Genomic DNA, 120,498 nt, shown 5'->3' with positions numbered 1-120,498 from the left:
TTAGGGTCTCCGGGCTGGAGCCTGGAGTAGAGGGTGGACCTGCCCCACGCAATTAATCACTGAGCCTGGGAGACAACAGAGACTGTGCAAGGGAGGATAGCTTCTCTTCATCTCCCTTGCTGGCTTATGATGAAAATGGCCCAGTAGACTGTGACCCTTGTCTCTAGAGAGAGAAGGGTTATGTGGAGGGTCACAGTGAGCCTCTGAGGCTAGCAAAATCTGCCAGAAAATGCAGGACCCACAGAGACAAAGAACAGAGCTTTGCCACAACCAGTGTTAGGAGGGGGATTTTGTTCACAGCTTGGTGGAAGAAAGAGGCTTAAGAAAAAGTGCACTGGGGTTTTGGATTTTTTTTGTTTTGGTTTGTTTGTTTGCTTTGTACCACAATGGAGGATGTGGTAAGAGCTCTGGTACAAGCCACAGCAGCCCAGCAGGAGGCCCTGGGTTCAGGCAATGGTGCAACAGGAGTCTATGTGGCTACAGCAGGAAACCAATCAATTATTGATGAGCCAGGTGACCCAAGATTGTGCCCTCTTAAGAGAGAGGTGGTGGACCAGCTGAAGATGCTCATCACCCAGGCCCAGGGGTCTAACAGGACGTGAACCCTGAGGGCCACTGGTTGTCTGCCAAAGATGCTGTCAGAAGATGACGTAGAGGCATATCTCTGCTCATTTGAAAGGACTGCTCAGAGTGAGACGTGGCCCCAGGAGCAGTGGGCCAGCATTCTTGCCCCTTTTTTGTGTGGAGAGTCCCAGAAGGCCTACTTTGACTTGCCTGCCACTGACTATACCCATCTGAAGGCAGAGATCCTAGCACAATCAGGGGTGATGGCAGCAGTAAGGGCCCAGAGGTTCCATGAATGGAAATACCAGGAGAACAAACTCCCCAGGTCTCAGCTATTCGACCTCATACACCTGGTGCAGAAGTGGTTACAGCCCAAGGTGTGCAGCCTGGAGGAGATTTTGGAGACCCTGGTCATGGACCATTACATGCGGGGACTGCTGCCAGATCTCCACAAATGGGTAGGCCAGAACGATCCACCCACGTACGATGAGACGATCATGCTGGTAGAAAGACGGCTGACAGCCAGGGAACTGACCTGACTACCCAAGGAAGGCCCCTTTCGAAGCAAGCACCCAACCCTGGAAGGTTGGGCAGCCAAATCCCCGGGGAGTCCTAGGTGGAAGAAGGGGGGGCCAAAAACCAGCGGTGACCTCAGAAGGAAGGGATTGGCCTGAGTGTGGGGAACCCCAGGACTAAAGCCGCTAACCCCTGGGATAGGGGAGTGATTAAAAGCAATTATAGATGTTATGCATGTGGGGAGTGGGGACACATAGCAGCACAGTGTCCCAGCACCGAGGAGTTTATGCAATGTAACTTGGGGGATTGGGAGGTCCCATGCTCCCTTATCCACCTCGCGGGGATCGCATTAGCCCTGCATAATTACACCAGGCCAGTGAGGATAAATGGAGCAGAGATTACAGCGCTTGTGGACTCTGGGAGTGCTATCATGCTATATCAGGTAAGCTGGTAAAAAGTAGTCAGCTGCTACAAGCCAAACGCGTAGCAGTGATGTGCGTGCATGGGGCCGTGAGCCATTACCCCACCATCCCAGTGGAGATAGAGGCTCAGGGGAACCCCATTGAGGTGACCTTGGGTGTAGTTCCTAAACTCCCATATCCTGTAGTCATTGGGAGGGACTATCCAGGGTTTGATAATTTACTCCCCATGGAGAGGCTGGAGGGAGGTGGGGACCCTGAGGACAGCGACTTGTCACCGGGGGAACGTCAACCCCCAATGTTTGCTGAGATTTCTCAGGATCTGTTCTCAGCCCCCTGAAAGACCCGGAAGACAAAAAAAAGAGGAAGGCCATGAAGACCTTGGGAACCCGGATCCTGACCCAGGGCCAGAAGACCTCCCTAGTAGACAGATGGACACGAGCAGCCAACAGAGAAACTTCCACCACAGAAGGTGAGCCAGAGGCTGCCCCCAGCCATGACAGCGGCGAACCCTTGGAAGAAGCAGAAGCTGGCCCCTGGGAGCTTGGGCAGATTAGTTCCGGGAGAGAGCCTTTTGGGCAGGACCAGGTGGAGGACCCTAAATATGATAACGCCAGGAAAGAGGTGGCCGAGATCGATGGGATACCCATGGATGGAAAGGTCTGGGGTCCCGGACCTTATTTTATAGTGAAGAAAGATTACCTGTACCGTGTGGTGCAAATGCAGGAGCAAGAGATACAACAACTTCTGGTGCCACGAAAACATCAAAAAACCATACTGAGTCTCGCCCACAGTCACCTGTTTGGAGGACACCTAGGGGTAGAGTAAACCCAGACACAGATCCTGCGGAGGTTCTTCTGTGGTGAGGTTCTTCAGGAGTACATGAAGATGTCCGGCGATACTGCACCTCTTGTCCAGAGTGTCAGTTACATAGCCCTTGCCCACACTTGTGGGCTCCTTTGATACCTCTTCCAATAATAGAGGTTCCTTTTGAATGGATAGCCATGGATCTGGTAGGGCCCCTAGAGAAGACCGCTTGGGGCCACCAACATGTGCTTGTTATACTGGACTGTGCAACCCGGTACCCGGAAGCTGTTCCCCTACGCAACACAGCTTCCAAGACAATAGCTAAAGAGCTAGTACAGATCTTTGCCCGTGTTGGGCTACCCAGGGAGATATTGACTGATCAAGGGACACCTTTCGTGTCCAAGTTGATGAAAGATCTCTGTTCGTTGCTCCATGTACAAGCCCTACGGACCTCTGTATACCACCCGCAAACAGATGGCCTTGTGGAAAGGTTCAATAGGACCCTCAAGGCCATGATCAGGAAAGTGGCGAGCCGGGATGGGAAAGATTGGGATACCCTCTTGCCTTACCTCTTGTTTGCCATCTGGGAGGTTCCGCAAGCCTCCAAGGGTTTCTCTCCATTCAAACTACTAGATGGGCGCCACCCCCAGGGCATATTGGATATAGCCAGAGAAGCCTGGGAAGAAGAGCCAAATCCTGAAAGGAACATAGTTGAGCATGTACTGCAGATGAGAGATCGGATAACCCGAGTTATGCCCATTGTACGGGAACACTTGGAAAAAGTACAGGAGACCCAACGAACCCATTATAACCACCAAGTGAAGCTTCGACGGTTCTAACCAGGGGATCGGGTGATGGTACTGGTGCCCACAGCAGAAAGTAAACTGTTGGCCCAGTGGCAGGGACCCTATGAAGTAATCAAAGCCGTGGGAGAGGTGAACTATAAGGTGCAGCAGCTAGGCCGCCAAAAACCAGAGCAAATTTACCACCTCAATCTTCTAAAACCTTGGCATGATTGAGAGGCATGCTTAGTCATACAGGAGACCCTTCCCCAGGAGGATAACTTACATGAGCAAGTGAGGATATCATCTGACTTGACGCCGATCCAGAAGATCGAGGCATCACAACTGAGATGTGCTCGCTACAAAACCAGGGAGGACGACTGAGACCTATCACCATATCCATACGATCCCCGTAGCTAAGGTAACATTGAGACCCTATCGAATCCCAGCAGCCAAAAAAGAAGAAATCAAGGCCAAAGTAAAGAAAATGTTAGAATTAGGGGTTATTGAAGAATCTTACAGTCAGTGGTCCAGTCCAATTGTTCTAGTGACTAAACCTGACGGTACTACAAGATTCTGTAATGACTTTCGCTGACTGAATGAAATATCTCAGTTTGATGCATACCCCATACCACGCATCGATGAACTGGTTGACCAACTGGGTCGTGCCCAATTCTTGACTACACTGGGTCTGACAAAAGGGTACCGGCAGATTCCTCTGACTAAAGAAGCTAAAGAAAAGATCGTGTTCTCCACCCCAGACAGGCTATTCCAGTACACAGTCCGCCCTTTGGGGCTACATGGGGCCCTGGCCACATTCCAGCACTCACAGCACCTCATGGATAAGCTGCTGCGCCCCCATACTAGTTATGCAGCAGCATACCTAGATGTCGTCGTCCATATGCCAGACTGGGGAACCCACTTGGAGAAAGTTTGAGGCAGTACTGTACACCTTAAGGCGGGCTGGCCTCACTGCTAATCCCACTAAATGCACCATAGGGCTAGCCGAGGCTAGGTACCTGGGATATATTGTGGGAAGGGGCATAGTGAAGCCCCAAATGAATAAGCTAGAGGCAATTCAAAACTGGCCCCGGCCTACCCGAAAGAAGCAGGTACACGTGTTCCTAGGCGTGGTAGGCTACTACTGACGTTTTACTCCCCACTTTGCCAATAGGGCAAGTCCCCCTAACGGACCTGGTGAAGGCCCGAGGTCCAGACATGGTAAAGTGGACCAAGGCAGCAGAGGGGGCATTCACAGACCTTCGGACGGCCCTCTGTATTGACCCCGTACTCATAGCCCCGGACTTTAACAAGGAATTTATTTTACAAACAGATGCTTCCGAGGTGGGGTTGAGGGCGGTTCTGTTGCAAATGGTGGGAGAAGAGGAACACTCAATCCTCTACCTAAGCAGAAAGCTTCTCCCAAGAGAACAGAAATATGCAGTAGTCGAGAGAGAAGGCCTTGCTGTCAAATGGGCTATGGAGACACTGCGTTATTACCTCTTAGACCAACGATTTATTCTTGTGCCGGACCATGCACCCCTCCAGGGGATGCAGCAGAATAAAGAAAAGAATGCAAGGGTCACCAGGTGGTTCTTATCCCTCCAACTATTCCAGTTCCGCATACAGCACAGGGCTGGATGCCACCATGGCAACACTGATGGTTTGTCATGAGCATACTGCCTGGCATCCCAAGTTGCCCAACTCTATGGTGTTGCACAGTGGAGGGGGAGGATATGTGATAGGGCAAGGTGAGAAGGCTATAGAAAAGTAGTGGGAGATCGATATATTAGCTCCAGGCTACAAAAATTCCTGGTACCAGGATAAGTTAAATGGCAGCTGCTCTAAGTCAATTAAGAACTTTCTAGAAGGCAGGGAGATTGCTAAGTTGATTGGGACACGTGAAGCCAATCACGGGCTGACTGAAACTAGTTAAAAGCCTCCCAGTTAGTCAGGTGGGTGTGGATGTCAGGAGTTGTGGGAGGAAGTTGTGCTGTTGGAGAGACTGAGCAGTATACACCATATCAGGCACAAGGAAGGAGGTCCTGAGGTAAGGGTGAAGTGGAGCTTGAGGAAGTGGGGGCTACTGTGGGGAAGTAGCCCAGGGAATTGTACGTGTCATGTTTTTAAAAGGTCAGCTACCATAGCTGATACTATTAGGGTCCCTGGGCTGGAGCCTGGAGTAGAGGGTGGGCCTGGGCTCCCCCCTTTGCCCCTCCCCCCCAATTAATCACTGAGACTGGGAGACAACAGAGACTGTGCAAGGGAGGATAGTTTCTCCTCACCTCCCTTGCTGGCTTATGATGAAAATGGCTCAGTAGACTGTGACCTTTGTCCCTAGAGAGAAGGGTTACGTGAAGGGTCACAGTGAGCCTCTGAGGCTAGTGAAATCCACCAGGAAACATGGGACCCATGGAGACAAGGACAGAGCTTTGTCACAGTAGCTACATGAATCCCTTACCTTGTGAATTACCCAGGAAATTAAATCAATATATATTTGCAGTACATGGTATGGAGCTAGCTAATTTACCCTAAATATTGTGGGTTTTACATTTTAAATCCTGAATATCAGTAAGTACCTGAATTTTTCAAAACATGTAGCTGATTTAATGTTATGCAAAATAACTAAAATAATTTACATAGACAACTTTTATTTACAGTACCTTCATATCCCCAATAATGACTAGTGCAGTACAGAATATGCAAATTGCAGTGGTATGCACATCAAATGTAACAGGATTATAAAGACCCTAAATTCCAGCCATGTACCACTTCTAAATTTATATGTAGGGAAGCATCTTGCTCTCTAACACTTTAGCATGTGTTTTCTATTTGAATGGGACATATTTTTGTGACCTTACTCATGGATTGTGTATTGCTCTTATTGTGCTGTATACTGTATCATCTCCTCACAGACCTCCTGTCATGATCCTTGATGTACATCTTGTAGTGTTTACTTGCACGTGTAATGATTGTGTGTTAATCTGCTGAATGCAATATTTAGCTGCACCTGTGGGAACTTTTTTTCTAGGCTCCTCTCAGATCTCATATACATGCTGTGTTGTGTACAGTGCTGTGGTGCTTCAGCCCATTGGCCTACGTAAACGCATGAACACATCCCTTTAACACACACAAACACTGTTTCTGGTGATTTTGTATCTTCTTCTGCTTGAACACTCTTACGATGTGTCAAGACAATACTTTGGGAACAGATACTGCTGTATGCTCAGTGAGTTCAGTTGAATGGAAGGTGTGTGGTTCTTCTCATGTTAAATTTGGTGTAGGGTACCAGCTATTATTGGATGGCTCTTGCAGTGAAAGTGTGTATATATGTTCTGCATCATTACACTCAGTTAAATCAACATTTTCAATGCATCATTCTAAGTTATCCACGTGCAGCAGAAAAACGACTGATCTACTCCTCATCTGTACCCTACGGATCATGCTTTTCTGGATTCATGGCCCTTGTCATACCCATTCTCCATTTCCAAAACACCTTTATCTTCCCCATATCATCTCCTGGACTTGCTTTATTTGGCATGTCTTTAGACAAAGAATCTGATACAAATCTTTGCAATTGTCTTAGCTGAGTGGCATGCTGGTATTACCTAAACATGTTATTCAATTACAGCTGAAATCCTGATTAGACGGGACAAGTGAGAATAGAAAATCAAATATATCTAAACTGAGTAATTAGTGAAATTAGACTCATAGATGTTCATCCCTGTCTAGGAAACGTTTACACAATATTTCCATAGAAGGAAAAAGCATGGACACTAAAAAATAAATGATAAGGGTTAAACTGGGGGAGGGGAGGGTTTCAAGGGTTCCTATAAGATTCAAGATTAAACAAGACCTCAAGTTCTCATAAAATGATATGAGACACAGAGAGAGCGAGACCACCACAAGCTGGTCTGAAATATGTGAAAGATTTGATAAGATCAATTTGCAATAATTAACATGAGGAAAAACAGATAGGAGTGAGTTTTCTTTAAATACTCTTCTTGTAAAAATTTTTTTGATTATTAAAGCAGAATGGACAAGGTTAAATATCTATGCTTTGGGTTAGGTGTAGACAGATGACACATGAGATAAAAATATTAAATGCTTTCAAGGTAACAAACTATTATTTGTACTGTTGTAGCATTTAGGGCTTTTAATTAGGAATCAAGGTTCTATTGTGCAGGGCACTTTAAAAACAAATACAAACAAGGCAGTCCCGTCTTGAAGAGCTTACAAGTATAAGATGAAAGACAACAGGTGGATGCTACAAACAGATGTGGGGAAAACAAGGCAATAGTGAGACAGTCATGAACAAAATGTAACTGTCTGATAACACAAATGATTTGGCAAATAGTGAGAACACCACACACCACCAGGATTCCTGTCTCACAGAAGGAATTTCAGCGCAAGTCTATTACCAAGTAATTTCAAACTATACGTAGCATAGTATAGTATAAAACCAGTGTAAAGTTCTCAAAAAAACTGAAGGAAATGTAATCAGAAATGATCACAAGAACATATCTGTGGACAGCTTCTGAAGCTGTCAAGAGAATCCTGGAAATAAAGAAAAATATATTACTTTAATACATGGGAATAGAGAAAGTGCTTTCCTAGATTTGTTATACTATGTATTTATATTTTTTGAAATTGAAAACAAAAACTATTTAGAATGTTGACTCACATTTTCTCTACACTGCCTATATTTTTGTTGTGGTTAACAGATAAAGAAATTTTTAAAAATTAATTAAATGTAATACTTCAAATGGATTTGTACAAGACAGTCCATTATGTGTACCTTGTTTTGGAAGACTATGATGGCAGATTAAGAAATTAACAGTTGGGCCAAGTTACCTTATTTCTCCATTCATAGGTAGGAAAGTTTTCTATAGCAGAGACTTCCTTGTACGTATTCTTATATATTATTAATAAACCTTATATTTCTTAATTACCTTTCATCTGAAGTGCTTTATAAAAATAGGCCCAAATCCTGAAAAGGGATCCACTTAATGGATCCTTATTCATATATGTACCATTTGTGGATTAAGGCCAAAATAAGACCTCTCTTGCAGAGAAGAATTTCATTCTCACTGCTGCACTAAAAATGTTGCTGATGAATTTATAATTTCAAATATGATTTAACTGAAGTCAAGGTTTCCAGTAACATGGCAACTAAAGACAGCCTTTAAACTAAATGTTGCTTCTTCTATACAAATGTATTTAATCAGCTATTTAGATTAACATACATTTATTCAGATTCTTCATTTTTACATTATTATTATTTTAGTAATGGTGAAGGTTGCATTTACTTAATAGATGATTGATTTTGTACTTGTGATTTGTGTCAAGCCACATGTGGATGGAAACTGGGATTCAATTAAAAATGCACAAAACCAGCATTTTTAAATTGTTTTTCATTAGTTAAACAAACCCCCCTTAAGTAAGTATGTTTATCAAAACATGTTTTGCATTTAAAAAAAACAAATTTATTAACAAAGGAATAATGATCTCTAATTAGGGAATTGGGTGGGATCCACAAATGGACTGAGGTGCTTAACTCTCATTTTTAGGCACCACTATGGTCCACAAAACTCCCACTGAGCTGCCACCTAACCCTGTAGGATTTTACCTCTGGAGAGGCACATGGTAGCCTCACTGTAGCTGACCATCTTAGCATGCACACTGCTGCCTCATGATCGGTATCCGGATACCTATCATCTCCCTCCTAAGACCCAGACTGGTTCACAAATTGGGAAAGATAGGTGTTTAGCTGCCTAAATTGCATGTGGGGACCAGACCCAATCTAGTAGGAAGCTTTGCCTCCCTTTGAGGGACCTGCTGCATCACCCAGATGGGAGGGGCAGCAGGGAATAGAAAATGGGACTGTGTTGGGCCCAGCTCCATGAGGAAGGGCTGCTCAGGCTGAGCAGTTATCACTCGCTGTGGTCTACACTGCAGTTACAAAAGGAGGACTTATGGCACCTTAGAGACTAACAAATTTATTTGCGCATAACCTTTCGTGAGCTACAGCTTAGGTTGACATAAATCGGCTTAATTTGACCTATATCCGTGAACACACTACGGCCTTGGTCCTGCCAATGTAAATACCCTACTTACACTGACCTAACGCCACCTCCGTGAGAGGTGTAGGGCTTATGTCAGTGTAATCAGGGTGATTCACCATCCATGTAGACACTGTGTTACTTACACCGGCTGTTATTCTTTCTTGACTTTCCTGTCCAATTCCATAGAGACCTAAAATTGACAGGTTTCAGAGTAGCAGCTGTGTTAGTCTGTATTCGCAAAAAGAAAAGGAGTACTTGTGGCACCTTAGAGACTAACCAATTTATTTGAGCATGAGCTTTCGTGAGCTACAGCTCACTTCATCGGATGCATACCGTGGAAACTGCAGCAGACTTTATATATACACAGAGAATATGAAACAATACCTCCTCCCACCCCACTGTCCTGCTGGTAATAGCTTATCTAAAGTGATCATCAGGTGGGCCATTTCCAGCACAAATCCAGGTTTTCTCACCCTCCACACAAATTCACTCTCCTGCTGGTGATAGCCCATCCAAAGTGACAACTCTACACAATGTGCATGACAATCAAGTTGGGCTATTTCCTGCACAAATCCAGGTTTTCTCACATCCCCCCCACCCCCAGCAGGAGAGTGAGTTTGTGTGTGTATGGGGGTGGGGGGGATGTGAGAAAACCTGGATTTGTGCAGGAAATAGCCCAACTTGATTGTCATGCACATTGTGTAAAGAGTTGTCACTTTGGATGGGCTATCACCAGCAGGAGAGTGAATTTGTGTGGGGGGGTGGAGGGTGAGAAAACCTGGATTTGTGCTGGAAATGGCCCATGTGATGATCACTTTAGATAAGCTATTACCAGCAGGACAGTGGGGTGGGAGGAGGTATTGTTTCATGTTCTCTGTGTATATATAAAGTCTGCTGCAGTTTCCACGATATGCATCTGATGAAGTGAGCTGTAGCTCACAAAAGCTCATGCTCAAATAAATTGGTTCGTCTCTAAGGTGCCACAAGTACTCCTTTTCTTTTTGCTAAAATTGACAAAGTCCACCCTGCTCTCAGCCTGGCTGCTGACAGGGCTTCCCCCTTGGAAGTGGGCTGCTCCCCGCCTGGCTGCTGCCCAGGCTCCCCCCTCGGAGTTGGGCCACTCCTGAGAGCGCGGGCGGCGTCAGGATCCCAGCAGGGAACGGAGGGGCGGGGGCAAACCAGTGGGGAGCCAGGAGCCCCAGGGGCAGCCCGGCTCTGAGGGGCGCGGGAGGAGCTGCTGCACGCGGGAGAAGCCAGGCTCGCAGCCCGCCGCACTGTCCCTCTTTGGAAAGCGAAAACGGCCCCGGTGGGGACACGCCCCACCCCCAGAAGGCGGCTACTGCAGGCATGCGCAGTACGTTGCCCTCACGGAGGTGGACGGACGGCCGCGGGGTAGACGTGCCCTGAGGGGCAGGACCAGGAGAAAGGGCAGCTGCTTCCCCCACCGCCCTTAAAGCCGACTCCGCGCGTGCGCAGTTGCTACAGAGGCCGCTGCCCCTCCTGGCCCCCGGCTCGCCCTTGTGCTTCCGGGTCAGCCTCTCACCGGCGCGCGCGCAGGGGGCGGCCTGGGACTGGGGCTTTGGCCCCGGGCAGCGACTGGCTCGTGCGGCTTGGCGGTGAGAGCCCCCCGCGGCGACCGGCCCCGGCCCCGGCCCCGGCCCCGCGGGCGCTGCGCCAGCCGTGCGGGGCTAGCAGGGAGCGGCTGAGCCGGGCCCCCGGGACAGGGACGCGCTGACAAGCCGGTGCGGCTGGCCGGGGAGCGGGCTCGCGCCGCTTGGCCCGAGTGTGACTCTGCTCCCGTCTCTCCTGCCGCAGGCTCCCGCCGCTGCCCCTGGGCGGGGCAGGTCCCGCTGAAGCTTCCCCTGGATGGATCCCGCCGCTCCCCTGAGCCGGACGGAGCGGAGGCGGTTCTGCGGAGCCCGCGGCTGAGCCCCGCGTGGCCGCTGCCTCCGCGCGGGCTGCGTGTGATCCCTGCCCCTCGGGACAGCATGTTGTCGCTTGTGACCAGGGCAGCGGGGGTCTGGGGCAGGCTGCGGCGCGCTTGTAGCGGTGCTGCTTTGTTATGCCCTCAACCGTGGATGGAAAAATGCCCCGCGGATCATGTTGTGTTCTCCAGTCCCTATAGTTCTCATAAGAAGGTGATGAGCTTTTTTTTTTGTTGGAAATAGATACAATATTTGAAAACTAGTACTACTGTAGGGTAGGGGATGGAAATCCCTTTAACCCAAGTGGATGTCTCCTTGGCCCTTTAACTTTTATTTCTCCTCTTAGCAAGAAGGCCTAACTCACGCTGTTTGCGAGGATTAACCCCTGTTTGCATTTAATGCATACATCAGACAGAGTGAATTAAGCCTTCCTGTTAAGCAGTGTTCTCAAGCATTTCTATGTTGTGACCCCTTTTCCTATTTAGCAGTATGGGATAGGCAAGATGGCTGCGACTTGCTGACATGTTCTTGACACACCCCTCCCCCAGCATGAGAAGACTGGTCATAAAATAATTACAGGAACAGGTTTCAGAGTGACAGCCCTGTTAGTCTGTATCCGCAAAAAGAAAAGGAGTACTTGTGGCACCTTAGAGACTAACCAATTTATTTGAGCATGAGCTTTCGTGAGCTACAGCTCACTTCATCGGATGCATACCGTGGAAACTGCAGCAGACTTTATATACACACAGAGATCATGAAACAATACCTCCTCCCACCCCACTGTAAATCTAGGTCACTTAACAGTACTCACTGCCAATAGCAGGGATTTCTGTGCATATTCAGTGGCCAGCATCTGCCTTTCTCCTCCCTGACCCTGGTTGTGTATAAGCCCTGGTCTACCTCAAAACTTAGGTTGACCTAGCTATGTTGTCCAGATTTTAAGCCCTGTGAAATATAGTTAGGTTGACTCCCACAGTAGACACAGTGAATCGATGATCTAGCTGCTGCTTCTGAGAAGTATTTAGCTATATTGACAGAAAAAAAAAAACGTTTACATGGACCTATGAAGTGTCTATAGCTGCACAGCTGCAGCACAGTAGTTGCAGTGTAGATTTGGAATGTTTTAGTAAGGAGTTGCTATTTGTGGTTCCTGGTTCAATTTCTTGTGTTGTTTTAAAAAAAAAAAAAAGTTTATTGTCCTTAGTAAGAGAACAAGCAGGAACATCAAGGAAATTTGAGTATTTTCCATACATAGTAGCTGGGATGGTTCATGCTCCCTCCCTTCCCCAGCTCAGAAAAAAACAAAAAAACCCACACAACTCAAGCTTTTACTTTCATGAGGAAGAGAGTGGGGAGTCTTCATCATTGGGCTGGCACTGCTATGTATATCTGTGTTCTGTATTTTCACCCTTAACTTACATCAGTTCTAGTAAAAGGTGGGTTATGCTACGTTCTTACAACTGTCTCAGCTCTAGTCACTGATCTTGCAATACTTCCATAAACCTTCAGGATTACATCCTGAATAGTTGATTATCTTGATGATGATAGGTAATTTTATTTGTACAAATTTAAATAAATGTAAATTGTACAAAATATGTAATTGTCACCCCACGGAAAAAGTATCAAGCTTTGTATTTTTCATAAAAAGTGTGGTATGTCCAACATTTACAGCAAACTTAATGACTGATCTAGCACCTTTTAAAAATTAAGGTGGCTTACAAGAATGTAACAAACAAACCGAATTTCATTGGAATACAGCAGAACGGTATTGAGCTGGCATTTTTGTAAGCATAACTATGGTCAGTTCACTGCTTCAAAAGATAGTGTATTCATATCAATCATTTCCCAAAAATGTTGTTTTGGTGCTTGCCTATTTTCAGTCAGTTGGATTTTAATGTTTGCTCTGGTTCTAAATAAAGTTTGAAACTCAACTGTGTCTAATGGTCTGAGCTCAAATTGGGAGCTAGGTACTTGAGTCCTAATTGTGGCTCTGCCACTCACTTGCTGCTTGGGCAAGCTCACCTATGTTTCCCCATCTGTAAGATGGGAACTCTTACTGAACTTGTGGGTATTTGAGGTTTGATTAGTCAATATTTGCATACTTTTAAAACAAAGCAGAGTGCTAGTATTACCATAACTTAAAAGGCTCCAAAATGTTTGGCAATAGACATGGAAGGATAGCTTATCTATTTACTGTTCTGAGTTTTTTGTGCATTCTTTCCCTTTTAAAGAACAAACAAAAAGAGGTCCCATTATTTCTGCTGAACATAGTGTGATAGCATATTGCAGCAGCAATATTGCTTTTTTGCTTCTAACAGTACTCTAATTCAGTGCAGTTGGAGACTAAGCAGTCCCTGAACAGTGCATGAGTTTTGTTTTTTTGGGGGGAAAAATGAGTTACAGCATGCATAACAGTGCCTGTTACATGGCCCAGAAAATGGCCTATATAGGAGACTTAGGATCTGATCCTGCAGTCTTTATACGGATATCACCCATGGAAGTCAGTGGGAGACTTTTTTGCCTAAAGATTTACATAATTGGGTTCTGAGACTCAGTTGCGCAATCTTTATAGCTGAACGAAGGCTAAAAGTCAGCCACAGAACAAAGTTTGCTTCAGAAATTTATAACATCCCTCCAAAAAGGACTTGATTGGCCACTTGATGTACTTACATGGCCGGCTGGCATATTCACATTCTGCAGAATTTAAACGTTTATTAAGGTTAAAAAAGTTGTAAATGTATTTTCTAAATGTAAGCATTTATACACTGTTTTTCCTGCATCTGCAGATAGTTCAAAATAACTGTTAGGTGTTAACACCCCACAACTCCAGTTAAACTTATTGGGATGTTAATACCGAAGACTGTCACTTTAAAAGGCAGCATTTTATTTTGCAAGTATTAGCAGATAGGATGGGGAAAGGGTTGGGTGGGGGTAAATTGCTGCAGGAAAGCAAATATAGATGCGAGAAAGAAGCAGAGGAGGCAGTGAACCAAAGTAGTATGAGGAAGGAAGAGACAGAAATAGGAGGGATCATGAAGCTGAGCATATTTTCTTGCTGAATGGGTCAATAAAATATTGACTAATTAACGAATCTTAATACGTAGCGGCATAGTCTTCCCTAAGTCTTTGCACGCTACCTGCTGATATTAGTGAGAGTTCCACTTTGGATTGCTCATATGCATGCCTCAGTTTATATCCTGGTTCTCCCTACAGCTAAAAATGCAATTCAGTCCGCTCCAGGAATAAGTTTGACATTCTTTGACTAATATATAAAGAGGGTCATAAGTAAGGACCGTGTCCAGATTTTTTTTTTTTTTTGGTTTAGGTGACTTGGTCCTCTTCTGTCTGTCACCTCGTTCCAACTTTCTACCTCCAGTGCCTGAACTGGCGAGTTGGTGACCAGTCTGTCTTTGAAAAGCTATTTGTGTGTCTTTTCTTTGCCCTCTAACTCTCCTTCCTCTTGGTAGTTTAATAGAATTGATACTTAGTAATTATTGGGGGAATGGTTCCGAAAAGACTAATTGTGTAGTGGAATTAATTGCTCAGGTTACACTTGCAGCTGGAAATGAAACTTCACAGAATGAAAAGGTGAGCCATAGCATAATCTCAATTACCTAGTGTCTGAAACACTTGCACTATTTACCCTATTCCCTAGCTTGTCCTCAGAATTATTTTAGAATGCTTAAACATGTGCAAAGCTGCTTCAAAATACTCTATTTATGTTTTTGTCCCAATAGAACATTGAATAGATTTAATGGTAGCTGTTCATGTACTAATCTCACAAATGTTTGTACAAGTTACTGAAACAGACTTCAGTGGCAATGCAAACCCTGATGGGGAAAGGAAGAGGAGATGGAGGAGAAGTAACGATGAAACTGTTTTTCAAGTTCCAAAAAAACAAGGGAATGAGGAGTTACTAGTTTCATGTATACAGTATCATTCTGCACCCTGGTTTGTGAAATTACACCCTAATCTGTTTGTGAATAGGAATCTCTACATTTTATGTTTTTCAGGAAAAACTGGATACGTCTATATTTCCTGTTGAAAATATTAGAAATTTCAGTATCATAGCTCATGTAGACCATGGCAAAAGCACTCTAGCAGACAGGCTATTGGAAATTACAGGTAAGCATTGTGATTAGACATGGTGTTTTTAGTTATCTGTACTTCTTATGTGGGCAGGCACTGTGCAGACTTCCTAGTACAGTTCTACCACAGCATCTCTAATATCCATGCTGTTCTAGTCCTGGGCTTCTCATGTACATACACCATCAGTTGTACAGCAAGATAGATTTTGGTGTATTGCAAAATAATCTCAACTAGACAAACAAACAATAAAACGAGGAGGGTGGAAAAGAACCAGGGAGGGGATGTGTTGGGGAGTGGGATGAATAGATTATATTTAGAAATGTAGTGGTCTCTGTGCAACTCCTGACAAACAATAAGTAGGTCAGTACCTACAATATTTATTGTACTTATTGTCAGAGTTTGAAGGGCATAGAAAATTTTGGGCAGTCAGAAGGGGACTGTTAAAACCTGGAAATTAAGAGAATGGTTTTGAGGGGTAAAATTTAACACAAGTACTTCAGGGTCATCCCTCCCATTTCGATGGTGGCAGATATTGCTGACTGACTTTGGAGCAAAAAAGTCTTTTGTATGTTCTTGTGAAAATGGAATGGTCAGGGTAAGGTATGTGTCACATACTTTATAGCTTGGTGTACTGGGCTGAGATGTGGGAGATCCAGGTTCATCGCTCTTCTCTGTCTGATTTAGTTCTTCTCTCTATGTGCCCCAGGCTCAAAAACATTCCTGGCAAAATTTTGTGGAAATGCTACATATCTACAAAATATTTAGGCTTTAACAATATAGCACGTTACACAGAAATTTCATTTAGATGAAAATGTTTCAACCTGCTCTAGTTCACATCACTCTTAGGAACAAGTAGTGGACCTTGTTTCATGATTATGGCGGTGTAGCTTTAGTGAAATCAGTATGGCTATATTATATTCTGGGTGAGTGTATGCTGGGAATGCACACCCATTTGTTGACCTGTCTCTGCAGTGTGCACATTAAGAATTCAGTGCAGATCCTGTGGGGTCTCTGCTGTTATGCAGATCTGCTGACTGTTTCATGCCCGAAGTAGAAAAGGTGCAAGTGGCAGAGATGCTGCTTCATTTGTGAGGTTGGATTTCTAGTAGACATGAAGGAAGTGTGCTGCTATTGAATGATCCAAGGGGTAAGAATTCCTTCGACCCCGACCCCAAAGGAACTCCCAGGCTATGGTCTGGAGTATGATTTATAGGTCTTTAGCCTCCCTCAGGGTGTCTGTAGCTTCAGAAACATAACACTGCATCATTTCACATTACAAGAAGTTATTTTTGTAATCACAAGATCTTGAAACTTTTATTTTAATCAAAAGCTTAGATTCTGCATAAACTGATGGATAAGCCCCACTCATGAAGGAAAGTGTCCTGTGTGCCTTTGGAAAGTGGATTTGTCGAGCTTTGCTCTTACATAAAGTCACCATTTAAATCTATATTTAAATTTTGGGGAAGGAATCGTTTCCCCTTGGATCACTCAGTAGTTTGCTATGGTCTGTATTAGAAACTATTATACTCCTTTTAGATAGTGCAAAATTATACTTGCGTAAAATAAGATCCTAATTCAATTTTTAAAACGTGTTTTTAGGAACAATTGCTAAAACTGACCAAAATAAACAAGTGCTGGATAAACTGCAAGTGGAACGGGAAAGAGGGATCACAGTTAAGGCACAGACTGCATCTCTCTTTTACAGTTATGAAGGAATGAACTACCTCTTAAATCTCATTGACACACCAGTAAGTTAAGTATTAAATATTGCTAAAAATCATATGAACCCTAAATGTCCTTACTTTAAAATACTCTTACTCTTTTTAAATGTTAGGTTTGCCCATCATTCTGTGCTATTAAATTTGTAAATTAATCCTGAATATTTTTCCTCCACAGGGGCTTGAGCTGATGTGTTAATATCATACAGATGAAATCAACCAGACTCCTACTGCAAATGATTCTAGTTAAAGTTGTACTTGGTGTTTTAAATACCAATTTTTCTTCACAGGGTCATGTAGATTTTAGCTATGAAGTATCACGGTCACTGTCTGCCTGTCAAGGTGTCATTCTTGTAGTGGATGCAAATGAGGTAGAGTTCCAAATTCTTATGTTCTGCGTAATAAAAAGTATTACCTTATGAGGTTTCCTAAGTCGCTTAAACTTCCACTTTTTTGTTACCCTTTGGAAAAAGCGCTATTGCCACCTCAGCAAAGAATGAGAAAATGACTTAGGAAGTACCAGTTAGACATGCGCCTGTGGATATGCTAGTTCTATGAAATGAACATGTAATAAGCTTAACCAGTAATATTGCAGGATTCGTCCCCTGCTTCCTACAAAGTGCTGAACTCATCCTCTGGGCTGTTGAGTGCCTTCAACTCCATTAAAGTCTGTGAAGATGAAGGCACTCAGCTTCTTCCAGGAAGTGCTCGGCAGCTCACAGGATAAAGCCCCCAGAGCCAAGTTGATTCTGGAATTCTGATGCAGTAACAATGCAAATCAGACCAGTGTAAGACAAGTATACTCATTTTGTTTAGTTTTGGGATACAGTCAGCAGCACTTCAAACTGTTAGATTTTGAATTTAAAATTTTGCTTTGGGGAGCAACTCTATAGTATACGATTGCTAAAAACTATACTAGTTAACTGGTAAACTAGTATACTAGTTTAGCTATACTAGCTAAAAATATAACTCTGGTATTTGTGCCTCTTCAGAGGGCCAGAATAGATATCTAGTAAACAGTTATTTTCAGGAAAATTCATCTTGTTAAAGCAACAGGATATCAAATAACATTAGATGTTGCTATATTTCTGAAAGTGGACCCAAGTCAGTAGTTGTAGGCAGGTAAATAGTGTTAAACTGTGTTTGTTTAAACTTTAATTTCAAATAGGATGTGCAGTTGAAACCTGAAGTGCTTCCCAATAATGGAGCTATAGAACACTGAAATGAGATTGATTTGTACAATTATCTGTCATACTTTATATTGAGGTTTCATTTATAAATAGTTTATAAAGGGCTAATGATTATTAGCGGTTATAACCATGTTTCAAACATTAATATCTGCAAACTAAGTGTATTCTCTGCCATTATTCAAATCATTTATGAATATATTGAATACATAGATAGTGAATTATGATATTTTTTGTCTTATCTATCCCTTTTCTAATGGTTCCTACCATTCTGTTTGCTTTTTTGCTTGCAACTGCACATTGAGCGGATGTTTTCAGAGAACTATCCACGATGATTCCAAGATCTCTTTCTTGAGTCGTTACAGCTAATTTAGACTATTGCTTTGTACGTGTAGTTGGGATTATTTTTTCCAGTGTGCACTACTTTACACTTAACACTGAATTTCATCTGCCATTTTGTTGCCCAGTCACCTAGTTTAGTGAGATCCTTTTTAAGTCTTTACAGTCAGATTTGGTCTTAACTATTTTGAGGAATTTTGTATTGTTTGCCACCTCACCACTCACCCCGTTTTCCAGATCATTTATCAATATGTTGATCAGCACAGGTCCCAGTACAGATCCTTGGAGGACCCTGTTACTTACCTCCCTTCATTGTGAAAGTTGACCATTTATTCCTATCCTGTTTCCTATCTTTTAGGCAGTTGCTGATCCATGAGAGGACCTTCCCCCTTATCCCATAACTGCTTATTTTGCTTAAGAGCTTTTGGTGAGGGACCTTGTCAAAAGCTTTCTGAAAGTCCAAGTATGCTATATCCCCTGGATCACCTTTAGCCACATGTTTGTTGATCCCCTCAAAGAATTATACTAGATTGGTGAGGCATGATTTCCCTTTATAAAAGCCATGTTGATCCTTTCCCAGCATATGTTCATCTAAGTGTCTGATGATTCTGTGTTTTTGCTGTAGTTACAACCTGTTTTCTTGATGCTGAAGTTAAGCTTACCAACCTGTAATTGCTCCCCGCTGGAGCTTTTTTAAAAAATTGGTGTGACTTAGCTACCCTCACGGGGTCACTCACCACACTGGTGCCGCCTCCTTGGGCGTCTCAGGAATTAACTCAGTCCTAGAGGGTGCATCCTCAGGTGGTGGTGGCTCTTCCATCCTCTCCTCCAAATGCAGACCCGTCACGGCTCCTTTCTCTTGGCATCTGCTTCCTGGCACAGCCCTCCGGCCATGTCAACAGCTGGTCCCCCCAGGGGACTCCAACAAGAGTCCGGCCACTCCTCACAGCGACTTGGCAGTCCACAGCTGGGCCGCTCCTTCCTTGCTAGCACCCGGCCATCCCCGGTACTGGTCTCTCTGTAGCCCTCTAGGATGCCAGTCTTCTCCCTAGGGCTCCCTGCAGTAGACTAACTCACTCTGGTCTGCAGCTTCCTTTTATATGGCTGGCTGGGCCCTGATTGTCTGCAGCCACTGCCCGAATTGGCTGTTTCCTCTGCAGCTACTCCTTTGGCTGCCTGCCACTCAGCCTGGTTATCTGGCTGGTCACAGAAGCTGATTTAAGCAATAGGCTATGTAACACAGTAGTTCTGTAATACCATGTTAGCATTTCTTCAGAGCTCTTAGGTGGATATCAGCTGGTGCTGGTGACTTCTTATTGTTTAAGTTATCAATTTGTTCCCAAGCCTCCTGTATTGACACCTCAATCTGTGACTGTTCCTCAGATTTGTTACCCAAGACAACAAATGGCTCTGCTGTGGGGATCTCCCCACATCCTCTTCAGTGAAGACCGATGCAAAGAAATCATTTAGCTTCTTGCAATGGCCTTGATTTCCGTGAGTGCTCCTTTAGCACCTCAATCATCTGGTGACCCCACTGATTTTTGGGCATGCTTCCTGCTTCTGGTGTACTTAAAATTTTTTTGCTCTTAGTTTTTCTGTCCTTAGCCAGTTGCTCTTCAAATTCTTTCTTGGCCTGTTACCTTATACTTTTATGCTTGACTTGCCTGATTTTATGCTCCTTTCTATTTTCCTGAGTAAGATTTGATTTTCAATTTGAAAGGATGCCTTTTTGCCTCAGACTGCCTTTTACTTTGCTGTTCAGCCATGGTGGCATTTTTTGGTTATTTTATTGGGTTTTTTGGTTTGTTTGGGGTTTTCATTTAGTTTGAGCCTCTATTACAGTGTTTTTAAGTAGTCTCCATGCAGTTTGCTGGCATTTCACCCTTATGACTTTTCTTTTTAATTTCTGTCTATGTAGCTTCCTCATTTTTGTGTAATTCCCCTTTTTGAAGTTAAATGGTACTCTGGTGAGGGTTTTTTCATTCTCTCCCCCCAGGATGTTTAAATTTAATTACTGAGCGGTTCAGCTATATTCATCTTGTCAATCAGATTCTCTGTTCCATTTAGGATTAAATCAAGAATTGCTCCTCCTCTTGTGGGTTGTAGGACAAGCTGCTCTAGAAACAGTCGTTTATGGTGTCAGCATCCCTTCCTTAGGAGACATAATTGAAACCTGTTACTGTCGGGTTTTCTGTTTTTGTAGTCCCTTGAATCTCCCTGAGCATTTTACAGTCAGTCATCATCCTGGTCGGGTGGTAGGTAGTATATTCCTATTGCTATACTGTTAGTGTTCAAGCATGGAATTTCTATCCTTAGAGATGCTATGGTACAGTTTGAGTCATTTAAGATTTTTAGTTTGACTCCGTGCTTTCTTTCACATACAGTGCCACTCCCCCCACCAGAATGACCTACTCTGTCATTTGTGTATATTTGGTATCCTGGGATTACCATGCACCATTGATTATCTTCATTCCACCAAGTGTCCGGGATTTCTGTTACATCAATATTTTCATTTAATGCCAGGCATTCCAATTCACCCATCTTAGTACTTTTAGACTTCTAGCATTTGTATATAGGCACTTGTACATTTTGTCAGTATTCAATTGCTTGTCTTCATGTGTGATGTTTGAATGGAACTGTTTCTTTTGACTGTTCCACACTAGCTCCTACCTGTACTTTATCAAAATCTTTCCTATCCTCTTTACTTGGATATAGAGTTCCCCCTTTAATAAATTCATTCGTAAATAGGGTGACCAGATGAAACCAACAGAATACTGGGACACATGGGGGAAGCAAAAAAAAATAATAAAAACCGGCCGGAGTCGAGTTGCCGAAGCGCAAAAACCCCCCCGAAAAACACCAGAGCGTCCAAAGCTGCAATATTGGGACGTCTGGTCAACCTATTCTTAAAGGACGTCTTTGCCCAAATAGTGTGTACCTCTGCACCTGTTGGCTTTCCCCTTGCCCTTACTTTAAAAAATCCTCTACAATCTTTTAATTTTACATGCCAGCAGTTTTTGTTCCTCTTTGGTTTAGGTGGAATCCATCCGTCCTGCATAGGCTCCTCTTTTCACAAAAAGGTTCCCCGGTTACTAATAAACCTAAACCCCTCCTCCCTATACTATCATCTCATCCATTTGTTGAAACCTTCCGGTTCTGCCTGTTTTTCTGGTTCTGTGTATGTGTAAATGGAAGCATTTTGGAAAATGGTACCATGGAGGTCTTGGACTTAATCTCATACCTAGCTGCCTAAATTAAATTTAACAATGCCGAAACCAAATTTTTTTGTTGCAAGTTGAATGGGATGTTTTGTTTGACCTGAAATTTTTTCCAAATTTTCGATTCACTGGAAATTCTGAAAAAATTCAGTTTTGGTTGACCACAAATGATTTTTTTTACAGAACTGCCAACCAACTAACAAATCAGTTATTTGTACTGCTCTAGTTATAAATACATCAGTAGTAGGTGATTATTGACCTCCTGGATTCTCTAACAATTGCTTTATTAAAATATCTATTACTTTTTAACCTTTTATAAACAGAACCTTAATATTAGGTGTCATCCAATTATCGTTTAAACAGGACTAGGTTCATACACTATCGTAGAAGGGAATTATTTTTCAGCATTAATAAATTTACTATTACATTATGAGTATCCTCTGTTACACTTTTAGATAATGGTAATATAAAAAGCATGGAAATAGGTGTATTATTGAAAACCAATTAAAGAAAATAACACCTCCCAAAAAGAAGGGATGTGTGTAATAGGAAAATAGGCTTCTTTCTGTTAATACCCCAAACACAGAATGTAGTATTGGGTAATAAAACACAGTAGTATTGGGTAATAAAATGTTGTTTATGAATACTTTCCAGGGTATTCAAGCACAAACGATGGCAAACTTCTATCTTGCTTTTGAAGCACAGCTGGCAATAATTCCTGTTATAAACAAGGTAATAATGTTTTAGACTTATATAAATAGCAGTTTTTACATAACCGTGACAAAATTATGAAATACAAGAAATGTATCACCAAATTGAAGAATGCAACAAAAGATGGAGTGAAGTTTACTCGTGTTTTAATCGGTCAATCTGAAATAAATATAGTTGCAAATAGAGAGTTATCCCCTGTTTAGTATTTTAAGCTATTTGCAGTGAATTTTAGTTGCTGTGAAAGGTGTCATTTTACACAGTATGAGAGGTAGGAACTTTACTTGGGTGACAGCAATGAAAGATTCCCCACACAGTGGACGTTAAGCTTATACAGCCTTGTCTATGCTAGTGTTTTAGGATACGTCAGAGTTCTAGCTAATGTGTTTTAACAACTCCCTTAAATCCTAGTAAAGGCAAAACCAAACTGGAGGGTGTAAGTTTGGAGGATTGGGCCAAAAGAAATCTGATGAGGTTCAGTAAGGATAAGTGCAGGGTCCTGCACTTAGGACGGAAGAACCCAATGCACAGCTACAGACTAGGGACCGAATGGCTAGGCAGCAGTTCTGCGGAAAAGGACCTAGGGATGACAGTGGATGAGAAGCTGGATATGAGTCAGCAGTGTGCCCTTGTTGCCAAGAAGGCCAATGGTATTTTGGGATGTATAAGTAGGGGCACAGCGAGCAGATCGAGGGACGTGATCGTCCCCCTCTATTCGACATTGGTGAGGCCTCATCTGGAGTACTGTGTCCAGTTTTGGGCCCCACACTACAAGAAGGATGTGGATAAATTGGAGAGAGTCTAGCGAAGGGCAACAAAAATGATTAGGGGTCTGGAACACATGAGTTATGAGGAGAGGCTGAGGGAACTGGGATTGTTTAGTCTGCAGAAGAGAAGAATGAGGGGGGATTTGATAGCTGCTTTCAACTACCTGAGAGGTGGTTCCAGAGAGGATGGTTCTAAACTATTCTCAGTGGTAGAAGAGGACAGGACAAGGAGTAATGGTCTCAAGTTGCAGTGGGGGAGGTTTAGGTTGGATATTAGGAAAAACTTTTTCACTAAGAGGGTGGTGAAACACTGGAATGCGTTACCTAGGGAGGTGGTAGAATCTCCTTCCTTAGAAGTTTTTAAGGTCAGGCTTGACAAAGCTCTGGCTGGGATGATTTGATTGGGGATTGGTCCTGCTTTGAGCAGGGGGTTGGACTAGATGACCTCCTGAGGTCCTTTCCAACCCTGATATTCTATGATTCTATGATAAGTTAAACTGTCCCCTCAGCTCGTTTACTGTGCATCTTTAGCTCGTTGGGGTGTAAGTTATGTTAACTTAAGGTACTTAGGAACATGTACCTTGCATCACTTCTGAGCTTGACTCACTCTGAACCTTAACCTGGAGAAACACAGAAAAACAGCATTGTGGGTGAGATGGTGTTCCCTTACTCTGTTCACTCAATTACTTCTGCTGAAACTATGAAGAAAGGTAAATTAATGTTAAATGTGTTGGTACTTTTTCTTGATGGATTTGCTCGATAATATTGCAGGCCATCATGATGAAAATGCATTCATTTAAAACACTGTACATCAGTCTGTTACAGAATTCTGTCTTTATTTTAATTTCTGGTAAATCACACAGCCAGCTTTCTACAAAGATCACTTAACTTCCACCATGGTGTTCATTGTATTCCAGCATGCATTTTCAGTCCCGCCACCCCTTCTATTTTCAAAGGTGATACGTGTGTGAGAGTATTTGGCTTATCTCTTAATCAGTATTCAAGAAATATACTTTAATGAGCTTTTAAGAAAAACACTCCACAAATGACAAGATCTACTTGTAGGGTTGTGTGGGTGGAAAAGCAGGCGATAGGTTATTGTTTCACTAGTTAAGTGAAATGTGTAGACGTAAAAATTTTTTCTCAATATCTGCGCTGGAAATAAGGCTGAGTAGTGTTTTACCCTTGTGCTAGATGCAGACTTGCAACATCACATTAATTTTTCCAACTGAAGTACAAAACCTACTTGCCTTCTTTTTATTAATAATTTTTTGTTGCAGTAAAGCATTCCTTTCAAAGGCACCAAAGGGGGGGCGGGGGAGAATCTTGCCAGAGGTGAATAAGCAAATAGACTTTTACAGTGCTGGGCTATAGTGTAGTTTATAAAGCTATTTTGAAACTTGCGCCCTGTCTTTACCTTACTAGCAATCTTGTTAGCGCTATTCTATAAGAATTGTTGTTATATGCAGGTCTCTAAAAGATGGGAGGACTGTTTTAAGACTCATTTTAGGGAACACTTTAGTATGAATCCTTCTGATAAAGACAGCTGTTTATTTACTTGCAGTATTCATGATCTCATTTTTTATAAAATTTTATTTTGGTGAACTAGAATTCTGACATGCAAGAAGAGTGTGTGTGTGTGAGAGAGAGAGAGAGACTAGTATTTCAGATGTGTAACAGGAATATTGTTTTGTAGATCGACTTGAAGAATGCAGACCCTGAAAGAGTTGAGAAACAAATTGAAAAGCTATTTGATATCTCTAAGGATGAATGTATTAGGGTAAGATCTTTTTAAAAAAATTTTAAAATCTGGATGTTTAGCAACTGGATGATTATTAAATTTCTTAAAATCCTGTCTGGAGCTGAAATGAAAAATGTGCACTCTTTAAAAAAGTAAATCAATTCCTGAGTATTTTTTCTTTTTCGATATGCAGTGTATATTTCGTCTTACTGTGTTAAGGAGAGGGCAAAGGTCCTTTTTGAGATTAATGTCCATCTAGAAAACAGAAGAGTAATGAAAACACTTTCAAATAGAGTGTCAAATTTTGGGGACTAATGGATAAAGGCTTCAAGGAAAATTCTGAAATTTCCTGTACTGTGGGTGTGCCAGATTCTATCATGTTCTCTTTCCCTGACGTCTTTCCTTCTGCGTGAGATGTGTCTGTTTCTCTACTATGGAATGTTTAATAGAGTTTAACAAAGTCTTGAGTTAACATGCCCAGCAGCTTGCCCGTTGAGTCTGTAGCTGAGCATCATACTTTTAACATGTCAAAATGAAGATGGCATTGTCCGTTTAATAGATAATGTATATCAGCAGACTTATTCCCAATAAAACTTTTTTTCTGAACTTGTTCTAGATTTCTGCTAAACTAGGAACGAATGTGGAAAAGGTGCTTCAGGAAGTTATTGAAAAGGTTCCAGCGTAAGTTTTGGTGTTTTATGGAGCCAGAGGTAGACTCTGCCTATTTATGATAGTAACTAGCTTTTGGTAACTAGACAGATTTTTGAGCTGCCCTTTTAAATTCTTATACCAAATCCATTCTGCATGAAATTTCTCAATTTGTGGTTTCCTGTTACTGGAGTGGAAGGGCAGGAATCTTATTTTTGAGGTGAATAGGACAAGATTATTTCGTTTTGAGAAATGACATTTGGAAAAGAGAAATTTTTCATTGCTTGGTAAATCCTTTCAACCGTGTATGTATTTACTCTCCCTCCCACCCACCACTGTATATATGGGAATTATTAAAGATGAATATAACACAAAAACCATTAACATAGGTAACATTATATGAAGTGGAGAGAGAAAGAAAATCCATTACATTTGAACACTACTGATGTAAGCCCACAAACAGGGGAGCATAGAGAAAGCAAGACAGTTTTTAGAGTAGCAGCCGTGTTAGTCTGTATTTGCAAAAAGAAAAGGAGTATTAGTGGCACCTTAGAGACTAGCCAGTTTATTTGACCATAAGCTTTCGTGAGCTACAGAAATGAGCTGTAGCTCATGAAAGCTTATGCTCAAATAAATTGGCTAGTCTCTAAGGTGCTACTAGTACTCCTTTTCTTTTTGCAAGACAATTTTTGTGATTGGTTATTTAAATTTCCTTTTTAGAAATGATGTACTTTCCCCAGATATTATTTTGTAAGTAACTGGAGATCAATCCCAGTATGATTCAGGGAAGCACAAATTTCTAAAATATTTATATTTAATCAAATGTTTTAGGTTTTCATTCTCTCTTCTGAGCATTACATTGTTTAGTTAAAATTGTTGCAGGGGCCCGAGTTATGAATACGTATTTTCAGCTTTTACAGCCTGAACTGCAGTTTAATCAAGACTTTTATTTGGAAATTTGACCATAGTCAGCATGTCAAGAGAGGCTGCTAAATCCCAGTTCATCTCTGAATCAGTATTTTGCTTTTCATTCTGTTTGTTTCTTATTAGGTATTACCTACAGTGATAAATGCCAAACAGAACCCAAACGATAATGAAGTCAGTGGGGGATGGAAGAACTGTATCAGTGTGATATTCTTGATTATCAGAACTTTCGTGGGGAAAAAAAACACTGCAATGGTTTAAAATTAATGTCTGCCATCCTGCAATAAAGCTGAGAGACAAGAACAAAATATACACTTAATTTGGAACATTAATATTATTAAGAGAACAATCTGCTGGCACAGGTTTACGATCAGAAATAGAAGTGTGGAATGGCTTAAAAATCTTCTCATAATATTCTGTATGCCATAAATAGCCAATCTCCTGTTTCACACAGCTTCAAGATTTTTGTTTGCTGCACTTAGACTAGCATCTATTTTTGTATGAACATTTTGTTTGAATGTTTTGAAATAGATGAATTTACATTTGACTTTCAATGAAAAACAGTGTACAGTTCATGCTCTTATTTAATACATATTAAATGTATTTTGTACATTTTTCTTAATAGACCCAGTGTTAACATTAGTGACCCATTGAAAGCCTTGGTGTTCGACTCCACCTTCGACCACTACAGGGGTGTCATAGCTAACATTGCGCTCTTTGGTGGAGAGGTTCAGAAAGGACATAAGATTGTGTCTGCTCACACAAGGAAGACCTATGAAGTTAATGAAGTAGGAATTCTGACCCCAAATGAACAGCCAACTCATAAATTGTAAGTAAGAAGTTCTTTGGGGGGAAAAAAATCATAAAGGAGTATTGGAATAATCAGATATAATGTCTTGAATCTCTAGATCATCTGTTCAGTTTTAGCCTGGGACAGCAGTTGAGGCGGGATTGGGGAGGATTTTTGAAAGCACTCAGCATTGTTTCTCACTGTTCCATTTAAAATTAGGCCAATGCTGAGCATTTTGAAAATCCCATTCTGAAATTCTCTGTCTAGGAGCTTCATGGCTTGAGTTGCTATTCTCAGTCCAGTTCAAGTAAGCAAGTGTTCACAACACATAAATGCAAACCATCAACTTCACTGTTGGGACCCTTCTTTGCAGTGTGAACAGAAAAATCAAGGACTGAATGGGTTTGGTGACAGAACTACCCTTTCATCTATAGAGCTGGTCTCCCTACCAGTATGACTTAGGCACACGTTTAGGTTAGGAGCTTACTGCATAGCTGTTGCTCATTGTATACCAGTTCTTCAACTAAAAGACGATTTAAAACTGCCTAAGTGACTTAGGAGTGAAAAATATTGTTGTCTTTCAATGGGAATTATGATCATAAGTCACTTAGGCACTTTTGGAAAAACACCTTCAGCCTCCTGAGTTATCCATCCGGCACCTTTAATGATCAATCAATTCACACATTTTTAGTGTGTAATGGATGATAAAAGCTTTACTTTCAAGGACACACAATCCCTCCCATTTGACTACACAATGCATTGCCATCAAACCAACACGTTTGGCAGTGTGATATCACATTAATATAATAAAAGTGGCAGAACAAAATGAAATGAGCCACCCTCTAAAAATCCTGAAGTCTGATTTGTATTTTAAAACTATATTTATGATTTTAAAAGGTTTTCAGACTGCATAACCACTCCTATGTATGGTGAATCACACCCCCTTGAGATAAAATGAGAAGAGAATAACGGCTAGTTGGTCTGGGAGCCTCCTGCCTGCTTCTTTAACAATCATTGGCATTTACTTGGAGTTGGAGACTGTCTACTAGGGGAAGAGAGGTGAAGGGGAATGGGCATTTTAGGCGTAAAAATAGGTAGAGGTTTTATTTATTTAAGGTAGGGAAACATGATTTCTTTTTAAAGGGTGTCTAGAGCTAAATGGGCAGCCTAACTGCTGATGGTATTTTAATTGTGAAAGCACTCATAACTCTGGTGCTCACACTTGTTATGGAGCAAAAATAAATTGTGCACTGGGTTTTTCAGGGTTTTTTTTTTTTTAAATTTTCTAGTCCTTTTCCACCTAAATTTTCTGGGGGCACTGATCTGATATCTGGGGCACAGAAGCTATCAGAGCAGTGCTTGAATAGCATGCTGAACATGTAGTCTGAGCCTCCAGTTGACCCATAGAAGCTGTCTTGGGTAAGAGTGGAAGTTGGGGGCATCATCTTATAACTGCTGCAGGGACACTCATTGAAGTTCTGTGCATAAGTGCAATGCAGAACAGCATGGAGAGGGGGTGTGTGGTCAAAGCAAGTGAGGCAGGAAGCTGTTCATCTACCCAAACAGGGAAGGCCTTTAGTTTGTCTCCAGATGCAACTGCTGTTGGAAACTAGTTCATCTTCCCGGCAGCGTGAGAGAAAGCACGTTGCCATAGTCAAAGAGTGGAGGTAATTTCTGACACCATTTGCAGATGAATGCTGATTAAAGGCCCTTCTCAGAGGTTTTCAGTGACGCTGGGGAAGGCTGAACTACCTGTTTTGCTAACTGCACAACTCTACATTTAACCATCTCCCTTGGATTCCCATACCACCAGCAGCATACGATGGTGATCCACCTGCTTCCACAACCCAGGTAGTTACTGGGGTTTGAGGGCAAACAGAAGGGTGACATTGCTCCTTGCCCAAGCAGTCCTTTCCTAGTATCTGAAACTGACTTTGGTAGTGTGTGGGTATTGCTTACTTCTGTGTCCTACATGTCAGAAAAGTACCTCCCATCCCCTGCCTTCAAACAGGAAACCAGGTAGGGCTGGAAATCCAAAATCTCAGCCTCACAAAGACATTTAACCTCTAGTAGTAATTAGGTCCTAGATCCATTTGTAAAGAGTCTCTAGGGATATGTAAACAAGGGAGGAACAATTCGGGGTTGAGTATGTGCACTTTGGGGGAGAACACTCAGTGGTTTGAGCATTGGCCTGCTAAACCCAGGGTTGTGAGTTCAATCCTTGAGGGGGCCATTTAGGGATCTGGGGCAAAAATTGGGGATTGGTCCTGCTTTGAGCAGGGGGTTGGACTAGATGACCTCCTGAGGTCCCTTCCAACCCTGAGATTCTATGATTCTATGTGCTCGTACACCTGAGGGGGCTAACTGCAGAGGGAAAAACTTGAAATATTGTTAAATACAATAAATATTTCCACATAATGCCAATTTTATTTAGATATGCTGGACAGGTGGGCTATCTGATTGCTGGGATGAAAGAGGTTACGGAAGCCCAAATAGGAGACACGCTGTATTTACATAAGCAGCCAGTGGAGCCTTTGCCAGGCTTTAAATCAGCGAAACCAATGGTCTTTGCAGGTGAGGAGTATACCAATTCAGAAACTGGAAGCAGTTTTATGTTTCCTACAGGAGTAGGAGAGCTACTCAGGCAACGGAAATTTATGAACATGCATCCACATTAAGGGGATGTGAAAACAGCACACTAGCAGAGTGTTACTCTAGAATAGGGGTGGCCAGCCTGAGAAGGAGCCAGAATTTACCAATGTACATTGCCAAAGAGCCACAGTAATATGTCAGCAGCTCCCCGCCACTCCTAGCACCTTCCACCCACCAGCAGCAATCAGCGCCGTACCTCCCGCTGAGCTGTTTCGCGGCGTGCAGGAAGCTCTGGGGGGGAAGGGGAGGGGGCAGGAAGGGGTGGAGTGGGGGCAGAGCCTCTGGCAGAGCCAGGGGTTGAGCAGTGAGCACCCCCTGGCACATTGGAAAGTTGGCTCCTGTAGCTCCAGTCCAGGAGTCGGTGCCTGTACAAGGAGCCGCATATTAACTTCTGAAGAGCCGCATGTGGCTCCAGAGCCACAGGTTGGCCACCCCGTTCTAGGGTGGTATGTGATGCTTATATAACCTTGTAAAATTTTCCTGTCTTTCACTTGGATAGATAAGACTAAGAAAGCTTGCCAATGGCTTTTAAATAAGATGCTAACACTTATTTTCACTACGGGAGGATCATCTTAGCTCACATAGGCCTTTCATGGCTGAAAATAAACTTGTACATCTTCACGAATCGTGTCACTAATTTGGACTTGTTCCTCCTGATAAGCAATTTTTGCTGTCTATTATGAAGCATTTTCCATTGGAAAAGCCTTATTTTATTATTAGCAGCCCTTGTTTCACACTTTAAAAAAAAAAAAAGATGTGTGACCAAAACTGATTGTCAAAATGATCCTGCAAAACATTTAAGTATGTGCTTAACTTTAAGCATGTGAGTAATGACACTGACTTTCTGTCACTGCCTGCTCTCGTAAGTTTACAGGAGGCAATATTTCTGTCTACAGAAGATGAGGAAATAATTGTAAGGAAAAGCAGCAGAAGAAAACAGCCACATTAATTACCTTCTGAACCTGTATTGAGAGAATGGGAAAAGTTTATTTACTTCCTCAGATGCCTGATCATATTGGAGGCTATAAAATAAGATCATTATCTTGGGATAATTTGCAATGTGCTTCTGTAGTCCTTTTCTCATTTGCCAAAACATGAAGCTAAAATGTATCTTTATGAAACAACTGTGAATCTAATGTAAAAGTAAAAAACCAAAAACAAACAAAAAAGAACCCTCAGAATTTCAGGGGTAGGGAGTTCACATACAAGTCTTCCTTTCTTTAAAATCTTCTGCTCAATCTTACCTTTGTGACAATTGCTTTCCTTTGAAGTTGGATAAAAATCTGAGTGTCTTCTATTCTCATCATGGGCCCTTAGGTTTTTGCTAGGCTGCTGCTTGACCATTTGCATCTTTAACTATGTTTGAGGGAAGGAGTGGTTTACCCATCTGAAACACAAAGGAATGGAGCAGGAACAGTTAATTCTGGCATGTCTTAAACTTTTGAGGGTTTAACGTTGAAACCTTAATAATGTCCTTCTAACATTTTTTAATGGAATAATATATAGAGTCATAGAGTTTAATGCCAAAAGGGATCACAAGATCATCTAGTCCAGCAGTTCTCAGACTTCATTGCACTGCGACCCCCTTCTGACAACAAAAATTACTTCACGACCCCAGGAGTGGGGACCGAAGCCTGAGCCTGCCCGAGCCCCGCTGCCCTGGGTTGCGGGGGGGGGGGGGGTAAAGCCTGAGCCTCACCACTCTGGGCAGGGGAGCCAAAGTTGAAGCTCAAGGGCTTCAGCCCCAGGCAGGGGACCTGCAACCTGAGCCACGCCACATAGGGCTGAAGCTCTCTGGCTTTGGTTTCGGCCCTGGGCAGTGGGGCTCAGGCTTTAGCCCTGGAACCCATCAAGTCTAAGCCAGCACTGGCAACCCCATTTGGGGTCCCGACCCACAGTTTGAGAACTGCTGATCTAGTCTGATCATTTGCATATGATAGACCTCTGCTACCACCACCATTGTCACCCAGGACCCACACTCTAAATCCAACAATGGAAATGAGATCAAAATAAATGAGACTCACAGGAAACTAGACTATTAGGTGCCAGAGGCAAGTGAATAGGACAGACCGAGGTGCATCAGTGAGTGAGGCCCCAGCAGTGGCCAGGAAACGATTAAATGAGATATACTGAAATAATTCTGGTAAGTGACCTGCACCCACATGCTTCTGAGGAAGGCAAAACCCCAAGGTCACTGCCAATCTGACCTGGGGAGGGGGATTCCTTTCCAACCCCACTTATGGTGATCAGTTAGAGCAAGAACCAGCCAGCCAAGCACCTGAGAGAGAAAATACTTGGTGACACCTCAGAGCCCTGGCCCACCCTGCCAAGTGTCCTGTCTCCAGCTGTGGCCATCCCTGATACTTCAGAGGAAGAAGATAAAAAAAGGCCTCCCAGAATATATGGGCACATGGGAGGCGGGGAGATCACTTCCTGATCCCTGCAAGTGGCCAGCTAAATCCTGAAGCGTGAGCTTTCGGAACATAAACTGGAAGTGAGCCCCAGGGCTGCTGTTCTCTGTCCCCCACCATCACAGGCAAACCTGTCATGCAATTGCACTCATAAATGTGTCCCGCTCTCTCAAAACTAAAGTGTTTGCCCCCACAGCTACTACTGGGAGGCTGTTCCAGAATCTCACCCTTCTGATGGTTAGAAACCTTCTAATTTCCAGCCTGAATTTGTTCGTGGCCATTTTATATCATTTGTTCTTGTGCCAACATTGTCCTTTAGCTTAAATAGCTCTTCACTGTCCATGGTACTTACCCCCTTGATGTATTTATAGAGAACAATCATATACACTTTCACCCTTCTTTTTGTGAGACTGAACAAGCCAAGCTCTTTTAATCTCATCTCATAAAATAGGCCTTCCATTTCTCTATTCATCCAATTAGCTCTTGTCTACACCTGTTCCAGTTTGAATTAATCTTTCTTGAGCATGGGTGACCAGAATTGTACACAGTATTCCAGATGAGGTCTGACCAATGCCTTGTACAATGTCATTAATACTTCTCTATCTCCACTGGAAATGTCTCCCCTAATATGTCCTAGGATTGCATTTACCTTTTTCATGGATGCATCACGTTGGTTGCTCATCCTCTGATTGACCTATGCACCTAGGGGTCTCTCCTTCTCTTTCATTTCCAACTGATGAGCCACCAGCTTGTAGCAAAAAGAAAAGGTTTCAGAGTAACAGCCGTGTTAGTCTGTATTCGCAAAAAGAAAAGGAGTACTTGTGGCACCTTAGAGACTAACCAATTTATTTGAGCATAAGCTTTCGTGAGCTACAGCTCACTTCAGAAATTCTGATTGTTAAACCCCAAGTGCATGACCTTGCATTTTGTACTATTTAATTTCATCCCATTTCTGTCACTCCAGTCTTCAACGTCATTCAGATAATCTTATGTACTAATCTGATCCTCCTCTGTATGATGATGCCTCCAAACTTTGTATCAACAGCAAATTTCAAGAGCACACACCTACTTTTTGTGCCAGGATTATTAACAAAAATATTGAATAAGATTTGTCCCTAGACTGATCCTTGAGGAACTCCACTAGTATCCTCTCTCTAGTCCAATAATTTGCCTTTTCACCTATTCAATCTTTTAGATAAGCAAAGTGCAGTAAAAGTTATTTTCTCAAAAGATGAAATTAGGTTAGTTCAGCATGATCTACCATTGGTAAATGCTTTACCGTTTACCTGTATGAATTTAATTATTCTTTCGTTCACAATTTGTTCTAAAACCTTGAATACTACTGAGGTCAGTCTAGCAGGTTTGTAATTGTCTGGATCACTTTTTTTCCCCCTTTCTTAAAAATAAGTACAACATTAGCTATTCTCCAGTCATATGGTTCTACCCCTTCGTGAATAGATTTATTTCCTTAAATCCTTGCTACTGGACTCGCAATCTCATGTGCCAGTTCTTTCAATATTCTGGGATGGAAGTTATCTGGTCCCCCACCCCCTTCCTCCCAACTTAAAGAGTTTGATGCATTCAAGTTTTTCTTCCACCTCAGTTCCACCTCTAATTTCCATTTCTTAGACATTCATTTCCATCAGCCATTGTGCCTTCGTGAACATGTTCCATATTATCCTAATCATTGAAAACCGAGGCAAAGTATTCATTTAGTTTTTGGGCCATACCTAGATTATCTATAGTCTCCTTCCTAGCCACACTGCATAGCTGCAAACATCATCCTTCCTTTTTCGCTTTTTTATTTATATAACTAAAAACCTCTTCTTTTAATTTCTTTGGCAAGAGCTAATTCAGCTTGACTTTTAGAAATTATCACTTTATTCCTGCGTTTTCTAACCACCATGATGTAACTTTCTTTGCTGGTAATCCCTTTCCCCATTCCTTATAGGCCTCCGCTTACTCTTAATAACTTTTTTGAGGTGGTTATTCATCTAGCTGCAACTGGAGCCTTTCCGTTCAAGTTTTTTCCCCTTCCTTGGGATGCAGATTTCTCAGATAGTTTTTGTATAGTTCATTTGAAGAAATTCCAAGACTTCTCCACATTTAAGTCATTGAGCTCTTCAGTCCAGTTGACTTCTTTGGGAAATTAAGGTAATTAGTTAAAATCTGCCCTTTTGAAATCAAAATCCGTAGTTGACAACCTGGTTTTGATTATCCTTCTATTTAATGTATCAATTTGTGATCACCTGATCCAAAGCTAGTTCCTATAACCAGCTCTTCTACTTACTAAAACTAAGTCTAAAATTGCATCACCTCTTGTTGGTCCAGTGACAGTTCGTTGAAGAAAATTGTAATCTGTCACATTCAGGAATAACTGGGCCCTAAGAGCATTAGTAGCATTTATGCTCCAATCTTTATCAGGGCCGTTAGTCTCCCAGTATGATACAATTTCCAAAAGTACTTATTGCTGATATTAAAGAGATTGCTATCCATATCCAAGTCTCCTTGGGGGGAGAAAAGACTGTAATAGACCCATAACATTATCCCAACAACACCTCTTTTACAATCCTTCCTCAAAGTGGTTGTGACCCAAATACATTCTGTTTTTTTCCATACTATCACTTGTATTTCTTTACAACAGAGGTTCTCAAACTGTGATGTGTGGACCACCAGTGGTCTGCAAGCTCCATTCCGGTGGTCCGCGGATAGTTCCTTCTAAGATGCGTGCCTGGGCGCCCACACATAAGAGAATGAAGGGCCACCCACCTAATTATTGGAGCCGTGCAGGCATGGCTCCACTAATTAGGTGCCTGGCCCCTGGAGAAGACGCACATGTAAGGTGAGGTGGTGGCCTTGTGGGCAATAGGGAGTAGGTGGGAGGGGGAAGTGTGGTGATAAAATTGGGTAGGGGGAATTCGGGATGTGCAGGGCTGCGGTGGCCAGAGAAAGAGGCGACTTTCCCCAGCTCTAAGGCTGCAGCTGCCGGGGAGAGATGGCCCTCCTTGCCAGCCTCAGCTTGGAGGCTGCCACAGTGGTGGACAGAGGGAGAGACACCCCTCCCTTCTTCCCAGCTCAGGGGCTGCCGTGGCGGGGGAGAGTGGGCACTTCGATTGCATTAGAAAGATAAAACCACTAATATTAAAATATGAATTGTGTGCTTCTATTTGAAGAATAAAAAAAGGTTGGTTTTTTTTATTATTATTTAAAGCGCTTTACAATAGTTAGCTAACAGTACAAGCAACATTTGGAAAGATCATTAAGTGGTCCGCCGAGACCCTCAGCAATTTTCAAGTGGTCCGCGAAAAAGAAAGTTTGAGAACGACTGCTTTACAGTTTACTGCTTCATTGATGTACAGTTCCAAACATGTTTACCTTTTATTTCTCTCTTCTTAACCGCACATACTCTTCAATGCCTGTATTCCAGTCATGAGTGCTATTCCACCATGTGTCTGTAATCCCTATAATTTCTGGTTTGACCTCCTGCAACAGTAGTTCCACTTACTCCATTTTATTGCCCAAACTCCTTGCATTCTTGAATAAGCATTTCAGTTGTTTCCCTGGGACCTCACCTAGTTTTCTAGCTTGTGGTGTTCCATTATCCCTTACTGTGTCTTCATTTAGCTGATTTTCCTGCTTCTATGTATTGATGCCAGGCATAGAGATATTTTCAAATCTCTCCCAACCTTATTCCCCCATCTTATTTAAAGCCATTCTTACCAGTCATGCCAGCCTTAATCCCAGAAGATTAATACTCCAGGTACTCAAGTGGAGTCCATTAGTTGAGAAGAGTCTTGTTTCCCTAAATGCCTCCCAATAGTTGATCATCGCAAATCCTTGTCGCACCAATCCTTGAGCTATTTGTTGATTTTAATTGTCTTGTCATGCATTCTGCCTCCTTCTCTAGGGACCAGAAGTATTCCACTGAAAATCACCCAAGCTTCCTCTTAGCATCTTACTGAGCTGAGCATAGTCATCTTTGATCTATTTCAGTGGGAATCTAGCAGTGTTCTTCATCTTGACTTGCAGTACAACTTGTGGATTTTTGCCCACTCCTCTCAGGATCCTCTTCAGCTCCATATCCACATCTTGGCGCCTGGGACATAGCACACTCTTCTGTTCTCTGGATCTGTTCTGGTTATAGGCCTGTCAATTCTTCTGAGTATAGGTCACATATACCTGATCATATAGACCTGTCTGTTCCTTGTATTAGTATGAATACTTGCATGTTATCCTCCATTTTCCTTAGGCTCGGGTCCATCATCTCTTCCTCTTTTTTCTGCAGGAACTGGTTTCCCTTCTTTTCTTTCTTGCCACCGCATCTTCTGCCTGTTTTTTCTTCTCATTCTCCAGTGCAGCAAAACTGTTACTTAACTCAGTTTCACACTAGGTGGTCTCTTCCTCTGCTTTGTCCTTATGGTTACGTTTTCCCATGGATCTGGCAGTCCTCCCTTTAGCTCCTTTTGTTTGGCAGGTGTCCACAGATCTTTAGTTGCTGTACCACCTTCTCTGTCCTCTTCTGCATTATACCTTCAAATCCCCTTCTAAATTTCATCATCTCCAGCTTCATCTCTAATCCTTGGATCTTCTCTGCCATGAGCTCTGTCAAGTGACGTTTCATACATAAGTAGCTCCCACCAGATGTACGTCCCCCCAGCTTCTGCATCTAACCATCTTCTTTCCTATCCTATCCTCCGTAGGAGCCTCAGTAGCCATCATTGTTTTTTCTTCCTATGCACTATTTCTGGTGGTGGGAGGGGGGAGAAAGGGAAGTATGTGTGGGGGTATCTCATTCCCCAAACTCTGCTGTTAGCTGTTCACTGCTCCAATGTTTGTTAGTAACTGGCTTTTAAATCTGACTTTTATTGGAAAGCACAGTAAACACTTATGGCCCAGATTGTGCCTAGGCCTTACATGGGCATGTGCAGGTAAATGGAGAAGTAGCAGAGTGGTACTTCCACCATGTTTGGCCTGGCAGTGTGCACCAGAGAGGGTGGGCCATGTTGTTTTCACTCCTCTGCACTGTTCCTCAGACCTGTACCAGCACCACTAATACCATTTGAGGAAGGCAGCAGGGCTAAGATACCCCCTACATTGAGAACTCCAGGAGGTAATCTGTGTCCAGGAGGGGAGCTTCTTGGAGCAGAGCAATCTACACTGTTCGCAAAACATGGCTGTGCCATAGAAGCACAACAGAGCCTGTAACTAGCACGAATTATGTGAACCATTTGTCACCCCGACAGTTTCACTATTTAAATGTTTTCACTTCTTATGATTTGATGTGGCACATTACTTTCTTGCTTTTTGTGCTGCACATGTATTTGGAAGGAGCATCTTATCGAAAGGCATTAATTCTGTTTGTGTGGTGTAAATTTATATGTGCAGGGCAGGTTACAGCAGGAGTTATATAAAACTACAGATGTTTTATTGCTTGGGAGGCATTTGAATATTAATCCCTTACAATAGGCCAAAAATGTGTGGGTGTATCTTTCAGAGCCATTCAGTTTCTCATAGAGCAATCTTATTTGTTGGGTTTGAATTGTAACTATTTTTCATGATCTTTCTATCTCAGGGGTTCTCAAACTGGGGACCCCTTAGGGAGTTGCAAGCTGTCAGCCTCCACCCCAAACCCCGCTTTGCCTCCAGCATTTATAAAGGTGTTAAATTAAAATGTTTTTTTAATTTATAAGGGGGGGGTCACACTCAGGGGCTTGCTATGTCAAATGGGTCACCTGTACAAAAATTTGAGAACCACTGTTATATTTGAAGTAATCCTAAAACTTTAAAGTTGCAATTGAAATGTATTCACCTCGTCCTGGTGAATTTCTAAGAATGTGACCATTTCTGGACATTCAGTTCTTTTGAACTCTTTCATATGAGATGCATATTTCTATAGGACAGGTGAATTGGAATGGAAGAAAGGTATTTCTAATTCACATTTCCGTATTCATTACATTACATATACTTAGGGGTGTAAATTAAAGATAAACTCTGTCAAGATGTAGCTAAATGGCTCGAAAGGATAAACTGGTTCAGCAAAATCAGGTTCTTTATCATGTCAAGTTTGATTGAATGGTGTACAGTGTAATGTGTTTCTACAGGAATGTACCCGGTAGACCAGTCAGAGTATAACAACCTGAAAAGTGCTATAGAAAAACTGACACTAAATGATTCCAGTGTAACTGTTCATCGGGATAGCAGCCTTGCCTTAGGAGCTGGATGGAGGTGAGACTTACTACAATTACTACACTTTAATTTTAGGAAGAGTCTTATAATATATGGGGGGGCTTGTTGATGGTATAGGTCTTTTACTTCTGGGGATTTTAATTCTAATTCATATTAGGCCTAAAGTGAGTGCTTGATCTTATTTCTAGTCCATTTTTGTGTACAGCACACAATTTGTCTTGATTGGCAGTCTTCCTTCAAGAGAAGCCCTGGAGTAGAGCTGGGAGAAATTTCTCAGATTAATAGTTAATTTGCCAAAAAAGTTCAGTTTTTGGGGTGGGTGTGTTTGTTTCTGTGTGTCTGTCTCACTAACCACTGGGCTAAGAGTTATAACACAATTGGGCTGAGAGGAGATTTGAATCCACATCTCTGACCTACCTTACCTACCACCCAGGTGAGTGCCCCCGTTTGCTGGCCAAACCAAAAAAACCCCACAATTATTTGCTTGGCTCTATCCTGGAATCAAAGGGCATAGATGTCATTGGTCAGGATTAAGGATTGCCTTTACTGTGCTTGACATTGCCATATCATTTAGTTTCCTAGCACTGTATTAATAATGTAAAATAATACCATAGGAATAGAGTGCACATTTTGAATAACAAAGTATTTTTTTTTTAGGTTGGGGTTTCTTGGTCTTCTACATTTGGAAGTTTTTAATCAGCGCTTGGAGCAAGAATACAATGCATCTGTCATTTTGACTGCACCCACTGTTCCATATAAAGCTGTTCTTTCCTCAGCAAAACTGAAAAAGGTATTGTAATTTAGTTACAGGAGCTTGAAATGAACAGCAGCCTAAAACCTTTTCTAAGCTAGTAAAATAAATTGTAGATCAGTATCTTATAGGTGAAGCAGCAGCGTCTTCTCCCTTGTTTAGGTTCCTTAGCACTATACAGTAGAAAAATTCCTCAGGCTGTGGGTTCAAAAAAAAAAAAAAAAAAGGAACTCTAGTGTCTCTGTGGCTTGCAGCACAGCATTGAAATTTGGCAGGGATAGTTCTGGGAAAAAGGAGGCTCTTTTTGCTGGCTCCTTGTGCACATGTACAGAATTGGCTGAGGTACGAGCTCTTGAAAATTGCCATTTATGCCCTGCATTTGTCTTGATGTGAAAAACCCTGCATGTTCTATATGTGCCTGGTAGGGCTGTCAAGCGATTAAAAAAATTAATAGCAATTAGTTGTGCTGTTAATAATAGAATACCATTTATTTAAATATTTTGGATGTTTTCTACATTTTCAATTATACTCATTTCAGTTACAGCACAGAATACAAAGTGTATAGTGGTCACTTTATATTTATTTTCATTACAAATATTTACACTGTAAAAACAAAAGAAATAGTATTTTTCAATTCGTCTAATACAAGTACTGTAGTGCAATCTCTTTATCATGAAGGTTGAATTTACGTGTAAAATTTTAGAGCCTAAAAGTCCACTCAGTCCTACTTCATGTTCAGCTAATTGCTAACACAAACAAGTTTGTTTACATTTGCAGGAGATAATGGTGCCTGCTTCTTGTTTACCATGTCACCTGTTTTGGATCGTTATCGAGCAGAACCTGTCATCAGCATGGACGCAGGTCCTCTGGAATGGTGGTTGAAGCATGAAGGGACATACAAATCTTTAGTACATCTGGCACATAAATACCGTGCAATGCTGGCTACAAACATGCCATACAAACACATTTCTCACTTTCAGGTGACGTAAATAAGAAGCGGGCAGCATTATCTCCTGTAAATGTAAACAAACTTGTTTGTCTTAGCGAATGGCTGAACATGAAGGAGGACTGAGTGGACTTGTAGGCTCTAAAGTTTTACACTGTTTTGTTTTTGAAGGCAGTTATGTAACAAAAAAAAAATCTACATTTGTAAGTTAGTTTCACGACAAAGAGATTGCACTACAGTACTTGTATAAGGTGAATTGAAAAATACAATTTCTTTTGTTTATCATTCTTACAGTACAAATATTTGTAATAATAAATACTGTGAGCACTACACTTTGTATTCTGTGTTGTAATTGAGATGAACGAATTTGAAAATGTAGAAAAACATCCAACAATATTTAATAAATTTTCAATTGGTATTCTATTGTTTAACAATGCGATTAATCACAATTAATTTTTTGAGTTTACTGTGTGAGTTAACTCCGATTAATCGACAACCCTAGTGCCGCGTCATAACTCCATAATTATGTCTGTGGGGGCATGCAAACCTGATTGATGAGGAAGAACCTTCTCCACCTGGAGACATGCTCTTCTGTTAAATTTTGTATTGCAACGGAGAAGCATTCATGTGGAGCTGCTGACAGATAAAAGATTCTCTCCCCTTCACTTTTGCCTCCCCCCCGTCATGTCTGTCCCCTCATCCAGTGTCAACTTCCAACTGAGCTTAACGAAACAAGGCAGGTAATACACAGACTTTGTTTGGAAGCAGTTAGGGTTGCTACACACCTCACATGCCAGGTGTACAAACCCACAGAAGCAAGGAAACAAAGTTAAGCTGCCTAACAGTACATACGATCTATCCTTGCACCCACAGGTACATTATCACTATTACAATTACAGACCACACATCAGAACCGTAACTGTTCATCTACGGATGCCAGCCTTCCATGACACCTTTTATCTACCCTTCAGCATACATCGCTCCTTGCTAAACTTCCTTTTAGCATACCAAACATCCACAATTGCCAGTGTTGGAGAAAACATCTGGAAAAAGGATGTGTGCAGAAGGGTGCAGACAGGGAAAAATTAAGGCTGCAATCTGTGGCATGTGGTATTACACTGTTTGTGGTATTGATAAGTTGTGTGCTTGTGCGTTGAGGGGTAAGCTAGTCATATTACAGTAACTCCTCACTTAAAGTCGTCCCGGTTAACGTTGTTTTGTTGCTGATCAGTTAGGGAGCATGCTCATTTAAAGTTGCACAGTGCTCCCTTATAACATGCTTTGTCCACTGCTTGCAGGAAGAGCAGCCCGTTGGAGCTAGCTGGTGGGGGCTTGGAACCAGGGTGGACCGGCAGCCCCACTATCAGCTCCCTGTTCCCCTAAATTCCCTGTGCGGCAGCTGCCCAGCAGGCTATCAATTGCCAGCAGTTCAGCTGTCCCTCCCCCCATTGCCATGTGCCACACATAGAACACTACTGGGGACACTGATAATATAGATTCTGCACCTATTGCTGGTGGGAACCAAAGAGACATGAGCTCACGTCTCGCTTGTTCTACTGACTTGTGCCCTTCAAAACCCTTATTATTGAGCAAGGCCTCCTATCCATTGAGAGTTTACACAATGGGTTAGAATCTAGGTCTCTGATATGGAAGGACCCTGGTGTCAGGCTGGCCATTCAGTCACACTGTCTATAAAAAGAAAAGGAGTACTAGTGGCACCTTAGAGACGAACCTAGTACTCCTTTTCCTTTTGCAAATACAGACTAACACGGCTGCTACTCTGAAAACTGTCTGTAAAAATTTTCCAAATCTATCTACTCAGCTAAGCTGTCTATAAAATGGGACTACTGCATATTTAACCCTCTGTTTGAAAAACATAATTTGTGGTCATGTAACTCAAGACCCACATCATAATACATCTGCACAAGGGGGCAGAATTAATGTTGCACAGGCAGGCAGCTTTAATTCTGGCACTTCCTAACTTCAGGCTTATGAAGTCCAGCACTCAGAATAACATTATTTTATTTTTATGTAATTAAGTCTACATTGTGCTGCCTGTGGGAGATCGTGTCTCTAAGTAACTTCGGATCTTAGTGCTGAGAGACTGATATACAGACCGCAATTTCTCTCAGTGACAATATTTCCCACATTTTTCTCTCCCAAAAAGCTGTAACAAGATTTGAATTGAACTATGAAAAGACTCTTGTGATGCATCTGTATAATATTTGTTTTGGCAGGAGAGACAGAGCAGAATTATTTTAATTGGAATACAGTCAAGAATAAAATGGCAAACTTTTCAGTTGTTCATGAGTTTAGTGCTGTCTCATGTAAAGTGAAGGACTTCTGCAGCGTGCCACTCGAGCTCATAAATTTCCCATTGATTTTAATTAAAAAATAGTGAATACCTGTTCCATGGGAGCAATTTACTTTTCAGCACATCTCATTATGGGTTCCACAGATAATGTTTCTAGCAATACAGTTATGCAAAATATAGAAATTGCATTTTCTCTGAGCTGTAGCCTTTCAGTTACAGTTCAGCACAAACATAGCATGCAAGGGATTCCATCTCTTCTCACTTTCCTGAAAGTGACTAAAATTGGCATTCACTGGAGTTCAAAGAGGAAGGAAGAAATACAGTCATGCCATGAAGCAATTTCTCATAATGCAGGTGGTTCTGTGCATCCTTTTAGATACACACAACCCCTTGATTAAAAGGTGACTGTTTCAGAAAAGTGATGGTCATAAGGATTAAAAGTTATGTTGGCCTGAAGTCCACAACTGGTAAGATCAATGATAACACTCCTGGAGCGATGGGAGTAGTGACTGATTTCAGGTTCATTGTCTTGCAAACCATTAGGGCTATAAAAATGAATGCTGTACAGTGCTGGACAGCTTGAAAATGTATCAAAAATTTCTTAGCTTACTAGGTCAAGATACCTGACTTTAAAATAACATGTTCTGAGTATCATCTTGCCTTTTCCCAACAACTTCAATTTTCAACTGATTTTGGTGGCTGCTGTCTCAAATTGTTTAAAACCAGAGCAAATTCTTTATATCATCTAAAAGTCTGGAATCCCAGCAGTCAAATAGTGTAAAGCATTAATCTGTAACTCAGCGTTTGAGACTCCTGCCTCTTACTTGTTGCAGAATTTAGTCAATATGTAGTGAATAATGAAAGTGCCCTTTTCCAGTCTGGGGGTTGGATGTTATGCAGTGAATATTGAACAATGAGGATAAAAAATAAATATTGAGCAAATGCTTTATTCACTGGTCACCTTTCAGCCTTAATGATCTTTTAATGTAGTTTTTGTGTGAAATTCTTCTTCATTGGTATTCATAATAATCTTTCTACATAATGTTTGGACGGTGCATGAATTTTCATAGTGAAAACGAGAGGCTTTTAAAACCATCTTTTGCAGAGGTACAGTGCTCTTACATTTCAGCTATTCCTTTAATCTAATATTAATATTACGATAACATTGACAGTAGACAAGACTGTATGGTATTTAGGAGATTTTAATTACATTGTGTTTTATTCCTATCCTTCTGCATTGATGGTAAATCTGTTTTTCGGTTCAGTATTTAAACATACTAATTTAGATGGCTGACATTTAAAAATATTCCATTCAAGTACTTTTATGTCTTTGACTGAAATGCGATGTCTGGTAGTGCTTTAAAATCATATTTGCCATGAATTTGAGATAATCACATTTCTCACAAGTGTTTCCCCAAACAATTGCAATATACAACAAGGAGTCCGGTGGCACCTTAAAGACTAACAGATTTATTTGGGCATAAGCTTTCATGGGTAAGAAACCGCTTCTTCAGATATATGGAAGAAGTGGTTTTTTATCCACGAAAGCTTATGCCCAAATAAATTTGTGAGTCTTTAAGGTGCCATTGCACTCCTTGTTGTTTTTGTGGATACAGACTAACACGGCTACCCCCTGATAATTGCAATATAATTTATATAATCTCACAGCATGAAATTTTGTGAAGCTTCCCCCCTTTCATGTATTTTAAATGGGAAAAGTCTTCTAGAAATACTGCCATTGACAAAAAGGGTGGGAGCTAGTGATATTCGTAAGCGCAGTATAAAAAGTCATTTATATATATGGAGGTCAGAGTAGATGATCATGATAGTCCCTTCTGACCTTAAAGTCTTTGAGGCTATGTGTTTTATGTGACAATTTTTCATCCATTGTAACACCCCTGTAGATTTTTTTTTTACAATTAAAACTAACTCAATTTAATAAATTGAAAAATTGAGCACTGATGATCCTTCTTTACTTTCAGTGTATTTTAAATTAACCAGAATTAAGACTTACATGTAACAAAAAGATACACTTGTCTATGGTAAGCCACCACAACATTCTGAAGAGAGGTTATAGATGCTCTGCAGCAACGCTTTATTCATTCAAAATAAACATTGATTTGTGTTGACAAAGGGCTTGCTTCTGGGAGTTTTGTGTGAGAAATGCTTGCAGAATTGGGATCACAGTCATGATGCCTAGTTTTTAAAAGTAAACACTCTATTTTGGTCCGCTACATTTGGCACAAAAGTAAGGTAGAGGTAAAATTGTGTGTTTTAATCTACTTGATATTGGAGATAGTTACCTGCCTTACTGTACCAGACAATCATTAATACCTGAGGCTGCAAAGGTAGCTTTACATTTTAATGTTGCTGCTTCCTTATACTTAATGAACATCAAAAACTTATGAAACAAGAAATAATAATGTAAGTGTTCTTATTTTCATAAATAAATTTCCAGAAATGTCTTTCCTCTAATCAGTGGTCTGAGAATAAAGTTCACTAGAAGTACTTGTAAAGGGACTCTAGTGGAAGCAAGTTCTTGATTCAGTTGATGTCTTTCCTTTTGTAGGAGCACGGAAAAGAGGAGATTACTGTTATCAACCCTGCTGAGTTTCCTGATAAATCTTCAGTATCAGAATATTTGGAACCAACCGTTTTGGGGACTATCATAACACCTGATGAATATATTGGAAAAATAATAACTCTCTGTCAGGTTTGTATAGAATTTTAGTTTTGTGATTGCACTCTTAAACCAGATGTGGTATCTAGATACCACAGTGATGGGTACCATAGGAATGTTTAGTAATAATACTCTCTCAATAATATCAAGATTTAAAACTGTCAGGTCTGAATGACATCACTTTTCTGAATTATAAGGTCATCTAGCAAGGTAATATCTTTTATTGGACCAACTTCTGAAGAAGAGCTCTGTGTAGCTAGAAACTTTGTGTCTCTCACCATCAGAAGTTGGTCCAATAAAATATATTACCTCGCCCATTTTGCGTCTCTAATGTCCTGTGACCAACACGGCTACAACACTGCATAGAAGATTATCCAGTGAAAGATAGCTACTCAAGCTCAACCCTGGAGAGTCTTTTAAACAATTGATCCAGCTCCCAATTAAAGAGATGGGGTTTTGCTAGTTTGTTTCACCACTAAGGAGGGGAATCACCAATTGGAGATGCTGGTGGTATTAGGTACAGCATATGTAGGAGTAATTTAATTAAATATAATTTCTATCCACAGACCTGAATAACAGCAGTTTCTCTTGCTTAACTTAGGGAGTTTTGCAGTTTCTTGTCTCTTTGACAAGTGTTGCAAATATGATATGCTTTACCTGACTCTGCCATGTACATATGTTGAACAAAGCAGGATGATGGAAATTATAGTCAATGATTCAAATAATCCCATTCTGGTAGAAAACTAACATTGTTTCCATTGATTACATCTGCAGTACACATTTTAAAAGCTTGATTCTTCACCCAAACACCTTCCCCTGTTGCATGTGCAATATTTTACTCTATTTTTTTTTAAATGTGTACATTAAAAATAAATAAACACTGTTCCTAAAAGCAGTATTTTATATGGTTTTGTATATACAAACTTTGTCACAAAATGTTTTGTAGTATACAAAATTACAGTATACCTAATTCAGGACAGTATATTACTATGTCTGTTACATTAGTGCCGAAAGTATATATGGGATGAAGACATTGTATAGTTAAACAAATAAATATATAAAAATAAGACTATTGAAAGGAGTTGGGCCCTGATCCTACAAGCGCCCCATCATGGCTGGTCTCCTGTGTCTAACAACCTTGACTTTATTGGGGCTGCCTGTAGATGTAAAGCCCACCCACTAAGAACTGCTTGCAAGATTAGGACATTAGGGAGCAGCAGCAGAAGCTCTTAAGATTTTCAGTGATGAGACAAGAGGCATTAGCAAATATATGCATGGGATGGATCTCTAGACCATTAGTGCAAAAATAGCCGCCACTTGAATTATGATGCTGTAATTCTCCATGAATTCTGGGAATCTAAACAAAACTACTTAACAAAAAAAAAAAGTGCTCAAACTGTCTGATGGCTTGTTGCCAGAACCTTTCTGTGTAATAATAGCCCCATATTTGCCTGTTTGTTCTGTATTTGTGTTGTGAGATTTTTCTGCTGAGGAGAGTTCATTCTTTTAAAGTGTCATATTTATTAGACTCGCAGGGCTGTTCAGAAGGACATGGTGTACATTGATGAGCACAGGGTTATGCTGAAGTATATCTTCCCGCTGAATGAAATTGTGGTGGATTTTTATGATGCTTTGAAATCACTCTCTTCTGGATATGCTAGGTAATTTTTTTTCTTAAAATACAGTGTAAGAATTTTGAGTAAGTGCTCAACTCATTATTATAATTAAACACCGTATTCAGGGAAGCATATCCATGTGTAATAGCATTTCCTCAAGGAGTTTACAATGTAGATTAAACATAACAGAGAAGGGGATGACAGATGGTGGAGGTGGGGATATGGCAAGGACAAGGGATACAACAGTGAAAGATTGGATAAACTTACTGTTATGTTCATGTTTGACTAAAACAAATACATCTTTGCTCAGACTGCTACCAGAAAGCTTAAAAAAAGAGGGGGGGGGGGAATGGGGTGGGGAGAAGGTTACCAGTAGATGTTGAATGTTTCACCAAAATAAGATTTTGTGAAATGTAAGAGATCTTGACTTATGTCTATTTATAATATTGTGTGTGTGCGCGTGTGGGCGCGCTATGAATATTTTGCATACTTAGTAAGGGCAGTGTATAACAATGTTAAAAATAAAACTATTAAAATCTAATGTTATTAATAAAACTCTACTACAGCAGCTTCTTTCATAAAAGCTGTAGAACATTCCTGTGGAATAGGAAGATACTAAACCCATTTTGCAGATGAGTAAACTGAGGCAAGGCCATACTGTACATCACTGACAGAACTGGGAATAAAACAGAAGAAACCCGACTTGTAGAAGAAGAAACTCCTGACATTCCCTTTTCTTATATATCAGTTCTGCAATAACAATGGCTAAATGACACACATTGTAGAGAGAAACCATGTATAAGGTATAAGTACAGTAGCTTCCACTCATTTTGGGTATTGTGATTGTTATTGGGAATGGAATTTCCTATTATCAGTTCTTCATTAAGTTACACTCAGACCTGCAGGCAGGGGTTTGAAAATCCCAGCCTAATAAATCAGGTCATGTTATGAAAATCAGTGGCAGTCAGTTTAGAAATCAGCTAACATAATTTACTGTGATATATAATTATCCCCTTGCCAGCTGTACATTATGCAGTGTCCAGTGCTCTAATGTGAGAACTAGCATTATCTACTTGTCAAAGGGAACCTTGACAATGTACTTTTATTCATTAATTCTTCTTTCCAGTGTGAGAAGGAAACCTTTCAAAATGTTAATTCATTAATACAAGTCTGAAGCCCAGATGAAGGGATATATTCTCAACTTTGTTCTGAGAATTAAGCAAATAATTTTCTGCATATTGAGATGAGATTTTGTTCCTTTAGGTAAAATAATCTTTACATCTGGTAGCTATAAAAATGTGCATATACTTACCAGCAGCCTTTAGGAGTTTAGGTGAAAGGAATATGTTGCGAGAAAAATGGGATTTAAGCCAACAAACCTGCGTCTTATTATTGAAACCTGATCTCAGGAGTTTTGGTAGTAAGATGCATTATGCTTTGATACTGGTCTCATGATTTACTTTTTAATATCCACAATTGTGTTAGATATTTTACTGGCATAAGAATAACAGTTCCCTGCCTAAAAAGATTGCAGTTTAATCAACGTTCATATAATTCAATGGGTAGCAAGAGAGAACTCTTTGATTTACAGTGACAGGATTGCAAGATTGGTGGTTCTGCATGTTGTAGTGAAGTTTTTGGTTTTGTCCTTAAATATGTTTTATGAATATAGGTTTGATTGGATGTTGGGGTTTTTTGTGTGTTGTGTGGCTGAACTGGTAGGGAGAAAGAAAACAGGGAAGGGGAGAGGGTGGATAAAAAGAAAAATGAAGGGGGAGGAGAGTCAGAGGAGGGAGGGAAGTGATTAAAAAGGGGTGTGGTGGAGGGTGGAAATGATGGGGAGAAGCATGATGGCTGGGGGTGGGGGTGAGAGAGAGGGAGGTCTGGAAGCAAATTGAGCATTGGAACCTGACAGGAGTAGGCAGAGAGCAACCAATTAGTCAAATGGAGTGCATATAAAAAACAGTTTGGTGTTTGTTTTGAGGTTTAGGATTCTCATTACATCAGAATATATAAAGGCTCTGCTGGAGCCACTTGGAGGGGAAGTTTCAAAGGCTGAGGCTTTAAGGTTGGTCCAAAGAAGCTCCTCACACTGGTGCTCTCATGTTGGCTTGGTGGGAAAGAAGTTTCTTGGATCTGGTATCCCTGAGTGGCTCCTGGAGAATCCAGTGGGGATGGTGGGTCCTGAGGAGAAGGGGGTCCTATAAAGGTAGCCAGCGAGTCAGGCAGTGGCATAGACAGCTGCAGTGGCACAGGAGCCAGCAAACAGAGCTGTAAACAGGGGAGTTTGAGTGGGAGTTCTGTTGGAGGAGAAGGTATTTGACTTAGGTGAGAAGGCTATGACAGGTGCAGAGGCAGCAGTGGTAGTGACCCAAGCAGCGGAAGACACAATGAAGATGCCTGGATGTAGAAGCTGTGGCATGTACATGATCCTGAGGTGGTACCTGAAAAGAGTTTCGTCTGCATGAAGTGCCGCTTGATAGAGCTGATGGAAGAAAAGATCTGAGGATTGGAGATGCAGGTGGAAACTCTGGTTGAGTTTAGAAGAGGGTTCGAGTGGATGATGGAGCAAAGACATTAGCAGGACCCAAGACCTCTGAGGGGAGACTACTGGGTGAGAAAAGTGGACAGTGGAGGCATGTGACTAAGAGAACCAGGCAGAGAAAAAGATGGGCTAGTGAAGTAGAAATGGAGCTCAGGAACAGGTTTGCAGAGTTGGAAAATGAAGGGGCACAGCAGGTGGTCACTGAAGGTGAGAGGGCAAGGAAGAAGAGAAGAGCACCTAGTCCTACAGGAAGAGGGGAAGAGTCAATGGAGATAACACCAAATATGAGCCCCAGGAGGATACGGGATGGGTTGCAGAGGATTGCAAGGGACAATAGGAATCGAGAGGACTTGCAGCCAGAGGGAACAGGGGATAGACCAGAGAATCGCACCATCACCAGGAAAAGGCAGGTCTACATGATTGGGGACTCCTTAGTGAGAAGAATAGACAGGCCTGTAACCAGAGCTGATCCAGAGAAAAGAAGGGTGTGCTGTCTGCCAGGTGTGAAGATACAGGACGTGGACCTGAGGCTGAAGAGGATCCTAATGGGAGTGGGAAAGAATCCACTGATTGTCCTTCATGTGGGAACAAATGATACGGCTAGATTCTCGCTGGAACGTATCAAGGGAGACTATCCCAGACTGGGGAAGATGCTCAAGGAAATTGAGGCTCAGGTGATCTTCAGTGGGATTCTGCCTGTTCCTAGAGAAGGGCAACAAAGGTTTGATGAGATTATGATGATCAATAGATGGCTCACGCAGTGGTGCTATAAGGAGGGCTTCGGGATGTATGGCCACTGGGAAGCATTCATGGACAGAGGACTGTTCTCTCGGGATGGACTTCACCTGAGTAGGGAGGGAAATAGACTTCTAGGATGGAGGCTGGCACAACTGATTAAGAGAGCTTTAAACTAGGAATTTGGGGGAGATGGTTGGGAGATGTCCAGATAATCTCCACGCCAGATTTTAGTATTGAGAGGGAAGAAAACGAAGTAAGAAAGGATACAGCCGTGGGTAGGAGAATGGACATTAGGAGGAAGGGTAGTGTAGATACTAGTCTAATAGGTGATACTGGCAGTAGAATGTCTGTGCCTAATTGGGTAAAGAATGTGAGAGAAGCCAAACAGCAAAAATTAAGATGTTTGTACACTAATGCAAGGAGCCTAGGTAACAAAATGGAGGAACTAGAGTTACTGGTGCAGGAAGTGAAGCCAGATATTATAGGGATAACAGATACATGGTGGAATAGTAGTCATAACTGGACTACAGGTATTGAAGGGTATGTGCTGTTTAGGAAAGACAGAAATAAAGGCAAAGGTGGTGGAATAGCATTGTATATCAATAATGAGGTAGACTGTAAAGAAATAAGTGATGATGGAATGGATAAGACAGTCTGTCTGGGCAAACACATTGGGGAAGAAAGCTACTAGAGCCTCCCCGGGATAGTGCTTGGGGTGTGCTGTAGACCACCGGGATCCGATTTGGATAAGGATAGAGACCTCTTTAATGTTTTCAGTGAAGTAAATACGAATGGGTATTGCGTGATTTCAGTAACGCGTTTGATACAGTTCCACATGGAGAATGATTAGCTAAATTGGAAAAGATGGAGATCAATATGAAAATTGAAAGGTGGATACGGAACTTGTTAAAGGGGAGACTACAGTGGGTCCTACTGAAAGGTGAACTGTCAGGCTGGAAGGAGGTTACTAGTGGAGTTCCTCAGGAATCAGTTTTGGGACCAATCTTATTTAATCTTTTTATTACTGACCTTGGAACAAAAAGTGGGACTGTGCTAATAAAGTTTGTGGATGACACGAAGCTGGGAGGTATTGCCAATACAGAGAAGGACCAGGATATCATACAGGAAGATCTGGATGAGCTTGTAAACTGGAGTAATAGTAATAGGATGAAATTTAATAGTGAGAAGTGCAAGGTCATGCATTTAGGGATTAATAACAAAAAATTTTGTTATAAGCTGGCGACTCATCAGTTGGAAGTAAGAGAGGAGGAGAAGGACTTGGAGTATTGGTTGATCATATGATGACTATGAGCCGCCAATGTGATATGGCTGTGAAAAAAGCCAGTGCGGTCTTGGGGTGCATCAGGCAAGGTATTTCCAGTACAGATAAGGAGGTGTTAGTACCGTTATACAAGGCACTGGTGAGACGTCATCTGGAATATTGTGTGCAGTTCTGGTCTCCCATGTTTAAGAAGGATGAATTCAAACTGGAACAGGTACAGAGAAGGGCTACTAGGATGATCCGAGGAATGAAAAACCTGTCTTATGAAAGGAGACTCAAAGAGCTTGGCTTGTTTAGCCTAACCAAAAGAAGGCTAAGGGGAGATACGATTGCCCTCTATAAATATATCAGAGGGATAAATACCAGGGAGGGAGAGGAATTATTTAAGCCCAGTACCAATGTGGACACAAGAACAAATGGATATAAACTGGTCATCGGGAAGTTTCCACTTGAAATTAGACGAAGGTTTCTAACCATCAGAGGAGTGAAGTTCTGGAATAGCCTTCCAAGGGGAGCAGTGGAGGCAAAAGGCATATCTGGCTTCAAGACTAAGCTTGATAAGTTTATGGTGGGGATGGGATAGCCTAATTTTGGCAATTAATTAATTAGCGGTAAATATGCCCAATGGCCTGTGATGGGACACTAGATACGGTGGGATCTGAGTTACTTCAGAGAATTCTTTCCTGGGTGTCTGACTGGTGAGTCTTGCTCACATGCTCAGGGTTTAGCTGATCGCCATATTTGGGGTCAGGAAGGAATTTTCCTCCAGGGCAGATTGGCAGAGGCCCTGGGGGTTTTTCACCTCCTCTGCAGCGTTGGGCACAGGTCACTTGCTGGAGGATTCTCTGCACCTTGAAGTCTTTAAACCACGAGTTGAGGACTTCAGAAGCTCAGACATAGGTCAGGGGTTTGTTACAGGAGTGGGTGGGTGAGGTTTTGTGGCCTGCATTGTGCAGGAGCTCAGACTAGATGATCATAATGGTCCCTTCTGACCTTAATGTCTATGAGTCTATATGAGACTAACCCCTGTTCAGTAGCTAGAAGAAAGGGTGCTGCCTTCCTGCCTGCGTTTTAGAACAAGCTTTTGCGCACAGTGTACTTATCATTCAGTTTTGGAGAGAGAACGGATTTATTAAAATATGGTTAAAAATTGCAGTACTCCTCCTGTAATGAAAATCCAAGTGTTTTATTAAAATGTGTATACAAAACAAATGCTAAAGGTCTAAAAGATTCCTGGAGTAGAGACTATAGTATCAATTACAAGGTTGCAGTTGACTTTTTTTTTTTCCTTTAGTTTTGATTATGAAGATGCAGGATACCAGGCAGCAGACCTTGTCAAAATGGATATTCTTTTAAATGGAAACTCTGTTGAAGAATTGGGAGCTGTTGTACACAAGTAAGTAGATGAACTGGAGAATCCCAATCAGTGAATGAAAATGCTGCTGCTTTATATTTTCAGCATATATTAGTGAAAAAGCAGTGAGGATTTCATCCTGCAACCACCTTCAGGAATGATCTGCAAAGGAAGAGAGATGTTAAGAATCACATCTTTGTGATTTTTAGAAAGAGATGCAAATACTTAACTAGAAAAACAGGAAGTGGAAGTTGTAAAAAGGAGGACAGGTAATTGCCTATAAGCAAAAGGTTCACATTAAGGAAAAAAAGTGTTAATCATTTGAAGAGAGCTTAAAAAAGGGGACACAGATCTTGTGGAGAGGATTGTTGAAAATAAGAGAAGCAAACTTACCAAAGGTACACAATTGAAAGTTGTCCGTTGTTTCATGCTCCAGATTACATCAATGCCATGTAAATGTAATATTATCTCAGTTTAATTTTGTAACGAGATATTAGATGCAACATTTTGAAGCTGCAGAGGAACATATACATTGTAAAGTCAGGTGTCCTGTTGCAACTTCCTGCAGTACATGATGTTCTGGTTGTGTTCCTCTCGTTACAACTTTCCACTTGTTCTTCCAACTGCTGTCTTTACTAGTGTCCTTAATTCTCCTCTTCTTTTAGTTTTTCTCTTCCTTCCAAGATGTCTGAACCTTAATCTGCAGTTGCTGAAATTCATATTTACACTTTAGTTATTTTCTGTTATGACAAACTACAATCTTTCCTAAATTCTTTGATTTCTTAACTTCCAGAGGGTCAGAATAACAAAGCAAAACTGTCTTGCTCCAGGAAGATTGTTTCATTCATCCTTGCAATCAACTCTCTCTGATTTAATCTTCTGGCTTTCAGAATTTTCCATGGGTTCCCTAGTCTCTCACATTAAGCCTATGCCTACTCATTTTCCCACTTGTTCATATTGTTCCTAAAAAATTGGTATTTTATCTCTCATCTGCATCTCTTTGTAGTTGATTATTGCTTTTAAACAGGTACTTCTCTATTTGGGAACTCACTCCTGAACTGCTTCCTTTCATCAGAACTAACCTTAAAATCATTGTTCCCGTTATCCTAAAATTGACACTTCAATCCCACTCAGTATCATTTCCTCTTATCGCTGCATCTTTCAATCTCTCTCCTCACGCTGTAACTAGATTGCATATGTTATAATGGAAAGTGTTATGTAACCTAAATACGGGGATTGCTACCAGCATCACCTATCATAAATATACACACCCATACGCATCTTAAATATATATATTTATAGCGTTAAACTGCAGCTATTTATTTTACTGCATCTATCTATTGTACAGATAAAGGGAAGCTCAAATGTTGCTCTATCAAACTCTGTAAAGCATATATTTTCAGCTACTGCTTGCTATAAAATGTTTTGATACAGGACAATATAAAATTATTATTTTTTTTTTTCCAGACCACAACAAAACTGTCAACATATAGCTTTGTCTTCTAGCCCTTTTGGAGCTTTTCAGTGTAAATTTGCTATCTCTGTCATTTCATGCTTTCAAAATCTGAAATATGTGCTAGTGCTGAATGCCTTTAGATAATGTCTACTAATAAGTTAAGAGAAACATTTAAAAATGTTTCTGAACGTAACTGTTTTGTGAGTAAATGTTTGAGAGGACTGTACTGACCTATTAAACCTCTAAAAGATTAAACATCCACCTCCCCTTGTAAAAATCTAAGAAGTAACTGCTGAAATTATAATCTTATTTTGTGTGTGTCTGGATTATGCCTCAATCTATAGAGGCAGCCCTTTTATTTCAGTTTATTAAGTTCCTAGCCAAAGTCTGAGCTATACATTTTTTAAAAACAAAAGATGTACAAGCATGCCAATTGAAGTTCTCCACCTCACCCCCAAAAATGTGTTCCCCTTCAACACATTATCACCCACACTTCTTATCTTCCACAAATAAAATCCTCCCATCTCAAACCCCTGAGACAAGTTGAATTTCTTCCAAACATACCCCCAGGCTAGCCAAACACATTCTCTTTGCTATCACAGCATTATTAACTTTAATATAGAGTCCAGGGATTTGAGGAAGTCAAAAAAGGACCAGAATTCTCAAATTATATACCTTTATATCAAAATGCTCTGAACTATACTAAACTTATTTGGGTTAAGTATTCAATATGATACATGTTTTATAACAGTCTACACATTTAATTACTGAAGTTTATTTGAAAAGCGCTTTGTTAATGTAATCAAATTATCATTTATCTTATATGAACTGATAGGCTGCAGGTGCAATGGTCTTTCTCCTCACCTTGGATAGAGTATTCTGCTAGGATCAGAATATCTTTGATTTTAATAGGGAAATAGACCCTTTTCAGGAACAATACTTACTGTCTAGAAAACTGTTTATGATGATTCTCAAGTGTTTTCTCTCAGACTGCATTATTCTCTCAGAAAACAGTAGTGAATTTCCCTTTCAGAGACAAAGCTTATGCTGTTGGCAAAGCCATGTGTGAACGTTTAAAAGATGCTATTCCTAGACAGTTGTTTGAAATAGCCATCCAGGCTGCTCTTGGCAGCAAAGTCATTGCAAGAGAAACGTAAGTTACACCTTTTTTCCCTGGCTTTAGCTATCTTTTTAAGATATGATGATGAGGAAATGTTTTATTTGTTTTTAAATATTTTTAAAATTTGTCCCTTCAGCCATAAACAAACAGATTTTGTTGTAAAATCTAGTCTGTTTAGGGGTAAACAGCAGAAGGTGCTGGCCCTCACCTGCAGCCAGTGGGAAAATTACTTGTGGTGGCCTACATTTTTTTTTCTCTCATTTATATAGTACTAGTCTCCCAAAATAAAACAAATATTCGATCTTCAGATTTGAATCTAATATTCTTTTGATGGCAGTAAAGTTGAATTATCATATTGTAATTTTATTCAGTATAAAACCAGGTAATGTTTCTTAATGGATCAAGCACAGTAAATCACAAGGGAGTGTGACGGGTAGAATAGTTTCTCTCCAACAAAATCAGGTCACAGTGCTGAGTACGTGGTGAACACTAGGACCCCGGGGACTGAGCAAAGGTAGTTGTTTCCACATACTCACTCCAAGGGAAGTCTAATGCAGGCTCTGCAAGCTAGCTGTTCCCCTGCCAGCACCTACAGTACTCCCACTCCAAACTAACCATGGTTTCTTGGCATGACCCCAGTGCAGTCAGCTTTTGTAGCTGCAAAGGATTGTGGGATTTGGGTAGTGGTAAATAAATAACCCTGGGTGGCTTTTGGGTCCTAAGTGGAAATAGATTCTAAAATGTATGAATAGTAAGAATCATAGCACCTATTTAATAAGCTAATCATACAGATGGTAGGGCATTGTCATCAGTTCATTTGCAATAACACTGTGCCACTGGCTCCATTAGGTAGGTTCTATTTTTTGCTTAGTGACAGTATTGTAAAGTTTTGAGTGTTAGTCAATTTGAAATAAGTCACAGGTAAGATCATTAGCTAGAAAAGGGATTGTACTGTGCTAGTTATTTTTATATATACCCTTTAATGGATGCTTCCAGAATTCAAAAATATCAGACAGTTTGAGGCTTAGCCTCCTAGCTGACTTGGACTGGAGGATTTTAAAAGAAACACTAGTGATCTGTATGACAATACCCAAGCATCCTAGACAAACTACCTAAAAACATTTTGCCACCCATAGATTTGGGTTAGTACTGGCTACTTCTTGGAATGTATTAGGGCTTGTGTGTTGGAAATGTACTGACATGTTGATGATGTATACAGATAGTATATGGTATCTTCTCTCCTACAGAGTGAAAGCTTACAGAAAGAACGTTGTGGCAAAATGCGTAGGTATTTTTCAATTCGGGGAGGGGGGTATTTCTGATATTTGAATATAGACACTTTCAGTGGTCCAGCTAGGGGGATATGGTCCATCTCTTTACTCTCCCATGTCCCTCTCCGTACCACACTGTTTCATTTTTGTACTTTGCGGTTTTCTGGCTCACTTGTCCCTCTCACTTTCAAGCTCCAGTGACAAGGTCCTCTTATTTATACAATTATGTTGTTTAGATTTTCATTCTAAAATACAATTTTCCCTTTATTCTAAAATACAGTTTTCTGATACTGATTCTGTTGTCTGCTTGCACTATATTTACGCTGTGGTTTAGAGAAACTGACAGCTTTTTCAAAGCTGCACATCTACTGTATACCTAAGAGTCTCAAATTCACTATCCCTCAGTCTTTCCCGAATGACTTGGGTGAGTTATTGTGAAACAGTTTCCCTGTAGAGACTCGTTGTGACTAGACTTGACTTTGGGTTTTTCATGGCTTAACCAAGATAATACAGATTCAAGGATGTAGTGCATAACTGTTCACAGAACTAGAGAGAATTACAGAAAAAATTGATTATGCTTGTCAGAGGTCTAAGGACATAAGTTACAGAAGAACCCTTTACTTTCCTTAGTGATGGTAGATACCTCATGTGATAAATGAGATGATGGAAGCTCCTGCCTGTGTAAATGCTTAAATTACAGGTTGTTCACTGGCTCCTCTTCTCCCTCTTAAATATTGATAATTTAGGATGAGTGGTGGGAGTTAGATTTGACCTGAGGTTACATCTAATATAATTAGTCTTTTCAAAAACTGATGGCTAAATAGCTACTGATACTGTATTGCACAGCTCTTACTGTTTTTTATACTGTACTATCTATACCATATACCAAGTTAACACATCTTTCCTTTTTAATAGTATGGTGGAGATATTACACGGAAAATGAAGCTTTTGAAGAGGCAAGCAGAAGGAAAGAAAAAGATGAGGAAAATTGGCAATGTGGAAGTGCCAAAAGATGCCTTTATAAGTGTTCTAAAGAGACAATCTGAAAAATAATTGGAGACCAAAACTCTGCAACTCTGATGCTTCTATCTAGCTTTTGCTGGGCAAATGACAGGATGAGGTTAATGTATAACTTATTGCTGGGGGTATGTTTGTGTTATCTTATCATATTTAATTTTGTACATATGGCTACAGCTATATGGGGAACAAATTTTAATTGGAAGAATGTACTTGAAGTCTACATTTCAGATTTTATTACCATACATTATTTTGTAATGTGTACAGTGAAATTCAGCTAGAATGACTGTGGGTGATTATGGAATCCAGGCCCAGGAGGAGCTTGCTTTAAAGCACTGCAGGTGTGGCCAACCCCCAACTTCCTTTTCTAACTCTGCACACAAGAAGTAATACACTTTAGATCTCAAATTCCTGGAAGTACATTATTTGAAGGTCAGGGCAATATAATTGATTTTTATGTAAGTACAAGGAAAAGGGCACACCAGCTCCACAGTAGTGAAACAAGCTAGACTGTTACTCCACCAGCAAGTGTAAAACAGTCATTTAGGAACTGACAATTAGGAGAGATCATATACCTCAACACAGAGAGTTGGCTCAATATTAGGAGACCTCAAGGCTTCTGAAAACAGCAACTGTAGAAGACTAGGTACTGGGCATTACTGATCCCATGTAATTCCCTTTCCTATCACCTATTTCATGGATACAGGTAAGTGGCAGCACAGAGGGCATACCCCTTATCTAGGTCAGAGTGAAGACATACACCTAATTTATGGCAAGAATGTGAAAGACAAGTATGAGGTGCTTAATTTTCTGATGTTTGTTTCAAAAATGGGGGGGGGGGCAGGGAGGAGTTGCATAATTAGTCTTTAGTTTGCTTCTTAGGAAGTAAGGGTAGATGTTTCTAGCTCTGTCTGTAGAGGGAGCTCACCCACATTCAGCAAATGGTATAACATGCCTCACCTTAGTAACATAAGGTTAGGAACAACCTCTAAAACACAGTTTAGAAAACTGTCATGCTTACAGGAATGAAATCCTTAATTCCAGCCTGTTGAAGGGGACATCCTGCTCTGTGGAAGTGTTATAGGACATGACTTGAGCAAAGAGGTTTTACTACAGGTGAGAAGCCAGCTATTCTGTATTAGGCTCCAACTAAACTTGATGCACTCCAGACAAATTGAGGGACAAGTGTCCTTTGAATAGAAAACTTGTTTCATGCAGTGTTTTAAAGTGAACAGATTAGGAGAAGGTTACACATGACCTCCTGTTTTAATCTAAACAATACCAAAAGAGGGGTAGTGTCAAACTTTAATTACAGCTATAAAACAATCATGTTACTATTACTGTGAGAAAGTATTCTCAGCCAGAGGATTGAAATTAATCCTTTTCACAACTTGTCTTCACAAGCTGCTATTTTAGAAAAACTGCATAAACCAGCAGCTGTTTGGCCAGTTTTAATAATCAGTGGTTCTCAAACTTTTGTATTAGTGACCATCCTTCACCCAGGAAGCCTCTGAGTATGACCCTCTTCCCCCCTCCTTGTAAATTAAAAACTTTATATTTAACACTGTTATAAATGATGGTGGTGAACCAGGATTTGGGGGTGGAGGCTGACAGCTTGTGACCCCTCACATAACCTTGCAAGCCCCCTAAGGGGTTGTGACCCCCACTTTTGAGAACCCTTGTAGTAGATGAATGCTGCAATAGCAAAAAAACAGAATCTGAAGCATGTAAAATCCTCAGCATGCTCACACACAGTTCAGTGTAGGGTGGACCACACTTAAATCTTTCTGGAGGTGTTAAAGTAGGATTCTTCAGCCACTCCAGCAAAGTGAGAATTTGAAGTATGAAGTACTTGAGCAGGAAAGATTATTTTTGCATTTAGTTTCTATATAGCAATAGTTAACAAGAGGCTGGTATACTTGATTTGTGTTTGATGCTTTAATAGCAAATTTTACTTAAGTATGTGTTTTAAAGGAGAGAGGCAGAAAAACAGCAGTTTACCGGCCAGTGCCTGTTAGCCATAAATGTGGATTTATAGTTAAAGGAACATTTTTTTTCCCCACTGTAGAAAATTACTATTTTGAAAGCCAAGACTATTTAAATATTACAATAGATGAAGACGAACATACCATCAGATCCAGCCCATCTCTTTCAGTGGATATTTTAAAAGGGAATTTACTGCTGGCATAAAGGAGCTGGTCTGGCACAATGTGTTAGCTTTGCCCATATCTAGAGAAAGGTACACTATCCTTTCGCTAATCCTTTGTTTTTGAAACCTGAAATGTTTATTCTCAGACTACAGCTCACATCAAAAACAAAACAAACATGGTAAGGTTTTTGTGAATTTAAGCTTTACTTAGAGTAACAGTAGAAAAGAGTGGCACTCTTAGTAACAGTTCAACATTTATAGCAAACTAACGTACTGCAAAGTGGTTCTGTTTACATTCAGACTTGTTTCAATACTAGCCATCTGGATTTTTAGGCATTCTTACTGCAATTAACCTCCCTTTACAATTATTGGATCACAACATCATGTAACTAGGCCATTCATCTCCAAAAAGGAACATACTGACTGTATTCATTATCTATAGAGTTCATAATTACCAAAATATAAAATTCCTAAATAAACTTGAAACATGTAACAAAAGTGCTATGGCAGAAGTATAATATGCACATAATTGAATAAGTTATTGTAACTGTTTGAAAGGGTCCTCTATTTTTAGGCAGTTTTCATACTTTTATATGCCTGAGTATTGTACAGTAGGACTTAAACGCCCAGAAGCTATTGGTATAAGATTAATTTAAGGCTACCAAAGTGCAAAAGTTCAATGCGTATTAGATATAAACAGAGCACTTCATAAGCAAAGTTGTGCATCTGTTACAAGTCCATAACATTTGACATGCCCAAAAGCATTTTGCCTATAGTGAGACACGAAAAAATGAGAAGTATCTTGTACTGGTGGAGCCGTGGACTTCTGCTTAAGCTAAAGTATAATTTTCTCCCACACAGTCAAACAGTACACTGCTGTTTATTTCTCATAGTATGTAACTGCCATTTACATTTGCTCTATTCTTGTTTACTTACTGTAGCAGCTAATGAAGTCACATATACAAAATATTAAAACAAATGCACAATACAACAATGTATAGAGATGGAATGTAAATAGAGATACTGGATTTTTTAAAAAATACAGTACTTAAGATTTCCCATTTTAGCCAGTTTTCAGCATATTGCATAGCAGTAAGTTTGTCTGCTACCTAAAAATGGTGTTTACCCACATGGAGTTCCTCAATTCCTTCTTCAGTTTTCTTCTTTCATACTGTACAGTGGGTCCACAAGTTTATTGTGAACATGCATTAAACCTTGGGGGGAAAAAGCAACAGTGCCTGTTTTACATTAGTTATCAGCACACATTTCCTATCTACATTGTTTGTTTGCTGTTTTTAACTGCACATAGGTATATACATTAACATATGCACTGAACTAGAGAAAAGCAGAATGGGCACTCAAAAAAAAATTTAAGATCAACTCTATACTGGCACCTAGCTATTCATTCACTTAGGCTGAAGGAGCAACATGTTGTTCCTGTATTATTTGTGGACATTATACCACGCTTACATATGAACGAACTGAATAGGGACATGAATGGGAAATGTAACAATTCTGTAATCATCAGATATGCATGCAGGACCATTATTTAAGACTTGTTTCAATTTAATTTCAAGTACACACTGATAAAGACCAACAAAAATAGCTGTGGGTTTATGTCCAAGTTAGAGAGTGCACAATATTGTTGCATGATTCTCTTAATCTATAGTTTTTCACCACCAGAATTTATACGATACTTTGATATGCTCATAACAGCCTGAAGATGTTTATGACTACACCTTATGGTATCAAACTCTCAGAACAAAGACCAATTATCTGAAAGGTCAAGAATATACAAATAGAACATATTTACATACATATGAAGTGGTCAATTAACTTGCTACAGAAACAGTAATATGTATTTCCTTTAATGTTCAAGTATGCAACCTTTTATCATGGATTACTTTGAAAAGGAATCATATCGAAGAACCTGCTTATGCACAGTCTGCTCATTTAATGTCATTCAAGGTCATCAATTCATTTAATGTCAAAGTGCAATTCTTACTAATTTTCACTCATGTTAACACTTTGGCACTGATACAATTAGGAAATCGAGCTAAAGATCCAGTTCCATTTTGTGGCTGATCAAGAGAATTGTTTACTAAACTTCAGTCAGTTCTTTCTGTGTAAACCTAATGAAGGCAATATGATTATACACATTCTCCTAAACACATTATCTGAGGACAGTGGACTTGCTCAGGTTTAACGAAGCATATATTACTTATTCTGAAGAATCTTTATTACTAGTGCTGATGTGAGAAGTGGAAAAAGCCAAGCCCAGAGCCAAGGCTATAGTTGTAGGGCTAGCAGTTAAAAAAAAAGTAAGTAGGAATATGTTAACTGAATGCGTTTGATACAAAAGATGGTTGATACACAGAGAAACCCACAGTGACACTTAAGCAACTCTTAGAACATGAGAGCTGTCACATTGAGTCAGACTAATGGTTTATCTAGCCCTATATCCTGTCTTCCCACAGTGACCAATGCCAGGTGCTTCAGAGGGAATGAACAGAACAGGCAATCACTGAGTGTTCCATCCTGTCATCCACTCCCAGCTTCTGGCATAGGCTAGGGGCACTCACCACATAGTGTTCCATCCTGGCTAATAGTCATTTATGGACCATGAACTTATCTAGTTCTTTCTTTGAATGCAGCTATAAGTTTTAGCCTTCACGGTATCTCCGGCAACAAGTTCTCTGTGTGTTGTTCTTCAGAGTGGAGCCATACTTTAAATTTGCATCTACAGTTTTTGCATTTGATTGCCTGGTTCTCTTTTTGAAAAAAGGGGAGAGGGAGCATATGCCCCAATTTGTGTTTCCCAAAGGAACAAATAGTATTTTTAGATAAGTACTGCACTGCTGCTTTTATGAAGCATATTTAATTTTCCCATTAGTAGATGTGCATTTCAGGGAGAGCACGTTTAGAGGCACGAGTCTGATATTTACAAGCTCTACATATTAGAGGAGAGCAGAGTGAAGATCCATTCTCCACAAGGGCAGCAGAGTTTAGCATCAGGATCACCCTCCCAAGAGGTACCAGCTGGGGACCCACTTCCTGGTTCCAGATTTCACGATTCCTAGATTTTACAAGCCCCAGTCCATTCTGGGGCAAAAAGCCCAAGGTACTTGAAACAGCTGATCCAAATGATTATGCATTTAAAACATTACCTGGAGGAGGAGAAGAGGCTTAAATTACTGGATGGCTTGGATAAGGGCCAAGTGAACTGAGAGCAATTGGACTGTCCACTTTCCTGTTAACCTCCGTTGGAAACTATACACTTCCTGAGTTGTGCAGGCAACCAGAGTCCTTCTTTCCTAAAGTGTGTATCCTACAGATTCAGAAGTTTTCTGTGTGTACACATTTTAAAAGTGCTCTTAAAAGTTTAAGAACTTAAAGCATTCACTCCGCTCCTATGAGGATTATTTATATGCCAGTGTTCAGAGTTCAACTGATTTTGCTGTAACCAGATTAAGAGTCTGGTTATTTGTTTTGGGCATTCATTAAGTTTTTGCATTCTACAACAAAAGCAGATGAAAAGTTCACCTTCCCCCCACCCATGTACTTTCTAAAAAACATTGTTAGACATCAAGTATGGAAGACTGCAACCCAAAAACTTGAGGTTTTTGGAAAGTTATGAATGAGTGAAGAGAGGACGAGGGGCTACAATTAGAACTAGCTGCTCCAGTTACTATTGACTTATCTCTATAAACCATAATGCAGATGTTACTGTGCTATAGTTTGAGGTATAGTACCACATATCTGAAATTTTACAAAAATGACTCAAAGTTTTGGAGATGGTGAGAGGGTGGTAGGTAAGTGAAACAAATAGGATAGGCATTTTTGAAACCTATCTATTGAGGCCCCGAAAAGAGTTAATCAGAAGACCAGGATTAAGAAACTCCTAATTACTAATCCTGGCTGACATTGCCTTTCCTCTGTGGCCTAAAGTGAGAAAACCGTCTGTCTCCCCATGTATAAGTTGAGGTTGTAAGTTTAAAATGATTAACAATATTTCTAAAAATTACATACACAAAGAAGCAGTATATTATAGTGTAACTGATCAGAGTAATTAAGAAAAGTATGAACACCTATTCATACACACGATGTATGTATCTATATATATATATGTGAGAGCGGTATTCCCATTAATGTCGTAAGTCTACTTATATGTTACTAAGTTTGTAAGTGACAAGATTATTAATCAAGAGCTATGTGAACTAGTGCACTGAGTCAAAGGAAGCAGTTTTAGTATTCAGTATATCCAGGCAATCTTGACTAGAATTCTAGATTACAAAGACTAATGATAAAAACTACATTCAATAGAAGTTCAACACTGATAAACACTAAATTTACTTTTTCAACGAATAGCCAAAATATACACATAACAGAGTAATGAGATACTCATAATTTAAGTCAAGAAGTGAGCTACCAATGATACTGTGGTAAAAAGAAAGCCCAGTGGCTTGTGGAAATCCCAAAATGTGGCCTTTCTTAAGTTGACAGTGTCCATTGAATTGTGCGTTTAGAAGAAAAAAATACTTTCAATTAAAGTTAAAAAGCCAGCAGCCCAGATCTCATGGACACCTCAAAATAGTAAGTGTTCATGCCCTGGAGAGAAAGAGGTTCAAAAAATAAACAAACTTCAATTTCTATCTACCGTAACATTAAGACTGGGAAAATGATTACACGAATTTCTTATCCTCAACATCCATAGCCTAATTAGTAAGAGAACAATAAAACAAACCTGATTGCTGTGAAACAACTTTGTTATAAGCAGCAATTTATGTAAGTATAATTAAGAAAAGGCACTCATTGAAATTGCATTAAGGATCAAACAAACAAGGTAGTGCAATTAGTGCTCAGAAAACCGCTTTATGCTAAATATACTTGATCTAATTATTGACATATAAAGCCAACATAGGAATCTCACTAGATTACATAGTGCAGATTTAGTTATAGAAAACACATAGTAGACAAAATGTCTTCACAAATGATTTCGAAGGCTTGAATAAAACATTTGGGCCTTAGCAACTTCAAAATTCTGGTTTACTGAACAAATGCACAACAAATAAGTCAAAAACGGAAATATACAGCAAACCATAACAGAAGCAGCAGCTTGAAATGATTTGGGATTAATCTCCATTATTTATCAAAATTTTCTATAACCTGAATTTCACTTTGCAGTGTTTCTGAAATCAACAAATTACAGCAAAAAGCTATGTCCTGTAAAGTCAGGTCTCCAAGATGCTGCTGTTGATGCACATGGCTAATATATTAAATTGCAAGTAGCAAAGCATATAGATTACATCAAAGAAAGTTTACACGAGGGACATATTAAAGAAGGATTCTGTACTTTGCTTCTTGCATGAAAGGAACGCAGCTAAGCTGCTTAGCCACTGTATTACAGACGCTCTTTGTTAGTCTCTAAGGTGCCACAAGTCCTCCTTTTCTTTTTGCGGATACGGACTAACACGGCTGCTACTCTGATCCCCGACTTACGCAACTGTTCCGTTCTGGAAAGCCTTGCGTAACTCGAATTTTGCGTAAGTCAGAAATGTATACCTGAACGTTAAGCAAAAAAACCCACAAAAACAAAACAAAACAAAAAAACACCCTTCCTATTTCTAGCTTAAGGAACTTTTTCCGTAAGTGCGAATTTGTGTAAGTTGGGTCTTGTGTAACCCGGGAAGCGTCTGTATATTATATTCAAATACAGAGTTCAGCATTTCATATTTGAATATGGCAACTATTTTCAATTGTACATGTTGTACTTGGAGACTAGAATTTAACCCCCAGTCATTTTTAACTTATTAGTCACACAAGAACCTATTCTGTTTCAATTCAGTGCTCACCTTTGAAGTATTTCACAGTTTTAACTCTTAGTTCTAAAGTAGCATCTTCATCACATACGAAGATCGTGCGGGGGTGCTGCTGGAAAGCAGAAACTGTCCACATATGATTGACCCCTTCTTCAATTGCTTTGTACAAAGCAAAAGCTTTATGGGCACCTGTTATGAGAATCATAACCTGGAAGATGAACACAAAAAACAACACACACACACACAAAAGAGAGTGAGTTTTCCATTTACCTTAAATTCCCGAATCAGTTTTTAATTACTAGTTAGATAATGGAAACCTACAATATTTAAACATCTTAAGATGAACAGTTCTTTAACTTATACTCTACTGAAAACCTACCACTTTTCAGAGAAAAATATACCTGCATATTTTAACGTGCCCATCATCATATCTAATATCCAAGCACTAACATGTTCCCACTTGACTCCACATTATGAGATGTCAGCCAAAAAAAGGTGATACCTAACGGTCAAGAACTGCCAGAAGTGCCTCACTCAAGATGACACATCTACACGTACAGATATCATTCAACGCAATTACCCAGAGTATTCATTATTATTACTACTACTACTGTAGTGCTTAGTGAAAGTCAGAAAGTATGCCAGAAAACCCCTTTGGTTTAGACTTTCATGCAACAGCCCCTAACTATACAGTTACTAAAGGTGACCAGTAAAAGCTAAGATATCAAGTTCTAGTAACTCTACCAGCAATGTACTTATTGTCTCAGTAAGCCAGGCCAAGAAGACATTCAGAACATTACCTGACAACACTTATTTCACAGTTCCATAGATGGCTGTACAAGTCTTCCTTATAATAAAAATCTTACAGTATTTTTATATAAAATAAAACCAGATGTGGCTTTTAAAAAAAATACAGAAACTATACACAGGATTAGCTTAGCCATCACTGAAATAGCCACCTCTGGGAAGAAACAGTAACAGCTGCACAGGAAACCTAAGCAGGAGTTTCAGAGTGGTTAATTCTATAATTCCCTATTAAAATTACAGGGTGAATTTAGGTTGACAATATGAATGAGAATAGGGCCAAGACACTTCGATTTTTTTTTTGTAAATGAAGAATTCTACAGGTTCTATAGTCATTATAAGTGATCAGGATCTCTCTTTTAAATCTCATCTGAAAGAGGTCTCCAAAAGCACAGTGGTCTGTACAGGTAAATTTGACTAGTTATACTGGTATAACTTCAATCTGTATAACTGTCATGTTGACCCACTTATTCTGCTGTAAGTGTGGTACTCTTTAGTAGAGACCAAGCCTCTATTAAAGCAACATAAGCTAAACTGAAAAAAATCCCAGAATACTATAATATGTCACGGGGTGATGCCAGTACAATTATATTGGTTTAAATTCACCCTGAGATAACACAGAAAACACTTTCCCCATGTATGCAAATCAATGCTGGGGAACTGGTTCAGAAATGGTTTGGAAGAGCAGAATATTATTGGTGTTAACATTTAAAAAGTCTGAAAAACCAGGCACTGTTAAAAAGGATCCTTTACTCCCTATGGGCCTTCTCAATGGAGCATCTAAATGCTTAGACTGATATGTTGCCATGTTTACGTTATAAGGAATGAACATGTCACCATTAAGAAATGTATCCATTCATAGCATTCTAAAGAAGCCACAAAAACTTGTAATAATTGCTTACTACCAGATGCCCAGTTTAAGTAAACCTCTAATTAATAAATAAAAACTTATTGAAATCTAGTTGCATATTCAGTAATATACTGTTAACTGGTGATTTATTCATTTCAAGATCCTTCGCATTAGCTCTAATATGATTTCAAATGACAAAAAGTAACATTGCATGTAATTTTACTGATGCAGCTTTGTCATAGCATTCTGAATACAGACACATGCAAATTAAACTAACAATGAGTTCTTACTTCTCTAGCATCCATCACTGTACCAACACCAACAGTTAGTGCCATAGTTGGCACTTTAGATAAGTCTCCATCAAAGTATTTAGCATTTGCCAAAATGGTGTCCATTGCTAAAGTCTTTAACCTTGTTCTTGAAGCCAAACTTGATCCTGGTTCATTGAAAGCAATGTGGCCATCTGGACCAATGCCTTAACAAGACCAAAAAAAAAAAAAGTCAGTGATTCAGGGTTCCTGATAAGGCTACAAATATTGTAAGAAAAGATTCATGGTAGAGTTTCCTTACTTATTAATAAAAAAATAAGGCAAGAGTCAAAGCTAGTATGCTATTAAATTAGTTATTAAAATTTGGACACTAACACTTCTATAATTTCTGGTTCAAACTGATTCTCCATGTTAGTAGTAGAAGCCTCCCTTTCTTAAACTGTCTGCGTCAAAATGAAATACATTTGTAGATACGTTTTGGAAGTGATGACATAAAGGGATTCAATACATGTATTAAAACTATGACTAGCGATCACTGCTAAAGTGTTTTCTCATACCTCCAACGAACAGATCAATTCCCCCAGCTTCTTCAATTTTTTTTTCAAATGCATCACACTCTGCCTGTAGGTCTGGAGCATTCCCATCAAGGATGTGAGCATTATTAGGATCTATGTCAATATGCTTAAAGAATTTATTCCACATATAAGAATGGTAACTCTCTGGATGATTTCTTGGAAGCCCTGGAAACATTTAAAACGAAATGTAAATGGATTTTACTCAAATTAAACTTCCAGATTTACATTAAAACATATGCTGGGCAAGAAATATGCAGTGAATTTCTTAAATTCTGTCTCACCAGATCAAATAAACTGAAGCATTTTATAGACTGGCTATGATTCTCCATTTCCAGGCACCTTATGTATGTACAGGTTTCAGAGTAACAGCCGTGTTAGTCTGTATTCGCAAAAAGAAAAGGAGTACTTGTGGCACCTTAGAGACTAACCAATTTATTAGAGCATAAGCTTTCGTGAGCTACAGCTCACTGAGGAAGTGAGCTGTAGCTCACGAAAGCTTATGCTCTAATAAATTGGTTAGTCTCTAAGGTGCCACAAGTACTCCTTTTCTTCTTATGTATGTATACACTCACTTTGCACAGACATGCATGACTATACAAAATATAAGACACAGGAAATTTTGGCCCAATAATCTGTTCCTAAGTACCTTTAATAAGGAAGTTTCAAACACTTCACAAACATTGAATTAGCCTCAACGTCCACTTCAGTTGGGTAAGTATTATTCTGATTTTGAAGATGAAGACATTGAGCAGCAGGGAGGTTAAAGAAACTTGTGTAGAATTACACAAAACTTGCAGCAGAGGCATGAATCTCACAACTCTCAGTCCTATGCTTTATTCAAAACACAAGAATCTGATTTATAGTTTTAATGCAGAAAAAAATTATTTGAATAGGTAGTATTTCTTAACATGAGAGATATAAAACTTACCTACATATTCATCCATATTGAAAGTCTTTACATATTTAAAAGAAAGATCTCCATTCTTGTGATATTCTATCAGTTTTTTGTAGCATCCCAAAGGTGTGCTCCCTGCATAAAATAAGATTATTCTAATGTTTTGTATGCCAGTAAGACATTTTTAGATGAATTTGCAAAGCTATAAAGGATAAACTCTTTATAAGTCAATTCCGCTACCACGTTAGTTTGTAAACGCAGTGTCAATTCCATATTTAAAGTTGTGATAAACCTTATCCTTCTCCCCAGGGGGAAAAACTCAGTGAGTTTTTTCCACTTTTCTGAACTATGACCCACTGAAATATTTACAAGAACATAACATTTAAAGTTTGAATTAGGCATGTTTGAACTTTTATATAATTATGTACCTATCTAATTTCTAAGACACCTATTGCTCTGGTTAACCAGGCACCAAACATTTCTGTAGCTACTGAATTACATGAGTTTACAACAAAAAAAAGTATTACCTGTTGGTAAACCAAGAGTAAAATACCTTCCCTGGCTTGGTTTGAATTGGATAATACGATTACAAATGTACTTTGCTGCCCATTCACTTGCCAAATCATAGTCATCAAGAATTACCAGTCTCATTCTGATGGTGAACCGCTTACAGGAAAAAATGAGGTTAAACCTGTGAAAAACGTTGAAAACAATTCTTTTTAAAGTCTCATAACATGAAAAATAGAACAAAAATTTAGGTAGGTTTAGTTTACCCTTAGATGTTATTTTAAAAGACTGCGCAGATCTAAAAATCAAGCTTCAAATTTCTAGAATATAATTCAGGGTGGACAAAAAGCATGTTTTTTATGCACTCAGTCAATAACTTTAGAGGGGATTTCAAGTCATCTGTCTTCCCTCAGGTTCCAGTTGGACAACAAATTGCAACATTTGCGTCACTGAAAAGGCTACAGAAGATCAGGAAACAAAACTTGATCAGTAAACATAACCATTGGTCCATTAATTAAAAAAACCTACTCCACAGGGCAAAACTGTGAAAGAGTAAGAGAATGAGGGGATAGACCTTTTGAAACACTCTAGATCCCAAAGTTTTAAAGACTTACACTTTGATCTTGCAAACACTTACACACAGTTTTATGAATGAATACTTCCACTGAACTCAAATGAGTTCAAGGGGACAACTCACACAAATAAATGCTTGCAGGATTAGAGACTTAATCTGTCCCTCACTGGAAAATGGGGGCCTGGTCAGTTGCTTGTTTTATGATTATCTGAGAAAGCAAAAAAAATCAAGAGTTGCATAGCGTTGTCAGTACAAGGTGAGCTACCTTACCTTTGTTAAGTAATCTTTACAAAGGATTTTTTTTTTTTTAGAACTTCTTGTTATTCCATAACTGGTTGAATTTGAGTGCCTGAAGTTAACTAAGAAGTGACATGCGCTACCTCTCTGTTTCTAGTTCCCCATCAATGACAGGAAGTGGAAACAAAAGACTGGCAGGTTTAATCATAATTATATCATTAAGGTCCAATAGCACATGACCTGCTAAAGTAGAGGTGGGATAACTACGGCCCGTGGGACTGGGAGCTCCCAGCTGCGGAGGCCAGCCCCCGACAGCCTCAGCTCGCCATGCCGCCAGTCCTCTGAGCAGCGGGGCTGCGAGCTCCTGCTGCGCAGCTCGGCGGCATGGCTGGGCCGTGTGACTGCCAGCCCTGGTTCTCTGAGCAGCATGGTAAGGGGGTGGGGAGGTTGGATAAGGGGCAGGGAATCCTGGGGGGCAGTAAGGGGACGGGGGGTAGTCGGATAGCCGTGGGAGTCCCGGGGGGGCCTGTCAGGGGATGGGGGTGTGGAGTGGGGTCGGGGCAGTCAGGGGACAGGGGGTGGTTGGATAGGCATGGGAGTCCCGGGGGACCTGTCAGGGGGTGGGGGTTTGGATAGGGGTCAGGGCAGTCAGAGGACAGGGAGCGGGGGGGGGGGGTTGGATAGGGGTGAGGTCTCAATGGAGGGTGGTTAAGGGCGGGGGGGTCCTGGGAGGGGGCAGTCGGGAACAAGGAGCAGGCGGGGTTGGATGGGTCGGGGGTTCTGAGGAGGGCAGTCAGGGGGCGGGAAGTGAGAGGAGGAGGATAGGGGGAAGGGGCCAGGCTGTTTGGGGAGGCACAGCCTTCCCTACCCAGCCCTTCATACAGTTTCGGAACCCCAATGTGGCCCTCAGGCCAAAAAGTTTGCCCACCTGTGCTAAAGCTTAGAAGAAGACAACATGATTTAATTGCACCTATAACACTCCTGAGTAAGCAACAGTTCCTTATATCAGTTAAGGACAAATGCCCTCCAGGCATAGTGGCTGAGTGGCTATGGTGCTGAAAGTTGTGGGTTCGAGTCTTGCTCACTCTCACATTGAAAGGCCACCTCCAGTTCACTCTACTGTAAAATGGGTACCTGACCCCAGGTTAGGGCAGTCAAAGATGGTCAGACATGATGCTAGCCATATCACTTGTACAGTTGGCTACGACACTGATGTGCCTTAACTGTGTCAGGCCACTGCGCCATGTGCTCGGGGGAATTCTGATTACCACCAAAGGAAATTATACACTACTTGCATTCACTTAACAGTCAGGCTGTGAGATGTCAGAGGTAGTACAGAATGTACCGAAGACCTTGTATACTAATTTCTCCTACGGAAGAAAAAAAAAGAAAACCTTTGGAAAAGCTTCTACAGATGCATTACCTAGAAGTTCTATAGAGCTTTAGCAAACCATTCTGGTACCCAAATTCAAGACAGATTAATTCAAACTGACACAGGTACAGAGAAGGGCTACTAAGGAAAATCAGGGGATTGGAGGACCTATCTTCTGAAGACAGCCAAAAGAGTTTGGGCTTTTCAGCAAAAAACAAAGGCTGAGAGGGGATATGATTACAGTCTATAAATACAATAGGGAGGGAGAAGAGATATTTAACAGAAATGTTGGCACAAGAACAAATACATATAAACTGCGAGGTTCTGGAAAAGCACCTTAATGAGGGGGGCACAAACAACTTAGCTAGTTGTAAAATGGAGCTTGATTCATTTATGAATGGGATTATATAACAGGGTTGCCTATGAGAGCAAGGGACTGGACTCAAAGACCCAAGAGGCCCCTTCTAATCACATATCCCTAAACCAGGAACTACCACTATTGATCTCTATAGACTATATCACACTAGAAATGGGGAACAGAAAATGAAATAGTTCAAGTAACATAGGTAGGTAGCGATGCTATTTCTTTTTAAGTTTTATACTATCAATGAATAGCACAGATAGATTAGTAGGAAGAAATGTTTATGAAGAAACATTTATGCTCACACCATCAATTCCCTCCAGCAATTCATTCGTACTCACAAAAACATACATAGCTTGTGACAGTGAGGTACCAAAACTTCTTATTAAATTCACTTAGTCCATTAGTCAGTCCTGTTTGCACCAAACCCAGAGATGGCTGAAGAAACACATATGCAGAAAGTTAACCCCTCCTTCAATATAAAACTCAAGAAGGTTTAAGAACTTTGTGGAGCAGGAACCATGGTTGGCAAACCAGAGTAATATGCAGACACACCTGGCAATATGGAATCTTTCAGGGTGGATTGATTTAAATCAGCAATTTAAATAAAGCGGAAAGCCTCCATTTAAAAGCAAAAAAAATCCTTTTCCGTTTGTATATCAGTTACTTTCTAATGAAAGGTGCATTCGCACTGGTTGATATAAGCATCAAAATATGTTGATTTAAAACTAAATAAAACCTTTATACTAATTTCATAAATCTTTTTGTTACCTCAGAGGATATACTATAACTATATACATTTAAGCAGTTATATAGCTTAATATTTGCAGATTCTGTACATTTTTAGTGTTAGAAAGTGGTGAATGATGTATTGTTTTTTTTACTAGATAATTAACTTTATGCTCATGACGTGTGTCAAGCTGCATTAGGTGATAATTAGAAGCTGCATTAGATGATAATTAGAATTAGATAAATAAAGCTGCATTAGATGATAATTAGAATTAATTAAACCCACATCATATAAAATTTATTTTTATTAAACAAAACTACCTTATATTTTGGATACATAAACTTCTCTTATCAAAACATGTTTCACATTTACAACTAAATAATTTATTAAAGGAACAGAGGGATTAACTATAGACAGGACTGGCTTTAGGGAAAATGGGACTTGTGCAAACTTGTATTTTGGTGCCTCTGACACCAGCATTCACTTAACAGTCAGGCTGTGAGATGTAGAGATAGTACAGAATGTACCCATCACCCCTGCTGCTTCCCCGGGTTCTTTCCCCACCCCATCATCCTCAGGACCCGCTGCCTCCCCAAGCTCCATTCTAGTCTCGCACCACAGGCCCACCCCACTCCTTGCCTGTTGACCATGACACCTGGACAGTCACCCGCCCACAAGGCCAGTCTCGGCTGTAGACTGTATATTAAACAGATTTCATGTCAGCCTAGGAAATTTTTCAAATATGTTTAAATGTCAGTGATTTTCAACCTTTTTTCATTTATAAACCCCTAAAAAATTTTGAATGGAGATGCTGAACTCTTTGGAAATCTTAGACACAGTCTGCAAACCCCAAGGGGTTTGAAAACCACTGGCCTAATTGAAAGTTACTTAAGCTTAAGTTCCTAGACACCTAAGTCTCTTGAAAATGAAACAGTATCCTAAGTTGCTTAGGCTGTCCATCAAACTTTTAAAACTAGTAGATCTCATCCCCTCCCTCCTTGTTTTTATTCATAGACTGGAAGAGAAAGACATGACTCCCTGCTTTTTCAAACTCCCAATTGATTTTTCAACTTAAAATACTTTATTTGGACTAATTAATTCATTCTGTACCTGCAGAAGAGGTTACTGCTGTCAAAAGCTGATTTAGCACTTCCACAAATTCTGCTTTTGCACTGTAGTATTTTGTTTATGTAGAGAGAGAGATGTAGTTGAGAAATTAGTGAATTTCTGTTTGTATCGCTGTGTATGTATGCAAGGAGACAGAGGAGGGCCATTTACTTGAATGCCCAGAACCATCCAAAAGCAAGGGCTAGCAGTTACCGGGAAAATAAGTGTTCTTCTATGAGCAGGAAAGTTTTGATGATGGGTGGAATTATAAATATTCATAATTTGAGAATTCAGTCAGAGCTCAGGTAGTGAGAAGCTATAAATAGGAGTATGAAACCACTAAGGCGAGCTCAATGAATGGTCATCATGAGATACATGATGGTCTCTAGAGTCACAGACCAGGTTCCAATGCCTGTGATGCCTTTGCCAGTCTCTTGAACCCAGTAGCACAGTTCCTGAGTCCCCTACAGGATCAAGCCCTTAATGCAACACATGACCTACTGTGCCATATTTATGAAGCTTGACCTCAAAAGAAATGGTTCCCCCCTCACTCTTCCTTTATACAGACAGGAAGCCTTTAACAATAAGTGTTTGATAGAAACTCATGGATTCAGCATAGTTTTTTTTTTTTTTATTTAAGTGTTTTAAGAGGTCATAAGAAGTTTAGGCCTTAACATATTTTACATTAAATTCAGATTTTGTTTTAATCAGATTTTTAACAAGAAAAACATATTGTTATTTAAACAATAAAAAATGATTTAAATGTTAAAAGTCTATTCCCCCTTCCCCCCCAAAATATCAGTTTTTACCCACCCTGGAATCTTTAGTCTTAAAGAAAAGAACATTGCCTCATTCAGCAACCTAAGCTGGGTACCTAGGCCTGTACCCCAATGACACCACAACCCACACCCCAACTACAGTCCCGCCCAATAGCCCCCATTACCCAGCTACATCCACACTTCCCTCGGTCCCAGACCAAAACCTCCGTACCCCCGTGACCCACCACAGCCCCCCTCCGAGCAAAATTACCGCCCTGACCCACCACAACCGCCCCCCCATGCCCCTGGTACACCTCCCAATACCCCTTGCGTTACCCGCCCCAGCACCGCTCGATTTCAGACTGACCCCTCCTCCTTCTCGTCTCCCCCCACAGCCCCAGCCACCTCCTGACCCCATCACCCCTCCCAGCGCCGGCCGGCCCACGGCCCAGCCACGGGGGCAGCACTCACGGGGAGCAGGAACCCCGCCACCAGGGTGACCAGACAGGGCCCCCGGCCGGCGAGCAGAGCCAGGACCGCGCTGCTCCCGGGGACAGAACTAACCGAGCTGAGAACGAAACCGATCCGACCTCAGTTCAAGCTGAAGCGGGAGTGACCCGGAAACAGATGTGAAGGACAGGAAGTGACGAAAGAGCGAGCGCGAGACGAGCAACGCGCATGCGCTGGAGTGACTATATCTGCGGTGGCCCGCGCTCAGGCAAGCCCTCGGGCTGAGTAGAGCGCGGGCGCGTGGTGGTTGTAGGGCGTGTGCGGGTGGGCGGGGCAGATGTCGGCTGGGTTCTTGTAGGCGCAGCGCAGGGGCTGTGGGGACGGAGGCTGGGCGGTAGCGGCGACCCAGTACCGAATGCTCCCTGCCGCGGGGCGCGGCTCACGGAGGGGAGGAGGCCGGGTCCTTGTATGTGAGATCGGGACGGACAACGGCCGTGTTCTGGGGCAAGGCCTAGGCCGTAGGAAAAATCCTCCCAAATAAGCCCCTGCCAGAGGCGCGCGCGGCTTGGGGAAGGGGACATGGCTGGGGCGTTGCAGGCATAAGCTAGGGGTGCAGGGAAACAGACACAGGTTTAGCTATTGGCGGTGTTGGGGTCGGCCTGTTGGCCCCAGGTTATTAGACAAGGGGGGTAAGGTAATATCTTGTATTGGACTAATTTATGTTGGTAAGTTAGACAGGCTTTCAAGATACGTAGAACTCTTCAATCACTGATAAAAGACAAAAGCAACATATCCTCCTTGGGTGAAGAGTTTTCACAGAATGATCACTGTATCTCCTCATGCTGCCCTCATCATCAAATGAAACCTGCACAGCGCTTCAAAAGATGATATTGAGGGCATAAATTCACTGTTAAACACTAAAAATCATGAATTTAAGAGATTGGGTTTATGGCTCATTACTCATTAACAATCTGACACGCACTAATCCTCCTTTGCGTTTTGACTGCAGACTTGTTAACTATCCACTTCACCTTGAATGATCTTTTACAACACGTTAGTGCCTTGTGGTCTTTTCCACCTTGCCGTTAGGGGAGAGGGTCTGAATGCCTTTCCCAGACCTGAAGAGGTCTGTTAGCTCAAAAGCTTGTCTCTTTCACAACCAGAAGTTGGTCCAATAAAAGATACTGTCTCATCCACCTTGTTTCATTCATTTAGAAGATGCATGTCAAACATCTTTTTGAAAATATAAACTGTAATTCATAATACTCTACAACAGGGGTCTCCAAACTTTGAGACAAGGGCCATATTAGATTTTGGGCCGAAGCGACTGAAAAAATTAAATATATGCAAGATCGTTTAAAAAAATACTTTAGGATTAGTGAGAAGTATGATACTGATGTTTTTCTGACAAAATTGCATTTAGCTGTGGTTCAAAGTTAGTGTACCCTATCATCAAAATTGATTGTACATATTCATCAGACAAGCTCGAGCTGTAGTTGGATTTCACATATTTCATCATTGAAAATGTTTTTTCACGCACATAAGTAGTGCCAAACACTGACATTAATCCACAGACAAAGTTTTTTACATGAGCATATTGATCACTTGGCAGGTATTTATAGAACTCTACCAGATTTCCTTCCTTATATTTGTCCTTCAACAAGTCATTGGATTGTAGGTCAATCACTTCCATTTGAAGTTCAGGTGGCAGTTTTTTGAGATCGCAATTAAATGGGTTTTGGAAGATCTGTATTTCTCCTGCATTCACATCAAGGTCAGAGAAAAGCTCCTGGAACTGTAGTTTCAGATCAGAAATGATTTCTTGTGCAAACTTAGCTGGGAATCGTGATTGAGTTTCCTGGTTGAACTTTTCACAACATGTAAAATGAGCAAAGCAGTCCCTCATCAGTTGGGACTCGAAAAGAACTAGTTTTTGCCTGAATGCTGTCACCTGGGTGTACATGTCATAGATAGGCCCGTTTTCCCCTTGTAGTCTAAGATTGAAGTCATTCATGTGCTTGGTCAAGTCTATGAAAAAAGCTAATTTCCAAAGCCATTCACTGTTTGTGAGTAAAGGTAGAAGTCCGTTTTTTTATTTAAGAACATTTCAATTTCAGTTCTAAATTAGAAAAATCGCAAGAAAACCTTTCCACAGCTAAGCCATCGAACTGAAGTGTGGTAGGGCAAATCATGATATTCTGATTCTATTTCCACCAGAAATGCTTGGAACTGACAATGGTTAAGTCCGTGTGAGCGAATGAAATTCACGGTTGAAACTATGGGTTCCATAACGCATGACAAATCCAAATGTTTCCTGCACAATGCTTGCTGATGAAGAATGCAATGAAGAATCATAGGCTTGGCACAGCCCGCACTTTCACAAGCTTTGTAGATTTGTCCAACCAAACCTTTTTTTGAACCGCACATGTTTCTACCTCCATCGGTTGTAACGCACTTCAGTTGTTTTCATTGCAGGTTGTATTGAGAGAGTGACTTTTCAACTTCTTTGAAAATCTCTTCACCTGTGGTTGTTCCAGGCATACTATGCACAGAAGCTAGTTCTTCCGTAACTTCAAAACTACTGCTGAGCCCGCAAATAAACAACAGCAACTGCGAAGTATCAGAAACATTGGTTGACTCGTCAAGTGCTAGGGAAAACCACTCAAACTTCTTAGTCTTTTCATTCAGCTGGAAGATTATATTACTGACAATGTCCTCGATTCTGCGAACACCTGTGTTCGCCGAAAGACTAATTGTCTTAAATAAATCTACGTTTTCTGGGCATATTCATATTTGGATGCTTGAATCATACATATTTTAACTAGCTCGCCATTAGTAAATGATTGTCCTCGTTTTCCTAATAGGTGTGCCACTTGGAACCTGGCTCTTGTTGCAGCTTCATTCTCGGTTTTCTTCTTAAATATAAACTAGTGACAATAAAGCACGTGTCATGGATTCTAATTTATCTGAACGTAGCTTTCCCCTAAATTGAGAGTAGTTTGACAAGTGCTTGGTTTCATAATGTCTATGAATGTTGTATTCTTTTAGCACTGCGATAGTTTCATTACATATTAAACACAATACTTTACTACCTGATTCGATAACGAAATAGTCCATACTCCATTGTTCTTTAAACACGCTACATTCAGAATCAACCGTATTCTTCTGTCCTTTTCCCGACATAATTGCCCCAATAGCAATGGACTTAAACACAACGAATATACGTTTGTCACTAGTCTGACATGCGCTAAGACAAAAACCGAGGGAAACACCAACGACTCATCACACATCCAGTTCCTTCTGCCACTACTAACCTACCTACTCAGTGTTCATCAGCTCTGCGACCCTGGCAGGAATGCAGTGACATCCTGAAGTTCCACCGCCGCTCTGGGGTTTCCACTGCTGGCCCCTTGCCAGCAGGGGTCCCGCTGCTGGCCCCACCCAGTGCCCGCTGCTGGCCTGGGTGAAGAAACCCAGGCTGGCAGCAGACTGAGACCCCGGCTGGCAGGAGGCCATGGTGGGAATCCCAGGGGTCCCGCTGCCTGATGCAGTGTTGGTTGGGTGGGGGTCGGACAAATTGAAGCCCACGGGCCGTGGTTTGGAGACCCCTGCTCCACAGCATGAGTATAATTTTGCAGTTCTGATCTCAAAAATGATAGCAAAATACTTCTACACATTAAACCAGACTGGGGATATCAACAAACAGTCTGTTACCTTAGGTTAGAATTTTAGACACCATTACCAGCACAACTGACAAGTGTAGTTTCATACCTGTGCATGCAATTTGTTGTGCACTCCTGACTTCTGCAACATACTTGCTACTAGATGCACATTAACAGGATGGAGCTTTGTGCCAACCATACAGAGTCTGCAGGGGCCAGTAGATCTTTCTTCTGTCTGGGGAGTTTAAATATTTCCTCTATTGGGGAGATTCCAGAAAGTGTGTTTCTCCCTCTGAGGATGGCAGCATGAGCTAAGAGGATTCAGAGCTGTCAAAAGAAGTTGAATCTGCTTGCGCAGCACAGTCAAAGAGAAGAAGATAGTTGATGTGTGGCACCAGTTTGCACAATGGCTATTGTGGATCTGGAGACTTCATTTGGGCTGTATATATGGAAAATCCCCATTTGCTGAGCATATCAGATGGTTGGTCTATAATGTGCAGATACTTTGTCATAAATATAAAGGGAAGGGTAAACCCCTTTAAAATCCCTCCTGGCCAGAGGAAAAATCCTCTCACCTGTAAAGGGTTAAGAAGCTAAAGGTAACCTCGTTGGCACCTGACCAAAATGACCAATGAGGAGACAAGATACTTTCAAAAGCTGGGAGGAGGGAGAGAAACAAAGGGTCTGTGTCTGTCGGTATGCTGCTTTTGCCGGGGATAGACCAGGAGTGGAGTCTTAGAACTTTTAGTAAGTAATCTAGCTAGGTATGTGTTAGATTATGATTTCTTTAAATGGCTGAGAAAAGAATTGGGCTGAATAGAATGACTATTTCTGTCTGTGTGTCTTTTTTGTAACTTAAGGTTTTGCCTAGAAGGATTCTCTATGTTTTGAATCTAATTACCCTGTAAGGTATCTACCATCCTGATTTTACAGAGGTGATTCCTTTACCTCTATTTACTTCTATTTCTATTAAAAGTCTTCTTGTAAGAAAACTGAATGATTTTTCATTGTTCTCAGATCCAAGGGTTTGGGTCTGTGGTCACCTGTGCAAATTGGTGAGGATTTTTACCAAACCTTTCCCAGGAAGTGGGGTGCAAGGGTTGGGAGGATTTTGGGGGGAAAGACATGTCCAAACTATGTTTCCCAGTAAACCCAGTTAGGGTTTGGTGGTGGCAGTGGATATGCCAAGGACAAAGGATAAAATTAATTTGTACCTTGGGGAAGTTTTAACCTAAGCTGGTAAAAGTAAGCTTAGGAGGTTTTCATGCAAGTCCCCACATCTGTACCCTAGAGTTCAGAGTGGGGGAGGAACCTTGACATACCCCAAAACACTATCATGTCTTTTTTTAAGAGATGGCTGTTGGGGTGTCAGGAAATGTTTAGACACTTAGACCTAAGAACCTCTGGATGCCAACTCTCAGAAGGAACTGGGATGTGTAAGGGTACAGGGTTCTCCTGGTTTCACCAAAAGAATATCATACAAGGTCTCATGAAAGCATGGGTCATATGGGTCCACTTTCTTAATCTTTACAAGATGGATGGAGGGATAATATTTAAGGAGTTATGTATTTCTATATAAATTATGTTCTTAAAGCATGTAAAGTGACATGCCTCAGAATGATTTAACTAGACAGAAAGCACATCTGAATGAAGTATTCTAAGATTTACAATGGAGGCACATTTAAATACTGAATCAAATGCTAATAGAAGGATATGAAATCAAATTGAAAGATGCACACAGACAGAAACAAGCTGCTGGAGGTTTATCCTGTTTCCAAACTAAAACAAGGATTTGGAGATTATTACTAGGGGTGCAGGTTGAACTCCCAATTATTTCTTCAGTCTGTGAGGACATGCTTCTGGCAGGCTTGCAATTATGAAAGGGATATCAACCAAACTAGAACTGTTGATTAATGGTAGTTAACTCACACGATTAACTCAAAAAATTAATCGTGATTAAAAAAATTAATCACGATTAATCACAGTTTTAATTGCACAGTTAAACAATAGAATACATTTTCATATATATTGTAATCTGTGTTGTAATTTAAATCATTTTTACTACAAATATTTGCACTGTAAAAATGATAAAAGAAATAGCATTTTTCAGTTCACCTCATGCAAGTACTGTAGTGCAGTCTCTGTTGTGAAAGTGCAACTTACACATGTAGATTTTTTTGTTACATAACTGCGCTCAAAAACAGAACAATGTAACACTTCAGTGCCTACTCAGTCCTACTTCTTGTTCTACCATTGCTAAGACAGATAAGTTTGTTTCCATTTATAGGAGATAATGCTGCCTCTTCTTATTTACAGGGTCACCAGAAAGTGAGAACATGGCACTTTTGTAGCTGGCATTGCAAGGTATTTACGTTCCAGATATGCTAAATATTCATATGCCCCTACATGCACTGGCCACCATTCCAGAGGACATGCTTACATGCTGATGAAGCATGTTAAGAAAATAATGCATTAATTAAATTTGTGACTGAATTACATGGGGGAGGACTGTATGTCCCCTGCTCTGTTTTACCCATATTGTGCCATATATTTAATGTTATAGAAGTCTCGGGTGATGACCCAACACACATTGTTCATTTTAAGAACACTTTCACTGCAGATTTGACAAAATGCTAAGGTACCAATGTGAGATTTCTAAAGAGAGTTACAGCACTTGACTCAAGGTTTAAGACTCTGAAGTGCCTTCCAAAATCTGAGAGGGACGAGGTGTGGAGCATGCTTTCAGAAGTCTTTAAGAACAACAGTCCGATGCGGAAACTACAGAACCCGAACCACCAAAAAAGAAAATCAGCCTTCTGCTGGTGGCATCTGACTCAGGTAATGAAAATGAACAAACATTGGTCCGCACTGCTTTGGATGGTTATCGAGCAGAATCCATCATCAGCTTGGATGCATGTCCCCTGTAATGGTGGTTGAAGCATGAAGGGACATAGGAATCTTTAGCACATCTGGCACGTAAATATCTTGCAAAGTCAGCTACAACAGTGCCATGTGAATGCCCGTTTTCACTTTCAGGTGACATTGTAAACAAGAAGCAGGCAGCATTATCTCCAGCAGGTGTAAACAAACTTGTTTGTCTGAGTAATTGGCTAAACAAAATGTAGGACTGAGTGAACTTGCAGGTTCTAAAATTTTACATTGTTTTCTTTCTGAATGCAGGGTTTTTTGTATGTAATTCTACATTTGTAAGTTCAACTTTCATGATAAGGAGATTGCACTACAGTACTTGTATTAGGTGAATAGATAAATAGTATTACTTTTGTTTTTTACAGTGCAAATACTTGTAATCAAAAATAAAGTGAGCACCCACACTTTTTGTATTTTGTGTTGTAATTGAAATCAATATACCGGAAGATGTAGAAAACATCCAAAATATTTAAATAAATGGTATTCCATTATTGTTTAACAGTGCGATTAATTGCGATTAATTTTTTTTAATCGCTTGACAGCCCTAAACCAAACTGTTCAAAAATGCAGAGGAAAGAACTTGGGGTAAGCTATTTGGTAGGAGATAGGGGAATGCCTAATTAGTTAACAATAATCTAGAGAAAGTGTATTATGATTGTTTTATATGTAACCATTTGATTCCAAAATTCACTATCCCTTGAATTTCTGTTCTTTGATAAACTTATTTTCAGTATATCTTTATATAATATTGATGGATATCTGTGTTAAGTAAACTAGTGATCATGAATTGAATCGTACAAGCCATGTGTACTATTCTTTTTTAGAATAGTGGATCTAAGGGCTGAGCACTCCAGAGGGGCATGCAGAGGACTCGGGGCTTGGTGTGTGCCTGTGAGTAACCTGTACACAGAGTGAGGCCTGCAGAAACCTAGAAGGCAGCTTGTGTTGCCAGAGGCTGGTAGCTTCAGGGAGCTGATCTGTAGGAGGCACAGGCAAGAGTTCCTCACATTAATGTCTACACTATGAAATTAGGTCGAACTTATAGAAGTCTATTTTTATAAATCTATTTTATACAGTCAATTGCGTATGTCCACACTAAGTGCATTAAGTCGGCGGAGTGCGTCCTCACTACCGCGGCTAGTGTCAACTTTCGGAGCGTTGCACTGTGGGTAGCTATCCCATAGTTCCTGCAGTCTCCACTGCCCACTGGAATTCTGGGTTGAGCTCCCAATGCCTGATGGGGCAAAAACATTGTCACGGGTGGTTTTCAGTACATGTAATCAGTTGCCCCTCCCTCCGTGAAAGCAATGACAGACAATCATTTTGCGCCTTTTTTCCATGCAGACGCCATATTGCTGTCAGCAGACGGTGCAGTAGGACTGCTAACTCTTGTCGTCATCCACCACTTCCGCTGCAACTCTGCTCTCCTGGTGCCATGAATCAACCTCACAGGTCCTCTAATCGTTCTGTATAAATATCTATTCTCGTGGCATCCGTCGTCATCCATCGCTTCCGTTGCAACTCTGCTCTCCTGAAGATGCCATACCATGGCAATCATGGAGCCCCCTCAGCTCACCACTGCTGTTGTGAGCGTTGCAAACACCTCGCACATTATCCTGCAGTATGTGCAAACCTGCAAAACCAGACGAGGAGGCGACAACAGCGCGATCATGATAGTGATGAGGACGTGGACAGAGACTTCTCTCAAAGCACTGGCCCTGGCAATTTGAAAAAAAGAAAATCAACCTTCATGGTGGTAATGGGGCAGGTTCATGCTGTGGAACACTGATTCTGGGCCTGGCAAACAAGCACAGACTGGTGGGACCTCATAGTCTCACAGGTCTGGAATGATTCCCAGTGGCTGCAAAACTTTTGCATGCGTAAGGGTACTTTCATGGAACTTTGTGACTTGCTTTCCCTTGCCCTGAAGCACAAGAATACCAAGATGAGAGCAGCACTCACAGTTGAGAAACGAGTGGCGATAGCCCTGTGGAAGCTTGCAATGCCAGACAGCTACCAGTCAGTAATCAATTTGGAGTGGGCAAATCTACTGTGGAGATTGCTGTGATGCAAGTAGCCAACGCAATCATTGAGCTGCTGCTGCTGTCAAAAGTAGTGACTCTGGGAAATGTGCAGGTCATAGTGGATGGCTTTGCTGCAATGGGGTTCCCTAATTGTGGTGGGGTGACAGACGGAACACATATCCCCATCTTGGGACTGGACCACCTTGGCAGCCAGTATGTAAACCACAGGGTACTTTTAAATGGTGCTGCAAGCACTGGTGGATCACAAGGGATATTTCACCGATGTCAATGTGGGATGGCCGGTAGAGGTGCATGACGCTTTCATCTTCAGGAATTCTGGTCTGTTTAAAAGGCTGCAGGAAGTAACTTACTTCCCAGACCAGAAAATTACCGTTGGGGATGTTGAAATGCCCATAGTTATCCTTGGAGATCCAGCCTACCCCTTAATGCCATGGCTCATGAAACCATACACAGGCACCCTGGACAGTACAACTATAGGCTGAGCAAGTGCAGAATGGTGGTAAAATGTGCATTTGGACATTTAAAAGCTTGCTGGTGCAGTTTACTGACTAGGTTAGACCTCAGCGAAACCAATATTCCCATTGTTATTGCTGCTTGCTGTGTGCTCCACAATCTCTGTGAGAATAAGGGGGAGACGTTTATGGTGGGGTGGGAGGTTGAGGCAAATCGTCTGGCAGCTGATTAAGCAGAGCCAGACACCAAGGGCGATTAGAAGAGCACAGCTGGGTACCCTGTGCATCAGAGAAGCTTTGAAAACCAGTTTCATGACTGGCCGGGCTACGGTGTGACAGTTCTATTTGTTTCTCCTTGATGAAAACTCGCCCCCTTGGTTGACTCTACTTCCCTGTAAGCCAGCTGACTTCCCCTCTTTGATCACCACTTTCAGAGGCAATAAAGTCATTATTGTTTCAAAATCATGCATTCTTTAGTGGTTCATCACACAAATAGGGAGAAAACTCACAAGGTAGCCTGGGAGGGGTGGGTGAGGAGGGAAGCACCGGCTGGTGTGGTGGATGAGGGGAGGCGGGAAGGACAAGGCCACATTACAGTTCAAAACGTATTGAATGCCAGCCTTCTGTTGGACAATCCTCTGGGGTGGAGTGGCTGGGTGCCTGTAGCGCCCCCCCCCAGTGTTCTTGGGCATCTGGGTGAGGAGGATATGGAACTTGGAGAGGAGGGCATGTGGTTATACAGGGGCTGTAGCAGCAGTCTATGCTCCTGCTGCTTTTCCTGCAGCTCCACCAGATGCCTGAGTATGTCAGTTTGCTCCCCCATTAGACTCAGCATTGCATCCTGCCTCCTTTCACCGTGCTCCTGCCTCCTTTCATCGTGTTCATTTAACGCTTTCCTGGACTCTGCCGTTGTTTGTCTCCATGCATTCTACTGAGCTCTTTTCAGTGCGGGAGGACTGCATGAGCTCTGAGAATATTTCATCGCGAGTGCATTTTTTTCGCCTTCTAATCTGTGCTAGCCTCTGGGACGGAGATTACTGGGGGAGTGTAGAAACATTTTCAGCTGTGGGAGGAAAAAAAGGGAGAGTAGTATTTAAAAAGATACATTTTAGAACAAAGGAAAGACTATTTCACACTGAATCAAGCGATTCACATTACACAGCACATGTGCTTTTGGTACAAGGTTGCATTTTGCTTCTTATATTGAGTGCCTGCCAGTTTGGTGTGAGACATCACACACACTCGGCTGGGCAACAGAATTCGGCTTGCAGGCAGCCATGGTAAGGCAAAGGATTTTGGCTTCTTCAACCTTCATAACATGTGGCAACGGTTTCAAACAGCAGCGCCCTCCTTTCCCATACTAAGCAAAGCCCATTGGGTTGGCCATTTAAAAGGAGGGGCTGTGGTTTTAGGGTAAATGTGCAGCACAACCCAACCCCTACCCCAATTCTCTGGGATGATTGCTCCCCCCCACTGCATGGCTAATATCAGGGAGGATCCCTGTCAGCCAAATGCGAACAGCTCAGCATGAACGGGCCTCCCCTCACCGCGTGGCTAACAGCGGGAATGATTTCTTTTCAGCCAAAGGCTAACAGCCCAGTAGGAACAGGCACCTCTGAATGTCCCCTTAAACAAATTTCCTGTATTTCAGCCAGGTGACCATGAATGATATCACTCTCCTGAGGCTAACACAGAGTGCCTCCAGGAGAGCTTCATGGAAATGTCCCAGGAGTTAATTTCCACTACATCCCCAGACACGTTAACAGACTTTTCCAGTAGCTATACTGGCCGCAAATGTATCCCAAGTCTTCAGGGCAAATTAATCATTAAACATGCTTGCTTTTAAACCCTGTATTATATTTACAAAGGTACACTCACCAGAGGTGCCTTCTCTGGCTTCATGGTCCGGGAGCCCACCTTGGAAGGGTTGGAAGGGTATTGGCTCCAGGGTGATGAACAGTTCCTGGCTGCTGGGGAGAAGGGATTCTCCGCTTGCCTGCTATGTGCTATCCTCCTCCTTCTCCTCCTCATCCACAAAATCCTCATCCCTGTTGCATGAGACTCCCCCTTGTGTGGGTCCATGGACAGTGGTGGGGAAGTGGTAGGAACTCCCCCCTAGAATTGCATGCAGCTCATCATAGAAGTGGCATGTATGGAGCTCTTACCTGGAGCGACTGTTTGCATCCTTTGTTTTTTGGTAGGCTTGCCTCAGCTCCTTAACTTTCACGCAGCACTGCTGTGTGTCCCTATTGTAGCCTATTGTCCATCATGCCCTTGGAGATTTTGGCAAATATATTGGCATTTCGTCTTTTTGCCTGCACGGATTGTTCTCCCCATACAGTGATCAGATCCAGTACCTCCCATTAGGTCCATGCTGGAGCTCTTTTGCTATTCTGGGACTCCATGGTCACCTGTGCTGAGCAGCTCACCACGGTGGCCAAACAGGAAATGAAATTCAAAAGTTCCCAGGGCTTTTCCTGTCTACCTGGCCGGTGCATCTGAGTTGAGAATGCTGTCCAGAGCTGTAACAATGGAGCACTCTGGGATAGCTCCCAGTGGCCAATACCATTGAACTGCATTCACACTACCCCAAATTCGACCCAGCGAGGTCGATTTTAGCGCTACTCCCCTCGCCAGGGAGGAGTACAGAAATTGATTTTAAGAGCCCTTTAAGTTGACAAAACAGGCTTGGTTGTGTGGATGGGTGCAGGCTTAAATCGACCTAATGCTGCTAAATTTGACCTAAACTCGTAGTGTAGACTAGGGCCAAGAGCAGGTATTGGTGAGGTGCTTCACAACCTTGGGTACCTAGCAAAGGAAGTGTCACACTTGCCAAAGTCTGTCCTTTTTACAGTGCAGTTGGCTCTGAAATCCCCTGTTGTGGAGATCACATATGCTTCCATCATCTGAAGTCAATGGCAGCAGGGTTGAATCTCAAGCTGTTTTAATACTACAGATGGATATATTTTATGAAAATTTCTTCTGGTCTCATTAAAAGGAACCATAGAAACTGAATCTTCTCAGGACCATCAAGATGAGAAGAATATTGCAGAAACAATTTTTAAAAGATTTATTGTGAAAGCATCTCGCAAATGAGAGACAGGAGTATTAATCTACAGTGACAATGTATTTCCTGTCATTGAAAGTGAACAGGCCTGTTCCAACCTTTTCCCAGGGTTGGGATTTTATAAGGCTGTAGAGTCTCCTGTGGATCAATAACCTTTGCACACAAAAGAAGCTCTCCCTTGGTGTTACCCCAAAATTCAGACAAAGCACCCCACAGTGGCCTTTCTACTCTAACAATCCAGTTGTCAGTTTGGTCTGTTTTGGGACATAATAGGAGGTGGCCTTCCCTAGAGGAATTCCCCAGGTTTTCCAGGGAGTTTGTCTCTGAGCAGTAGAGGGCTCCCCAGAACAGACTAGTTCCATTAACCCTTGGGAGTACATGGATTCAGTCTGCTCAAAGGTTTAACACTCAGGCAGTAATTTCTTCTAAAACAAAATCTTTATTTAACACAATATTCCCTAATACAATAAGTCTAATGCATATATTGAAAGAATAAACTCAACATAACAGCATGAATTAGAATACCAGCAAACTCTATCAACACATATACATATTCAATATTATAATATTCAAACACCCAATACTGTGATACTATACAATTAACAGTTTTTTTGGTTAATCCTGTATGCAATGGCCAGTCACATGCCTTGCTAACAGCAGTCTGCATTAAACATATAGAGGCATACACACATGGAGATCTAGCTTTATTAACTCAGGCATATGCATACAAATACATGCTTCAATAGAAGGCTAAAAATCATTAGGCTTACTTCTTCTGATGTCTTGACTCCCTCTGAAAGGATCTTTCTGATCTGTCAAAACCTGGTGGTGTTGCTACTGCTGCCTTCTTCTCTGATTTTTAGCTTTTAGTTGCTTTTCTTCTGATGTGTTTCTTCCTTTCACTCCAGTGCACCTCCCTCTCACTCCAATGAGTAAGCCAAGTCTCACAAGATAATAAAGCTGCACTGCCTTTCAAAACAAGCTAAAAACGAACCAATCCCTGTACCAACAAACAATATTGGACATTGTTACAGTAAATAGGAATAAAATATCTTTCAGTACTACAAAACCCCTGTACCAGACCAACCGGCCAGCCCTGTACCTAGTAATTCAGGTGGCTGCGGCAGCCAGCCACATGGAGTAGGCAAGGGGGACACATGGCAGGCAGTGAGTAGCACACAAGCACACACAACTGCTATCAGTACCCCCCCCCCAGATCCAAACAAACCACAAACCCCCCTGTACCAGACCAACCAACCCCTCTTTACCAGGCAGGATGTCAGTGGAAAGAGAGAGTAGGCACTGCAGGGCACACAAGAAGCAAGCACATGTAGCAATCTGACACTCAGGAGGAACAAGTTCCAAACTGCCTGAAAGTGAAAGGAAAAAAACCCAGAAACATGCAGCTTTTAAAGCTTCTTTAAAAGCAGATTGTATAACCGGGATAATCACCGTTAAAGCTTTTTTTAGCTAATTGGCCAGGGCTGGGAGCCAATCACGCTGTCCTGTGGGAAATTAAAAAAAAAGCAGCAGCCACCTCCCAGAAAACCCCCCAAACAAGCAACCAGCTACGTAAAGAAATAAGCCAATGCGCTTGCTTTAGGCAGACTTGGAAAGCTGTCAGCACTCTGGCTTATATACATTGACCCACCAATCAGCATTGAGCCCTTTAGAATGTGGACCTGATTGAAAACCTGCACCTTTAGAGCTGGACCTGTTTGAAAACTTTTGTGTTCTACCTGCCTGACCTTCCCTTCAGGAGTTTGGAGTGACCTTTGTTTCACCCCAGTCTGCCTGACTGCCACTGGCTGAATATTCTAAGGCCACTACTTTGGTTTTCACAACTCTGATTGATTGTGGTCACCATCTTGTTTCCCCCACTGTGACTGCTTAAACTTTCTGATAATTATCAAACAAATTACGTACTTAAACACAAATGATAAGGTGTGTATCACTGTCACCACTCCCATTTTCCTAATTTACATAAGCCCAAATCTTGATCTTTTCTCTGTTTCAGTTAATGGTGAGAGATCAGCACCACTGATGTTGGACAGCGCCTAGGGCTGAACAGCTTCAGCTCACAGAAAGCAGCTGAAAAATCCTCTGTATAATTGGCTTCTTCACAGAGTCATGCTCACCACTGCTTCTCTCCCTGTCTGCTGGTTTTCTTGTAGCTTTCTGGTTGCTCTCTGTCTCACACACAGCTGTAACCAAATCAATACCCCAGCCCCTGTGTTTACAATCAGTTCCCAGGGAAACCCCTCAGCCCACATGTCTAAGCCTCTGTTCAGGCCTTGCTATACTAGGTAGTGCATTGGGCAGTGGCTTGTATAGTTTCAACTGTCACTAGACAAAAGGACATTTAATTGTGGCTTCCATTTAGCCTGGTTAAAGGGTGGTCAGTACACCCATCAGCTTTAACAGGTCTGTGATTGATGGCAGCCATTAATACCTTCCAACAAAACAATACACTTCCTGGCTCATATCAGGCCTGGTGTGAAGTGAGTATCTGTCTCATGTTGGGTCTTAAATCGGTTGGGATTGTTACCCTTTAAACAAAATTCTGTATTGAACCCAGAGTTTGTATCTTGCCTGATAGTATAGGGTACCTTCTTGTGGCACTTGCTCTTTGTGTTATGGCCAACCCTGGAGTTTGTCATTTTGCTGCCCGTAGTGCTTCATCCCGGATGGTCCTTTGTTGGTTTGCCTGGAGCCTTCCATTAAAGATGTGAAGGTATGGTAGCATGTTGATAGACTCTGGTCTCCTGTTTCACAAAGCCGTCTGTGTTATACTCTGGCAGGTATGCCCTGCTCAGCTTATCTGCCACCAGTACTTTAACATGCACTGTAGTCAGTTGGCTGTACTCAGCAGTATCTTCTTTATGATGATGTCTCAGAGTTTGATCAGACTGCACCCAAGATGCCCAAAGGTGAACTGATAGAATCAGTCTGTTGCAAAGAGCACAGCGAGGAAGTGGCTTCTTTTCTCTCTGAGCATATCCACTTTCTGTGTTTGTCAGGGCTCTGTTACCAAAGGCTGTGGGCTACAGGCTCTGCATCAGTGCTGCTCCTATTCTTCCTCCTGAGGCATCACACTGTAGCTCTAGTTGCTCTGCAGAGCTATAGTACTCTAGGACTGGTGCCTCATTAATGATTTTATTTACTCTTTCAAATGCCTATTCTTGGGTCTCTGGCCATTCCCATGCTGCATCATTGTATATTAAAAGTCTCAAAGGTTCACAGGTTTCTGATAGATGTGAGCAGAATCTGGAAAGATAGCCATGCCTACAAATTGCTGAACTTCCTTCACATCCTTTGGTTTGCCTAGTGGCTCTGCTTCTCAGGATCAGACTGGGCACCTGGCCACCATGTCTGTGACTATCAGGCATGCATTGCAGACAGCTGTACATTCAATGGCTAGATCCCACTTCTATTCATGTAGGCATATGCATCTTTTCTTGAATTCCTGTGTTAACGCACGTTATCTATTGCTCCCAGTACTGATAGGATGTTTTCTATTTCATAGAATTCCCTCATGCTTGTTCCTGAGTGTATACAGTTTGCAAATTAATTCCAATTCAGCAGTCTCTCCTTGGAGTCTGTTTTTGAAGTTTTTTTGTTGAAGAATTGCAACTTTTAGGTCTGTAATTGAGTGATCAAAGAGATTGAAGTGTTCTCCAACTGGTTTTTGAATGTTATAATTCTTGACATCTGATTTGTGTCCATTTATTCTTTTACGTAGAGACTGTCCAGTTTGACCGATGTACATGGCAGAGGGGCATTGCTGGCACATATCACGTTGGTAGATGTGCAGGTGAACCAGCCTCTGATAGTGTGGCTGATGTGATTAGGCCCTATGATGGTGTCCCCTGAATAGGTATGTGGGTTCAGTTGGCAACGGGCTTTGTTGCAAGGATAGGTAAGCGGCTCGCCCTAAAGGAATTTCCAGGATATTACCAGGGTGCTTGTCTCACTTATACAGAGGGCTCCCCAGAACAAACTCGCCTTCTGTTCTGTCAGTAAGAGTGTTGTCTGCTTCAGTCTGCTCCTTCCCTCGCTGCTGCCGAGTTAGGCTCTCAGTGCTGCTGAGATAAAAGTTGTCCTCCAGTGGCAAAGACGGAAGCCTGCTTGGCTGTTGGGGTAGCTGCTGCTGCAGCCCCCTGCTGGCTGGGTTGCTGGAGCAGCTGTTGTCCATGGCAAGCTTGGAATTCTATGGTTGCTGCTGCTGCTGCTGCTGCTTCTGTTGCTCCTTTGCAGGCAGCCTCTCTTCTGCAGAGTTCTATTGCTGCTGCTACTTCTCAGGTGGGGCTTCTTCCTTGCAGGTCTCTCCTTCAAGGTCCCAATCCCACTACAAGGCCAGCCTGCCAGCTGTCAGCCTTATATACTGGTTGGTCTCTGCAGGTCAGCCAATCAGCTTCCAGATTTTCTTAGCTCTACCCCCCTAGCCCCGCCCAGTCATGTGTACCTACATGTGACAGGAAGTTTCATGTATCCCTAGGGAAGGGCTTTTCTGCTGAGTCATTCCCCACCCGAAGTGATGCAATACTCTATCTCTATTGCATCATCCCTTTATCTGCCATTACTGGATTTTCTAATTTTAAACTACTATTAATTCTTTTTTAATTAAAACTTTAATCTTAAAATTAATTACTGTTTTATGTATTTCAAAGGGTCCTGATACTATCACCACTCTTTAATTGTCTAATTAAGAGTTATAATTTCCCCAAATTGTAAATCCCTTCCTAGGTTTTTCTGCAAGCTTTTATTTAAGGTGTTTATAAGGTAATTCAGCTAGCGAAAGGCAAAAATCTCTTGCTACATTACCACTAATCCCTCATGGACAGAGTGGAACCACGGTATTGCCAGATTGGATATATAACAAAAGGTTTCCCCAAATAGGACGGTATGGTGGTATATTCTAAAGGGTTACCTATTCCTCCAAGCAAACACTTTAAAAATGATCGTTTCTGCTCTGTTTGCTTAGGCAGATGCTGGACCTTTTTTAAAAATAGGAATTGTCCATGTGAATTATCAACCGTTTCATCAACTTGGGCCCAAGATAAAGAGCCCAACAATCTGTGGCATAAGCAGCAATAGATCACGGGTCTCCACAGTCTCAAACCTCTGCACCATATCCACTGGACCATGCTTTTGTCACTTTCCCTACATTATTGTAGGGGATTTTTTAACCTAAAAGAGAATGTAATAATGAACATGAGGAACAATAAAATTTTATGTAAGCTTGTAAATCACTACATTCAAAAGGTTAATATATTTAATGGTAAAATAATTCAATTTTATTGTACTTTTATATGAAAGTATGTCAAGTCAGAGATACTTTTAGCCCTGGTCTACACTAGGACTTTAGGTCGAATTTAGCAACGTTAAATCGATTTAAACCTGCACCCGTCCACACAGTGAAGCCCTTTATTTCGACTTAAAGGGCTCTTAAAATCGATTTCCTTACTCCACCCCTGACAAGTGGATTAGCGCTTAAATCGACGTTCCCAGCTCGAATTTGGGGTACTGTGGACACAATTCGATGGTATTGGCCTCCGGGAGCTATCCCAGAGTGCTCCATTCTGACCGCTCTGGACAGCACTCTCAACTCAGATGCACTGGCCAGGTAGACAGGAAAAGAACCGCGAACTTTTGAATCTCATTTCCTGTTTGGCCAGCGTGGCAAGCTGCAGGTGACCATGCAGAGCTCATCAGCACAGGTGACCATGATGGAGTCCCAGAATCGCAAAAGAGCTCCAGCATGGACCGAACGGGAGGTACGGGATCTGATCGCTGTTTGGGGAGAGGAATCCGTGCTATCAGAACTCCGTTCCAGTTTTCGAAATGCCAAAACCTTTGTGAAAATCTCCCAGGGCATGAAGGACAGAGGCCATAACAGGGACCCGAAGCAGTGCCGCGTGAAACTGAAGGAGCTGAGGCAAGCCTACCAGAAAACCAGAGAGGCGAACAGCCGCTCTGGGTCAGAGCCCCAAACATGCCGCTTCTATGATGAGCTGCATGCCATTTTAGGGGGTTCAGCCACCACTACCCCAGCCGTGTTGTTTGACTCCTTCAATGGAGATGGAGGCAATACGGAAGCAGGTTTTGGGGACGAAGAAGATGAGGAGGAGGAGGAGGAGGTTGTAGATAGCTCACAGCAAGCAAGCGGAGAAACCGGTTTTCCCGACAGCCAGGAACTGTTTCTCACCCTAGACCTGGAGCCAGTACCCCCCGAACCCACCCAAGGCTGCCTCCTGGACCCAGCAGGCAGAGAAGGGACCTCTGGTGAGTGTACCTTTTAAAATGCTATACATGGTTTAAAAGCAAGCATGTGAAAGGATTACTTTGCCCTGGCATTTGCGGTTCTCCTACATGTAGTCCTAAAGCCTTTGCAAAAGGTTTCTGGGGAGGGCAGCCTTATTTCGTCCTTCATGGTAGGACACTTTATCACTCCAGGCCAGTAACACATACTCGGGAATCACTGTAGAACAAAGCATTGCAGTGTATGTTTGCTGGCATTCAACCAAAATCCGTTCTTTCTCTCTCTGTGTTATCCTCAGGAGAGTGAGATATAATTCATGGTCACCTGGTTGAAATAGGGTGCTTTTCTTCAGGGACACTCAGTATAGCCCATTCCTGCTGGGCTGTTTGCCTGTGGCTGAACAGAAATGTTCCCCGCTGTTAGCCACAGGGAGGGGGGAAGGTTGAGGGGGTAGTCACGCGGTGGGAGGAGGCAAAATGCGACCTTGTAACGAAAGCACATGTGCTATGTATGTAATGTTAACAGCAAGGTTTACCCTGAAAGAGTGTAGCCACTGTTTTATAAAATGTGTCTTTTTAAATACCGCTGTCCCTTTTTTTTTCTCCACCAGCTGCATGTGTTTCAATGATCACAGGATCTTCTCCTTCCCAGAGGCTAGTGAAGCTTAGAAAGAAAAAAAAACGCACTCGCGATGAAATGTTCTCCGAGCTCATGCTGTCCTCCCACACTGACAGAGCACAGACGAATGCGTGGAGGCAAATAATGTCAGAGTGCAGGAAAGCACAAAATGACCGGGAGGAGAGGTGGAGGGCTGAAGAGAGTAAGTGGCGGGCTGAAGAGAGTAAGTGGCGGGCTGAAGACAGGGCTGAAGCTCAAATGTGGCGGCAGCGTGATGAGAGGAGGCAGGATTCAATGCTGAGGCTGCTGCAGGACCAAACCAGAATGCTCCAGTGTATGGTTGAGCTGCAGCAAAGGCAGCTGGAGCACAGACTGCCACTGCTGCCCCTCTGTAACCAACCGCCCTCCTCCCCAAGTTCCATAGCCTCCACACCCAGACGCCCAAGAACGCGGTGGGGGGGCCTCCGGCCAACCAGCCACTCCACAACAGAGGATTGCCCAAAAAAAAAGAAGGCTGTCATTCAATAAATTTTAAAGTTGTAAACTTTTAAAGTGCTGTGCTTAAAGTGCTGTGTGGCATTTTCCTTCCCTCCTCCACCACCCCTCCTGGGATACCTTGGTAGTCATCTCCCTATTTGTGTGATGAATGAATAATGAATGCATGACTGTGAAGCAGCAATGACTTTATTGCCTCTGCAAGCGGTGATTAAAGGGAGGAGGGGAGGGTGGTTAGCTTACAGGGAAGTAGAGTGAACCAAGGGGCGGGCGGTTTCATCAAGGAGAAACAAACAGAACTTTCACACTGTAGCCTGGCCAGTCATGAAACTGGTTTTCAAAGCTTCTCTGATGCGTACCGCGCCCTCCTGAGCTCTTCTAACCGCCCTGGTGTCTGGCTGCGCGTAACCAGCAGCTAGGCGATTTGCCTCAGCCTCCCACCCCGCCATAAACGTCTCCCCCTTACTCTCACAGATATTGTGGAGCACACAGCAAGCAGTAATAACAGTGGGAATATTGGTTTCGCTGAGGTCTAAGCGAGTCAGTAAACTGCGCCAGCGCGCCTTTAAACGTCCAAATGCACATTCTACCACCATTCTGCACTTGCTCAGCCTGTAGTTGAACAGCTCCTGACCACTGTCCAGGCTGCCTGTGTACGGCTTCATGAGCCATGGCATTAAGGGGTAGGCTGGGTCCCCAAGGATACATATAGGCATTTCAACGTCCCCAACAGTTATTTTCTGGTCTGGGAAGAAAGTCCCTTCCTGCAGCTTTTGAAACAGACCAGAGTTCCTGAAGATGCGAGCATCATGCACCTTTCCCGGCCATCCCACGTTGATGTTGGTGAAACGTCCCTTGTGATCCACCAGAGCTTGCAGCACTATCGAAAAGTACCCCTTGCGGTTTATGTACTCGCCGGCTTGGTGCTCTGGTGCCAAGATAGGGATATGGGTTCCGTCTATAGCCCCACCACAGTTAGGGAATCCCATTGCAGCAAAGCCATCCACTATGACCTGCACATTTCCCAGGGTCACTACCCTTGATATCAGCAGATCTTTGATTGCGTGAGCTACTTGCATCACAGCAGCCCCCACAGTAGATTTGCCCACTCCAAATTGATTCCCAACTGACCGGTAGCTGTCTGGCGTTGCAAGCTTCCACAGGGCTATCGCCACTCGCTTCTCAACTGTGAGGGCTGCTCTCATCCTGGTATTCATGCACTTCAGGGCAGGGGAAAGCAAGTCACAAAGTTCCATGAAAGTGCCCTTACGCATGCGAAAGTTTCGCAGCCACTGGGAATCGTCCCAGACCTGCAACACTATGCGGTCCCACCAGTCTGTGCTTGTTTCCCGAGCCCAGAATCGGCATTCCACAGCATGAACCTGCCCCATTAGCACCATGATGCATGCATTGGCAGGGCCCATGCTTTCAGAGAAATCTGTGTCCATGTCCTGATCACTCACGGGACCGCGCTGACGTCGCCTCCTCGCCCGGTATCGCGTTGCCATGTTCTGGTGCTGCATATACTGCTGGATAATGCGTGTGGTGGTTGATGTGCTCCTAATTGCCAAAATGAGCTCAGCGGCCTCCATGCTTGCCTTGGTATGGCGTCCGCACAGAAAAAAGGCGCGGAACGATTGTCTGCCGTTGCTCTGACGGAGGGAGGGGCGACTGACGACACGGCTTACAGGGTTGGCTTCAGGGAGCTAAAATCAACAAAGGGTGTGCCTGTACATCAAGGAGTATTTCAGGCAGGACTGCACGGAGGGTTCCAATAAGAAATGGTGCACCAAAGTTATCGTTGTTATTGGAACAAGGAGGTTAGCCTGGCCTCTGATTGATACATGGCTAGATTAACCTCGCTGCGCCTTCTCTGTGACTGACTGCAGTGTGATCTAGACAGGGGAGGAGGAAAATGAGTACAAAACAAATCTGGTCTATTTCGTGTTCTGACCCACTCCATCTATCCTTTACATCTTTGGCTGGCAGCAGACAAAAAAGGCGCGAAATGATTGTCTGCCCTTGCTTTCACGGGGGGAGGGAGGGTGGGAACGGGGTCCTGACGATATGTACCCAGAACCACCCGCGACAATGTTTTAGCCCCATCAGGCATTGGGATATCAACCCAGAATTCCAATGGGCAGCTGAGACTGCGGGAACTGTGGGATAGCTACCCACAGTGCAACGCTCCGGAAGTCGACGCTTGCCTCGGTACTGTGGAAGCGCTCCGCCGAGTTAATGCACTTAATGCACTTAGAGCATTTTCTGTGGGGACACACACACTCGAATATATAAAACCGATTTCAAAAAAACCGACTTCTATAAATTCGACCTAATTTCGTAGTGTAGACATACCCTTAGTATGACAGGTGGAAGTAATTCAACATAATTTTAAAAAGATGGACAGTACTGTCTGAGAAGCAGGGATGTGCTGTGCACTGCCATACTGGAATTAGACTAGTAGTTTTTGGTTATGTTTATACAGTGACTAGCAAATTTGGTGTCCTTATCTCTATGTGCTACCACAGTACAAATAACCTATTGTAATACAGTAATATCTGTACTATGGCTAATGCTAGATATTCCTTAGGAAGATCTATCCTCTCATAATACACAAATTGTGCTGTGCCATAGGAAGTTTCTTCCTGACCACACATGATGATCAGTTTATGGCCTGAAGTGTGACAACTGGTAATCTTTGTGATTTTGTACTACATTGCTATCATACCATTTGCTATTTTATATGGTGTAACTTTGTCATAACTTCTCCTTTCAAACTACAATAAATACACCCGACCATTTTGATTTGTCCAGGTGGTGAAGTAATTCTGAGGAAGGAAACGTGTTTGCCAGAGGTGCATGCATTCTTTCTCACCATACTTATGGATTTGTGTAGGGCAATGCTGTTTTTCAGAGATAGTACTGTTATCTGAAGATTTGAACCCAACTCTTTAATTTAAGACTCTATTTTCAGTTTGCCTATTCCAGTATTAAAGATTATGGCCCACCAATCAAGGTCAGCTAACTTTCCCCTTGAAGGACACAGATATAGCCCTCCGATCAAGAATAGGCAGCAAGTAATAAATTCTTCGAAAACAAAAATAATGTATTTTGAAGTGAGAGGTTACAATAAAAAAAGAGGAGAGATAGAAGTAAAAATAAAAATAAATAAAACAGTGAAGGTTACAGATACAATGTAAAGGAAGCAGCACGATAAATAAATACACAACACAGCAACAACAATTCCATTTAACTCTATAACATATACTCTAACAAAAGATGGTTACTTACCTTTGTAACTGTTGTTCTTCGAGATGTGTTGCTCATATTCATTCCAATTAGGTGTGTGCGCGTGCCGCATGCATGATCGTCAGAAGATTTTTACCCCAACAACACTCGGTGGGTCGGCTGAGGTGCCCCCTGGAGGGGCGCCTTCATGGTGCCGGATATATGCCCCAGCCAACCCAGCACCCCCTCAGTTCCTTCTTGCCTGCTACTCCAACAGAGGGGAAGGAGAGCGGGTTTGGAATGGATATGAGCAACACATCTCGAAGAAGAACATTTAAAGGTGAGTAACCGTCTTTTCTTCTCCGAGTGCTTGCTCATATTGATTCCAATTAGGGGACTCCCAAGCCTTACCTAGGTGTTGGGGTCGGAGTGAGATGTTGCAGAGTGAAGGACTGCTGAACCAAATGCAGCATCACCCCTGGACTGCTGAATTATCGCATAGTGGGCAGCGAAGGTATGCATCGCTGCCCTACATATCTCCTGTATGGGTACGTGTGCCAGGAAAGCAGAAGATGAAGCCTGAGCCAGCGTGGAGTGGGCGGCAAGGTGCGTAGTTGGGACACCAGCCAAGTCATAGCATGCACGGATGCATGATGTGATCCAGGACAAGATGCACTGGGAGAAGACCGGAAGGCCCTTCATCCGGTCTGCCACACCAACAGCTGTGACGTTTTCCTGAAAGGTTTCATTCGCTTGATGTAGAAGGCAAGGGCCCTGCAAACATCCAGGGAGTGCTAGCTATTGTTCCCATCAAGAGGTGTGTGGCTTCGGGTAGAAGATGGGGACAAAGATGTCCTGGTTGAGATGGAAGGCAGACACCACCTTAGGGAGCAAGGCCGGGTGGGGTTGCAGCTGTACCTTGTCCTTACGGAACACTATATACGGTGGTTCTGATTTGAGTGCCCTGAGCTCAGACAAACGCCTCACCGAGGTGATAGCTACAAGGAAGGCTGTCTTCCAGGAAAGGTACAGGAGCAAGCAGGTGGCCATCAGCTCGAATGGGGCAACCATGAGTTTGGAGAGGACCAGGTTCAGATACCACATAGGGACTGGTTGTCAAATTCGTGGGAACAGGCACTCCAACCCCTTGAGAAATCTGCTGACCATGGGATTGGAGAAGACCACACGCCCGTTTTTGCCTGGATAGAAAGCCGAAATACCTGCCGGGTGCACTCTGATGGATGATATTGCCAAGCCCTGCTGTTTTAAGGACAGGAGGTAGTCCAAGATGATAGGTACTGATGCCTGTAGTGGGGCTGTAAGACTGAGTGCACTAGCAGGAAAAACGCTTCCACTTGGCTAATTATGTGGCCCTGGTAGAGGGCTTCCTGCTACCCAGAAGGACCTGCTGTACCAAGCGAGAGCAGCACAGCTCAGATTGAGTTAGCCATGCAGCATCCACGCTGTGAGGTAGAGAGATTGCAGGTCAGGATGACAGAGTCGTCCATGGTCCTGAGTGATCAGGTCTGGCCACAGTGGGAGTGGAATTGGAGTGTCCACCGACAGCTCTAAGAGAATGGCATACCAGTGCTGTTTGGGCCATGCTGGGGTGACCAAAATCAGATGGGCTCTGTCATAAATATAAAGGGAAGGGTAAACCCCTTTGAAATCCCTCCTGGCCAGGGGAAAGCTCCTCTCACCTGTAAAGGGTTAAGAAGCTAAAGGTAACCTCGCTGGCACCTGACCAAAATGACCAATGAGGAGACAAGATACTTTCAAAAGCTGGGAGGAGGGAGAGAAACAAAGGGTCTATGGGTCTGTCTTTATGCTTCCTTTGCCGGGGATAGACCAGGAATGGAGTCTTAGAACTTTTAGTAAATAATCTAGCTAGGTATGTGTTAGATTATGATTTCTTTAAATGGCTGAGAAAGGAATTGTGCTGAATAGAATAACTATTTCTGTCTGTGTATCTTTTTTGTAACTTAAGTTTTTGCCTAGAGGGATTCTCTATGTTTTGAATCTAATTACCCTGTAAGGTATCTACTATCCTGATTTTACAGAGGGGATTTCTTTACTTCTATTTACTCCTATTTCTATTAAAAGTCTTCTTGTAAGAAAACTGAATGCTTTTTCATTGTTCTCAGATCCAAGGGTTTGGGTCTGTGGTCACCTATGCAAATTAGTGAGGCTCTTTTTTATCCAACATTTCCCAGGAAAGGGGGGGTGCAAGTGTTGGGAGGATTGTTCATTGTTCTTAAGATCCAAGAGTCTGGGTCTGTAGTCACCTAGGCAAATTGGTGAGGCTTTTTACCAAACCTTGTCCAGGAAGTGGGGTGCAAGGTTTTGGGAAGTATTTGGGGGGAAAGACGTTTCCAAACAGCTCTTCCCTAGTAACCAGTATTTGTTTGGTGGTGGTAGTGGGCCAATCCAAGGACAAAGGGTGGAATATTTTGTACCTTGGGGAACTTTTTGACCTAAGCTGATAAAGATAAGCTTAGGAGGTTTTCATGCAGGTCCCCACATCTGTACCCTAGCGTTCAGAGTGGGGGAGGAACCTTGACAGGCTCTGTTCCTGCGCAGCTTGAGCAGGACCCTGTGGGCTAGCGGGAATGGAGGAAAGGCTGTATTGGGAAGGCATCCAACAGGGAACCCGTAGAGAGTGTTCTTGTAGAGAGCAGAACACTTGGCATTTCCTATTCTCACAAGAGGCAAATAGGTCTATCGGGGAAAGCCCCACTTCAGGAAGACAGAGTGGATGACATCCAGGCGAACTGACCACTCCCTGAGGTGGTCTGCTAAGGTGTTCTGGACTCCTGGGAGACACGATGCCACCAGGTGGATCGAGTGGGCTATGCAGAATTCCCACAGACAAGTGGCCTCCTGACAGGGGGGGTGATGACCGGGCTCTCCCTTGCTTGTTGATGTAAAACATCGCCGTTGTGTTGTCTGTGAGGACTGCAACACAATGGCCTTGAATGTGCTCTCGGAATGCTTGACATGCCTGGCACACTGCTCTGAGTTCCCGTACGTTGATGTGCAGGGATAACTCTCCTGCCAACCATAGCCCCTGTGTATGGAGGTTCCCGAGGGGGGCTCCCCATCCCAGGGATGATGAATCCATGACTAGGGACACGGAGGGTTGTGGGGCATGAAATGGCACCCCTTCGCACACTGATTTGGGGGTTCAGCCACCAGCATAGAGAGGCTAATATCCCTGGCGGGATGGTAACCACCATGCTCAAACTGTCCCGACCTGGGTGATATACTTTTGATAGCCAGGCTTGGAGTGGACGTAGTCGCAGCCTGGAGTGCATGGTCACATACGTGCAAGAGGTCATGTATACCAGGAGGCATAGGCATGTTTTCACAGTCGACGTCGGGAAGCTTTGCAGGCTGTGGACGATGTTCGCCAGGGATTGGAAGCGTGCTTCCAATAGAAGTGCCCGGGCTAGGCCTGAGTCTAAGACTGCTTCTATGAATTTTATCCTCTGGGTTGGTACCAGAGTGGATTTCGCGACATTGAGCAGGAAGCCCAGTCGATTGAACGTGTTCATTGTGAGCTGAACACGAGACTGCACCTGATCCCTGGAGTGACCCCAAATAAGCCAGTCGTCGAGATATGGGAACACTTGGATTCGTTGTCGACGAAGGGAGGCAGCCACAACAGCCATGCACTTGGTAAACACCCTGGGGGCCATGGACAGGCCGAAAGGAAGGACGGTGAATTGAAAGTGCTGTTGATTGACCAAAAAGCGAAAGAAGCGTCTGTGTGCTGGGTAGATTGCAATGTGGAAGTACGTGTCCTTCATGTCGAGGGTGGCATACCAGTCTCCAGGATCTAAGGAAGGAATAATGGTCCCTAGTGAGACCATGCGGAACTTCAACTTTACCATGAATTTGTTGAGTTGGCGTAGGTCCAGGATGGGCCGAAGCCCACCCTTGACCTTGGGGATTAGGAAGTAGCGGGAGTAAAAACTCCTGCCCCTTGACTCTTGGAACCTCCTCTATCGCTCCCACAGCTAGGAGTGATTGGATCTCCTGTTGAAGGAGGTGCTTGAGAGAAGGGTCCCTGAAGAGGGATGGGTGGATGGGGGGGGAAGCAAATTGGAAGGAGTAACCCCTTTCCACCGTGCGTAGGACCCAATGGTCTGATGTTATGTGAGATGACGCATGGAGGAAAGGGGAGAGATTATCTTGGAAAGACGGGGAAGGATCCTGATTGGAGACTGGTGCTCCGTCCTCAGGCGCACCTTCAAAAGTTCTGCTTAGGCCCTGCTGATGGCTTGGGAGGGCCCTGGCGGCCAGTTTGTTTTCTTTTACCACCTCGGCCACATCTTCTAAAGAAGTCCTGTCTTGGCCGAGGGGGAGGGTAGGATCTCTGAGGCTGTGGTCTGAAGGGCCTTCTCTGCATTACTGGGGTATGCATTCCCAGAGAGCGCATGATAATTCAAGTCCTTCAGACTCTGCAGCCTTGAGTCTGTCTTTTTGGAGAATAGGCCCTGGCCATCAAAGGGCAGGTCTTGGAGGGTCTGCTGCAACTCTGCTGGTAAGCCAGAGACCTGCAGCCACAAGATGCGGCGCATGGCTATGTCTGAGGCCAGGGTCCTAGCCGCTGAGTCAGCTGTGTCCAGAGAGGCTTGTAGGGAGGTTCTGGCCACCTTCTTGCCCTCCTCTACTAGAGCCCCAAATTCCTCTCTGGACTCCTGTGGAACCAACTCTTTGAAGTGTTCCATAGAGTGCTACAAATTGTAATCATATTGGCTCAGGAGTGCCTGCTGGTTGGCCACCCTGAGCTGCAAGCCTCCGGCCGAGTACACCTTGCGCCCAAACAAGTCTAGGTGTCTAGCGTCCTTTGATTTAGGCGCCGGGATCTGCTGACTGTGCCGTTCCTTCTCGTTGACCAAAGCCATAACAAGGGAGCACGGTTGGGGGTGCGTATAGAGCTACTGGTATTCCTTTGAGGGGACAAAGTACTTCCTTTCCACCCCCTTGGCCGTAGGTGGAATAGAGGCTGTCTCCACCACCTCCTCTCCCTGGAGGTTCATATTGCACACCACCCTGTGGAGCAGTTCCTGGTGAGTGTGGAAGTCCATAGGAGGAGGGCCTGAAACCATAGTCCCTGCCACTGCCTCATCAGGCGAGGATGAGGAAGATACCCCCGGCACTAAGAGATCCTGCAGGAGGTCCTCTTGTGAAGGATCTTGTTGCCCAAGGTCCACCACACTCGGGGGGTGGACCTGTATTGGTGCTGGAGCAGTCACCTCAGAAACTCCCAGTGGGGGGCAAGACACAGTGGCCTCTGGTACTTGAGGCTCCAAAGGGGCGGAATAGGAAGCCAAAGGGGCCTGACAGTATGCCCAGGGGATCCAAAAAGACCACTGTGGAGGTCCTTGGCCTGGGTCCTGGCCTTTGTCCAGCCACTGGCCTGCACCGTCCTCGCCCTGGTCCTGGGTGTGGTGGCTACCTTGTGAGCATGACAACGTGGAGGCAGAGCGAGACGGCCAAGGCGGTGCCGTACATATTGGTGCTGAGTCCTCCCGTGTTGTACGGTGCCATGGTCCGGTGGTGTGATGCAGAATGGTACTGAGACGTCAATCAGTGCCTGCAGTCGTATTGGTACCGGGAACCTGATCTGGATCTCGATAGCAACCTCCGGCAAGATCGGCGCCAGGATCGACTCCAGGTCGAGTGCCACTCTGACCGGTGCTGGGAGTCCGATCGGTACCGGCACACCACTATTCGGATCGTCGCGAGGCACAGCGGTGTAGTGAGTACAACCGGTGCCGAGAACGATATCGGTGCCGGGACTGTGAGTGACGCCATGAAAGGTGCTGGGACCAAGATCGGGACTGGAACCTGTGCCGTCCTACTTCACTTGGCGACAGTGGTCGTATCAGGGACGGTTTTCCCTTCGACAGCACTGCCCGCACCGGAGGTGCCACTGGCTGCAGAGGAGTTGGCTCTGTGAGCGCAATCAAGTCCCGCGCTGTTGAAAAGGTCTTCAGCGTAGAAGGCAGCCTCAGCTTGACCGTGGTGTGCACCGGGAAGCTTATATGCACCGGACTTGCCGGCCCTTGCGACTCCGGAGTTGACGGTGCAGGAGCTGATTGACATTACTTGTCCTGTGTGCTCCGGCAATGGATGCGGCTCCAGCTGCAGTGTGGGAAGTGTCGATGGCTGTCGAACCAACAAACAAGGAGGAGTCAGCACCTGCTTGGGCTGCTGCTTCTTCTGGCCTGGAGATAGGGACTGGCGCCGTGGTGGTGGAGGTGCTGGGGAGACCTGGCGCCGTGAGTCTTAGAGTCCGAACCCAGTGCCGGACTAGTCGGTGCCACAGGGGCCCTCCGCACCGAAGACGCCGTCGAGTCCCAGTGCGCAGAGGAAGGGACTGGGCTAAGGAGCTACTTCATTCTAAAGTCCCGCTTCTTTTTGGTTCTTGGCTTGAAGGCTTTGCAAATACGGCACTTGTCTGCTTGGTGGGATTCCCCCAGATACCTTAGACAAGAGTCGTAGGGGTCTCCCATTGGCACTGGCTTCAGGCAAGCTGAACAGGGTTTGAAACCCGGAGACCCAGGCATGGGCCCCGGTACCGGGACGGGGGAGAGGGGAGAAGACCCCGTTCCACCCCACTAAGTAAACTAAATCTAACTATACTAAGTAACATTTAACTACTAACAACTAATCACAAACTATTAACAGGTACTAAAGCGAATGCTAGGGAAAGTGGAGATGAGCTATGCTGTGCTCCACAGTTCCTTCTTACCGCCTGTGACGGTCATTGGAACTGAGGGGGCGCTGGGTCAGCTGGGGCATATATCCGGCACCATGAAGGTGCCTCTCCAAGGGGCGCCTCAGCCGACCCACTGAGTGTTGCTGGGGTAAAAATCTTGCGACGGTCGTGCACGTGGCGCACACACACCTAATTGGAATCGATATGAGCAAGCACTCAAAGAAGAATATCCATTACATATATATTCACTTAATACTCTAAAGCACTGTAACAATATAACTAACAAGCATGTAACATCTATTACATATATAGCAATTAAACATCTATAACAATCAATTGTTATATATCAATTAACGTCTAATACTAACTAATTAATGCTAAATATTTAGTAGATGCTGGCTTAGCAGGTACTAAATGGGTAGGGAGATCTCACTCAAACCGCATGCATCCAGCTTTATGGACCGGCAAAACCCATATGCTTCAGAATGTTAAAGAGAGATTTTAACTTACAGAAGCTTCTTTAAATTCCCTCTGAATCATCACAAATGGTCCTTCCTTCTCTGACGAGTCGTTTTTAGAGTGTTGTCCCTAGGTGGGCTGTTGGCAGCTGGGCTGTTCACTTCTGTTTCAGCCAGAGGTAAAACAGAGCCTCAGGTGGAGATGGTAGCCCTGCTGGGCTGCCGTGGAGGCCTCTTGCAGGTGGGGTGCTAAAACCAGCTATTGCCAAGGCAACCTGGGAGTCTTGGGGTGGACGGCTGCTGCTGTTACAGTTGCTGGCTTTCAAGTAGCTATGAAGTGAGCTGTAGCTCATGAAAGCTTATGCTCAAATAAATTGGTTAGTCTCTAAGGGGCCACAAGTACTCCTTTTCTTTCTTCAATGCAGTTTCTCAGGTGGCTTCGCTTGCGTAGGTGTCTGGAGTGTTCTGCTCTTTTGCTGGTCTGTATCCCTAAAAGGTTTTAGCCTGCCGGTTGCTCCCTTTATATATGACTTTGCAGCATTACATAATTTATGATCATAATTCAACCAATCAGCTTTCAGCTGAGCTCTGATGTCATCACCAGTCACATGTACCTACGTCACATGACAGAAGCCCCATTCAGTTCTATGGGCTACGATGTATCCCTATGGGATTTTGCTGACTCATTCTAATGTAACATTTCCTTCCATTGTATCCTATGGGCTCCCATATATTCCTATGGAGTTTTCTTAGCTGACCTTTGGATGAACCGTAGCTAAAGACCCACTGGTTTCTATAAGCCACCATGTATCTCTATGGGATTTCCCACTACATTCTATAACCCTATAGCTGCCATTACTAGATTTAAGCTATTGTTAATTTCTATTTAATCAAAGCCTTGTTCTTAAAAATAATCACTGTTCTAAGCATGTCAAAGGGTCCACTTATTTTATGTTCAATTAAGCAATTTTATAATTTCAGTTAATTTAAACCCCTTCTGAGGTTTTTCTGCAGATTTTCCATTCAAAGCTTAACAAGGCATTCTGGGCAACTGAGGCAAAATTCTCTCGTCACAGTACAAGGGTGGTATCATTGTCTCCTGTATAGCCCCAAAGTCAAGTGAGATGACAGCACATGTCAGTATTTACATCAGTTAGTGTGTGAAAGGGGAGAATGACTGGAGGTGAGTCTAGAGACAAGACTAGTTCAGAAGAGGAAGGGGAAGTATTTCTTAATTAGCCAACCCCCCATGGAACTTGCTAGTTCTTGCTAGTAAGAAGTTCCTGGACAGGTCAGATTTTGACCAGATGTAGTAGTGACAATTCTGGGAATCTGCCCACCATAGCCGTGAATCTCATGCATACATCCATGATGTTTATATAACAGATCCTTAGCTTATTTATTGTAGGCTATGCATTTCTTATGGGCTCCTGTTAACATGTGTGCTGTCAACTGCACAATACAGATGGGAAATTTAGTATTTCATAGAATTCTCTCATGTTTCTTTCTGTTGGTGGGGAACTCTGTGTACTTAATGCATGTCTCAAGAGGGATCTTAGAAATTGAGACAGAACACAGGAGACTGTGGACTGAGTGACACCTGAAGTCTGTGCTGTGACTCTGAAAGGATCCTGTGGCCCGGATTCTGAGTACAGTGGTTATCCTGATAGGCACTGAGAAGGCATAGAGTTGAATCCAGAAAGAAAAGTGAGACATCCCCAACCAATGAAAAACACATGGAAAAGAGTATCCAAAGCAAGGTACTCAATGGCTTTATTTTTAATTTTTTGACAATATTAGGGCTTAAGTCAGAGATTTGGAACTTTGCAGCAAATAGAATTTGTAACTGCATTAAACTCAGGGCTTGAGTACAGGAAAGTTTAGTTTGCAGCAAGCTGGGGTGTGAATATACCTGCATTACCCTGCTGCACACTAACTGTTCATGTGGGCCCTGCTGATGAGCACTACCATTTCAACCAGTTGCATCCGATGAAGTGAGCTGTAGCTCACAAAAGCTTATGCTCAAATAAATTTGTTAGTCTCTAAGGTGCCACAAGTACTCCTTTTCTTTTTGCAAATACAGACTAACATGGCTGCTACTCTGAAACCAGTTCAACGGTGTTCTTTGATTGACCCCACTTTGAAATGGGAGTAGATTGAAGTGCCCTAATGGTCTGTTAATGTGCATCAGCAGGTTCCACATGGACATTTAGTGTGCCACTGGCTAGTGCTGTAGAGTGACACACCAGCCTGCAGTGAACTAAATGTTTGTGTAGACAAGTCTTAAGATTTACATGTCCTTCAAAGATTTTCCTGCTGCAACATTCTGCAGACTTAGATGAAAGATAATTTCAAAAGGTCCATTGCAAAGTACACTGAGTCATTAACACATCATTTTACTTCCAGATTCAGGAGCTTCTAGATCTTATTAATTTATGCTAATTCTGTAGATCAATCAAGAAGGAACAATGATGTACTGGAGGAAAATAGCAGAGATGATCTAAAAATTTGTTAAAAGTTTTTTAGAAAGGCACACCACTTGGATACCCACCCAGACATAATTGACTTTCACTTTAGTATATGTAACCTTTAATGCATTACATTTTTCATTGCTCTGATTCTTAGACCTTTAAAATTTCAGCTCAATGAGCTGCCTCAATATTCTGTTACAGACTTGTTGATTTCAGTTATGGGACCAGAGTACTTGACCTGCTCATGCATTGGCCCTAAACCTAATTTGGCCACTGGTAGCTTCTTATCCCTCTCAGGTAAGCTGGAATGGCTGACAAAGGGGGGAAAAAACCTGCTGATGTTCACACTGGAAACTTAAATCAGGGAGGTGTTCTATTGTAATGTTGACCCTGGGGGAGTAGAGTTCAGTTAAGTATCCAGAGAGTACACTTGCACAGTACACAGGGAAATTTGAAATTGCAGTGGTAGATTAATCGTAGCCTTGTATAGCTTTATGCCCGCACTGGCAGTGATGTGATTGACCCTCAGAAGGAAGACTAGCTTATATATCCTGACCTGTGTATGAACTACATTCAGTTGAGGGACTTTGTTGTGTAGATGCTTGTTGTGTTACGTTTCAGGTAACACATCTATGCAATTTAGTAGTCAGACATCCCCATCACAAGGGCCATTTGCCCCCTTCCAAACACAGGCTTCCCTGGCCCATTTTCTTTAGGACCACTGTATCCAGTTCGACTCCGGGTTTTTCCATTTTCTCCTTTTAGTACCTCATAAGGAGCGCCAATCCCAGAGGACGCCACAAAGAGACATTAATTTGTTTTAAATTAAAACAAAAAGGTTTCAGTTTGCTACTGCTGATATTAAGAGTCAAGAGGGTAAAAGTTGGTTTGTTTTTGATTAATACGGAGATGTTTGCGGAGGTCTTTAAGCAGGCATTATAAAAAACACAGATAGTATAACCAACACCAGGAGAGTTAGGGAATTCTAAATTTAATCACATTAGAATAAAGCCATCTCCAGGAAATAATTTAATCAAGAAAGCTCAGCTGGCATCATAAACTATAAGATCACAGTAGTAGAGGTTTCTGAACGATAGACGATTTCAAGATTAAATAACTACAGAACTAGATATTAGAAGTGCATTGCTGTACTGTATATACACTTTAAAAAATCTGTTTTATGTAAAGAAATGCCAGAAAAATAATAAAAAGTTTCAAATTTAAATGGACTGAAAATCTTTAATATTTGCAACAGAAGTTAAGAAAGCTTATTGGGCATGGGAAGGGGAAAATCTTTTAAGTTGTACAAGTGGAGATGGATTATATTGGGGAAAATAATAGAAACATGCAATACTGTTTTCTGGTGCTAGTTAATCATATTCTAATGACAAAATATTGAGTTGATCACTGTAATATTTGGAAAAAAGCTGGACAAGAACAGTATGTGTTGGACCAGCGCTAAACTTTTCACCCAACTACATTAATGTTCAGCTTGGTGTGATGCAGTATACAGTTCTTCGCTGTGTGCAATAAACAGGCATGAGGTTTCTGTCTGAAAGTAGGAGCCAAAAGCATTAACTGATACAGTTTTGTGATAATAGGATAATGTCTTGCAATGACAGAAAAACATCAGTTCATGCCACCACTGTAAGCTACTGGAAATTTAAGTGTATAATACACTTAATATACCTAATGCAAAAATACAGTGTGAAATATATTTACATATTCTAATGTTATACTACTATGTTACACCGTAGTTAAAAATTGATTTATAGGTGTGAATATATTCCAGTTGTAAAAAAGTGTCCAAGTATGTCCACTTAAGGGTTGAAAGACATGTTTTCATGCAATTTGAAATGATGATTTCATCAGTATTAAGATTACTTTTATTTATTGTTGGGTGTCTCATTTGTTTTTTGTTTTTGTTCTTGAGTTCTGAGATGAGAACGTTACTTGTTCAGATAATAAACTAGAAAATGAGGTTACGGAGGAGTTAGCTGGGCAGATTTGTGAGAAAATCTGGAAGAGAGTTTCTGTATGTTCACAAAAAGAAAAGGAGTACTTGTGGCACCTTAGAGACTAATCAATTTATTTGAGCATAAGCTTTTGTGAGCTACAGCTCACTTCATCGGATGCATGTATGTTCACAGAAATGCTGAGAAACAGAATACCTTTGACTGATGTTCATCCCAGAGTAGAGGGTCAGCAAGAGGATCTGAACACAACATAAGCTCTATGTTAATTGTGCACATGGTGTGTAAGGTCATGTGTGGGCTGTCAGCATAGAAAAGACTTCCGAGAATTCTATTTCTAAGAATAGAATATTTTAATTAAAAATTTGTTGTTTTAACCATTATAAAAAGAATGATGTAAATGGAGCGATCTGTTTGTTTTGTTTAATGAACAGTCAGAAAAGTGCAAACTGAATGAGGGAATTTATATTTGGTGTAGTCAAGTGATTAGGATCAGACATTACCTCTCAAGTTCTTGATCCACATACCCAATTTGATGTTTGTCCTGCTGCTGCTGCTCAGAAGCATGAGCTGACTTCTGATTTTTCCCTGCTCCCTCTTCTGTCATTTAATACCTCCTCATTTTTTCCACTTACTTTTCTATTCCCTTGTATGGGAATGATGCAGAAATTACCAGGTAAAGTTCTATTGGCTGTGTTATGCAGGAGGTCAGATTAGATGGTCATAAAGGTCCTTTCTAGCCTTAAAATCTGTTAATCATGTCTTGTTTCATGTAGCTGTGTAAACTACAAGTCAGTTATGGCTTATTTTAAAATTCTCTTTAGGTCAGTACATAACAGGGAGAAGAAGAATGCAATCTCAACAGCAGACAATTTTTTACATTCACAATCAGGAACTTACTTTGCAGGGGGTATCAGATTTTTAAAAATTTCTCATACTTTAAATATTAAGTAAGAACAGCTGAGAAATTTTAAGATTTTGACAAGGCAATAAAAGCCTGAAAATTAACCCTTGTGGGTTGTGGTCACCACAGGTCCAAAAGCTTTGTGAATAGCCAGCAGTGTTCCAAAGTGGTATTCTTATTTATTTGGATTGGTTTTTTTTAATCTTAAACATCTTTCCAAAACCTTCAGGCACCTTTGATATCCCATTAAATGTTCAAACTAAACAAAATAGTACAGTAATTTTCTCAAGCCATAAAACTCCCTCCCCCAGAAACCATTAGTCCCAGACAAAGCACCTTTATTGCAGCAGCTGATTGATCTGTTATAATTCAGGCCAGTTATGCAACTAAATGGAATCTGTTTATAGGAGGGATGGCAGCTTCCTGGAGATAATTACTAAATAAGGCGATAGCTTATATGGGCATACGGCTTTGAAATGAGGCTAATATGGGAATCAAATTTCTTAGCCTTAGGTCATAACATACATAAGAAATCCATGTTTTAAAATCAACCCAGCTTAAAAATGGATACAAATTTTAAAAATACAAATACTAAAAAACACGAGATTAACTTGTCTTCTAAAATCAGTCTTCCTCCCTCTGAAGCTATATACAAAAATAAAGTAACAAGAGTTAAATGACTATATTTCATCTATGTCATAAGAAGCCTCTTTCACATACTTTTTTCTTGCGCTTGTTGCTGACCAGGCAAATACAGCCACAGCCAATATAATCAAGACATTTTCACTATGTAATAGGTATTCTGTTTTTTGAGCTGGTGCAGTAAATGGCATCTAAGCCAGGATTTGGGCTATTTCTCAAGAGACAGTACAGATTACAAAAAAGATATATAGTGTGGAAAATCTTCAACCAGCCAGACTGCCATGGAGAAAGACAATTATGTCTCAATACCAGCATAACTCCCTTCCAGATAGGCTGTTTACATAAGACCTCCTTAACATATTATTCAAAATATTTATCGTAATTATGAATAACCTTTAAATGAGAAAGCTAAGGGGATATATTTATTGTATGGACAACGGCCATGTCTGGTTGTCTGCAAATATCTACTGCTCTAAGCTTGATTAGAAATTTTACACCCAAGCCAGGTAAAGTTCTAAGAAGCCTAAGGAATATGAAGAACAACGGATTTGCAAAAGCAAGGGGAATGGTAGGGAGTGTCTTGTTAAGCTGTTTCTCCAGACATAACCTTGGAAGATGCTGTAGATTCATATGCTGAATATGCAGCCAATAATCAATATAAAGGCAGTGAGCTTTAGTTGAAATAGCACACTCCCCTGTCTCTGCCCTAAGTAAAGCAGCTATTTGGGAGGGTGAATATTCTCCTTAAAAATTTGTTTTGCATTTTAACACCCTCAGGTCTTTTGAGCCCCAGATTTGTTCACCATATAATATTTGGGCATGGACTTTAACAACTCTGACTCTCAGTCCTAAGTTCTATTCAAATAGTGCTTCATTTCATTGGGTCCATGGGGAAAATTTAGCCTTGAAAACTCTATTTCCTCTATATACCTTCTCTTATTCCATTGGTCATTATAAGGGAAATGAGTACCCAGATAAGGGAAAAACCTGACCTGTTCAATATATCCACCTTCCATTTATAGAGCATGGTCTGTGACCAGAGGAAATTACTTTAGTTTTCTGATAGTTTACGATCAGGTGTTCCTGTTGGCAAAAAGAGCTGAAATTCTCTTACATGCTTCAAATCTAGAGCAGTTTGGGGCAGCAAAAGCATATTGTCTACATAAAGAACGACTGACACAAATTGGTCCAAAACTTTGGGAGGGAAATACTACACCCTATATACTAAAATGTATATGGGAACATGATTAGGATGTGGTCCCCCGAAAAGCAAGGTTCCTGGGACCCTAACTGGAGAGAGAGGCTTTAGTGCAGGAGGGTGGGGAAAGAATGGAATACAATTTCCCTGGAATTATAGAAAGGCCCTTTTCCTCTTTGAACAGCATTTAGTTGAGACAGCCTAATGCACATATTTAGGGAGCTAGCTTGCAGATTCCTTATTATTATCAGGTTTCTAGTTCCAATTTATGATAGCATATCACTAATATATTGTAATTCTCATGCTTTTGCATGGATGGTATAGAGGCCACTGACTGCATTATGCTCCTACATGATGTTCTGTCCTGAGCCAAATCTAGCATGTTACAGGATAGGATGCCTGTGAGGGACAGATGTCTGTTGATGCCATCCAATCATCATGTTTTAGATCTTCCAGAGGGTCTCTTCCATCCTGCTTTTATTGATTCAAAGTCAAAGATGATTTTCATGGGGTAGCTGGTAGGAATGTTGAGCAGATGACCCATCACCTTAGAGAGTGCTGGGTGACTGTTTGAGAGAGCGTGGGATCTGTTTAGTTAGAAAATGGATCTTTTAGTTTGACCTGAATTTGTTCCATTTGATGTTTTCAGTCATTCAGAAATGCGTCAGTTGAATGGTATCCAGCTTCCTTTCAGTCTTGACAAGGAGGTGCCATGTTTCAGTCAATTAGGTCAGAATATTGGATTCAACCCCTTTTTTGCAGTAAAAGGGGATGGTGGCATTTCAAATATGGGAAAATTCTTGATGGGCAGCCTTTCGTAAGATGGGTAGAAAAAACACCAAACCATTATATATCCTCAGCTTCATCTCTCTACTTATGGTGTTTGGTTTGTGAAAGATGTTCTTGGTGAGGCCCCCATTACTGAAGAACGTTTTGCAGTGTGGTTTTCAAGTTCTTTCAGTGCTGCCCATGTTATTGACAAGAAAGCCAAGGTAGGTGAAATCACCGATAATCTTAACTGGGTGGTCACCCACAAAGTTGCTGTAGTCTGCAGCATGTTCAAAAATCTGACTAGAAGTTTTACCTCAATTTTCTGGCCAACTTTTGCCACTGAGCTTTCCAGGGCTTCAAGTGAGAACTATCTTGTCTGCTGCTTCAGCAACTAGAGGTATGGCATCTGCAAAATTGATGTTGGTGAAGTTTTTATCATCAAAGCATATGTGTAAAAATAAATTTACTTAGTTTCTGGTCAAGAGAATCATATGCAGATTTGATATCTGCAAGAAAAATCTTAATGGGGTTCTTGAAATCTTGTACCTTCTTGATAAGAGGGCACACTGTGAAGATCTGCTCTGTCATTGAATGGCCGGGAGTGAAGTCAGCTTGCTGTGGTCTTCTTTTGCTCTTTAAGATAGCAGCAGCTGTGATACATAGAAGAATAATGCCATAATAGTTACAATAGTCTCATTTTCTGTCTTTATTTTTTCAAATTGGTAAAATAATGCTTTTTTTACTAGATGGATGTGACCAACCATATTCTCCAGATAATATTGAACAGCCACAAGAAGATAACTGGTCCAGTGCTTTAACAATGCCAAAGGAATTTTAAAGATTCTTGCAGCCTTATTTCCCTTAAGCTTCTTTATATCACTGTGTATTTTATCAATAGTGAATTCACCAGGATCATTTTGTGTGGAGTGGGTCAGCCCAACAATGTCCTTAATGTCAGGGGCCAAAGAAATTGTAGGTGCATTTAGCAGTTGGCTGAAATGTTCACTTCAGCATGGCATGCACTCAGCTTTTGTATTGATTAGCTGACCAGAAATGGAGTAGACCGCACTGAGTGGATGATCTTTCTCCTTGGTGAGATTGCACAAGTGTTTATATAAGTTGGTGGTGATGTTCCTGGGAGAAACTTTGGGTATGTCTACACTACGAAATTAGGTCAAATTTATAGAAGTCGGTTTTTTTGAAATCGGTTTTATATATTCGAGTGTGTGTGTCCCCACAGAAAATGCTCTAAGTGCATTAAGTGCATTAACTCGGCGGAGCGCTTCCACAGTACCGAGGCAAGCGTCGACTTCTGGAGCGTTGCACTGTGGGTAGCTATCCCACAGTTCCCGCAGTCTCCGCTGCCCATTGGAATTCTGGGTTGATATCCCAATGCCTGATGCGGCAAAAAACATTGTCGCAGGTGGTTCTGGGTACATGTCGTCAGGACCCCGTTCCCACCCTCCCTCCCCCCGTGAAAGCAAGGGCAGACAATCATTTCGCGCCTTTTTTGTCTGCTGCCAGCCAAAGATGTAAAGGATCGATGGAGTGGGTCAGAACAAGACATAGACCAGATTTGTTTTGGACTCATTTTCCTCCTCCCCTATCTAGATCACACTGCAGTCAGTCACAGAGAAGGCGCAGCGAGGTTAATCTAGCCATGTATCAATCAGAGGCCAGGCTAACCTCCTTGTTCCAATAAGAACGATAACTTAGGTGCACCATTTCTTATTGGAACCCTCCGTGCAGTCCTGCCTGAAATGCTCCTTGATGTACAGGCACACCCTTTGTTGATTTTAGCTCCCTGAAGCCAACCCTGTAAGCCGTGTCGTCAGTCGCCCCTCCCTCCGTCAGAGCAACGGCAGACAATCGTTCCGCGCCTTCTTTCTGTGCGGAGACGCCATACCAAGGCAAGCATGGAGGCCGCTGAGCTCATTTTGGCAATTAGGAGCACATCAACCACCACACGCATTATCCAGCAGTATATGCAGCACCAGAACATGGCAACGCGATACCGGGCGAGGAGGCGACGTCAGCGCGGTCCCGTGAGTGATCAGGACATGGACACAGATTTCTCTGAAAGCATGGGCCCTGCCAATGCATGCATCATGGTGCTAATGGGGCAGGTTCATGCTGTGGAACGCCGATTCTGGGCTCGGGAAACAAGCACAGACTGGTGGGACCGCATAGTGTTGCAGGTCTGGGACGATTCCCAGTGGCTGCGAAACTTTCGCATGCGTAAGGGCACTTTCATGGAACTTTGTGACTTGCTTTCCCCTGCCCTGAAGCGCATGAATACCAGGATGAGAGCAGCCCTCACAGTTGAGAAGCGAGTGGCGATAGCCCTGTGGAAGCTTGCAACGCCAGACAGCTACCGGTCAGTTGGGAATCAATTTGGAGTGGGCAAATCTACTGTGGGGGCTGCTGTGATGCAAGTAGCTCACGCAATCAAAGATCTGCTGATATCAAGGGTAGTGACCCTGGGAAATGTGCAGGTCATAGTGGATGGCTTTGCTGCAATGGGATTCCCTAACTGTGGTGGGGCTATAGACGGAACCCATATCCCTATCTTGGCACCAGAGCACCAAGCCGGCGAGTACATAAACCGCAAGGGGTACTTTTCGATAGTGCTGCAAGCTCTGGTGGATCACAAGGGACGTTTCACCAACATCAACGTGGGATGGCCGGGAAAGGTGCATGACGCTCGCATCTTCAGGAACTCTGGTCTGTTTCAAAAGCTGCAGGAAGGGACTTTCTTCCCAGACCAGAAAATAACTGTTGGGGACGTTGAAATGCCTATATGTATCCTTGGGGACCCAGCCTACCCCTTAATGCCATGGCTCATGAAGCCGTACACAGGCAGCCTGGACAGTGGTCAGGAGCTGTTCAACTACAGGCTGAGCAAGTGCAGAATGGTGGTAGAATGTGCATTTGGACGTTTAAAGGCGCGCTGGCGCAGTTTACTGACTCGCTTAGACCTCAGCGAAACCAATATTCCCACTGTTATTACTGCTTGCTGTGTGCTCCACAATATCTGTGAGAGTAAGGGGGAGACGTTTATGGCGGGGTGGGAGATTGAGGCAAATCGCCTGGCTGCTGGTTACGCGCAGCCAGACACCAGGGCGGTTAGAAGAGCTCAGGAGGGCGCGGCACGCATCAGAGAAGCTTTGAAAACCAGTTTCATGACTGGCCAGGCTACAGTGTGAAAGTTCTGTTTGTTTCTCCCTGATGAAACCCCCCGCCCCTTGGTTCACTCTACTTCCCTGTAAGCTAACCACCCTCCCCTCCTCCCTTTAATCACCGCTTGCAGAGGCAATAAAGTCATTGCTGCTTCACAGTCATGCATTCGTTATTCATTCATCACACAAATAGGGGGATGACTACCAAGGTATCCCAGGAGGGGTGGTGGAGGAGGGAAGGAAAATGCCACACAGCACATTAAGCACAGCACTTTAAAAGTTTACAACTTTAAAATTTATTGAATGACAGCCTTCTTTTTTTTGGGCAATCCTCTGTGGTGGAGTGGCTGGTTGGCCGGAGGCCCCCCCACCGCGTTCTTGGGCGTCTGGGTGTGGAGGCTATGGAACTTGGGGAGGAGGGCGGTTGGTTACAGAGGGGCAGCAGTGGCAGTCTGTGCTCCAGCTGCCTTTGCTGCAGCTCAACCATACACTGGAGCATTCTGGTTTGGTCCTGCAGCAGCCTCAGCATTGAATCCTGCCTTCTCTCATCACGCTGCCGTGACATTTGAGCTTCAGCCCTGTCTTCTGCCCGCCACTTACTCTCTTCAGCCCGCCACTTACTCTCTTCAGCCCTCCACCTCTCCTCCCGGTCATTTTGTGCTTTCCTGCACTCTGACATTATTTGCCTCCACGCATTCGTCTGTGCTCTGTCAGTGTGGGAGGACAGCATTAGCTCGGAGAACATTTCATCTCGAGTGCGTTTTTTTTTCTTTCTAAGCTTCACTAGCCTCTGGGAAGGAGAAGATCCTGTGATCATTGAAACACATCCAGCTGGTGGAGAAAAAAAAAGGGACAGCGGTATTTAAAAACACACATTTTATAAAACAGTGGCTACACTCTTTCAGGGTAAACCTTGCTGTTAACATTACATACATAGCACATGTGCTTTCGTTACAAGGTCGCATTTTGCCTCCTCCCACCGCGTGACTACCCCCTCAACCCTCCCCCCTCCCCGTGGCTAACAGCAGGGAACATTTCTGTTCAGCCACAGGCAAACAGCCCAGCAGGAATGTGTCCCTGAAGAAAAGCACCCTATTTCAACCAGGTGACCATGAATTATATCTCTCTCTCCTGAGGATAACACAGAGAGAGAAAGAACGGATTTTGGTTGAATGCCAGCAAACATACACTGCAATGCTTTGTTCTACAGTGATTCCCGAGTATGTGTTACTGGCCTTGAGTGATAAAAGTGTCCTACCATGAAGGACGAAATAAGGCTGCCCTCCCCAGAAACCTTTTGCAAAGGCTTTAGGACTACATGTAGGAGAACCGCAAATGCCAGGGCAAAGTAATCCTTTCACATGCTTGCTTTTAAACCATGTATAGCATTTTAAAAGGTACACTCACCAGAGGTCCCTTCTCCGCCTGCTGGGTCCAGGAGGCAGCCTTGGGTGGGTTCGGGGGGTACTGGCTCCAGGTCTAGGGTGAGAAACAGTTCCTGGCTGTCGGGAAAACCGGTTTCTCCGCTTGCTTGCTGTGAGCCATCTACAACCTCCTCCTCCTCCTCCTCATCTTCTTCGTCCCCAAAACCTGCTTCCGTATTGCCTCCATCTCCATTGAAGGAGTTAAACAACACGGCTGGGGTAGTGGTGGCTGAACCCCCTAAAATGGCATGCAGCTCATCATAGAAGCGGCATGTTTGGGGCTCTGACCCAGAGCGGCTGTTCGCCTCTCTGGTTTTCTGGTAGGCTTGCCTCAGCTCCTTCAGTTTCACGCGGCACTGCTTCGGGTCCCTGTTACGGCCTCTGTCCTTCATGCCCTGGGAGATTTTCACAAAGGTTTTGGCATTTCGAAAACTGGAACGGAGTTCTGATAGCACGGATTCCTCTCCCCAAACAGCGATCAGATCCCGTACCTCCCGTTCGGTCCATGCTGGAGCTCTTTTGCGATTCTGGGACTCCATCATGGTCACCTGTGCTGATGAGCTCTGCATGGTCACCTGCAGCTTGCCACGCTGGCCAAACAGGAAATGAGATTCAAAAGTTCGCGGTTCTTTTCCTGTCTACCTGGCCAGTGCATCTGAGTTGAGAGTGCTGTCCAGAGCGGTCAGAATGGAGCACTCTGGGATAGCTCCCGGAGGCCAATACCATCGAATTGTGTCCACAGTACCCCAAATTCGAGCTGGGAACGTCGATTTAAGCGCTAATCCACTTGTCAGGGGTGGAGTAAGGAAATCGATTTTAAGAGCCGTTTAAGTCGAATTAAAGGGCTTCACTGTGTGGACGGGTGCAGGTTTAAATCGATTTAACGCTGCTAAATTCGACCTAAAGTCCTAGTGTAGACCAGGGCTTTGAGTGTAATTTGCTTTGGCTTCCATAAAAGCTTTGCAGACAGTGTGTGCTGCATTATTACAAGTGCCTGTTATATTTCGATACTTAGGCCTGGTCTACACTACGAGTTTATGTCGAATTTAGCAGCATTAAATCGAATTAACCCTGCACCCATCCACACAACAAAGCCATTTTTTTTTAACATAAAGGGCTCTTAAAACCAATTTCTGTACTCCTCCCCAATGAGGGGATTAGCGCTAAAATAGACATCGCCATTTCGAATTAGGGTTAGTGTGGATGCAATTTGAAGATATTGGCCTCCGGGAGCTATCCCACAGTGCACCATTATGACCGCTCTGAACAGCACTCTGTCCTTGGTCTGGTCTGTTTAAACAGACCAGAGTTCCTGAAGATGCAAGCATCATGAACCTTTTCCGGCCATCCCACATTGACGTTGGTGAAACGTCCCTTGTGATCCACCATTCAGCACCATTGAAAAGTACCCCTTGCGGTTTATGTACTGGCTGCCCTGGTGGTCTGGTCCCAAGATAGGGATATGCGTTCCGTCTATAGCCCCACCAGAGTTAGGGAATCCCATTGCAGCAAAGCCATCTAGCATGACCTGCGCATTTCCCAGAGTCACTACCTTTGATAGCAGCAGCTCAATGATTGCGTTGGCTACTTGCATCACAGCAGTCCCCACAGTAGATTTGCCCACTCCAAATTGATTACCGACTGACTGGTAGCTCTCTGGCATTGCAAGCTTCCACAGGGCTATTGCCACTCGCTTGTGAACTTTGAGGGCTGCTCTCATCTTGGTATTCTTGCGCTTCAGGGCAGGGGAAAGCAAGTCAAAGTTCCGTGAAAGTGCCCTTACGCATGTGAAAGTTTTGGAGCCAACGGGAATCATCCCAAACCTGCAACACTATGTGGTCCCACCACTCTGTGCTCATTTCCTGGGCCCAGAATCGGCATTCCATGGCATGAGCCTGCCCCACTAACACCATGATCTCTAAATTGCCAGGGACCACAGTTTTAGAGAAATCTGTGTTCATATCCTCATCACCGCACTGCTGTTGCCTCCTCGCCTGGTTTTTCAGGTGCTGGTTCTGCATAAACTGTACGATAATGCACAAGGTGTTTACAATGGTCATAACTGCTGCATTGAGTTGAATGGGCTCCATGCATGCCATGCTATGGTGTCTACTCGGGCAATTCAGGGAAAAGGGCGTGAAATGATTTTCTGCCATTGCTATCATGGAGGGAGGGTTGACTGACGATATTTACCCGTAACCACCCGTGACAAATTTTTGGCCCCATCAGGCATTGGGAGCTCAGCCCAGAATTCCAATGGGCAGTGGGGACTGCAGGAACTGTGGGATAGCTACCCACAGTGCACCGCTCGGAATGTCGATGCTTGCCACAGTACTGTGGCTGCACACCGCCGAATTAATGTGCTTTGTGTGGACACATGCACTCGACATTATACAATCTGTTCCCAAAAATAGGCTTCTGTAAAATTGGAGTACTTTCGTAATGTAGACATGGCCTTAGGCTTTTGGGGTTATAATGGATCACAAATTGTATATTAGTCAGCAAGGTGATGCAGTTACAAAAATGGCTAATATTCTGGGGTGTGTTAACAGGAGTGTTTATGTAAGAAACTGAAAGAAATTGTCTTGCTCTACTTGGCACTGGTGAGGCCTCAGCTAGAGTACTGTATCCAATTGTGGGTGCCACACTTTAGGAAAGATGTGAAGTAACTGGAGAGAGTTCAGAGGAGAGGAACAAATGATAAAAGATTCAGAAAACCTGAGCTATGGGGTCAGATTACAAAAAAAAATCTGGGCATGTTAGTCTTAAGAAAAGACAGTTGAGGGGAGACTGAGCAAATAAGAACATAAGAATATGATAACTGTCTTCAAATATATTAAGGGCTGTTATAAAGAGGATGGTGATCAATTGTTCTCCGTGTCCACTAAAGATAGGACAAGAAGCAATGGGCTTAATCTGCAGCAAGGGAGATTTAGGTTAGATATTAGGAAAAATATATTAACTATACGGATAGTTAAACTCTGGAAT

General features: G+C 42.4%; 3 protein-coding genes across 6 annotated transcripts; 2 read left to right on the top strand and 1 right to left on the bottom strand.

Annotated features, from left to right (window-relative positions):
• Positions 1-10,485: 10,485 nt before the first annotated feature.
• GUF1 (GTP binding elongation factor GUF1) lies at positions 10,486-57,808 on the top strand. Of its 2 annotated transcripts, none has more exons than XM_084627244.1 (18): positions 10,486-10,507; positions 10,969-11,291; positions 15,092-15,203; positions 16,767-16,915; positions 17,176-17,256; positions 22,284-22,361; positions 24,801-24,884; positions 25,462-25,526; positions 27,043-27,246; positions 29,642-29,781; positions 38,372-38,495; positions 39,114-39,246; positions 45,037-45,180; positions 46,675-46,808; positions 52,623-52,724; positions 55,172-55,291; positions 56,506-56,542; positions 57,445-57,808. In XM_084627244.1, exons 1-18 carry the CDS (start codon positions 10,501-10,503, stop codon positions 57,580-57,582), a joined length of 2,175 nt encoding a protein of 724 aa, XP_084483370.1. In that variant the 5' UTR covers positions 10,486-10,500; the 3' UTR covers positions 57,583-57,808. The 2 variants fall into 2 exon arrangements, with proteins under 2 accessions (XP_084483370.1, XP_084483371.1); XM_084627245.1 differs by lacking the exon at positions 10,486-10,507 and adding an exon at positions 10,576-10,769.
• A 2,067-nt stretch (positions 57,809-59,875) lies between these two features.
• On the bottom strand, positions 59,876-75,202 carry GNPDA2 (glucosamine-6-phosphate deaminase 2). Of its 3 annotated transcripts, none has more exons than XM_084627247.1 (7): positions 75,118-75,202; positions 69,435-69,598; positions 68,941-69,042; positions 67,995-68,177; positions 67,459-67,643; positions 65,548-65,722; positions 59,876-60,909 (listed from the first exon to the last, which is right to left on the bottom strand). In XM_084627247.1, the coding sequence occupies exons 2-7, from the start codon at positions 69,556-69,558 to the stop codon at positions 60,848-60,850; spliced, it is 831 nt and encodes a 276-aa protein (XP_084483373.1). In that variant the 5' UTR covers positions 69,559-69,598; positions 75,118-75,202; the 3' UTR covers positions 59,876-60,847. The 3 variants fall into 3 exon arrangements, with proteins under 3 accessions (XP_084483373.1, XP_084483372.1, XP_084483374.1); XM_084627246.1 differs by having other exon boundaries at positions 75,025-75,177; XM_084627248.1 differs by lacking the exon at positions 59,876-60,909 and adding an exon at positions 64,107-64,303 and having other exon boundaries at positions 75,025-75,178.
• A 17,654-nt stretch (positions 75,203-92,856) lies between these two features.
• LOC311519341 (uncharacterized protein) lies at positions 92,857-94,565 on the top strand (the record flags this gene model as incomplete). The annotated part of the gene is made up of 2 exons (XM_084625760.1): positions 92,857-93,442; positions 94,030-94,565. The coding sequence occupies 2 exons, from the start codon at positions 92,857-92,859 to the stop codon at positions 94,563-94,565; spliced, it is 1,122 nt and encodes a 373-aa protein (XP_084481886.1).
• Between the last annotated feature and the right edge of the window lie 25,933 nt (positions 94,566-120,498).

The sequence above is a fragment of the Lepidochelys olivacea genome, assembly GCF_965140295.1.
Source record: "Lepidochelys olivacea isolate rLepOli2 genome assembly, chromosome: 4".
NCBI classification, from domain to species: Eukaryota; Metazoa; Chordata; order Testudines; family Cheloniidae; genus Lepidochelys; species Lepidochelys olivacea.
The sequence above is the reverse complement of the archived record's forward strand: the minus strand, read 5'-3'. Positions and strand labels throughout refer to the sequence as shown.

What these genes read in the sequence shown, in the direction of transcription:
- GUF1 (XM_084627244.1), top strand. An exon ending in CAGGCTATTGGAAATTACAG is followed by an intron (nt 15,204 to 16,766) that starts GTAAGCATTGTG and finishes ACGTGTTTTTAG; the next exon opens with GAACAATTGCTAAAACTGAC. An exon ending in TTGGGAGCTGTTGTACACAA is followed by an intron (nt 52,725 to 55,171) that starts GTAAGTAGATGA and finishes TTTCCCTTTCAG; the next exon opens with AGACAAAGCTTATGCTGTTG.
- GNPDA2 (XM_084627247.1), bottom strand. Translation starts at nt 69,558, where the DNA reads ATGAGACTGGTAATTCTTGATGACTATGATTTGGCAAGTGAATGGGCA. An exon ending in TACTCTTGGTTTACCAACAG is followed by an intron (nt 69,043 to 69,434) that starts GTAATACTTTTT and finishes TATTTTATGCAG; the next exon opens with GGAGCACACCTTTGGGATGC. An exon ending in AACTGTGAAATACTTCAAAG is followed by an intron (nt 60,910 to 65,547) that starts GTGAGCACTGAA and finishes TTTCCCCCCAAG; the next exon opens with GTTTAATGCATGTTCACAAT.